This window comes from Gallinula chloropus (genome assembly GCF_964237585.1).
Source record: "Gallinula chloropus genome assembly, chromosome: 14".
Taxonomy (NCBI): domain Eukaryota; kingdom Metazoa; phylum Chordata; class Aves; order Gruiformes; family Rallidae; genus Gallinula; species Gallinula chloropus.
In genome coordinates this window covers 15,238,972-15,383,150 of record NC_140099.1, presented here as the reverse complement: position 1 = coordinate 15,383,150, position 144,179 = coordinate 15,238,972, and the positions used below count along the sequence as shown (strand labels likewise).

Sequence of the window (144,179 nt, the reverse complement as noted above, 5' to 3'; positions counted from 1 at the left end):
AAGCAATTAATAACAAGTGAAAACAGAACATATGACTTACGTTTTTTACATCGTTTTCATGGTGAAAAATATATTCAAACAATGCCTGTAAGAAGAATATTGAAAACACTGTCACAGTTGAAGATTAAAATGGATATTATTATTTTACAGGAATACAAAACTTAGATTTATGTTAGGCAGAACTTAATTATTTGTGAAAGGAATCACATTCACACATCACAATTGCTGACATTTAAATTTAATTAAGTCTTGAATTGACAAAAACTATACACGAGCTAAATTGTCATTACAGGGAAGCATTGTTACTGTTCATTTGTAGTAAGAGATTAGTGGAATTGCCTCTTATCTTTGGCCCTTAAAGTCACTGAAAAAACAAAAAGGCAGCTGTAATTTTAAAGTGAATGTAGATTTGTAAGCCTCATACTGTTTTCATGACTTTTTAACTGTAAAATCAACAAATGATCAAACAAAGACTTTTTTGCAATATATAGTTAGGTGCTTACGAAGTGCAAAGTCTACTTAAATTAAGCATAGGTTTATTAAGGATGTAAACTGAGCAAATTTTGCCTCAGGGACAGAAATTTCTAAACCCTGCAGAAATCTGGGATCTGTAAAGGAAGAACTTCTTTTTTATTTGTAAATGATAAATGCTAACAATATTGTGCTTCTGCTCCTCAAACAAACCATCATAATAATAATAAAACCTAAATAAGTAACATGCATCAGCTGTGCTGTGGTTACTGCTCATAAGCCCACAACAATTGGACAGCAATATTACTGTATCTTTTATTTGCTCATACTGCCTTGTGTCTGTTCTGCACTATAGCATAGAAGTGTATTTAACAGGTAATGGGGTAGCATTTTAAGTGAATAAAAGGATGTTGAAAGAAATTAGGTAACTAAATGGAGACCAGAAGCCTTTGTTCCCAGAAACGTAGCATGGGTGGTAGTAACACAAAGTTCAAGTGAGTTGAACCTTGACCTTTTTCTGTATCCAAATCCAAATTGTTTCAAAAAGACAGCACACTTCTACATTCTTATTATTAATTATAAAAAACTACAAGAAAATATTTCCCCATGAGGAAAGAAATAAAGGACGAGACTGCAATCTTCTAAGGGTTTCCAGGACTTCTGCCAGTTTTTCTTAGACAAAATTCTTAAAGTTTTACCATAAAGAAACTAGAGAATTAGGAATGAATTATCATGTCTGGTAAGGGAAGTAAACCACAACCTACTTTTCTACTTTTGGTCAGAAAAGACTCTGAACAGATGATAAAAAGACATTAAAAATTATAAATAAAACCACATTCATAGGGAGATTAGAATAGGTGGATAATAAAAGAATACAAAATAAAGAAGCAGCAGAACACTTTCTCCTCTAGTTTATTAACAGGGAAGTACTCAGTAAAAGTGAGTAAATCTGAAGTGAAAAAAGACATTTTCTTGCATGGCTGGCATGAAGAACTTACTGCTGCTGACCTTCAAAAAGATTTAAATGACTGAACATTCACCTGGATAAAAATATCTAGAGTTATCTTAATCACTCCAGTAAAAATCCACAAGATAAAAAAAAGATAAAACTTCCTGTTTCTGGCTTAAACCAATTGCTGACTGAGATTTATCAGAGGCTTTCTCTGCTGACAGGTGATACCTCCTATGTCTACTATGGGGTTTCCTGCAGTAGTCCTTAACATGTCTGATGCCAGTCAGAGACACATTATAGGACCTAATCAACAAATAAAAAGATAGATAATCTAACTTAAAAAATGATGCAATGAATATTCTATGCAAACACATAAGGAAGAAGTATAAAGGAGGACTACATACTAACATGAATACACAGGCTAATTATGTGAATTTAATACCTACAAGATTTATCATCTTTTTGCACCTGGGAGAAGTGACAGCTCAAAGAGTTTTAGAACTTAAATCCATGGTTCTTAACACAGAATATAGTCTGCAGTCTCACCTCCTACTTTGGCTTTAGCCTTAATGCTGTCTTGTTTAAAAAAAAAAATTTATAAATCCAAGTAGCTCCAAATTTAAACTTAGATCTTGCATTCTGTGTGAACTGTTAATGTCATAATGTATTAGCTTGATAATACTGACAAGTACACTCACTGCCTATGGATGTTTCTATGACTGTTGCTCTACATTTTTTGGCTTAAGCCTCTTTTCATATAAAACTGAAAGAAGACAGAGCTACCCCACTGTCCCAGAGAACGGTAATTACAAAAGAAAACTGTTAAAAATATTTATGTTTCTCATCCTGAGAATTCTTTGTGAGAATAAATATTTTATCTGAAAGCTAATTTTCCTACTTAAATAGTACATAGAGTAACCAAACACAATTAAAAGCTAGAAGTCTTCAAGCAGAACAACTAATTCTAGTTTCCCGTGTATGTGTTTCGTGTTTCTTGATCCTTCCTTCTCCCTATTTTACAGACTGTAATGGATTTAGAATTACAGACAAAAGTGGACATAATTGGACAAAAGGCCTTTTTTTTCAGAACTGATACAGAACTGACTCATAACTGCCCTCAGATTTGGTAATCTTGAATTATCTTGTGATACTAAAACTGACTATAATACCTATTCTTCTGCCTAGTTTGGTTAAGAGGCAAAGGGAGAGGTCTAAGGATCTGATGAAGAACACAATGCAATCACACAGAATTTATTTCTTTTGAAAACCATGTTAAAAACAATGCCCTACAACAGTTTAGATCAGGTTTTAAAAAGCAAAGGAATTTGCTAATTAAACAATTATTAAATTACTAGATAAAGTTTTGGACTGGAGGAACTAATACAGACACAGATTATTAGGTGCTGCTAATCTAAGCCTGTTCACCACTACATTGCTCAGAACAGACTGAATACACAGGGGTTCTTTCAACTCCAGGTTGCTAGTCAAATATAGCTCCTGAGACACTCACTGTCTGATAGTCATTTGATACCTTGTGCAAAACGAGTTGTTGGCCTCAGTTGTTTTTCATGAGCGAAGTATGTACAGAGAACATCTTCATCTATACAACTAACTGTTGTGTTGGAGAAAGATTCAGTTGAAAGGCCACAGAGTGGTAAATTTTTACACAACTTTAGGTCCCTTCCACTCAGAGCTGAAACCTAGAAGTTGGATGGATAACCTGGACAAACCTGTTCTACTGGCAGAGTGTCTCAGTTTCAACGCCTGTCCATCATAACACCCTAACTGAAAATTAACAACACTTTAAAAAAAGACCAAAAAAAGTTTTTATATAAAAATCATTAACTTGTGCCATAAAATCAAAGGGAAAAATGCAAACTATCTGAACATTTTTAGGCCACAATTGCCATCTATTTGTACAGAGAACTGTATTTCTGTGCACTAAGGAGGGTTGTGCTGCTTTTGTTCATCCTGGCTTTTTTGTTCCAGTTGCCCTTCTTCATTCCTATACACACAGGTCAAAATTATTTACCAATGGATAATTTTATTCTATACAAATGTTTTCCCTAGGTATACTCTCCACATAACCTCTTCAGACATATTTTCAAATTCATGTTTGGTAACTACTATCAAAAGACAAGTAACACACTATTTTTCTGAACTTTGTATCTACAACCCAGTTCATTGTACTTTGTATCCCCAATCCCATGTACAGTTACATTAGAATGATGACAGAAAATAAGAAAAAGATATCACAACATCAACCAAAATAGTTACATACCTTTGCCAGTTTGGGTTTTTGCGCATATTTTGCTAAATTCAGTCGAGATAGATTAATGAAAGGGCCATCTGGACTTGTCAGCATTGAAGCCTGAAGGGGAGAATGAAGTTTTTAAGTGGGAAGACTCCCCTACACTTTTCCTGAAAATGTTCAAAATGTTAGTAGTATACAAAAACGAAAAAAAAACACAACAAAAAAAAAACCCAAGTGAAAACAAAACCCAAACAAAGCATTTGCAGATGCATTTCTCTACACAGCAGTACAGACTCTTCTGACTGAATTTAATCTTTTCTGAAAGCCAAAAGTTTGTCCTACTCCCATACAGTCCCTGAAAGAGGCTACAAGGATTTCATTTCAGAAGCACTGTTTTCTTCCCTCTCTCCACTACTGCCATACTGTGCCTAAGAGCATAGCTTAGCCTAACTGCCAGATGGACTGAAGTAGTTGGGATTCATTTAAAAAAAAATCTTTCAGAAGGAAGATCAGTCCAAAGCAGCAATAATGAGAAAATACCACGTTTTGTCACTAACATGTTCATCTGTATTACATACTTGTGCCAACAGCAGGTTATTCATTTTGCCAATAGAACAGGAGGTAACTACTGCATTTTATTTTCCTTATGTTCTGAAAGTTTCATTAAAGTTTATCCCTATTAATTTGGGTGATTCTTACTGTAATACCAATGATGTGGCATATGGCAATTACAGTAGTGATGACACACAGTGGCAGGGTTATTTAGTTTTTAACAACATACAATGTAATTTATTGGCTATTGACACCCAAAATCAAATCCCTTTGACTTTGTAGGGGCTGGGGTAGACGCAGTGCCTGTCACTGTTTTCCCTCAGAGTGCTGCCTAATACAAACCAGCATCAGTAGTTTGTAGATACTGGCCAGGGCCTAGGACAGTGCAGTAAGTTGTGCCTCTTTGGAATAGCCACAGGCTTTTCCTTTCAAATATTCTATCAGTTTGTCAGGGTTGTGTGGTTGTTCAGGAGTGAAGTTCCAAACCATTTGGGGTGAGAAGTTCTCTAAATACCTGCCCATAACCTCCCACATGCCATACCACCCCTGTCTACTCAGCCTTGGGGAAAGTCTCTGGGCAGTATTCTTAAAGCAGTTTTTGTAACCTTAAACAAGACGTGGAACACATTCAGGAGACACAGCAACAACAGCATACTGGCTTGAACACCTCAAGGGTATTCAAAAGTCACAGTGGCTGCTGTAACCAGCCTGAAGGAAAAAGGAGAGGTGAAAAAGCAGGAGAAAGTATCCCCTCCTCCCCCCCATCCTTCCCATATATGGGGTGCAATTATTAATAAATTCTGAGAGATGTCATCTGAGGTACTGGCATGATAAAAATGCCACAAATACCACCTCATGACCAGTGATGTTACCGTATCACAAATCGATAATAACATAAAAGAACATGCCAAGAGGGTGATGACCAATTCAATTTGCTCACTTCCCAGACCCTGACGCCCAGGCCTTCCCCGAGCAGCAACTCCACCTTCTCAACCAGCCTCCCTCATATATGCTCTTGTATGAGGTGCATGACCTCATGATACTGAACAGCCCTTTGGTTAGTTTGGGTCAGCTGTCCTGGCTGTGTCCCCTCCCAGCTTCTTGTGAAAATTAAATATTCTCACCAAAAAACAAGAGACACTCTACTTCAAAAACAATTTAAACAAAACATAAAAAATGCTCACCTCCTCCAAATTTGAGTTTAGATAAAGAAAAGTCAACCTCAATGTCACTGTACCAGACACTATGAGCAAGAAAGCCATCATTCTGAAAGCAGCATCCAACAGCTTACCGTTCCGAGCCTGACACATCTCCCAGAAGCACTAGTAATGGGACGAGCTGTGAGAGCTGTTCGAGGTGTTTTTAAAGCCTGTTCCATAGTACTTGGCCGCCCGCTTTGTGTGCTGGGTCTCACAAATCCTGTAATAGGTCTTCCTGATTGAGTTACTGGCCTGGAGATGTTAAGCACATTATCCTTATGTTGAGTGGTATTTATCAATAGAGAAGTTAAACACATATATGAAGCATTTCATTTTCAGAAGTTAAATTTAGGATTTGCTCGTTTGTAACTAGTTACATTCTTAAAAGATAAACAATCACATACCTAACAGCTGGGCTGGGGCCTGCACCTTGGCTAGTTCCAGGGAGTTTCAAAGATGTCCCCGGTCCTATAAAGTAAGAGCATTTCTCACTTCACATTGAGGTACTATACCCTTATCCAAGGGACTTCAAAAAATGATTGTGTCTTACAATAAACTGGAAATTTCTTTGTTCAACCTGAAGGGCCATAGCACTAGACAGAGAAGACAACACCCAATTACTGCACTGCACTACTGATACATTGTCAGCCACAAGGAATGTGGTTTTCACACTTTTACCCTTTCCGTTCTCTCTCCCATCCCACTTGGGAGGGTGTGAGTGAGCAGCTGTGTGGGACTTAGCTGCTTAATGGGGTTAACAACAATTCTCAGAAACATCCTAAGAGCAACAGATAGTATTGAAGTAAGACAGGATATTGGAACAGTAAGATCATCCTAATTTTAAATAGTTTATTTTCTATATGGGAATAAATAGCACCCAGGCTGTAGTAAGTAAACCAAAATCTTCAGCCACAGGGTAGATGGAGAATGCTATTTCATGTGATGAGACCCAAGTAGGACCCACACCCACAAAATATGGCACAGTAAAGTTCAAACTCATCAATATCCAAAGGTCATCAATCAAAATACTGATTTGGCTTGAGCCTAGGTGAACAGATGAAAGGTCCTCATTCATATATTTCTGTTTTGACAGTAGATCATTAAGAATTACTAGATTTTCCATCACCTTGACTGACAATTGATTAGTCAGTTTTCTTATCTCCTAAGTGAATGTCTTAGAAATTGTTTTGAAAATTTGGTTAAAAGCAAGATATGACAACTACACATCTTGGTGTGTCCACTGCTTATTACCATGAACAGAAAGAAATTTGACACAGCCAGTTCTTTACAAATCACTGTTACTCACCTATTTACTTTCTAGACACTTACCAACTGCTTTTATCCCAAATGTTTCCAAGAACTGCAGTTTGACTGATAGGTAGTTTCCTTCATTCTTTTTTCCCCCAAGATAACCCCAAGTTTGCTCGTTTTCAGTCTTCTCTCTCTCCCGCCCTCAAGCTGTAATTACCTCCCACTCTATCGTTTCACCAAGTTTAGTAGACTTGCATAAATTGGTAGCTTCAAACTCAATTCAAATACCTTCCAGCTTTTTTGATCCATATGATACCAATCACCTCTGACTCCAGTATTACAGTAGCCACCTGACTCCAGTTATATTTAAAATTAAATAATACAAAAAGTATTAACCACGTGCTCCTTGGTAAAACCAACTCATTATGTAAGTGTTGTTAAAATAAGGACAAAACGTCAGGATACTTTTTCTTCTGGGTAGCTGCACTTGGGTTGTCTCTTGCTTTTTTTTTTTTCAATTATCAGAATAATATTTTAAAAGCAGCGCATTAAAATCCTTTTCCCAGACATGTTTTTTAATAACTACTATTGTTTTGGGCTTTTTGTGTACTGGAAGAATGCTTACAGGATTTAGTTCCCTTGAGCTCACCCCAGGCAACTCAATCCTTACTTTGAGAATCCCAACTAAACTAGCTATGAATAGGCATCAAAGAGGCCACAGCAGTGCACGTGGCCACGAAACAGGAACAGAATTTAAGACTGTAGTTGACAGCAAATGATTCCTTTAACTCTCCAGTTCATGAAAAAGCTGTGATTACCCATAATGCAAATTAGTGTGAGTTTCTGAAAAATATGTTGTCAAGGTATCACTTTTAAACAAGATTACAACCTTTTCCGAAATATTTGATGGTGTTAGGAGTCCATAGGTAACATATTAGGAATTTTCTGTAAAAAAAAAATATGCTGCAAATATAGGACATTTTTACTAATATACCAGACTGATGGAAAATTAGCACAGCAAAATTATAAAAATTTTTAAATGGTGGAAGACAGATTTCATTCTATATATGTGAAAAGGAACTACAGAAACCAAGTTGCTTCCAGATGACACCAGTTGTAACATGGGAAGCACGACTATACATTTTTAAGTTTGCAAGACACTGTTATAGTGGGGGAGGATATCCTGTAAGATTTACGACAGTGAAAGACCTGGAGTCAAGACCAACTATGGCAAACACACTTTACATCAGAACAAAAAGCCCACACTCAGTAAGCACCCATTTTTATTAAATCATGTGTAAAAGTGGAAGTGATCACAGAATATTTGAGTTGGAAGGGGACACTGGAGGTCATATTGTCCAATGAGGCTCAAGCCAGTTGTCCAGGACTCTGTCTAGATAGTTTCTGAGCATCAATGAGACTCCATAACCTCCCTGTCCAACCTATGCCAGTGCTCTGTCACCCTCATGGTAAAAAAATCCCACCAGTTTCCTGATGTTCAGACAGAGCCTCCTGTGTTTCAGTTTGTTTCATTACTGGGCAATGACTGGCTCTGTCCTCTTTGCACCCCCGAGTGATATCTGTGCTTACCTTTATATAAAAATGAGAAAAATGTAACATAAAACCAAATCAGATGCTTAAAGAAAGTTAAAATTAAAGAAAAAAAAAATCACTGGTAGCTTAATGACAGCTTTAACTATTTACCCTGGAAATATACCTTTGAAAAATCAAGAATTCATATCAGGCATAAAATGTACAAAAAGAAGCAAGAGCTGGAGCTGTAGTTGATAATTCCCACTACAGATTTGGCATACACTGATAAAAACCAGCATATTTAGTAATTTACTAAAGACAGCAGGAGGTGCTTTCTCTCTGGAATGTTCTTAAACTTTCTGAAAAACTATATACTAGCTCAGGCACATCTAGTGGATTTAGAGCATGAATAGCAAAGTCTTATCTCAGTGATTCAGGAGTGCAGGCAACACTATCACAATGATTATCTTTCCTTTGAAATCTGTGACACACTATCCAGAAAGTCACTTTTTTTTCAGTTCCAATATAGCATGAATTATTTTTCCAGAATGCCTCATTTCTCCATAATGTCCATCAAATTCTTTTTCTTAGAATATAGTCTCTACTAGAGAATGCCTAAAATCAAATTAAATTCTAAATTATTATGCTGTTTTGAGAAAGATATATGTAAATAGATTATCATATTATATAAACACAATTTGAGTACTGCTTGACTATTTATACATGACCAAGCATGTAATGACAATTTTAAAAAATGTAATCAGATAGATATGTAATTGCCTCTACTCTCCACATGAGAGAAGCTTTTCATGCTTCAAATACTGGTTTTGGCCTCCATCCAGTTCTTCCCTTGAATTCCTTCATGTGGTAGGTGATTGAGAGACATGTCTAATAAGATACATAAAAATTCCCATGTGGACTGTACTAAAGAAACAGAGAAAAATAGAAATAATGCCAGCAAGTAGTGGAAGATTAGTAATTGCTGCCCATTTAGAAGGGAACTGATGAAGCCAAAGAGAGCTGCCTACAAGGAACAATGACAGGCCTGAAGAACTACCCTGGGAAGGAAGAGAGCAACAAGTAGAGAAAACCCGTTCAGTAAATGTTTGTGGGAAATTATACAAAAAGGTGATGTCAGATTTGGCCAGACTGTTGCCTACAGTGCAGGCATATGAATGAGATTCATGGTACATCCAGGGCATGTATTTTCTCTAGTTTCTCCCAGTGCCTAAAGAAGACACCAAGGCACTGATGGAAAAGAGTGAGCATAGAGATGTACAGGAAAAGCTGACAAAACACTATTTGTCTGAACCCCATCTGACAGGCCTGCTGTATATCAAGATCTTGTGGTGTATTTCAACATTGCCATACAATCTTGAAACAACTGAAAACTCTCCTTGTAGCAATAGCTAAAAGGCTTAACAGATCACCTCAGTATGTACTATTTCATGCTAGAAGACAATCCTGACTGAAAGAGCTCTTGTTATTTCAGTGTATTTAGGTGGAAGTCATCCTTACGTGCAACTTGAGCAATGGCATTTTCATCTAGTATCATCTCTGCGATTCCTTCTTGGTCCATATCGATCTCATCCACGTACACCATTTCTGTCAGAGCTCGTGTTTTCAGGCTCCAGGCAGCCTGAGTAAGGATAAAGTAAAAAGTTAACTATCTTCAAGACATCAAGCAAATCATCTAATCAGCAATTTTTCCATTTTCTATTATTAGCCCCTTCAGTTTTAATAGGCTTGAATAAGTCACCGACTTAAACAGATGGGTATATTCACCAGTTGCCTGATGAAGGTGGAAAGGGGACCATGACTTCAGTCAACTTTTGTGAGTGGAACTGCTGTAGTCACTGCGTTTGGAAGACAGAATCTAATGCCTCATGAAAAGTTATGTCTGACTTAGGTGCCAGGCAAGTCTCTGAAATCTTGTCCTTTTAAAGACATCCCACACTACCAGTGCCATTCAAAACCCACTGCTGACACCTTATTTAAAGAGGGATGGGAGAGAAAGATAAGTAAACCACTGTAGTGCAAAGTAATGCCCTTTCCAGGCATCTGCAGAGAAAGAAGGAAAATGTTTTAACCTGCAGTTAATGATAAAATACATTGCTTTCCCAATGTCTTGGAGGATTGTATGAGCAGTGTGGAAAATCAAGCATAATTTTACCCTATGTGAAAAACTTTGTGTAGACTACAGAGACAGCAAATCAATGGAGTAAAGAAAAAACAGTGGCAGCCATGCAAAAGTACTAACAAAGTAAGTGCAGATCCAACCACTTTGATAATTTAATATGCCTGTAATGTACTCATAGACCTGGCATGATAAAGGGAGCCTCAAGACCAAGCCCTGATCTTCCTGCAGACAGTGAACAGATCTTCATAAATTTTCCAGAATAAAAATCACTGCCAAAATAATCAGGTTTGTTTCTTTTCTGACATGCAGTACCGCACTTTCATGGAAAAGCATGTTTAATACTTGCTAAGGATATATTTAAAAATTTCTACCTTAATAGAACTAAAGATCAAACACATGGAAACATTTATTCTTTAAATAAGAAGCTGAAGATCTGGACCTCAAGCTTATTTAATAATAGGAGTAATCATTCAATGAGATGCTTCTCACTGATCATGTTTCAAACCATTTCTTCCTCTATACTTCCCTCATAATCCTACACAACTTGATTACTCTATCAAAAAGAAAGCACATCTAAAAATGTTACAATACGTAACTCTCCTTTTTAAAAGTGCTTTCTTCCAAACAGGAGGAGGGATTTAGCCAGCCAGTTCAACCACAATTAGAAACCTTTGTTCACATATGAAGAAAAAGGAACAGGGCAGGATGATTTGAATCTAGGCCAGACAGACATAATCCAGATCTGCTTTATTATCTTTTAGTTTCTTCTTATGTAGCAGGGTGACAACCTTTAATTAGCATTGAGATTTGCAGTTAGGCGTTCAACACCCTTAACTGCTTTTCATTATTCTATAGAAGCATTTAGTTTGCTGAATTTTTTAACACCTTGACAGTAGTCTGCTGTTTTCAAAGACATATATGCCTGAAGTCAACATAACCATGTCTATACTGGGAGCATGCTGCAATTAATAGCTTCAGTACAGCTAAAACCAGACTAATTTCCTAGCAGAGATAAGAAAAGCTGTCCACAGCAGTGATTTTTGCCCGGGAATTGAAAGGAGCAACTTCTCCATACTAGTTGCTTGAACTGTGGCCGGATCTTAACATAGACGACAGTGTAGCATGGTGATTCTCTCAGGAGCAAAGAGGAGAGAACGTATATTTAAAAACAACATGTCTGACAGTACTGGACAAATATGTCATAAAAAATAGATTCCTTAGGCTGCTCTTCCAGTCTTAAGATCCTAGTCTGAGGCTTCACAGCCATCAAAAGAATCAAATAGTGCATATTCCTTAATTAAACATCAGTCTGTTGATTAGAGTACTGCCTACAGCAATGTTTGTTACAGGTCTTCTGATCAAAGCAGCAAGAGAGAAAAATGTCAAAATAATTTTGAACTATAGAAAGATGACCTTACTTTGGGAGACAAGAAGACAATTACCTAACTACAAGATCACAAAATCACAACAAGCAGTAAAAATAAATCCATACTTTTCTGAGCAATCACATGACAGTATTTACAACTCAACTTAGCACAAGTTTGTCCACTCAAACTGTTGCCTCAGATTCCATTTATATTATCTGCTCTCTTTGTGGGATTGATAGTTTTGTTTTGTGTTAAGCAGCTTGTCTGCTGTTTATGAAGACTTGTGTTTTCATGAAATGGGTACTTTAAACAGTAGGAACAAGCAAGGGACAGTTCATTTCAGGCAACCCACATTTTCACAACATAGTAAAAGTTTCAGCTTGCTTAGCTCATAAGAACTGAACTTTGCAATAACTAACAGTAATGAAAGAGGGAAGTAATAGTTAAGCACCACAAGTACAGAAATGTGATACATTTCTTTAGAGGTCTAAACTACAGCAAGAAAAGTGACCAGTATTTTTCCCTTGGTTCCTGAGAACCACTGGTTTGTGACCAAATATAGTATCTTCCTCTTGTTCCTAAGAAGTCCAAAAAGCAAAATAAAAGACGACAAACTTTAAACATATTTTCTGAATCTGGTAACACACATTTCTTAAGAGTTTTCATTCTCCAGTAACGCTTTTCATTACCATAAATTTTATTCTGTACACAATGAAAACCCCAGAACACACCAACTACCTTGTAAAGCATAATCTTTAAAGTCAAGAAGATATCTGTCAGTATTTCACTGAAACCACTTTGCATGCAAACAACTCGCGTGCTTTCCTTGGACTGTAATCACAGACTCATAAAATATGTTACTGAGCTGTATTTGAAGATGCAATTTCACATTGCATTTAATCTTTTCTGACTGTGGGTGGGAGCCAAAAGATGCCACCGCCAGCACATTGCAGTAATCTAGTGCTAATGTGGACAGAGTGAAAACTAAGCAATTACTCTCACTCTGCCATCATCATGCAGCTTCAAGACTACCAGACTCCACTACACAAGGTGGGTGATGAGAATGAGCTGTAGGAGCAGGAAGGGCATTGGTAACAGCCATCAATACACCCCATTAAATGAAACCCAAAAGTGATCCCTAAGAGCATAAACACTGGTCTGCCTGTGAAATACACACTGGCTTTTTTTCTAATATCATTAGATGAAGGTCATTCACTTCAAGATAGATTCAATGTAGCTTTCAGAAGGCACTAAGCTATTGAACCACTAAATATACCTACAGGATACATATGAGAGAAAGAAACCTCTATCAAATATACAAGCTGCCTTTTTAAAATAGCCCTTATCAAATGTACTTCTTTACAAGTGATGAAAACCAAATTGATGCCATTAAGGATTTAACAACAAAACAAGTATTATTCAGCATATCAGAAAGTCTTCCTAATGATTGTATCTAATAATTTGTGTATTTATGAAAAGAATTTTACCTGAAACACGGTGTATTCAGAATCAGGCTGCTCCTGAAAAAAGAAGAAATTGAAATTGAGGAATGGAAATGCCAAACAATCAAAAAAATTCATTATATTCTGAGACCACTTTGCACAAACATTTTCTCTCTGACATATATCCAATCTTCCATTTTATTAGATTATTTCAGTTTACATTATGAAGCTTATCAATGTTTTATACAAGAGCAGCAGATGTTCCGTAAGTACATTTTTGAGACACCTTTTGCTTCTACTGAATCATTAGCTGCTGATGGCAATCAGACCGATACCACTGAAGTACATAAAAGAAAATTTCTGCCCATCTAAAATTCTTTTTTTGTACTTTTATGTTGGAAATGATGTAGTGAATTCTGGACAGTAATGCTAGAAGTTCAATAAAGGTCAAACTACTGTCTTATTGCACCATCCCATAAACAAAAGGAAAACTACCAGATGAAGTTTACTACAACCCAAAAAGTGTGAGTTTGAATCTGCTTGAAAACTTGAGGTAAAAGTGGGTAAATACTAACAAACGTAGATCTATCGTCCTTTATTGTGTAATTATCATGTTTATATAATATTTAGACTATCCTTTAGGGCTTCTGCTGCTCAATTCCACAGACTGGGGAAGAATTTTTCCTTTCTAATGTACTAGCTTCAGGGAGAAAGACAAAGAAGGTGGAAGATAGATGGCACTTTCTCTGAATCACTATGAGTCTTTTGTAGAGTCAGATCACTTCTGCTCCTCAGAGGCACTTGAAAATTTCTTACGTATCTGACCTTGTTTAAATCTATCACAGCCATGCCAGCTATGTTAGACTGAATACAGAACCTTACAGTAATTCAGACTAGAGACTTCAGGAGGCCTTAGTCCAAAACCTTGCTGAAAGCAAGGTCAGCTATGAGGTCAGTTGACATTACTCAGAGCTCGTCTAGTTGGGTTGTGAAAACTGCCAAGATCGGAGACTACACAATGCCCCTGTGCAACCTGCTCCACTGCCTGTCTGTTCCCACAGAGAAACAATTTTCTTTCTATCAAGGCAAAGCCTCCTTCATTTCAATTTATGCTCAATGTATCTCACTCCAGGCATCACTGAGAGGGGCCTTAGGCCTCCTGGATAACCTCCTTCTAAGTACTACAACAATGCTGCCATTAGATCACACTAATCAATTTCCTCCCTGAGGTGAAGCGCTTCCCAGTGTGCTGTTATCTTCCCCTGCAGCCAGGGCACACTGGCTCATGTTTCCCCAAGAGGAAGGCAAGGTCTGGCTCACGCTTTTCCTCTGTAGTATGAGACACAGTCTACTTCTTTCAATGCGAGTGGCTTTACTCAGTAGACTCCAGGACAGCAGGGTCATGGAAGACTGGTGATGCTCTTGCATCTTCCTTCTGGAAATTCTGTGGTCTTTTAAGGATCGTATTAGAACCACAATGCATTCATCAGCGTTAGACTGCATGACACAGCTCATTAATTGAGTATTCTATGGAACTATGTATTCATTGAGGGATTAATCTCAGTTGTCTGTGACGTACTTGGGCTTGACTAAGGCAATGAAACTGGTATGATTAAATGAATTCCAAGTTCTTTTAATGTGCTGTTTTATAGTACCATCTTCTAAAAAATAAACTGTTCTACCTAAGTAATAAAGAAAAGGACATTGAGATATTTCTTGCATTTTATTCACCCTATTGTATCCAAGTGTTATAGCACATATGGCATACTAGAAAATGGTTTAAGAGTAGTAGGTGATCTTCCATACCATATGTGCTACAGTAACTAATGAGGACAAGGTTAAGAATACTACCATCAACACTAACTCTGAAGTGCCTTGATGTTACAGATGTCTGTAATACTTTAGGCATTGTTCATTAGTTTAAAAAATAACTTAAAAACTAATGTAGGGATATTCATACTATTAAAAAAAAATCATAAAAGACATCCTTCATCACTGAAAAACTTACTAAAAACACTGCACTTTCATAATGGTAGGTGACAATAGGCATTCTTCATACATCCTAAGATACTGTTTCAGTTTTTCACTAGAAGTAACTTCAGAGTTTCAATAACCCTCAAGCAGTGATAGAGCCCTCCCATTAAATGCAACTCCACAACAACAACAGATAACATTACAATATAATATACTTTCACATGTGTGCATCCAGGAATTGCTAGTCATGCAAGTAATCCACTGGAACTAGAATCTGAATAAAGATTTATTTAGGAGGATTAACAAATAGCATTGCCCTGTAAGCTTGTATCTCAAAACAAAAGGTCAAATTTATTCTTCATTTACACATATAAAGCTCCTTTGAAATTAATAAGATTGTAAAAGCAATGAAGGAAGGATTTAACCCAGATCTCTAAATCCACTGAGGGCATTTTAAAATTAAAGTTAATGGGTAAAGTCAGTTTATCTGAAGACCAAAAATATTTAGCAAAATTAAGTATTCTGATGCTTATATCCTAGAAGAGAGAATGAAACAAGTTTATACACATTACATTGTAACAAAGCTTCATTCTACAATTAATGTTAGGTGAGCATCATTTAATAAATTCAGGATTTTAGAATTAGTATAGGCTGAAAATTATTAAGAGTAGAAACACAGAAAAACATATACTTAGGAAACAGTAATTTCCTGTATGTACTACTAATTTTTATGCATTAATTAAATAATCACAATCTCCTAAATTGATAACTGATTTCAGTTGATTCTTTTTCAAATCAAATTCCATGTACATAAACATACCCATGATAACTTTATGAAAACTTACAAAAAACAGAATGCAAGTAATAGTAGCTGAAAAGTTCCAACTTAGCAAATGAAAGGACAAATGAACAGAAGCAAATCCTCATAGTAGACGATTAATCAAGTTAAAGGCAGGACATCCACTGTATGTCTATTAATTACATTAGGCTTTTTTTTTTTAATTGTTAAACTACAGCAGGCCTCATACATTGGTCCTGGTTATTGCCTTGAATCTGACATATGGAACACAAAGAAGAGTAATCAGATTAGGTAATTAATCAGGATGATCAACAGAGACAGCCCTGGATTGTATTTCCTCTAGGTCATGCTATTACTATAAACACAGAAGACAACTGCTGTTTGCTTAAAATAGGAAATAATTAAACTGAACATCAGTGCTGTATGTGTTTGTACATTGAAATGCTAGTCATAGAAAATACAGCTTTTATCTATCCTGACATAAGATTGTCAGCACAGAAGTAATTACATCAATAAAATGCATATTCCCAAGCCTTAAATGAAGAAATACACAGAATATTTAACAGAAAAAAAATATTTCAGCCTTCCATAAAATCTCTCAGGAGCAGCCAATTATTCTTCTATCAATGTTCAGCACATTTTATTCATTAAGAACTCTTCAGGAAAACCTAATTAATTTTAAAATGTTTTAACTTAATTGATGTGGTCTTTAAGAATGCAAGTGTATAATGCCATAGCATTTGATACTGCTACGTAAGAAAATTCCTGATTCATTCTCAGTTGCCTAGAAGGTCAACACCTTAAAAACCTTCTAGGGCTTACCACATATGGTGTCAGAGTTCAAAGAGAACTCCACTAATTAAGATAGCTTCTAAATGTAATCAGGAAGGTTGCTTTTGAGACCTTCAAATCATCTTTTACCACGTTCTTAAAGGAGAACCTCTTAAACACTGTTACAATTCTGATGAAACCATATTCTGAATACTAAGCTGTATGTACAGGGAGTGCCAAATTAACAAGTACATCAAGACATACTAATCAAGAAAATTTCTTTTTAAATTTATAAGCATGACTGGCAAAAATTCCTGCTTCCAAGACTACTGTAGAAAGCTGATTTCGGCTGCCCATATTTTTGTGACGGTGTTCTGGGTACAACAGGGCAGGAGTGATGCTATCATTTAGCAGAGCAACTGGCAGGTTGGAAAAACGGACAGGCTTTCAGACAAGCAAAGTCATCTCAAGCATCAAAATACTTTCAGCTTACACACTGTTTCTCTTCCTTTACTGTATACCATTACATTACATGTCCTAGAAGGGACAAAGCTGGCTGCCTGAGCATGAAAAAGTTCTGACCTGTAACAGTTTAACAGCATCTTTTTAAAAGATATCATCACCTGTGGCTTGGTTTATATCATATCCTAACAGATGCTGTCCAAAGAAGTGAATGCCTGAACAGTGATCCAAGCTGCAGTTCTTGTAAGATCTTTCTTTCCCAGGTGGCAGAGGTTGGGAGGGACACATTTAGCTGAGTATGGGACAAGAGGATGAGGACAGATGGCACAGTGATCACAGCAGCTGAGTATTCCCTTGTGCTGCACAGCAGCTCACTGAATCCAAACTTTCAGTAAGTGTTGGTATTTCTCAGTTTGATTTCCTGATGCCCAAATTGGCATCACATGGTCCAGAAGTGCTTCCATTAAGGGTATGACCATTAAATGTTTTAGATATGTGTTATTTAAACATAATAAATCACACATATTGGGTTAGGTACCAAAATTTATGCATGCTTCACTTTAGGTATTTCTCCAAGTTATACTACCAACATAGCTGGAAGACAGCACCATTTCTTGGTAGGTGGCTGAAAAAGAAATAAAGTGCGATCAAAATATTTAGAAAGTACTGATTTCATTAATGTGCCACCTTCAAAACTAACACAGACTTCGGGAATCAACAGTAAGTCTGCCTGAGAATTGCCTTAGAAACTTAATTAACTTTCTTTAAGAAAAGTAATCTTACATCACTTTTCTAGTACTCACAACTACAACAACTTCACAGATATGCTACCATTAAAATAACCAGGTAAAAGTTATGCTTTTACTAGGTAGAAAGACTAGGCAAACCAGAATTAAGTAACATATGTCACCAATTTGAGTTCTAATTACCTCTGTGTTCAGCTCTGGAGTTTAGTCTCTTTAAAAGGTTTTATAAAAGTAACCATTCTACTAAATGCAGAGTACACATGCTGCAACACATCAACGTGGCTTGCTTTTTCAGTCTGTTGTACTAAGTACAAAGTAGTTCATATGGTTTCAACTACACATAAAGCACATTCTTGAGGCATGTTACTGTGCCTGAAGTCTATCAGGGTGAACGGGAGAGATTTGCATCTGAAAGCAGCAAGTGTTAGTAACTAGCTGCAACTCCAACAACATAGCTAGGGAAAAGACCTGCAAGCTTCACAAATCAGAAGCACAATAGCCAGTAAATATTAAGATTTTGTAACGATTATAATAAAAAGCAGAAAATCTAAAGCGTCATGAGCAGAGCTGGCTGAAGAACAGAGACACCCTTCCACGCTGCCATGAACCTTAAAGCTATATTTTAACAAGATAATTAGAAAATGTTTTATTTGAAAGAATTTCAAGTGTAAGATTTTGTATGTTGAGTTGGTCTGAGATTGGTCCAAGCTGCAAGCCTGGAAGTTATTCAACCAATATTCTGCTTTCTCCGTCTTGCTGTAGCAAAATAAAGAGGCAGCATAACCACGTTACATCTTCTGTCAGGAGCTGTGCTCTTTGTCTGGACTAACAGAAAAAGAATGATGGAAGCAAGCTGTGCAGCCATTACATTATACACCATGAACTACAGTGCAATCCATGATCCTGCTGAATTGCCAGTTAGTAACCACCTTTCCATTTATTATATTTTTTAACAAGTCTCTACAGTGTTACTCCACTTACATAAAGTACTTATATAGAGTAAAATCCATTTGCTGGTGTCTGCAAAATTGCAATGTGCTTTATTTGAACACTGGTCCATAAAATCTCTTTTCAGAAAAGACCAAAACATCATTCCATGTACTTTAAAATGTTAAAGACTGATATTTTTCAACCTAAATATTTTTAGAAGTCATCAATGCCTGGTTAAAAAGAACTCTAATAAGGATTCCTCAAGAAGATTATATAGGGCAGGAGCCAAACTTTCAAGTTTGCCTCTACATGAAGCAAATAAATTTCGCTTCCACCTAAACTTTCAGGCAGGTTTGAAATATGCTGCTGAAGAAGTGTACCTTTCTCACATAAAACTGTGAGCAGGAATACAGTTCTGAAATTAACATAATGAAGCTATAAAATCTAGTCCTTTGCAGGAAACCATGACCTGGAAGTCTTCTGAAAATACTATTGAAACTTCATCTTAAAATTCAGAGACTTCATGTAGGACCCTGTGATTTGAGGTAGTATAGACACCATTCATATCCCCATCATCTGCTGTTTCTCAAAAGCATAGTTATCTTAAATGTTTTCAACTTCATTCTTCCATAAAGAAAAGTGTGATAATTTCAAAGGACTAAAGTGATTAATTATTTGTCCCAACTTCATATAAGATTTGGAAAAGCTCATATTGCTTGTATGTAAGGTGCTGAATCTTCAAGAAGAATGTGTAGCTTTACCTAAGAAAATAATTTAATTTATATACTTAAGACTTTTGCAGCATGCACGATCAATGTCTGGAAGAAAGAAGGAAAACCAAATCCTCTCATTGCTGTTTTGTTAATTTTGTCCTAAACATGTTTCCCAACCTTGTATACCTCCTATGCCTTACCCCCCTTCTGTCAGTTGCAACTGACACGTACTCATGTCTTCAACAAGCTCCCCAATGCTACTGGAAACAGTCAGCAAAAGTTTGGAGTTGCCAGAGGTAACAAAATCCATTTTATACTTGAGCATCAGCACACAACAGAAATATAGCTGTCACTGTATTTCCATGTTGAGATCATAGATTGAAAAATATTTTACTAATTCAAAAAAAAGCTAAAGAAGCATTATGATCTTTGTGACTCTTTTTTACTGTTATTATCTGTACTGTCTCACGAGTTCCTATCACAAATAAGATGCTGTACTTCCATATGTAAAGATTACATGTACCAAGACCCAATAATGTAAATACACATATATAAAACAGGACTTGCACATAACTAATATTCAATCCCACATAGTGTTCAGGACCAATTTTCAGGGGTGTCTTCCTGGTAAAGATTTTTCTGCTGATGACTCCCTGCTGTATATAACATTAATAAAAATTCTTTTAACTGTGTTACCTAAACCAGTTTAAATAATTATTGTGCATCACATTCACACGACTGTGTGATTGTGCAGCTCTCCTTAAAGACTCCTTGTAATGAAAAAAACTGCCTTAATGTCTTAAAATATGGAGCTACAGGATACTTTCAGAGACTGAGCGATTTACTGTATTTATAATGAAAATAAAGTCCATTCAATTACTGTTTTCCAAATACAGCAATAAAAATGTTTAGATGAATACAAATATTAATCCAGAAGCAACATTCTCAAAGCCTTCCTTCTTACAGAAGGGTGAGAAAATATGTAAGAAATATAAGTATTGAACAACACGTGCTCAACATTTCCACGGACTCTGCAGCTGGAAAAGGAGCAGAGAGGGGTGTGAAACTGCCTTCTGTCCCATACAGCTCATACATAAGCTGAACTAAAATGGGTGCCTCAACCTTAGTAAGTTTAGTCTGTACAGCAACTTTTGCATCTGAAGATACGTATCAACATCAACAGAAACATCCTTAAGTGGGCCTTATTTTCAGTCATGATTTTTCTTCCCTGAACTCCACCAAATCTTCACCGAGTCACAATTCTTGTTGCGGGGAGTCCTGGGACCCCGCTACAGTCACGGTTACATTCCCAGCAGCACAAGGGACCTGCTGCACTACTCCCCTACCCTTGCTGGGTCAGGAGGGCTACTACCAGGGAGCGTCTGAGGAGGAGCCGGCACCTCGCACTCGCTGCCTCCAGTTTCAGGAGAGATTTGAGGAGCTTGGCGAGAAGACGCGGCCCAGCCCAGTCCTCCGCAGCTCGCTAACGGGAGGGGTCACACCGGGCCTCTCCGGCGGCTGCAACAGGTAGAGGAGCCCTGCGGTGCTCGCTTTACCGGGCGTCCGAGTAGCTGAGGAAGCGGAGACGCGGCCCGCTGCCGACAGACACCACCGTCTCCCGGCCCGGCCAGCCTGCACCCCCGGCCTCCTGCCCCGGTCCCCGCTACCTGTTCGCCGGGCGGCCTCTCCAACAGCTGCGAGCAGAGATCCGAGCACTCCCGGAACTTCCTCCGCCTGAAGTAGCTCCAGGCCTGGAACAGCGGCTCCATCTCCAGCCCCATGCCACCGACAGGGCCGCCGCAGCGGTTCCGACTAGACGCCCGGCGCGGGCCTGGGGCGAAGGGCCGAGCTGCTTGAAAAACAACAGGCCCCGCCAGGCCGAGGCGGGGCCTGCGCGCTGCGCCGTGAGGCGGGCGGAGAAGTGGGCGGCAGCTGTGGGCGGCTTTCCTGGGATGCTGTGGCCACGCCAGCGAGCCTCAGCTGTGCGCAGGGATGTGTGGCCTCGCTCCTGGCCCGAGCCCCTTCCTGCCAGAGCCCCTCGTAGGCTGATACATTGATAATTAAAAGGAGACATTACACGTAGGCTGTGTAATATTAAGAACATTAGATTTCAATTAACCCCACAGGGTTTTTTTAATCTGTGTCCTATTATTTGCTGTCTCATTATCAAAAGCCATTTCAAACTGGAATATATATGTAAACAAGACCTTATTGCTCCCTATGACTATCTGAAAGCTGGTTGTAGCCAGGTGGGTGTTGGTCTCTCCTCCCAAGTAACAAGCAGTAGGGCAAGAGAAAATGGCCTCAAATTGCATCAGGGGAGGTTTAGACTTGGTATTAGGAACAATTTCTTCATTGAAAGGGTTGTCAAGCATTGAAGTAGGCTGCCCATGGAAGTCATTGAGTTGCCATCCCTGGACATACTTAGAAGAGGTGTAGATGTGGAGCTGAGGGACATGGGTTAGTGGTGGACTTGGCTGTGCGAGGTTAAGGGTTGAAATCAATGTCTCAAAGGTCCTTTCCAACATAAACGATTCCATGATTCTAAGAAGAATGTATTCCTTGAATCCTTATTTGGGTAAAATGTTCTTTAGAGCCATGGGAGTCCTGGTAGAGAGAAGTACAGATTGCCTTGGACAGCATTGTTTGCAGTCTTGCAGAATCCATTTAGTTCCTTTATCCTAGAGAAATTATGACTGAGATATTTAGAGATGAAAAAGCTGGAATACAGCTACTCTTACTCTGTATTGTAAGGTGCTGATTGCAACCATTAGCTCAAGTGAAAAGAAGAAAAATTCTATAGGGGTTCTTAGAAAAATAAGTCAGTTTGTGATGTGAAAATCTCTGATGGATGAACACTAACATGATAGCTAAATTCATGTCATTGGCATTTTAACAGATCATTCCAGTTTTACTGCTTCTGTCTCACCTAAACTATTAGTTTGTCCAAGATCCATGAAATGGATAGCCAGGCTAGTAAGATCATTGTCAGGTGGAAAGATGGAGAAACAGAAATGCCAGTCCCAGGACTATGGCTTATTCTCATACAGCAGTAAGTGACTTCAACTGAAGTAGCAGCTATAAACAGCTGGTTTTTGGTTGCCCATGGAGAGTGCACAGGTGTATTGGGTTTACATAGCAAAAGTAGGGGGTGGGTGCACAACGGGGGTGGTTTCTGGAAGTTGTTGGAAGTCTGATAGAGCCAATGCCATCTGACTCCAAGATGGACCTGCTGCTGACCAAGGCTGAGCCCATCAGTGACAGTGGTCACACGTCTGGGATAGTAGATAAGAAGGAAAAGGGGGAAGCTGCTGCAGAATTGCAGCCAGAGAGAGGACTAAGAATATGTGAAAGATCCCTGCAGAAACCAATGTCCATGAAGAAAGGAGGGTGAGGAGATGCTTTAGGCACCAGAGCAGAGATTCCCCTGCAGTCCATGGTGAAGACCAGGGTGAGGTAGGGTGTCCCCCTGCAGCTCAAAAAGGTTGATGGTGCAGATACCTACTTGCAGCCTGTGGAGGACCCCATGCTGGTGCAGACACTTGAAGAAGACTTTTGCCCTGTGTGAAGCCTGCACTAGAGTAGGTTCCTGTCAGGACTTGTGGTCCTGTGGAGAGAGGAGCCCACATTGGAGCAGGTTTGCTGGGGGTGCTTGTGCCCCTGTGGGGGGCCCATGCTGGAGCAGTCTGCTCCTGAAGGTCTGCACTCTGTGGAATGGACCCATGCTAAAGCAGTTGGCAAAGATCTGCAGCCTGTGGGAAGAACTCACATTGCAGAAGTCTGTGAAGGATTGTCTCCCATGGGAAGTACCCCACACTAAAGCAGGGAAAGAGTGTGAGGTGTCCTTCCCCTGAGGAGGAAGGTGTGGCAGACTGCAAGCCGCATTCTGTGTCCCCATGTGCTGCTGAATTGGGGGAGACAGAGAAATTTGGAGTGAAGTTGAGCACAAGAAGAAGGGAGGGGTGGGGGGGAAAGTGTTTTTAAGAATCAGTTTTTATTTTTCATTATCCTACTCTGGTAATTAACTGATTTCCCTGATTTGAGCAGTTTTGCCTGTGATGGTAATTGAATTGAATGAGCTCTCCCTGTCCTTATCTTGACCTGTGAGCCTTTCATTATATTTTCTCTCCCCTGTCCAGTTGAGGAGAGTGATAGAGTGACTTTGGTGGGCACCTGAGTTAACCCACCACCACAGGGCAACAGTGATCTAAGTGAAGTTTTTTCTGCACCCACGGCATCCACAGTTAAGAATGGTGGAAAGCAAAGAGTACAGTAGTTTCTTTCCCTTCTTTGTTCTTAAGTCATGGTGGGAGTCTGTATGTCCTGCATTCCCACACAACACATAGGAGACTTGCATTGTATACCTCAGGCTGGTAGGACAAGTGAACAGTATTTCTTGTTGCTCTGTCAGACCATCTGCTGTGATACTGCTATGCAGTTGTACTACTGTGGCTGAGTAACTATTGAGCTGTATGTCATTATCCCATTTTGTTTACAATTATTTTAAATGGCAAATCCTTCAGCATGTGTTTTATGGTAGGGCTTAGCATGATAAGCAGGATGTGCTGTTCAGAGACATTGTGAACACTGGTCAAAAACTAGTTTAATAAAAACACTAAGCCGAAGTTCCTCCACCTCTGTGTACATTTATGAGATAATCTCTCTTTAAACACTTGTGTTACTGTGTTAAGTTATTCAGCATACCTGGACTACTTTTTTATAGAATGTAATGTGAATGGCACTTTTGGTTTATAGAGATGCATTTTGAGGGCAGTACATTAGTTCCAAAATTGTTAGATTAAAATGCTAAACTAGTGTTAGTTGGTTTTCTAGAGAGAAATAATACATGAAAGTTTTATACTTGCTGTTTTTTTAAAGTCAGTTCTCTTTTGTGAACAGCCCACCATCAGTTAAATGCACCATTTACCTGCATAGGAAAACAGGAGACCAACAGCTCCTAAGTTTTATTGATTCTGACACTACCATCTTAAAGACCTCATAATTACAGTCCTACATATTTTGGGTTTTGTGTGTTTTTTCTCTTTGTGAATACCTACTTTAAGACTTAATATCTTAATGACTGCTTCCAGACTACAAAGTAAATTAAATGTGTAAGGATGCTGAAAATGTTTGATTATAACAGTTTGTTTAATGATTTCCAGTTTGAAATAGTGAATCAAAATGAAACATAATGAAGCAGTAGTTGTGGGCAGACACAATGGATTAAGGTTTCCAAGTACTCTGTCAACCTGCATTCAGGTAAGCAGGTAGTGGATTAGTCCTAGATATCAATTACTCTGTGCTCACCTGAGGGTGTTTGGCCTGACAAGGAAATGGTGTTTTCTGTTTCCTAGAGAAAAGAATGTATCTTCAAGATGAAGTAATATACATATTACTGGTCTTCAGCTATAGTTCTATAGCACCAAGGCTGTATCTGTAAGAAAAGTCATGGTCTTCCAAGGTTAGCTTGTTAGATACTGCATATGGCTTCTCAGCAAAAAAAAGGGGAAGATGATCCTGGAGCAATTTTTATTTGTTACACTGTTGGGAAAGATATCTGTTGCACGTAGTGATCAAGCTTAAGCAGTGCTGTCCTCTGGTATCAATTAGATCAACATGGATCTCTAGCTTTTTTACAATAAGGAGATTTTTACAGCATTGAGAACGACTGGTTGTTAGTACAACTTTTGCTTTACCTCTGAAATTGTCTTTATCTCAACCCATGAGATAAACTTTTATCACTTTTGTTTTACCAATTCTCTGCCTTATCCCTCTGAGGTAGTGAGCAAGCAGCTGTATGGTGCTTAGCTGCCATTTGATACCAAACCATGATGCATTCAAACTATGAGATACATGAATTAGCTTCTTAGTGCATATGGAAAAGGAGAATAGGGACAGGACCCACTGATTTCTAAAACCCCTTTAATTTAAAAAACATAGATGCTATAGCATGACTTTGCCTTTCTTTGTAATTCTATGCAGCAAGCAATCATACTTATTTCTTGAAATAATGCTAGTTCTCAGGTCTCATCTCTCACCGTAAACTCACATTTGTATGATAAAACCTAAAATAGTTGCTAAAATTCTGTTGGTATCTTAAAATTTCTTATGCAACTCTGTGGAGAAATGTCCTCTATCCCTCAGCAGCAGGGTACTGCTTCTGTGAGTTACTCATCCCTCTCAAGATGTAAGAATACAGAAGAAAGACGTAATTTGCTGCTCAACAGAATTAACAAGGGCTTGAAAATGAACATTGATGCTACCGCATGTCTCTAAGTGAGGCAATCTGCAGGTAGACATCTGGCTTGCCTTTGAACATGAGTTCTCATCATGAAAGGTGACATGCAAAAAGGGTTCTGATAATTCAGATACATCTGATCTTGGGAGAATTGAGAGCAACAGAGTGTAGAGTGAGTTTTGGTTTTCATGCTTTGAAGGAACCTGAACAGGACTGCAGATCAAGCTGTGCTCAAGGGCCTGATTTTTGTGAAGAGAGAGAGTTGTGGCAGAACAGCACAAAGAGGAAGTTGTGTCTTCACGTGCCATTTTCAGCAAGGACCTTGCCATCTGAAATTGAGTCCACGTGATACTTGCTGGTAGAACCCATTTCTTACTGACTGTAGAAAATTAGGAGAGCTCATGCAAATGAAATTACATTAAGAGCAGCGAGGCTTAGATTCAGCATTGGGGAAACTAATTTGTAGTAACAGCTGCAGGTTTGGTTCTGTGAGCAGTCAAGACAACACTATACATCAATAGCAACTACTCCTATCATAGATAAGAATACTGTTGCTTCTTGCTGATTGTACATTATACCCTAACCATGGTTACCATGGAAAGGGATCATCCAGTGGTTGGTAATCAAACTTAGGTGGCAATACTTTTCAGGTCCCAAGCCATTAACCTTCATGTGACTTTAGGTCTGCCCTGTTCTATTTATGCATGGACTGAATACAGTCTTTATGATCAGATCCACACCTTTTTCAGTGTACAGGATGAACAGGATGTTATTCAAGTGAGATTGTTATCTTTTTATATTCAGTGATTCATATGAGGCACTATTTCTTGTTTGATGCAAGTGCTCTGTATACTATACTTGATACAGATTGGTATTCATCACACTAGCAAGAATCAACGTGGCTATAAAAAATCAGTGGCTGAAGAAAAGGGCTGTTCTGTTATTTCCATTTAAACACAGGTTTCAAAAATTGCAAAGGATCTATTGATGACTGTATGCTTGGCTTAAAAAAAAATGGGCTTGTCTCTTTCTTTTCAAGTTTAGACCAGCTAGAGTACCATGTTTATTTGCAGTGGATCCTAAATATTGAAGCAGGAACCCTGGTAATAACACTAAGTTAACAGTCATACCTGAAAAACTTGATGTCAACAGGTTTGCTCGTATATATATTTATATATGGTGGGTTGACCTTGACTGGAGGCCAGCTCCCCTCCTCATCAGGACAGGGAGGGAAGAAACTATGATGGGGAAAAACCTTGTGGGTCAAGATAAAGGCAGTTTAAAGCAAAAAAACAAAGGTTTAGTCTCTATCACCCATCAGCAGGTGATGCCCAGCCACTTCCCAGGATACAGGGCGATGGTACACATAGTGGCTGCTTTGGAAGACAAATGTAAATAACGAATGCCCCCCTTTTCTCCTTCTTTCCCTTTTTATTGCTGAGCAGACACCATGAGGTATGGGATATCCCTTTGGTCAGCCGGGGTCAGCTGCCCTGGCTGTGTCCCCTCCTGAGATCTTGCCCACCACCAGCCGATCAGTGAGGGGGGATGTTGGAGAGGCGGCCTTGGTGCTGTGTCCGCGCTGCTCCGCAGCAGCCAAATCCCTGGTGTGTTACCAGCACCTGGCTGGGTACCGACACACAGCGCAGACTGTGAGGGCAGCTGTGGGGAAAAGAACTCCAGCTCAGCCAGACCCAACACACACACACACACACACGTATATATATCTTTGTATTTATACACATGAAAGCAGTGGAGAGAGAATACAGATCTGGTACTCAGTGTACTGAATTAATTACAAAGCCACTCTAGCATCATCATTTGTAAGATAGCCATTAGTTCCCACAAAAAATAATGTGGGTGTCCTACAAATCTATGTTCTTCCTTTTAGAGGTGTTAATATACTTTGTTATTAATTTAGAGTTTTTAGAGCAAAACTGTAGGAAAAAGATCTGTTTTCTTACTGTGAGGAGTGGGTATTTTATGGAGACTTGTGCACATTAACTTACAATTAAAAGTTGTATCATATAGCAGTCTCTTCCCTGTATTTTCTTTCAGAATTGGAATAGCTTAAAATGAAGTATTTGCTGTCCTTAAAGTAGGCTTATTTCAGTCAGTGTAGACTGACTTAACTGCAGCATGATTGTAGGGAACCAGCCTACAGAACTATCTAAACCAGAGAATTATCTAAGTTGGAAGGGATATTTGGAGGCTAATTCAATCTCCTGCTCAAAACAGGGTCAACTTCGAAGTTGGATGAGGTTGCTTGGGGCCTTGACCAACTGAAATTAGACAATCTTCAAGGATGGGGAACTCACAGGCTCTTTGGGACAATTATTCCAGTCCTTTACCAATCCGTTCCAGTGCTTAGTCAAACCTGATAGCATGGAGTCTTACAATGAAATGAATTAATTCAAGGTTTGCATTCAACTGCTGGATTATTTTTTAAGTTTCTCAGCATTATGAGTTATACTGTTACTTTTTAAAATGTTTAGGTATTTTGTTTCTTTCAGTTTTTCTGAACCTTTACATTATGACTGGTATATTGTGACATATTTGTAAAACCTGCATTGTTGTATGTTGGTTCAATGTAGTGACTTACAGCTAAGCTCCTTCATGATCCCTTTTGACAGCTGAGCTTTTCGGGAGCAAAGTCAATACAGTGCATTATATTTTGAAAACCTTGTCAACTACTGTGTAAAAAGATGTCATCCTGACCTGACAATTCTTAGTCTAATAATTAACATCAGGCAGCTGACATTAATTTGTGTTGTGTGTCCCTCCCCCGCCCCCAAACATTAACAACATGCTTTGGGGTTGATCATCCTACACTATTCTGAAATTTAAAACAGGTAAAGAAATTGCCACTGCACGCAAACAAGGTGTTGCTTCACTTTTTTTTAATCATCTCATAAGATGGAGCCACAGATAGCTGTCACGTAAATAGAATTTAAAAAATAGTGTTCTATATCCAGTTTAGTCAACAGTTGAAATCAATTGATTTTGAGAGTTCAGAATCAGATTCTCATCATAAATCTAGTGATAGAAAATGCATTGTGTTTTAAACAGCTTGTCTTTATGCACCTCATTTAAGCTCGCTTAGGTTGTTACCAAGTGTTGGTGCATGATAAAAGTTCTGTAGATGAATGTTGTAGTGAATGACTCTAGTACATGTATAATCCTGGATAAAATGCAAGCTGAAGAAAGCTGTTTAGATCCAAGTGTGCGTGTGGTGACTAGAACTGTGTTGTGTAAACACAATGTCATTGCTGATAAAAACTGAGCACTCCATTCAGTGGCTTCAAAATGCATCCTGGTGTCAGATTGTTGGCAGTCTGAAACACAGTAGTTTTTCATTGTTTATAGACTGAATTTTTTTTTTTTTTGTGGACCGTTTCCATGTGCTAATGCAGATTTTAGGGCCAATTTTTAAAGTTTGTGATAGACATTTAAGAAAGAATACAAATATTAGTGCCTAACTTCTAAGACTAATATTAAACATAATTTTACTACAACAACTTCAAATCTGGAACTAAGTGTAGAAGCTATTTTGCATTTATTTGAAAAAAAGAAGTGTTATGGTGAAAAATGCTTAGACTGAGAGTTTTGCTATTGAAAATGTGGTAGAAACTGTTCTCAGTTTCAAAAAGATCTGAAATTTGAATTGCAGGAGAGACCCTAAAACAAGATGTTTTGGTGAAAATGTAATGGCTAACGAAGCCAGTATATGATTTTCACTAACTGAGTTCCTTCTGCAGTTTCATCTGGTGGTGTTTACTGATGTACTTTCATCACTTCCTTCCTGAAACAGATCTATTTCTGCTTTAGGATGTCCAGGAGGAGTTGTCACTTTCTATACTAATGATGGATGAATTTAATTTCAATAATGTGTGTACCTTGTCCATCCCTTTTACCAGTCCTGTGTTAGGAAACCATTACGTGAGGACATTTCTAAATCAAATTTTGTGAACAAATGTATTGCAGCCCTACTTGCTGTCTGCAATGTGAAAATTATATGCCTATTCTTCCAGTCCACCAAATGAATGTTTACCAAAGGAAAACAATTCCTATGATTATCGAGATGTAATTTATCTTGCAGAAGTAGGAAAAATTGCTGCAATATTTGATTTCATATACATATAATTGTTTTATTCAGCCTTTGTATCTAGTTTATCAGTCAGAATATATATAGATTTTTAGTTACCAAATTTATAATAGAAGTTGCTTTAAAATGGTTACAATATTAGATGATGCTTCATCATAGGACATAATTGCAGAGAAATTGTGTTTTTTCTCTTCAGAGCATGTCAGCTACAATATTTTAAAATTGTCAGAACTTTTGGCAGTACAGTATAATGTACTTGTGGCTTGTTGCTAATCATTTTCCAGCACCTTGTTAAAAAGGTATCTCCTTCTGTGACCACACCCTGGACATGCTTTCATGCTTTATTTCTCGGACTCTTCTGTGTTGAGATGTGAAGAAATCAGTAACTAGTCTTCCGTGCCATTTTCTTAACTGTAATGGGTTCCTTTGCTTCTTGATGATGCAGTAGACCTACTGGTTATTTTCAAAGCTTTCTACTTTTAATACCACTTAAACATTTTTTTTCTTTCTAGTGTCAATTTAATAATATATCTTAGCCCTTTTCTTTTCCTTAATAACTTGCATCTTATGTGTGGCTGATATGGTATAAAATATCTTGTTCAATTTTCTCTTTTCTGAAGAAGAATTAACTGAAATTGCATTTGAGTTTGTGATTCTGTCTTTTTTCCTCGGCATCTTATTTTTTTTCCAGTAAGAAACAGGATTTTGTGATCCTTAGTGTTTGCCTCAATGCTATTAAATGGTAGCAGGTAATTCTCATGACTTTCTGTCTTAAATAGGTTTCCTAGTTTTGCAAAATATTATTTTCAGACATTATGTTCTCACAATAGACTGGGATCTTTTTATCCTTAAGGATGTTGAAATTAATGTTGTCACTGTTGCTCATCTGTTTCATATTATATAATTACTACTTGAACCAGCTACTCTGTATTACTTAGGACTTAAGAGAGAATAATCCCTCATCTTGTGTGCTCTGGAATTAGCTGCTCCAAGAGCATTTGTTTAAGAAATCACTTCTTTAAGCCTTGTTCCATTTAGAAGAACATGAGATACATTGTAAATATATTTACAATATGCTATGAAGTACGTCTTGTGAGACATTAAAATGCCACTTATTTGATTTTATTTAGAGAAGCGATGTACTTGTGTCACCATACACTAACAAAACATGATTTGCAGCCATGTATCTGACATCATAGGAAAGATATAAACCCCATCACAGGCAACTAACACGTTTCACTTGTAAAATAGCTTAATAGAAACACATGAAATGTCTCATTTGGCTAAAAGCCCGTTTATTTCCCACCACAACTGCAGATCTAATAAAACATACCTTTCCTCTCCCTGCGAATGCCGCCTGGCATCACGGTTCCTGCCTACCGGGATCAGCACCCTGGATAGCACCCGCCGCACCGCGCCTCTTCGCCCTGCTCGGCCTCGCGCGGGGTGCCGGGACGGCGGCGGGGTCACAGGCTCCGAGAGGAGATCGGAACGGACGCTCCGTTTGTGTATCTAGCAAGAAAAAGAATGGAGAGGGATTGGTATCAGAGTCCCAGGGTGCGTGTGTAACCTATACAAGGATGTAACAGACGGAGGGGATGCCGTGGGACTCCTGAAGCAATGACTGCCTGGTACCAGTGATGCTGGGTGGAGACATCGGAGCTGGCAGAGGCCAAAGGGATTTTGCACGCCAGGGCTGAGTGGGAAGATGGAGTAAGGGCAAAGGAAAAGGTTGTTATACTGCACCGCTTCCTATTCCTGGCAAAAACCTCACTTGCACCCCTCATGCATAGGCATAAGGATAGCAAACTGTGACAACAAGTAGTGGTCGTCTTGGAATTTTTTCCCAGGCCTTTCCTCTCATCTTGGAGATGGCAGTCACTCCTGAATAACCGAACGGAGATGCTGGCTGATTCTGTGGTGTGGCACACAGCTGCGCTCATTCTCCTTCCATGGCACATAGGTAGCTTTTCTGACTACAGTTTTGGGGTTCTCCTGTTCATTACAGGAGACGTGATCTGCAGCTTGAAGTTAGTAACTGGTGTCACTATGTACTAACGTTTCTGCTTCCTGGTGGCTGCATTCTTTTGTCAGTTTTAGTGGGTAACTGTTTCTAGAATACGTGGCTGAAAACAGCCTATTCACTTTCACTAACCAATTACTCTCTTCTTCTGAGTTGCAAACAAGATGACAAAACTAAAATTTTAGCTCCACTGAAGTTAATACCACACATTAGTATTGATCTCAAGAGGTCTAGAATTTCACTTTAAGTAACAACCCTCCAAAAATACATATTTATACACTAGAAGAAAGCAGAGATACTAGAATTTTGTATTTTCATATGAGTTTAATACATAATAAATGTGCAGTAAAATCAATATATTCTTCATTTTTACCAGAAAAATACTCCCACTTTCAAATGAGCTTTTACAACAGCATAAGTCAAATGTGTATCAAATGCTTATGTCTGCCAACAATCAATCCAATTAACATTTACATCTTGAAACAAGTTATTTCAGTCATCATGCACATTCGGTATTTTTTGAACCTACTTTCTCCTAAGTTTCAGCAGCTTATGAAGGGAACAGTCTTATTTCTAGTCTCAATATACTTGTAACGTTGTGGAACTGCACTTTGAGTAAACGTATATCGACATTCAAATATTCTGTGAAATTCAAAGGAAAGCAATGCAGAAATGCATTTTTTTCCTCAGAAAAAGTCAGTGCTCACTTCTTTTCTGTATTATTTCCAGAGTGAGTCTAAGCATCACTGTTATAGACTTTCCTGTAACCACCTTTCACATGAAAATAACTGGGATACAGCATCAGATTACATTTTGTACTTCTAAGATAAACTAGTTGGAAATTTCCAGTCTCTTTCCCTGGCGAGTCTCCCATCTTGGGGTCTCCTGAGAAACTGCAGCTATGAAAGTTCCAAGGTGCTCTGGCTGTTTAGGAAGCAAATGGAAGGGAAGAAGACTTCTTATGATTTTTGTGGAAGCAGCATTTGCTTTATCTGTTGGGGAATACCTATAACTTCTTGTGCTGCTTTTTTTTCTTTCTTTCAAATAATTTAAATTTTTCATGAAAGGGGAAGTTTTCTTGGCTGCATATTTGAGTCATTAATCTCTCTGCAGAACTCTGTTACGTTCCCTGGGTTGTTTTCAGATGTGGAAGTGAAAGCTGCATCTGATCCTGGTGTCATGAAAATACTTATTGTCAGAGCTTGGGAAAAATACTGTCTCTTAGGGTTCTAGACTGAAAGCATGTTAATATAAACCTAATTGGCTAAAATGCTTAAATTCATGTTTTTACAAATAACTTCTTTTCCTAAAACATTGAAAGGAGTAATATAATATTAAATTTACTCAAAAAAGATTTAAATGGAAAAACTCCCACTAACTAAAATGTAAATGGAGTAACAGGGAAAAATGTCTCCAGTATGAAGTAACTTGTTAGAAGTAGATGTTTGGTGAAGAAATGTCAATATGATTAACGGAATAGCAGAAGAGAAAATAGAAGTTGAAAAAAAGAAGATTTAAAAATAAATCCTGTCAGAATACACTTAGAAAGCCAAATCTACGCTGAAACTAATAGGAAAATGACTTGGTTTATTTTCAATTGTTAAACCAGGCTAGTTATCCAGGAGCTTTTGGAACAAGTCAAGTTTATACTGCAAAACTGTTTGCATGATCAGGTAATGCACATTTATTTAGCCTGTTAGGTACTCTACAGTGTGACAAACCTGTGAAGGCGCATGTTCTGTTTACCCAAATCTTAAATGTGGTGGGGGTAGGAGGAGATTTTCCTGCACCACATCCTTATGCAGCACAGAACAGTTCCTTCCCTGTCTATGAGGCAGAAACTGGTGCCTTTCCCACATGAAATGTTCTGAAATTTAAGGATAAAAAGTTGCATCATGGGGAAATTAAGGCAGGGATGGGGAAGTGACTTTTGTGTGCTGAGGCAGGCAGTGGGGTTAAAGAGTACAGGTTCACTAAAAATTACATCTGACACTTTCTTCTTGGATGAAATGGAGCTGGCCTGTTGCTGGGCCCTCACTGAGAGTGGGGGTGCGGAGTGGTTTCCACACGGGGTTGAGGACGGACTCATCCAACCCCGGCGGCTGCCCAGAGTCCGACGAAGGAACCCGAAGGGGCAATAAAAAACTAAACTCGGGGGAGGCCGTTTTTAAGCCTCGCTTAAAAAAAGAAACAAAAAAAAAAGCTTCCCCCAAGGCCCCGAAGGCGCGGTGGTGAGCGCTGCTATCGCCTGCCTTCCCCCCGCGCCGCCATCTCCTCACCACGGCGCCTCGGCCCGCGCTTTCCACCGCTCAGCACCTGCCGCCGCGCGCCCGTCCCGCCGCCAGCCGCACAGGCCCGCCTCGCCGCCTGACGGCGCTGCCCTCGGCGCAGGCGCAGGCCGGGGCGCTGGGGGGGGGGGGGGGGCGGGGGCCGGAGCGGCGCCGCGCCGCGCCCTCGCTCCGCGTCCCGGGCGGTGTCTCAGTGCAGCCATGTCTGGCGGCGCGAGGCGGCGAGGTGGGCTCGGTCGGCGGCGCCCTCTGTGAGGCGGCGGCGGACGAGCGGCGACGGACGGCATTCATGTCGGCGGCCAGGGATTAGCGCGGCGGACACCGAGCCGAGCGGAGGGGGCGACGGGTCGGTCGCCCCCTTCCCGCGGGGTTTCCGGCGGGAGGGAGCCGTACCCGGCTGGCGGGGGCGTGGGGGACATGGCTGACCGGAGCGCGCCGAGCTGCCACCTGCGGCTGGAGTGGGTCTACGGCTACCGGGGTCACCAGTGCCGCAACAACCTCTACTACACGGCGGCCAAGGAGATCGTCTACTTCGTGGCGGGGGTCGGCGTAGTCTACAGCCCCCGGGAGCACCGGCAGAAATTCTACCTGGGGCACCAGGACGACATCATCAGGTACCGCCGCCGCCGGGCTCCATCCCGCCACGGGCCCCGACCCTCTCCCGAGCGCCCCGACCCCCAGCCCAGCTCGTCCCCCGCCCGCTCCGAGCGCCCCTCTGGAGCGGGGCGCGAGTATTCCCCGGCCGCCGCCTGCCCCAGGTGCCGCCCCGGGCTGCGCCGGCAATCCGCGTCCAGTCAGCGCTGTGGGGATCTGGGCAGAGGATCGAAACAAATCAAGGACAGTCAGCGCTTCCTCACCCCCACACTCCCCCCGGGCTTCGTCGCGGGTAGAAACAGCCTGTCGGGTTTAACGGGCCGTGCCGTAGACACCCCCCCCCCCGTCCCTTCCGTCACCGGTGCGTCGTGCCGAAACTTGGAGGGGCGCTTGTGCGCCGGGGCGCCCGGCGTGGCCCGGCAGCCTGGGGGTAGCTGCTTGGTCTCCGGCTGCCCCTGAATGTCAGAGGGCCGGCGGGAGTAGAGGGAGGAATCTCGTGTACGCGGTGAAGTCCGCGGGCTGCGGAGGAGGTTAATCTGCAGCAGGTAGACCTTTGGCTCACGTTTAGAAGGCGGCGATTATGCTGGGAATTAGTGGCCTGTCTGTAACTCATGCAACTTCTCGGGTAATCTTAAAAGGTCAGCCCTTTTTTTTGGCGAAATTGAGTCTTCTCTGGTAGCTCAGCAGCTCACTTGGCAGGGAATGCTACCAGGGGCTGAAGTTCATGAAACAAATAATTACAAGCTGATGTTGCAGAAGAAATGTGCAGGTATCATTTCTTCAATGTATTTTCACTCTAAGGATGCTTTTGTAAGCATGGTGCTGTTATGGATCCATGAGAGAATTTGAGGAGTATGAAGGGCAGATGTGAGAGCCTGAGTCATCAATCCTTTCCCTTCCAGTAGGTGTCATTGCGGATGGATTTTAAATTCTGATTTCCTTTGCTCTTCCTGTTGGGGTAAGAGCTAGCAGTACATGATTTTGTAGGTAATTTACAACACAGAACTTGTTTGTATGATGCTTAGTGCATACCTTCTGGTTGCGTTACTCATACGAGTAACAGGTATTGCCTGTGGAAAGATGCAGTGTCTCTCATGTAAGCTTTTGGACACACTGGAATACTTGGTCATAATGGCCACTTTTTTTTTTTCTTTGTTTAAATCTTCTTGAAGAAATTTAAGTAGTTTTGAAGTATGGCTCTGCATGTCGCTTAGAAGGGTGTCACATCTATAGTTCTCCTTGGTGCTAAAAATGTTAAGAAAAAGGTAGGCAGACAATGTACATTATAGGCTGTTGTACTAGGGTTGTTGAATCAGAAGTTTGAATCACTGGTATTTGCATCATTTAGTGTTTTAACATTCTCATTTTAATCCAGGAAAAAATGTTTCTTAAGAACTGTTAGCTGTCCCTGATATCAGGTGGTTTGGGAAATCGAAATCTGCAACTTCCCATTGTGCTAAGGACCCGGTGGCTTATTACTTGTTCTAATCTGAGGTCCAAGGTTGCCATAGCATGCTATTACACATTTAATACCATGTATTCATGGGTGCTACTGAATGACACCATTTGTTTCAGGGGGGATTTCTTACAGTGTAATAATTACATGCATTCAGCTACAACTGAGGAAGTTGTTTATGTTTTCCTGTGGTAACAGTTTTTTGCTCACACTGTCTCAGTTTTGGTACATTGTGCAACATTTGGCCAAAATGTGACAGAACTCATTATTCAGAATAGCACTAAACAAACAAAAAATCTGTCAAAAGTCAGCAGACCAGCGAAAAAGATAGATGATGACTCTATCTGATTTGTATGGGCACATACTTTGATTTGTGTGGTACCATGACCCGGCATACTGGAGCACGTAGCTTTTGCACTTAAGAAGCATGCAAAATTCTATACAGAAATGTTGGTATGCTTAAAGAAAAATTCTTGATTTAAAACCAGCATGGCTATTTCTAATACTAAGATTAGACTTGCAGTGATCAGTGTCTCGCTGCTTTTTGGAAAAGCAATATGGTACCATTTAAATGTCATCATACTGTACTTTTCCTGACTATACTTGGGTACTTAGATGTAGTTTCAGTATTTAAGGTAGCTACAGTGGAAGGTCAACTATTAAAAAATGGATTTTTCAAATACAAAAAACAGGTCCAAAAATGGGATTATATAATACAGTAATCAGTGTTACTGAATGTTCTCTCTGAAGATAGCAGACTCAACTGTTGTATTGCCAAAAAAAATATATTCCTATATTTTGTGTTTTAATGGGCTCAGCAAGTACTGTCCGAACGCTGAGGCATTTGTGATGTTTGAGTGAAAGCAATGAGAGGATTGAGTGTCATTCTACAAGCGTGGGATCTCATTTGTGAAAGCAGGTCTGGTGTCTGAAAATCTCACGTATTTAAAGAATAAAATTCCATGAGCACAGCTCCATAGCTACAAAGCCTAAGCTGTATATATTGCATGCTACATGGTGATATTATTAGTACTCTTCATTATGAGAACTTCTATATCATTAGCATGTTTTGGATGGCATTCTAATTTTAAGCATCAGTCAGGAAGAGAGGAATTGCAGTTCTTGAGTCAGAGACTGGTTATTTATCTTCCACAGAAAGCAGTATTAGATTAATGGACAGCCAGGAGATACTTTCCTTTGGAAAATTTCTTTCTAGCGCCAGCAGTTAGTTTGTCTTTGGCTGTGAAGTTATTAAACAAAAACCTATAAACCTGCAGTAAGAAAAAAATATATATATAATTAGATGTTTTAAAATAATTTATTTCTGGTAGGAATGTCTAATCTCAATTTTAATCACAGTGTCTGCCACCACAGCCTCCCCCCCCCACCCCTCGCCCCAGCCTCAGTTATCACTGAAAATGTGAGAGCTCTCTTTCATTGTTCTGTCCTTCAGTTCCATCAAAGTCTTTTGGAATAGAAGAGGGTAATTAGGATCACTTGGGGCCTCTTATTAGGCTGAGGGTTTTTTTTAATTGAACAATCTCAGTCATTCAGCTCTAACCTGTCTCTAAAAGGACTTCTATTGCTTTTGGGTTCTATCTTTTGGTTTTTATCTCTTCTAAGAATTACTTTCCAGAAATCAACCCTCTATTCTGGAGGATGGAGAGTATCATGGCTTTGATCTTACTCCCATTTCTTATGTGTCTGCACATTTTTATTATTGAGGTCCTGAGAATATGTGAACACTCGTGGAACATGTCACTTATATGCAGAAGGGCTTTGGAAATTGCATCTTTTGGGAGTGCTGATAACTGAGGTCTTTTTACTGCACTTTTAGGCATAAATAAGAAGGAAAATCTTGTACATGAAATCTCAGGCAACTTACTTTGATAGTGCTGTCCATTGCCAGCAGCACAACTTGGGACATCTGCTGTGTTTGCAGAAGATCCCCTGTCCAGCCTGGGCTGTATAGATGTAGGAGATATGAATTTTGAATTATTCCCACAAAGTTACTGAGGGAATCACCAAACTCGCTTGTGAGGTGTACATTTGCTTTTTCCTCCTCTATTGTAAAGCAAACCATGTCTTGGTGGATTTGGGTTCAGATCTTTTCTTGTTATGTCTTTATAATTTTAGTGGTTTAGAGGAGTCTAGGTTAATTAATATAGGCTGTTCTTCCCTTGTCTGAAAGACTTCAGAGGGTTCATATTTAATCCTCATCTGTATGAAGATTTCAGAAGATGTCCCCTTATAGTATTAACTTGACATACTGGAAACTGATGCTCATCTTGAGGCTGGGCTAGCTGAGGCATGTTTATGTACGTGTACTCTGATGGGCAGTGTGGAAATTGGAAATGCTGATACTCGCCTTTTTTGCCAGGAGACAACCATTTAAAGTTTTTGATGTTACCAGGACTATTCTCCATGCTGACATGCTCTAAGACTTTTAGAATAATTTTAACTTTTGATGCATTCTTTATATATATATGTATTTCCCTCCTCAGTGCTAGCTCTGTCAGTGCTGGTTTGGGTTTTTTTGAGCGTCAGAGTACTGGAATTTTTCTGAGAATTAACTTGTCTTCTGGTATTGATGATACTGCTGAAAAGTAAGAGCAAAAGCTAAGATCAAACTGATTTGAGATCGTTAGTAGATGTAGCTAAAATGCTTATTTTGCTTTGTGTTTGCATCTGTTCTTCAGTTCAAACTTTCTTACTTGTAAGTCTGTCTTTATGCACCATGTTCTCTATGCTGGCATGTAACAACCAAACAACAGTGCAGGTCAACGAAAGAAGAGGAACTACATTTCTTAGTCAAAGGAAGACAAATTAGGAAAAGTTGTTATCCCTCTCCTAGCTTTTTAATATCCATCATGTGAGTTAGCTGACAAATAATAGTGCTATTGTATAATCTTCCTAGAACTTAATTGAGTAGTCACAATTTACTGGTGATAAAGATGTCTGTGATACAGTTATGTTTTGTTGCTAAAGGTAGTAGCTGGCACATCTTATGGTTTAAAAAAATGGTTGAATTTCTGTTAATAATGCCATCTCTAGCTCTGCTGTAGAGCAGCCATAGGCTGTGTCTAATAAGTTCATTTCTCTGCTTGTCTAGAAATCTGTGTATATTTCCTCCTTGGGCTGAGTTGAGGGAAAGAAATAGTGCATTGTCTGCCCTGGGACTCATACAGAGTTCTGTTTTTAGGGCAGACAAAACTTAAAACCTCAGAAAACATTAAAATTCTTTACCATTGGGAATTCTGGTTCCAGAAACTAACAGGTCCCCTCCTAGGAAGGAATTGGTGCTACCTTCAGTTTGGTTAAAAACATCTGGTTCTTACCTCCTTTGTGCCCCTCTTTATCCAAAACTTTAGAGAGGTGTATTGCACAGTTACAGAAACCAGATGTATATACAAGACAGGTAGACAGAATGACAAAGCATTTCTCTGTATTCTGACAGAGATAGGCTCTGGCTTCAGCAGAATAGTTTACTTGTCTAAATAGTGTCTGGTAAGACAGGGGTTTTTTATTTGTTGTTGTGAACTCTGTAGGAATCATCTTGAACTTTGTTTCCCAAGGAGCAAAAAGCAGCCCTCAAAATTCTCTCCACTCTGAACCATGGTCTTTCTGGACACTGTATTTAAACTAACATCCTTTTATATTTAAGAATTTGTCTCAGTGTACAAGGTACTGTCCTGCCTAAGGTTCTGTGATCTTGCTCCTATATTTCAAGGCAAAATAAACCATTTCTTATTAACTTAAATGTTTGTGAGGTTCTAGTGAAACTCAAAATCACTAAAATAATGATTGCTCTCTGGTGTTAGTACTGTCCACTCTGATATTAGTACTGTTAGAAGATTTTTCTACCTGTTGTTGCACCCTCAACATTCATCTAACCACCAGCATCTAAGAAACCACTGGACTCTTTCACCTGCTTTCTAAGACTGTTATGAGGTAATGCTGTCCAGGAGGCAGGACCAGGCTCCCTCTGTGTATGGCTATCAGCTGTGGTTTGCAAACAGGAATTCTAGGAGTGCAGTGATTAGTCACATCCTAGTTTTAAATGACAAGTCTAGTCTTTTCCTCATTCTTTCTTTTTGTTAAATACGCATTGTTATGACTTTGGATGACTAGCAGGACTTTTTCTGTAAAGATGCTGTGCATTTCCACCACCCCATTGTATCATACTGCCTCTCTTTGTTCCCTCTTCATTAGATCCGTGTCACGAGAAAACCTTATGAAAGAAGAAAATACATTTTCTCAGAAAAAGAACCAAACAGGAGCTTTCAGACGAACGTAGAGGGAAATTTCCATCTTTTCTATTCCTCCAGTAGACTCAAGGCTCCAGTTCTCAAAAGCCTCAAGAAATAATTCAAGTAATAGAAAGCTAGGATATCTGCTGTCAGGTTTATTGTCTTGTTCTTGTCTAGAATAAGTGGTATATGTCTCCAACCTAACTCCAGATGACAGTCAAGCACAAAAGTTAAGTAATAGGTATTATGTACAGCTACAAAATTTTATCAGATGGAATTCTGTCAATTGGTTTGGCAGCAGATCTATGAATTCTCACCAAGACTTTCATAATTAGTAGTGTATTTTGGACTCTGAGGAATGTAACTGAATATATGCCACAGTTGCCCCATCAGATGTGTAATCTCTTCTGTCTTTTGCATTACTAATGTGATAGAGGAAAAACAAGCTTCACAATGTTCTGCTGAGGAATTCTTTGTGTGTCCTTGAATTCTATGCAGTCCAGATCTTTCTTTATAGAAGAGAACTCTATTGTTTGTTTATATGCAGAAATGTAATCACTCAAATTATTTCAACAATCATAGCCTTTGAAGAAGGCTAGTCATTCCCCTTTGGATCCTCTAATAACTTTAGTGGAGGAAAACAGGAGTTAAATCCATTTTACAGTTATGCCTCAGGTATGAAGTGGGTCACACGTAGAAATATCTTAAAATGTTCCTTGTCTAATACTTAGGAAACCTACAAGGTGCATACGTTCTTGATTATTGGGGGTAGACCTGGGAAACCACTTCTTAGCTCCCAAAGAAAGTCTTTGATAGGAAACCTTCCTGTTAACTCAGTCCTGGTGGGTCCATGCCCGGACTACTATGCTTACCTTTGGGTTCCCTGGTAAGGAGAGGTACAGTGCTCCTAGAGGGAGCCCAACAAAAGGCTAGAAAGATAGTTCAAGGAACTGGACCATTGCTTCTAAGGAAATGCTGAGAGAACAGGGACCATTTAGCCTAGAGGATGGAAGGCTCAGAGGGAATCTTATCAATATAGGTAAATACCTGGAGAGAAAGTGCAAAGATGGAGCCAGGCTCATTTCAGTGCTGCCCAGTGACAGGGCAAGTGGCTTTATGACTTTTCAACTGAAATCCAAAACTGGAGCCCCAGGCTGAAGATTGGGAGCTTCTGGAATGGGAAGTTCTGTTCCAGAGCTTCACGATTTTGACTACAAGCATCCATTCATGATCTTCACACATGCAAATTTAAGTAAAAAGAGTCTCATGAAAGGCTACAAAGAAATTATTTTTGAACTTAGACATTGGGAGCAGACTGTGGTTTTTTGATATGCAATGGAATCTTTGCTATGAAACCTAATAGTTTTAATAATTTGTATTCTGCAATGGCCAACAGGCTTTGGAGCATGTGCCGGTGCGTCCCTGCTGAAATGGGACGACTGGGGTTCATTCTCCATTTGCATTTGATGAGGAAACTGTGTTCTTGCTTCACAGGGTGAAATCAGTGTCATGCTGAAATTATGTAATGTGTACCATTCTGAGAGGTTTATTACAACCCAAATCACTTGAATAGATTAATTCACCAAGCTAATGTGCTTTTGTGAATAAAGCATTTTCCTTTACTGAGTAAAATATTTGTAGTGGAATGATTTTTCCCCACCCCCTCATCCCTCAAGTTTAGATTTGCAACTTAAAAGTCTTCTCTTTAGCTTATTCTTAGGCTTACATGGTGCCATGTTTGTTTTGTTTATACTAAAGATAAATCCATCTACTCTCACTTTATCATCTCCAGATGTTCTTTAAGGGCATAATCAGTTTATTTCCCTCCATTAAAGAATTCCTGACTTAATGGGACCTAAATTATGTTATAATTAAAGTAATTAGTCCTCCTATCAGCCTCTAGCTTGGGTATCTTTTGACTGTCTATCAGTCATAATGGCATTTCTTACAGCAGAAGTAATTGCTAGGACAGGGAGTGAGATAATTACTGACCGCTTCATTTTATGCCATAGTTCACAAGGACAAAGTTCCAGTTAAGCTCTGGCATCAGCATGTGATCTCAAATTGTCAAATGTGTAAAAGTCTGGTGGGAAGCCTTGTGTTCATATTTTCAATAGATCAGAGGGAGAGAGGAGTGAGAATAATCTGTTTTTTCCTTGAGGAAAGCCAAGTTTTATGAGTAGGTGACTTTATTGTTGAATCTTCATTACAAGAGGTTTGTTGTTAACCGAGAGCTTTGTGTGTTGTCTTTTTAAAAATTCTTTTGTTTGGATTTTGTTTGCTAAAATGAAAATATTTTAGGATTACAGAATAAAATATTTCCTTGATTCAGTTTTGAAATGGGACTAGAGTGTGCCTGTTGTTTAAATATGCCTGCATACCACTGAAAACTTTTATTTTTCTATAATTAAAACTACATGAATAGATATACCAAAAATATCCAACCAGAAGTGAACATCTGAAACATACTAGAAGTTGATTAAAGTAGATGGACACAGCAAGGAGCTACAGGCTTACGAGCTTGCCTTCATGCATCATGCTTTCCATAGCCAGCAGTCACATCACCTTCTGATCTGATTCTGTCAGCGCTTACAGGCAGGGTCAGATCAGGTCAATACTTAAATAAGAAAACATCTTGGTGCTGTAGAAAATGCTTTTCTTGATTTGGTAGTTGGTTCTTTTTCTGAGAAATAATGCGACAACGTGAGGCTCTAGGATGTCAGTGAATAACAGGAAATTTAACCAAAGGCTTGATAGTGTTTCATCATTAAAAAAATTAAAGGATTTTCTGCAGCAATTTTGAGGTCTGTCCTGATCTTTTAGCTTTTCAAAATTACAGTCAAATCAATTATTTTTCTGCTTACTTATGTTTTCAGTATTGTAATTTCCTAGTCTTTCTCTTGATGTAGGTAGGAAAGTGGATTATGTTCCTGGCAGGTTTTTTTTTTAACAGCGTTTGGAAGTTAACTTACTATTGTGTTTACAATGTTACTATGATAGTGATAGACAGTAGCTTATCATGTTCAAATAAACTAATTCTTTTGAAGGTTTAGTCTGAATGAGAAGATTGGGGCTTCTTAATGCAAAATGTAAAGTTACAGTTAAGACGTAAATTAAACTTTAGGTTTAAAAGTGAATTATTTAAGAGTTAATTCACCCCCCTTGTCCCTCTCAATGTTTTAGATTGAAAAACACAGTATGCTAGTTCTGTCTGACATAACAACTAAGAGTTTCAATTTTACTGTAATTATTGACACAAGCACCATAGGCTTTAAAAAAATACACTGCTTGAAACAAAACCTGAAATAATTATAAAACCTCTCCCAGAATAAAAATTATTTATCATTTTATTGTCATCTACAATTTTGGGCTTTTGAAGTTTAAGCTAACATTGACATAAAGCTAAGAAGCTGAAGAATTTACTTTTGCATTTTATAATCTCAAGGGTTTTTTTACTTCAAAATGTAGTTTACCCAGTTTTTTAAAATATTGTTACTTCCCTTAGAGAGTTAAGTTTGTCATTTAAGACAGTACTTTGTCTAGCATCGAGGACTTTTATGAGTAATAAATTATAAGTGTCAGAGCTGCCTAATCTATATTGGTAAGGATCGGTAATACATAATTTAAACTTTAGATTTCTTAAAATACATGAATTACAATGTTGCTAATAGTATTATCAAGAAAAGTGGTTTGTTCACAATGTATTTATTTGACTTGGAATAGTCTCATGCTTTTGGTACTTTCACAGGGTAGGCAAAGTTGCTGAGCACTTTAAATAACTTGAAGAATAAAGTTATATTCCTTGAACTTATGTGGCAGAGTGTGACAGTTCCTCTGGCCATCTTAATAATTCAGCTCAGTGTTTAACATAGATGGTATTGAACTCTCTTCAAAGTATGTATAGTCAAGATTTTCTGCACTGTGAGATTCTGGTATGAGTGCCATTTGGTACGGTATGAACTTCTCTTGGTGCATCAGTGAAGCGCCTTGCAGCATATTATAGTTATATATTAGTTGCTTCCATTAGGGCACAGGTAGCACTGATTTACTCCAGTGGCTACAAAAGACTTTAATTTCTACAAGAAATAACCAATATCATAGCTTGTGTTGCTGTTGTAGTTATTACAATAGTAATAGCTTTTCAAAATGTGGTGCTTGATTTGCACAAGAAAGGTCCTAATGAGCCAAGATTGCCTTACCTCTTGGTTGCAAGAAATATGATTGAATGTTTAAGCCAAGCGTACGGTAAGTGTCAGTCATATATTGCAAAAGATAGAAACTGCAGAGAATTCCAGTGTGGGCACCATATGGTAACCAACCCCAGAAGCGTTTTAGTGTTGACCGACTTTACTTTCGTATGAAGTTTTTGTCTTTCTGCTTCAATTTTGGTCATGAAAGCGGTAAAAGTGATGTCAGCATTACTAAGAAAGAGGACAAACTTTGATATTCATTAGTAGTTGATACCTGAGTCAAGTAAAATCAATCTTGGAGACATTTTCATCAGCCTATGAATATGAAGGCCCTGTCCTGACATATTGATTGTTTTGAGAATAAGTGAGATATTCCACTTCTATGCTGCGTTTAAATCAAGAGGTCTTGATCAAGCTGCTGGAGGATACCTGTATTAGTGCATCTCCAGGGAATTAGTATAACTCTTTAGAATAACTTTCCTCTGCTTAGTTGAAAAAGACTTTCCTTAACTGTGAATACTCATTAATATTGAGAGGCTTCCTCATAGACTCTTCTTTTGAACAGGGTCTGTAAGATGGTGCCTGATGCTTATCGTTCCATGGAAGCCCAGGATATTCTGATATTACTTCAGTAGATAAAGCAGCCAGTCCTTCCAGATATTTTTCTGTTTTCTAATGTCATGTCGCTGCTTGACCTTCCAAGCATTTTCAGTGGAGTTTTCTTTATAGTGCCTATTGCTTTGGCCTGCAGACAGGGTGAAACAAGACTGACATCTGTATGCCCAGATTGCTCTGATTCTTTTGCTTTAAAAACGTGTTACTTTCTTTTATTTTAGCAATTAAAAAAACCCAAACCAACAAACAACCACCTTATGTTAAGTCGCAGTGTTAACAGTGATGTCTGACTTTTTATTGCTTAAATATTCATGGAATCATCTTTGTCAGATATTTGTAGGACCTCACTGTTTTGAAGGTATCTTGGTATTATTTGTCTGTGGAATAGCATTGCTTTCCATCAGAGTGATGTTCCTGTGCTGAAAAGCAGTGGATTCATACAGTGGGAGTATTAACTCCTCTTGAGCTGTGAACCATAATGCCCCTTTTTCTGAGCTGAGGTAAGTCAGCTTATTTTACTTTAGACCATCTAAATGTGAACAGAATTACTAGGTTTTAAGATAGGTATGTGCAATTAAAGGAATCTTAAACATATGCTTTAGAATCATAGAAGCTGTTGGGTTGGAAGGGACCTTTAAAGGCCATCTAGTCCAACCCCCGTGTGGTAAGCAGGGACATCTTTACTAGATTAGGTTGCTCAGATCCCCACCAAGCCTGAGTTAGATTATTTCCAAGAGATTTCTTTGCGTTCAATTTGGCTCACAAACTGCTGGCATGGATATCTAGTCTCAGAACCAGGACCCTATCTTCGGAAAATCCTCACCTGGGCCTAGTCCAGTAGATAGTGGGTAGGATTTGTGGCTGGCACAGGACATCTGAGCAGAACTTAGCATTCTGTTCATGTTTGAACTTTCCTCTTCGCAAGGATTGCTATGACTTGGAGTGGGTGTTTCTTGGGGATTTAAATTACATAGTTATGTGTCCATAACTGTGGTGAAAATAACGTCATTTTGGACGATCAGCTTTATAGGTACCACAAGTGGTACTTCCATTGGTGGTTTAGCCAGGTCTGTGACAGATATATTTAATATATTATAATAATTGCACAATTAATTTATAATTTTATTTAATAATAAATAAAATATCTCCAAACTGAAAAATCATTTTTCTAAAGTGCTCACAGCTACAGTAAAATCATAACATTTGCACCTCTAGGTCATACTTTTTGCTCCTTGGTATGAAATGTATTTTTTCTTTACCAGCATTGGAGAATGAAATCTGTAGATGTGACATAGTTTCGTAACAATGTTCTAAAAAACTAGATGGAAGAGAATCGTTACTGCTGTACTTCCTTCTATTTAGGTGGTGCATTTCTTATGACTGAATTTAGTTGGATGTAATGTTAAAAATAAGAGTAACCCTTCAATTTTCTGAATTATAGGGTGACTCAGTTTAATAATAAGGCTCTTGAAAATGTCAGACTATGATACAGATGCATGCAAACACTATACATACACACAATTGGGAAAATAATCCAAAACATACTTACAGGTTACAGTCACTTAAAAACATTTATGCATTTTAATAAATAAAGTGAGTAGTGGTGAGATGTCTCCATTTTGTCTAGACAGCATGTATGCAGAATGAGTGGATTAACTCTGTGTTTTGGTTAGCTGACAACTGTATAAATCATTTCCTGACTTCTAGAACTGTGTTAATCCTTGTTCCCTGTTTATAGTCCCTCTACAAGAGCAAGCAAGGTGAATTATGCTTTATTTTAGATCAAGACAAGGCATCTGACAGCATTTGGAAATTGCCTGAAGATTGTGTTGAGTGTGATATTTTAAGCTAAATAGGCTTCCAGAGTACTTAGGGAAATAACAGGAAAATTTGAAGAACACTTAAATTTTTGGTTTGGTGTATTTTAGATTGAGGTTGCACTTTAGATGATATTTGTGTTTTTAGTTACAGATTCCTGTTCTACTTACTGCTTTATTAATTGCTTTTTCTTCTACCATAGAAAGTAATAACATAAAAATAAATGGAACATTATTAAGTAATAAATGAATTTGTAAATAATTGTGGTTACAGCATATGCTTATAATAATGAGTGTACAATACATTACCTCATTGGGAATAGTCAACTGGATTGGTATTCTTGTGAGGTAAATATAACTTCAGGGCAGAAGAATTTTATTTTCTTGAAAGTGTTGCTCATGAATGCTGTTTATCCATCTTCCCTTTTTAAGAGGTTATTAGTGAATAAATCCTCAAGCCCACAGGTGAAACATCTTTAGTTTTCTGCCAAATGCACATTGACCCTGGAGTGCCTTTAGTATTCTTGCATTTTCTCATGCTTCTTTCCTATTTTGTTTATGCTTCTTGTACTGTGTGGTGGTGGTGTTTGTTTCAGTGGACAGTCTTCCATGTAAATACTTCTGTTCTCTGGCCTTCAACACATTTTTACAGTTCTTCTGAATGATGGTTCAGATGTTGTCCTAACTTTAAAGTGGTATCTTGGCTCATTTCACCTTTCTGGGCATGAAGTTAGATGCTGAGATGGTAAATTTGAGATGTGTTACGTATGTCCTTGACTATCCTTTTCTGAAGGGGAACACCTCTAACGCCCGCAGAACACTGGGAGGCCTGGTGTTCTCAAGAGCTTGGGAAGAAACCTAGCGTATCTGCAGTCTCCAGGGTAGGAAGGATTGTCTTTGTGCTCTCTTCTACTCTAAACCTTCTTTGGTAATGAAATACAGTCCATTGAAGCATTGAATATTGTGCTTATCTCGGCTTATTTCACTGGCAGCTCTGTCACTGCCTTCTTCCCACTATTCCTTATTTTAAGCCAACTGCTAATTTTATCAGGGTGACCTTTCAGAAGAACCTTTGAGAAGTTGTCACTAATTATTGTGATTCTGCTCTTGAATATTCAGATAAGTTCTCACATATTCTGATGAGGATTTTTGAAATATACCCCGTAAGAGAGAAGAATGAATTGCTGTTTAATCTACTTGTTCAGAAATATGAAAGAAAATTGTACAGTCTGTGATTTCGCCCTCCCCCCTTGATGTAACACTAGAAGATCTAGTATAAATTTCAAAAATACTAGAAAGAAGATTAATCTAGTAGTTAGAAACTTTTGTAAATCTCTCAAGAAGGCAACCAGGAATGACTGTATGAAAGGTTGTTTGAAGGGTTTTATCACGATAGTGAAAGATTTAGAAATAAGAAAATTCTGTGTATCAAGCAAGTTTATCTATTTAACTTCTGAGTTTAGAAACATGAAAAATAACTTTTCTAGAGATAATTTTTTAAAATTTTCCTGGTTAAAATATTTGGGTAAATGCTTCTGTGACCTTAAATAATTTATTCCATATATTTCTCTTTCAGCAAACAGTGCACTTGGTTCTTGTGCACTGAAAAATGAGAGTGATTGTAACTGATAAGAATGTTTGTCATTCAGATTCCCTTTCCAGCTGGTATTTCATTGCAAACTTTTTTTGAAATTAAATTGGTTCTGATTTTGTAGCCATACTTGTCTCAGTGTCCACATAATTAAGTGGTTACAGCAGGATAATCTTTACTTAAGCTAATAATTAGTTTCTTAGCTTGTAAATTGGTTGGAATGGGAAATCAATTTCCACTTTAATTTTAGGCTGGCACAGTTTTTTCATCTGTGATTGTGTTGTAGGTATGTATACTTTTTGCCACTGGTATTCAGGAGGGAAGAACTGGTTTCTAATTTTGTGATTGACAGATCCTAACCAATTAACAATGCCAGCTGATTTGCGAGGGGAGTGTCTTTGGAGTCATCAAATATAGTGACCCAAAGGACTGAATGGCTGGGCTGCCTCCCCCTTTTAGTTATTGACAGCTGATTGTAGTACCTCTTCCTTCTGCAGATCTTGCTCTTCACTATTACCTTTCTCCTTTTTTTTTTGGTTGCTGGTTCCTGTGGGGGCTTAGTAGTATATTTCTATTAATGGTTTAAAGAATGAGTCCTGAGTCCTTGAAGGACACTGGATTTTTTTTTTTCCTTTTTTTTAGGTGGGATTCCATTCCTTCATTACCTTCAGACTTTTATTGTGTCACGTTTTTGTACCACCAGTTACTGTAATCAGGATTGCTTCTTTTATATGAAGAGCTAGTAGAAGATAATATGACATTGTCTTAGCACATTTATCTCCAAATCAGTTTGGAGTACACAATATTTCTAACTTTTCTGTGAAAAGAGTTTCTGGCTAGGAAAATGCAAGTAATTTTGGTGCTATCTTTTTGAAGGCATGTTAGAAAAGAAACTCTCCCTAGACAGTAAAGACCTGGTGATGAGTGTCAAGAGCATGTAGAATTTGGAAAAAGAACTGCCTCCCTCTCTCTACTAAATCAAAAGGAGTTCTCCTGTTGGCACTGGCAAAATCATTCATATCTGAAAAGAAGGGGGTTATCTTTTATTTTTGAACTTTTATTGAGAGATGGTAACTCTTGTACTAGAAATCTTAAGCCAGTCCCTTCCCCAGCAGTGCAGGATGTGACTGTGCAAGGCAAAAATAGGCATCTGGGTAAAGTGGCAAATAGTTCCTAGAATCTTTTTCGTTGGTTTTCATATTTTATCAGTTGGGAACGTTGCATCAGTGTTACTGTAGTCACCCTCTAACCCTCTGTAATTTCATCTTTTCTTTGTGGGGTTTTTGGTTTGGCTTTTTTTGAAGCCCTGCCCCACCCCCTGCCCCCCTTCCCACCCCCCACGCTGAGTCTTGGCGCAAACAGGAGCCCAAAGTGATTTTTAGGATTCTCTAGGCTGCTAACACATTCAGATCCAGGAGGGAGGAATAGGGTATGATAATAAGATAAACTGCAGCTGGGAATAATCAGTGTACAGTTTTAGTTCCTTCTCCCTGTTTCCAGTACAGACTCTCTTACTTGGAAGTTGGATGCTTGTACAATTTTAGGAATCTTCAGAAGGCTATATTTAGCGTGGTAGGTGCTATGACAATCATTATATGGAAGACCTAGTTGTGATGCTCCATGGTGAGTACTGCTTTGTTTTGTCCATGGAAAGTAAGTGTGCTCTGACTCGATCTATTTAAACTTTGATGAGCCATGTTTGCTGATTACAGCTCTTTCTGCTTTATCAACTTAAATAGTATGACAGAAATTGCTTTTAGTTTCTCCTGTCATTGTTTCTGGGGGAATATGGAGAAATGGGAGCAAATAAGAAAACAGCCACAACTGTATGAAAAATGTTTCTAAGCATGCAGTTAAAATATTTTTTTGTATTTACTCAAAGAAACCATTTCACACTGGAAATTAACTCTTAATTAATAGATACCTGAGGTGCTATCATTTTACTGCAGTATTCTTTTGTGCGTTTTTACTGGTGCCCTAGTTTTATGAAGCTCAGGAGTAGTCACATGAATATATTCTTGGATTTTCCTCCAATATTGTTGCTAAGGAAACATCATCTTTAATACTGTATCCTTGTCTGCAGCTTGTCTGTATTAATCAATGCCTGTTAATGCTCAGCACAAACGAAGTAAAGATGGAAAAATCTTAATTTCTTTTTATAAAGTAGTTTATTGCAGACTATTCTTCAAGATCCCCCGCCACTACAAACCTCACACAAATTTGAGGCTTGCATCCATCTTTCTGGTCTCATGCCAAACAGATAAAGTATAGGCACTTTTAATGCCTTTTTTTCTTCTCATAGGCTGCCATTAATATTTAATATAATTAATCTAATGTAGGTATTGTACAGTGTATGGATCTGGTCAAAATGGTGGGAATGTTTACATGCTGCTCTAAAACGGAGAAAGAACCCTTTCTGTATGAAGTATAAGTGAGGAGCTTGAATGCACTAAATTGAGAAACATACCCCTTTCCAGTATACCATTAACTGTAATACTGTATTTCATCCTGATTTGATTATCTATCTAGGAAAAGACGTCAGAGATACCAGTGGAAATCTCAGTTCTCTACAAGTCCAGCTATTTGGTTTTGTTGCAATAGTGACAGCATAATTTTCAAATTTTCTACCTCTGAACTCTTCTGAAAAGTATCAAATTTTATAGCCAATTTCAAAATTAATTTGACTTAGCAGCTTGTTAGTCTAATTTCTGCTTTGTTTTATGGTCACTGTTGCATTTTGGACATTTTCCTTCACAGCTGCTTCTTCAGAGACACTCTGGTAGATCTAGCATCTGTTCTTGAAAAGCCCTGATCAGAGAGGCCAGAGGCAAGCAAGAAGGCCTGAAGAACTTGTCTCATTAGGAATATTTGTTTCCTTTTTTGGATAAGCAGCAATATGTCATTCATCAGCTTAGTCATCGTTCAAGTAAGAGGAAAGAAATAAAGCACAAGTTTACAGTCTAGCTGTGTGGGCTGGATGCAAGCACAGTTTCAGCAGTCTAACCTGGTTAGATTCCTCCTCCTTCTTCCTAGGAAAAAAGGTGCAAAAAAGTCTGTGTGAGGGGGTCAGTGTGCTTAAGTCTCCACAGCCCACCAGCAGCTTCAGAAGCTGTCTTAGGAGGTGAGCCACACTTAACTTTTCTGCCTTTCCTCATGGACTGTTGGAATGGTATTTGAAGTAGTTGCTTACTAACCAAATAGTTGTATGCTATGAACAACTCTGTCGAGGTGTCTTGGAGATCACCCAGGATATCCAGAAACAACTGGTGCTGCTCACTGATCCTGTTAACTGCATCATGCTCATGAGTCAAGGCAGGCCCCGCATAGCAAATGTTTATGGTTGTCTATTTCTAGGCCCATTCTAGTTCATAGAATCATAGGATGATAGAATCACAGGGGATGGAAGGGACCTCGAGAGATCATGGGGTACAACCCCCTGCCAAAGCAGCTCCCTAGGACAGGTCGCACAGGTCGGCATCCAGACGAGGCTGGAGTCTCTCCAGAGAAGGAGACTCCACACCCCCTGGGCAGCCTGTCCCAGGGCTCCCTCACCCTCACTGGGGAAAAGTTCTTCCAGATGTTGCTGCAGAACTTCCTGTGCTCCAACTTGCAGCCATTGCCCCTTGTCCTGTCCCCACAGACCACTGAAAAGGGGCTGGCCATTTCCCCCTGCATCCCATACTTCAGATATTTGTAAACATTGATCAGATCCTCCCTTAGTCTTCTTTTCTCCAGGCTGAACAGCCCCAGCTTATTCAGCCTCTCCTCACAGGGGAGATGCTCCAGGCCCTTAAGCATCTTTGTAGCCTCCTCTGGACTCTCTCCAGGAGATCCCTGTCTTTTTTATCCCAGGAAGCCCAGAACTGGACACAACACTCCAGGTGGGGCCTGACCAGGGCAGAGCAGAGGGGGAGGATCACCTCCTTCGACCTACTGGCCACACTCCTCCTGATACCCCCAGGATCCCGTTGACTCTCTCAGCCCCCAGGGCACACTGCTGGCTCATGGCCAACCTGTCATCAACCAGGACCCCCAGGTCCTTCTCCACAGAGCTCTTCTCTAGCAGGTCATCCCCCAGCCTGTACTGATACAAGCGGTTGTTCCTTCCCAGGTGCCAGACTCTCCACTTGCTTTTGTTGAATCTCATCTGGTTTCTCCCTGCCCAGCTCTCCAGCCTGTCCAGGTCTCACATTGTTTTCTTTCTGCACTCAGGAGCTATTTACAGTACACTGCTCAGGACTGTTTTAATAGTGAAAGTTCCTGAATATGTGAGTTGTACCAATACCTTTACTCTAGAGGTTAGATCAAGATACTATATTTTTGTATTAATTGCTGTGACTACTGTAAGGCTTGCTTAATCACTCATATTCCAATGTAAGAACTGAAAATGCTTAAAACTGGAGTCTAATCCTTGAGTTTTGATCAGGACTCAAAGTTGCATACATGGAATTCGGTATGGTGCCCCGTGGCTATAATAACAACCAAGACTTGAATATTAAAGAAAAGCATCTCATCATTCATGGTTGACATGAAAATCATACAAGCAAGCGTGTCAGATCCTTTTCTTAGTGTTGGTAATAGAAATAGCAGTCCCTTGACACTTCCCGTGCTTCCTTTTTCCATCTGCCCTGATAGGCAGTAAGATAAAATACTTAGAAGTACTTTAACCTGTCCTTCACTCCTTGGTCTGGAAGAAACGGAGAGGGAAGGGTGTTTTCAGGTAAGGATTCTTCAGCTACTGCCAATACTGTTCAGTTTCCCTGAAATTCCTGCATATTGGCATTTAAAAGAAAAGCTTGCTGTTTTATAGCAACTGTGGTATATTTATTTTCTTCCATTTTCAATGACTGTCTAGAAAGGTGGTTTGCAATTTCCTATAGAGACTGAAGTGGTAGGGGAAGGATGTTGGTAATTCTACAGTGTTCTCTGTTGTGATTAAAATACAGGCTTTGGATCTTAATTTGTGCTGCATTATCTCATATCAAGGTAGAATTTGAGCTCAGTTGTTTAAGCCAGTATTTTATATCATAATATAGAAAGAAGTGTTACTGTGATACTGCTATTAGTTATTATTTGCCACTTACTATTTAGAAAGAGATGAAATGTTCTCTGTATTAACCTAATACGCTTTGAGTGGAATTAGGTGGCACACCTGGTCTAGGACAATGTTTTCCTGGCCCTTGGTAGGGCCTTTCCCACTGTCACTGCCATCTCTGATGTATTGCGTTTGTTGCTTGTAGTCTGTGGTTAAAAACATGCCAAGCTGATACTTGGTTGCTGAAAGTGTTCTGTCAGGTGTGGTGTGGGGGTGCTTTTGCCTGTGTGTGTGTCCGGGGTGGTGCCTGAGCTGTTTTCAGTTGCAGTTGTGGGGTGGTTTTCGCTTCTCTGAAACTGCACGATGCACCAGCAGCAGAGCGAAGTACAGGACTGAAGTGATTATAAGTCAGTCATAAGACTGCTGTGTGTTTGCTTTTACTGTTTGTTTCAATCTATGTCCTTTTTGTTTTGTTTTCTTGCTTATTCTTTTCGCTTCCTTTCTCCTCTTGAATTTCTGTATTGTCCATGTGGTCTTATCTCTCCCTCTCTGTGGTATCATTGTAAAAATCAGATAACTTTGAATGCAACATTTTCTCCCCTTCCAGATGCTTTTCTTATTTCTCCATGCGCACACCATCTGCCTTTGTCTGCTCTGGGAGATGTGCAGGTGTTGGTCAGGATTAGGTGGCAGAACTAAAGTGAAATGCAAGAAATTTTGCCTGCCAGCTCCTTTCTCTGTTGTTTTTTACTTATGAAGTTTCTCTGTCAAATGAAGAAGGAAGGGAAGAACCAGAGAAGTAACTCTTGGATTGAAGAGAAATGAAGTGGGGAAATGTTGGTTGCTTGATCCCAGTGTTGAGGATAATGCAGAGATAAAGAGAAATTGCCACAGAAAAGTTGGAAGGTCCAGAGGCTTTTTACCTTTTGTAGAAACTTTGAAGTTAAAGGCTCCTCTAGAAGTTGTGCATGAAGTTGTCAAGTGATATGAACCCACTGAAATGCTATGTTAAAATAGAAAGAAGAAAAAGTGTGTTGCAAAGCGTTGTATGACTTCATGAAATACTGGGCAACTTCTAATGTCGTTTTCTCTTGCTTTTTTTGTATATAGAAAACTGGCTTGTCTTTTCAGTTAGATAGAATGCATGTCTCCATTGGTAATAGATGTGTAGATAACTAAACACTAGCATTTGTTGTCCATTCATTGTATTTTTAAATGTTAAGGAGGAGAAGGGGAAAATAGGTAGGTTTGGTTTTTTTTTTTTTTAGTGCATGAAAATCTGACCCTGACCTAATTTAATAAAATCTGTGTTTTGGAATGGAGAAGTAATGACAGTTAGTTTAATTGGAGAAAATTTGAAGGTTCAAATTCAAGAAGGGTGGTGGCTTGTACTGTACTGGGGAATTTTACAGCTATTGTGGAATCTATGATACAAAATGACATTGATATCTACTCTTGGTAGGGAAATTTTTTAAGGGAAAAAATTAATGAAACCTACTAGGCAAATGTAAAAGTTTCATGCAAAAATATTTTGTATCTGTTTCTTTGGCAGCCTTGCTTTGCATCCTGAGCGTGTGTTGGTGGCAACAGGTCAAGTTGGAAAAGAACCATATATCTGCGTGTGGGACTCTTACACTGTGCAAACTGTCTCTGTTCTGAAAGATGTTCACACACATGGTATAGCTTGCTTGGCTTTTGATTTAGATGGTCAGGTATGTAATTAATATTCCTTTTCAAAAAATAAGATTCCTGACAGATTAAAAAAAATATATTTTTTTAAAGGAAGTATATTGTGTTTTATCTGCTTAGTCTCTAGTTGGCATTAGGACTGACAAATATTCACATTTTCCAAGAACAGTATAACTTCAAAAGAGTTTTGACTGAAGATGAGGTGGCAGGGAGGTTCTTATGGCCTGTAAGTACTGGGTTACATCAAATGGTTGGAGAGGACCTCCATATTCAGGGGTGTGTCTTGTGCACAAAGTGATGTGTTACTTGGACTCCTCACTCCCCTTTTCAGTCATGCATTTTACATGCATTGGTGGCTCTCTCCATTTTGATTGCCTGTTCAGACTCATGTATCCTGGATCTAAGAGTCAAGGAAAATATTTTACTAGATTCAAAACATTCTCTTGAGTAGTAAATTGGTTCTCAGAGCTGTTACTTAAAAGGGAGATCATTTTTACCAGACACTTGATCCTATGAGTAAAGAGGCTTTCTGGATTGATCTATTCAGAATGGAAAATACGCATTAGGTAGCAGCGGAAGAGCTGTTAGCCATGAATGTCCTTTCTTTGGTTGTGCCCTCTGGGTTTATACAATACTACTTTCCCTCCCACTTAGCCTTACAAGGTGATACTCAGATTTAGCTATGTTCTCAGTTCCTTTTGCTTGCTAAAAAGTTCTTTATATGTTACTTAGTAAATACTTCAGTGAGGATGTACTGTTGAGACCCATTGCTCTGCTTATTAAACAATACCAAATGGAGCTCTGTTGAAGACAAATAGAAGAAAGCCAAGCTGTAGCCTGTTTCTGTTAAAACATGCTGTAATTGTAGTGAGAGTTTGAGTTTGTTGGAATTAATTACAGAGTTTATCATGTAGCTTTCTCATTATTTAGAGAATCAACATCTAGAGTCAGCTTCTTTCTAGTACATCTTGTCTACTTGACAGCAATATGCTTTCTGTTATCTCTGTAAATTTGTGTTGCTTCCTAACTTGATTAACTTTAGTAATTTAAAGTAAAAAATATATCTAATTAGGACTGAAGTCCCCTAACTGTTTTTTAGAATGCAGTCATGCATCCTTTGTGTATATTGGATAGATTTGAGTGTGTCTCTGTATGTAATTTGTTCTAGGAATACCCAGTACTATTTCGTATGTTTAAATTCATAAATGGCCAGAATTTAGGCTTTTCTCAGCATTTCCATATGATCACTCTTTTTTCATGGCATTTGTTAGAATTTTGTGGTCACCAAAGAAATCTGGGTACAGATTTTTAAAGATCTCCATCTCCAGAATTGTCTCCATATGGAAATAGAGTAAACCACAATTCCAGCTCAAAAGACCTTCAAAATATGTTTATTTACATCTTGCCTATCCACTTAAATCCAAATTTGTGAGAGTCCCTAATGAGTTTCTTTTAGAGGCTTTAGTGTTTGATATTAAGCGTACTTATTTGATATATTTAGCATATTTATATGGAATTTGGTTTAGTAGGCTGAGATATATATATATATACTGACATCACGACACAAGCAGTTGCAATATAGATATGAATCACAAGAAAAATGTGGTTCCTATATAATCACTCTAACAGCGCTGGGCATCTTCACTCACTGGGAGGCAGTATTTGGCTTGAAGTGGGGTCAAGCCCATTGCCCTCTTCAAAGTTTGTTTTATTAGTTGTTCAGTTTTTATACTTCATGTTGGGTTGTGCCTCATACACACTCTCCTTCCCACACCCAACTGGTCTGGCTGGCTCAGGAAGACATTATTTATTCTTTATTAATTACCCTTTGTGAATTGTTTTGGGGAACCTTATAATTCACTGGTGTAGCTGCATTATCTAAAATCAAGGTTACCCTCCAGTCTCCCTGGTGTTGAGAGAAGTTCAGCTTACTCTGTGGTACATTCTTCTCTGAGCCCTGCTCCATGGTGGTGGCATGCCAGTTGGTAACAAGATTTTCTAATTCTTAGGAGAACTAAGAACATAATTTAGTCTCCCTTTTTCAGAAGTCACTGTATTAGCTTATGTCTAGAAAGGCATCACCCAATTTTGTTGTGATGGGTATGCAGTAATTGTAAAACTGGTCTTCATTTACACCTCTCATTCTGCAGTAGGACTGGAATTTAACTGCTTGGAGTGTAGCTGGAATTGAAACTGATGTTTCTTCTGATAATGCTTTCAAAGATGGAATAGATAGGTTGGATATTACAGTATCTGAAAAATTGTTAGCACTAATAAATAGGGAACACACGTAACAATTGCATTTAACTTATTACTTTTTTTCTTATAATCTCGGAGCTTTTCAGACAGTAAAGGAATTATGTTATTTGGAATAGTTTGAGAAAAAAAATACTTACCTTTTGAGTTTGTTTGCTTGTACAAACTCACTTTGATAATCTACATAGAAATTGTAAAAAAAGAATTGTCTTTAATGTGCATCAGTATTAATTGAACAGTGAAAAAAACTTTGTCTTAAAGATTTGCAAAGCTTAATTTATTCAAATTAAGATGTCACAATCCGTGTGTAAACGGAAAAAAAGACTTTAAAAAGAGTCACTCAATTTTTATCCAATCTTTAATACTGTTAATCTTTGAGAATTTCTGTAGGAAAAGTAACATTTTGACTGGTTAACAGATATAAAAGAAGTGTACTGTTGGCTAATACGGTCGATAATTTCTGTCAAGAAATCTGTGCAAAACATCTTCACAGTTGGAGACAAGACAGGCTGCACAGTATAGAAAGATCTCAAACTTTTATTTTTCTATATTTTTTTTAGAACAATCTCTTTGTCCTTCCTGGATCTACAGTATAAATGACTTCAGACTCTTTCTGGGTGTTAAACACTGTGTTAGATTTGTACATTGAGGGTCTTGTTGGATTATGGTTTGAGAAAAGATTCAGAAAGGTAGAGTTACTAGTATGTGTTTTGAAGAATCAAGCAAAAGACCCAGTTCTTGTAGCTGTTTTTGATCTTTTGTTGTTGTATTCATTCTTGTAGAAGAAAATATTTTTGACTTATGTTTCATAAATTTGTAAAATAGGTACTTAAGTTCTCTAAGTTATGAGTAATTAAAGGTAAATGTGTGTAATTTCATTAACTTTGGTGAAATTATTCCTTTTTGGAAACATCTGACTTCTGCTTGCCACGTGCTATATAGTATTACATATAATATGTATATTAAATGTTATAAATCAGAAATATGGTTTTATTCAAGAGGAACTTCTTTACGATCACAATGTCCTAACTGAAGAGATGGATCTGTGGAAGTTTTGGCATAAGATTTGGTATCTTTAGTTTTCTTCTCTATTGAAGTGTGGCTATTGCTTTTAACTCAAATATGTTATGAGATTTGTTATAATTCAAAATGATTAATTTAGGTTTCATAAATACATTAAGTTATGTTTATTGATTTGTGACATTTTTAGCGTTTGGTCTCTGTTGGATTGGATTCAAAAAACACAGTTTGTGTATGGGACTGGAGAAAAGGAAAATTGTTATCAATGGCTCCTGGTCATACAGACAGAGTAAGTATAATTCAAGAATTTGAGCGTCAGTACAATTTTAGTTTGGTAAACCCTGTCTCTGTACACATACTAGACCTGTGTCTGAACAAAAAACATTACATGTTTTAGGAATTCAATTTGCATGAAGCTTGGATGTGTAAATGTTTAAGATCTGTACATTTATTTCCAAAAGAAAATGTGTAATTCTCTGCTTATTTGTGTATGTTTTGTTGAGACTGTAAACATGCAAGGGATGTGCAAAATTAATGTACTTCCTAGGCCCTAATTTGGGGAATCCTAGACTCTAATATGGGAAATAAAATGCAAAGTCTCTTAAATTTTTGTAGTCTGTTAATGAACTTTTCTGTTGTTTTATCATGTGTTGTAACTATTTAGGAAAAAACCTCAGACATAACTAATATGAGCTATACAGTGCAATTCCAGTATTGAATGAGGGGATAAAAAAATCATTCCATCAGTTCCATTTAAAGGACTGCAGACTGTGTATTAATTTGCTACAAATTTTTGCTACATTTTAATTGTCTCATACCAGAAAGGCCACCTCTGCTGAAATCCTTGGGGTTTTTTTATGCAGATATTTGATATTTCTTGGGATCTGTACCAGCCAAACAAGCTCGTCAGCTGTGGTGTAAAACACATCAAGGTAATGAAATCAATGTTATTTCATACAGTATGTAAGATGCAGTGTATATGTGTGTGTGTGTGTGTGTATGTATGAAAGATCCTCTGTAGGAGTAATACTAGTCCTTGGGAACTGTAAGCATGGATCACACCTGACTACAACAGACATTTTAAAAGATATGTGTATCTGTAGAAAGCAGCCTGTCTCTGCTCAAAAGAGTTTATGCCCTGACAGAAGGAATGTAGAAAGAATTGGGCAGTCACCTGTAGCATCATATGTAATAACCATAGCGTAATTTAAAATTTAGGTTGTCTAAAACAACAATTTCTGTTTGAAATCCCAAGTAGCGTGAAAGAGGATGTGCAGGTTTAAGGTGAGTCCAGGTATTCAAGTTTCTGATTGTTCAACAGTTAATGTATTGTAACTCTGCAGAGGTGGAACAAGTTGAAAAAACATTTCTTACAGTTTGAGAAAGTGTAGAGATACAGTAGTAAGAGAAAGGGAAATACCTAATGTTTCCTCTAATTCTTTTCTTTTTCCTGCTGTTATTTCTACATTTATAATTTGTACCTGTTAGAGGATTCATAATTTGGACAGTTCATACCTTTTTCAAGCAGAGCATTTCTATGCAACACTCTGCTTTGTTTGATCCACGTACCAACTGCCATGCAGAAGCAGCTTCTTTTTCAGGATTAGCTCTGTGAGCAGGATTGTCAGTGCATGGTGGTCATCAAATATGTTTCCTAAAGTTTCCTATGTTTCCACTGCCTTCTCCTGTGCTCCGTCTCCTGTGTTACCACATAACAGCAGTAGATGGCACCTTGAAAGTTCTGTATTGCTCTTCTGTGTACATTCCGGTGGTGAGAAAATGTGTTGTGTTTTATACAGTGAATTAATTACATATTAATGGTTTATGGGAAAAGTGTTCAGTGTGTTGGCTACACTGATCATGTTTTTGATTTAGCATCGTGTTTAGCATATCATTTACAGATTTCCATGAGCTTGATTAATAACTTTTTTTTCCTACTTCAATATCTAAAAGGACTGTTATGCCAAAAGCGAGCTAATATTTGCCAACAGTGATTTAGTATATTTCAGGTGGATTTATGATGTCAAAACATATCTATTTAGATAAGCAGAAGTTTATTTGAGCACTTTTAAGGCTCTGTGAAGCCTTCTAAAATAACAATAACATTTCAAAAATATCGTTGTTTCCTTTGAGAAAATATTAACTGAAAATCTGAATCCTGTAGATTTTTAAGCCTTGGGATCAGGCAACAGATTTTTGATGATGTGCATTTTTCTTAAACCATCCCTTCTTGTTCTGTTAAATAACAATAATTGCTTTTGTGTTTGTAATTAATATTTTTTCCTCACATTAAATTTTGTGGAACCTGTAATACTACTTAAGTCATGTAGATAATTCCAAGTGAACTAATACTGAGAAATTACTTTTCTTAGTTATGTTATCTACCTCCATACTGGAGCTAGGTGTTTGATTTATGCAGTGATTATGCAGTTATTTCTCAAGTTTTGACCCATGTATTTTGGCTAAAGAAATACTAAGTAAGATACAGAGATTTGTATAATCCGGATATGGTTGTTTCATAATTACAATATTACTGGTACAAAAATCTGTTTGTGGTAACTGCTTACATTATCCTGTATTAATAGAAGTATCTACTGAGAATTTTGAGTAGATGACTGATAGCAGGGAGACTTGCTGTGAAATACAGTTTCGTAAACAGGTATACAGGGAGTATACTGAGACAATGTAAGAATAACCTGTCAGCAGTGAGGAGATAAAGGGTTTCACATTTTGTACTGGATTTCTCCAGCAGCTTGTTGACTTTTAGGTACATAGGAAAGTTTGATGAGAAAAGGCAAGTGCTGCTTGTCTGTACAGATCTCAGGACCTCTGTAGCTGGAGAATTGGTTGGCAGGAGACTTAGAATGTCTTGACTTTAGGAGTCATTACTACATGTTGGATCACCTATGAGGAAATTCACTCCCATACTAACGGTTTACTAGAAAGTTCTCAAAAATGCCTGCTTTAGATGGCTGCTTTGCATGATCAGTGGTTCTGATGAGAAGTGGCAAGTCTGTAACAAAAGCAGCTGCTATCAAACAGAGCAAATGGCATCCCTATCAGAAATTTTCAGGCTTAGATTGCATCTTTAAATGCCTACAGTAACATAAAGTACAAATGAAGCATTTTCAAAGTGGAAGTCTTGCATCAAAGAAAGATCATCAGATAGTTCTGTTAGGAATCACTTTTTAAAAACAACTGGCAATGCAACTGACTCACAAACTATAATTTGAAAGAATTTCAGTTTGATTTAATACTGATACCCTGAAGCTCCTTCCCAAATAGTTTGCTATGCTGATTTTATTGAAAGATAAAGTTGGTTAATAATATAAAAAGTAGTTAATGAGCTGGAGAACTAAAGGAGGGAAAGGAGTATGAATGATGATGTCTTTTGAAGGTAAAGTACTTCTCTTTCAGCTGTACATATTAAATTAGAGGATATTCGCAAAATATCCATCTTTTAAAATCACTTTATGTTGCAGTTCTGGAGCTTGTGTGGCAATTCATTGACACCAAAACGTGGTGTTTTTGGCAAAACTGGTGATCTCCAAACTATATTGTGCCTAGCCTGTGCAAGGGATGAAGTGACATATTCTGGTGCACTGAATGGAGATATATATGTATGGAAAGGAATCAACCTTGTACGGACAATACAGGGAGCACATGCTGTAAGTATATCCCTAAACTAATATAAAATGTTAAATAGATTTCTGGAAAGCTGGAAAGGGCAGTGCAAGATCACCTGGTCTGTGTTCCAAGGAGTCTCAATTCTAGAGACTCAGTATGTCTAACTTGAATATGTTTTTCTCTTCTTATTTTATTGTTGCTTAAGATCGATGTTGTGGTAGAAAGTGAATGCTGAAGTGAGAAATATTTATGTAGTGTTTCCCATTATCATTGATTTGGGACCTAGTACTTGGTAGAGCCAGGTATGTCACAGAAAATATGTTTAAGTTTACCCTTAAATGGACATGTATTACTCCATTCAGTTACCTATGTGTGGGTGTACGTGGTGGCATTTTATATACTGGAGTTGCATATAAATCTGCCTCCCCCAAAGAATATTGGTCTGCTTTATCTGACTTCCTGATAGATGTCTGATCAATCCAAAGGCATCTCAGAAGACCTGGACTTCTGTATTTAGGCAGTTGGTGTTGAAACAAAGCAGCAGATTGCCAGAGAGTCTGTGGAGTCTCCATCCGCATCTGTCCGTTTGGAGATACAACATGACTGCATGCAGTCTTGAGCAACCTGCTTTTCCCTGATTCCACTTTGAGCAGGGGTTTGGAATAGAAGGTCTACAGAATTGTACATTATTCCATCGATGGTGTCCCCCCTTGCTGATGGTCTAGTAGCTCTCTGGAGTCCATTGATTGTGAGAACTGCAATGCAAGCCCAAACGCATGGCTCTTTTGTAGACATACATGTTTAGTCATTTTAGCTTGAATCAATCACTCCTCCTTGTCTTGTGTGGCTGGATTTTACTATGCTTATTCAGCTCTTTAAAACAGCTTTGAAAAGTGAGGACGTACCAGTGAAATTTTAATAATAACTTTACCACTTTCAACATTTTTTCTTTTTTTTTAACTTTTAATCAAAAATTTTAATTTGACTATGAAGTGGTTATATTTTGGCTATGTAAGTTATTCTTATATTTTCCATATTCTTTCAAAGCCTATGGTTTTATGATTAAAGTAAGCAGCAAATATACACTTAGTGGTTTGCAATCTAATTTGTGCCTGCCAAACTATAAGTCCTCATTTCCTCTTGCGGTACTAAGTCATATGCCATAATATAATGCAAGATTCAACTTCTAACTTGTCCAAGTATTAATTTAAAAACAAAGCAAATCAATTTCTCATTGTTTTAACCAATGAGACATGAAACTGCTATGGTAACTTTAGGAAGCTATATTATTTGCTTCTTGAAGGTTGATTTTATATTGTATTTTATATTGTATTTTATAACTAATATTTGAAGCTCCCTTACTAACAACCTGAAACTGTGAAAATGCAAGCATATGAGTTCCTATATTACAGCTTCAAGTATTAAGTAAAATTGAGTAGCAGTTTATTATTCTTTTTTATAAGAAGGGATTTGTTTTAATTGACAGTATTGGGCTGGATGGGATGGTGTATGTAACTGAAGTATTAAAATCACTCCTTATGATTTGATCAGGTAGAATAGAGGGGGCAAAAAGTGGTGAATGATATGTATGTGGGAGGTTACAGTCAGTCTGTAGTAAGGAAACTCTTCGCTTACTGAACATTTAGGGAAGTGCATTCAGGATAGTTGCAGCCTGCTGAATTTAAAAGCAATTGGGCTGCTTATTCAGACAGCTGTGTGAAGACTGTGTCTGCTTATGAACAGCAATGAGGTTATTGAGAAGTAACCATGGGAAATATATCCTAGACTATATTTTATATTTGAGATGTCTTTATATTCATATAAGTGTATGTAAATATATACACACACATGCAGAACCTCTTGTATGCATCTATAGAAATACTAAATGTATTCAAGAAGACCCAAATTATAAATCAGAAGGTATGAGGGGATAGTTTAGCCTTCAGATATTCCCTAATTCTTACTCTATACCTGCAGATTTGGTTTTACTGTTCATATTCAGTGTTCAGTAGTGTTCTGATATGTGTTTTCCTGAGGTGATGTGGACACTGACTTTTTGATGTTGATCTTAGTGAAATGAAGTTTTTATAATGCTTATATTGCATATGCAAACCTGGATTCCCAGAGGAAAGAAAGTACTTGGTCTCCTATCCAAAACTGATTAGGAAAATACATTCTATCCTGTTCGGTTTTACAGGAGACACCTGTCCTGTATATTCACATATTTGTTGCTTGGAGTATTTGGAATTGCAGCAGTGAATTCCTCAGAATAATGCAGTGCTTTTCAGCTGTTTCAGTGTGAAATGAACCAACTGTTAAGTGTAGGATGATGAGAGCTTGTTGCTCCTGTACCTGATGTGCTGTGTCAGTCAGTTCTTTGTTGACCCCTAGATCAAATTTGAAGTGCTTTGCTCCTTATCTTCAGCAGCGTCAGTGGATGAAGCTCAGATGACCTTGGAGTAGGTCTCATCTAGCCTTCTATTTTTGGCTCTGTCCTTTTGGCTCGGTGGAACTGTACTTTGCAGTACTGAAAATTAAGCAGGGGCACTAGTCCATGGCTTTGGAATTCATTTTTACAGGAGATTAGAGTCACTACAAATCTCACCAATTTCGGGGTGGGGGGACTGGGGAAATCAAACCCATGATAAAATCTCTTCTGGAAGCTTACTTTACAACAAAATGAAACCTTGTTTTTCAATAAAACCTTAAAGGATAATATTGTCAGACTATTGTTAGCACAAAATATAGCCGCTTGGAATGATTGCCTCTCCAGCCAAATTAAACCAGTACCATCAAATCTTACAGTTATTTCGACTCAGTTTATAAGTCATGTCCTTCTTGTCTGGTTTTTCAGAAGAAAATGCAAGTGATAACATCTGTGATGTGCACATGTTATTAAAAGCACAGTGTGTGCATTGTAGGGAATTGGTGTAAGTTTCCATTCAGTGTGCTCAGGTTGGAATTCCCATGCCTGCATGCCTGTTGATCATCCTGCATCATTACCTCCTCAAAAGGCTTGAAATAAACTGAAAATTTATTCAAAGAAAACATCCCATTATTTGTGTAAAGTACTCAGTTTATGCTGCAAGAAAGGAATACAGAGTGTCTGAGATTGCAGGAAAGAAGTTTCTAAAGCACGTTAGTGATGTGGGGTTGTAGTCCATCCAGCTGGCAGTGGTCTGCATCAGTACAGAAAATGTGTTCTTTTCAAAGATTGTCTGTCTTTGTTAGAGTTACCCTAGCTGAAAAGATGGTTTTTATTTTAAGAGTTACTTGATGTAAAAATAAACCATGCTGTCCCAATATCAGTGGCCAAGGAAACAGCAACTTTAAGACTAGCAAGCAAAATAAAAATTAACAGCTGAACCAGATTATCTGTTTTCTGTCACAGCAATTCTAAGAACTGTAGACTGAAGAAAGATTTTCTGACAGAATCCTACCTTCAGTTTGAGTAGAAACAAAAATGTGAAAGCAATTAGGTTGGGATGAGTGAAGAATTAGTTGAAGGAGGATTGGAGAGTTTACTTTAATGTAGGAGTAAAAGGTAGGGAAACATGGAAATGAGCAAGGGTTAAGACTAAAGGCATAGAATTCATCTGCAGGGAACATGATGGCAATGGGAAACTCAAATTCTAGTTTTGCTGATCTCTCCTAAATAATAATGCTAATAATTACAGTTTTTAAAGGGAGAAAGAATGCAGAGCAACATAAAAGCATATGTAAGTTCATTGACACTGCTAGTAGTTTAGGAGGTTCTTTGTAGGCAACGCATCTGATTCTGGAAAGCTCATGTATACCTTCACTGGGGAAAAAAATAATCTCTTACTGGGTGTCTCATTTTTGTACCAGTGCAAAAAAAGACTATAGATTCTTATATTTATCTTATCATTTTACATGTTCTAAATTCAAGGTAGTTTATATCTGTTAATACAGATTATCTGTTAATACAAGATTTTACTCAGGTATTAATATAAAATAGTATACTTATTTAAAAACTGTACTTTTTAAAGATTCTTGTGTGCTATGCCTTTGCCTTGCATAGTAAATGTACATAAGATGCTTTCTCAGCTGCTGAATAATTTATTTTGAGATAGTCTTTCAGAGGTACACATTAAAGTTGTGTGGATTGATGTCAGAAACTGAGGTTAAATAACACGCTCGAGGTTAAATAACAGGCACTCTGTTCAGACTATTGCACGCCTATGTCAGTTGGCTGAATACTAATTAAATATAGATGGAAACAATATAATGAACTTAAATAAGTGGTTTTAAGCTGGTATCATGTACCAACACATTAAGTCATGCAGTATTTTTCTCCTACTGCTTAGACTAGTCATGGATTTGAAAGGTATCTGCCCACTTGTTTCAGCCAATGAGATGTATAGACCACTATTTTGAATTGTTTTTTTTCAGTAATATGCACATTTTTTACCTGTTTTAGCGGTGCTTTGTTAGATTAAATTTCACAGTAGTGGCTCTCCAATGTAAACTTACTGATACCAACCTGAAATGTTTGCAATCTGTTTCCTTGCAATGCAGTATATATTGGGAGAGACAATATCATAGAAAAAGTGCCTAATGTGTGTTGCTTTACGTGTTGGCATCTTATGTTCTGAATTGTGTCTAGGAGTAGAAAGGAGGCACTGGATTTTCTATTGAACTGGTATAATGGCCCTGTTTTCCATATTGCTCAGTAGTAGTCAGTTGGCTTCTGAAATTTCCATATGATCGTTCAAGCTTGGTCCTAATTATAGCCAGCTGCAATCATGTGTTTTAGGAATTGCATGGTCAGAGTTAGAATGGCAGTTTTTATATAAATTACTGCATTTAGGTAAATTAACACTTGATTTCTGTAGTTTGGAGGCAAGATAGAGTCCAGCCACAATAGAAAATCTGAGTCTACCTCATTATTGGAAGCTTCTTAGATACAAGCAGTGACAAAATCACAGAATTGTGGAATGGATTTGGTTGGAAGAGACCTCGAAGATCATGTAGTTCCAACCCCCTGTCATGGGCAGGGACACCCTCCACTAGCCCAGGTTGCCCAAAGCCCCATCCAACCTGTCCTCTCTGGGGAAACCTGTCAGTGCCTCACCACCCTCGTAGTAAAGAATTTCTTCCTAACATCTAATGTGAACCTACCCTCTTTCAGCTTGAAGCCATTACCCGTTGTCCTATCACCAAACTTCCTGATGAACAGACCCTTTCTCACTTTTCTGTAGGACCCCTTTAAGTATTGGTAGGCCATAATTAGGTCTCCTGGGAAACTTCTCCAGCCTTGAACTAAAGGGTGGTTGTAGTGAGGTGAGTGTTGGTCTCTTCTCCCTCATAGCTAGTGACAGGTTAAGGAGAAATGGTCTGAAATTGCCTCAGGGAAAGTTTAGGTTGGATATTAGGAAAAATTTCTTTACTGAAAGGGTTGTCAGAGACTGGAACAGGCTGCCCAGGGAGGTGGCTGAGTCACCATCCATGGAGGTGTTTAAAAGAAGAGTAGATGTTGTGCTTGGTGACATGGTCTAGTGTTGGACCTAATACGGCTGTATAGATGGTTGGACCTGATGATCTTGAAGGTCTTTTCCAGCTGAAACCATTCTATGATTCTAAATATTCATGCAGTAAACACCCTCTTGGTTAAGTTCTTCTTGTACTATTTCAGCTTTCAACTATGATTTCTGGTAAATTTGGGCATTTCTTTTCTTTGTTTGCTCTCATTCAGCTATTTTTTTCTTCTTTAAATTTTTTTTTCCTTCTGAATTTCAGGAAACACAGATTTGACACCAGCTGGAAAAATAGGAAATAATCTGTATTCTGATAAAACTGCTGATCAATTTGAGATGTTATTTTCAGAACTTTCCCATTCATTAGGAATTTTAGTGAAAAATTTATAACAGTAGTGTGCAGTGTCTGTATGTCAAACTCGGTAACTTCTAAGATCAGGAGCACAGTCAATCTGTGCACTTTATTCAGTTGGATCAAAAAAATCCAGTGCAATCATTTGCCTCTCATTACAGCTAGAACACTATTGACCAACAAGAATCAAATTATGTTAATGACAGTGTCAGTCTGAAGGATTAAGAGAAGCATGAAGACTGCAGAGTTGATTTGCATTAACAAAATTGACAGTTTCTAAAAGGAAAGATGTGGAAGTTTTATGACTGGCAAACCTACCTGAATAAAGAATCTGTCTTTTCCCTGTTAAGCGAGAGCCTTAGAATTAAATGAAGAGTAGCTTAACTTGGCTTCTTCCATTAGCTACTTACAGTCCCCATTAATAAGGGACCTTTTTTCTGGTTTTCATATAATTCTTCTATTCCAGTGGCACATAGACTAAAATGAGAACGTCTTATTGCATTTCAAGAGATTGAGCAAGCACAACATCTGCCAAATCTCCTTGACAACCAGTATGTCCTTTTCAAGATAAGGATATTCTGTGAAATGGAAAACAGATTAATCCTGGATCCACTTGATCTTTCTTCAGAACATTCAGCCAGCTTCCCACATCGCCAAATGTCTGATTCTTTTTTTAATACTGACTAATTAAATCATGGATTTTGGAAGGAGTAAATTAGAGAAAAGAAAATAATTCTGTTATCAAGGTTGCATTCCAAAAAGAGCTTTAAAAGATTTGAATATGCCAGAACTTGGGCAAATTCCAGTATATGGCACAAAATCAGCCAAAATTCCTGTTGCATTTTATTTCCTCTATGATACTAAAAGGTTAATGCAGTAAAACAGACAGACAGACACACAGAAACAAATACAGTCTGGGCTGCGTTTTCAAAAATCTCCAGGCTCCTAAAGAAACAGAAAGAGGATTTTCAGGATGGTAGAGATAATGGGAGTTAGCCATCTAATCTGCTTACGACTTAAATTCCACTGCATTTCTGTTTAGGCACGTACTACTCCTGAAAAAGTGGTTTGTCCTTAAAGTCTGGATCCTGCGGATGGGCATGACAGGTCAAAAAATTTGAGTTCTGTCATCCTGGTCTTTCAGTTTTGATTTGTTATGTGACAGTCTAGTAATAATATGCTTTTTTGGTTAAAGCTAGAGAAGCAAACACAGTCCGTATTTCATAGAAACTTAGAATGTGTTAGGTGGGAAGGCACCTTTCAAGGCCATCTAGTCCAACCCCTCCTGCAGTAAGCAGGGATATCTTTACTAGATCGGGGTGGTCAGAGCCCCATCAAGGCTGACCTTGAATAAACTCATTGTGATCATTATGCTATTTTTCTTAGTTATAATTTAAGAAGATAATCAGTTTTGTAGGTGAGGCTAGTCATGAGTACCGGGGAATTCTCAGAAGCCACAACACTGGATGCCGATTTGTTCTGTAAGTGTACAGCTTTATTTTCACCCAAAAGCAAAAGGAATTTGCAAAGGAGAGATAGGCTTTAGAGGTTAATGTGCTTTATTACTGTAAAATCCAGACCCCTAACCAAATAAACTTCTGGAACTTTACATTTACTTCTTTACAAAATTGAAGACAAATGCCAGTTATTGGCTGTTGCAGCTTCTTTTGGACAGGATTGAGAGAGACAGATTTTCCCTTCAATTGTTCTAAATGTTCTCCTGTTTTCTTTCGTCATAGCTGGGTAGTAAATATTTTCAATAAGTATAGGAATTTTTTTTAAATGTTGTGTAGGCTTATTAGTCCAAGTTGCCTTTTCAGTAGCTTTGTGTACTGAATGCGTGAGCTACTTCTGAAAAGGAGACTAATGAGTTGTCTAGACACTAGAGGAAAAAGCGTGTATGCTATGTAGATAGACTACTATGTTTATATCCTATATAGTGGGTATGTGGATGCAGTATCTTTATTTTAATAATAGACATATCATCCTTTCCTCTTCAAGAAAACATGTATTAAGTGAGTTAAGAAAATGTGTTAGGTTTTGTTTCTGGATGTCCACCTTTAAAATGAGAGGATATATTACATGTTTTTAAATGGTGTAAAGTAATCACTGTTTTTCTTACATTTTGCTTCTAAACTTAAATCATTCTTCCTTGGCTTAAAATGAAAGAAAGAAAAAAGACAGGTTTTTTTTTTTTTTGCCTGGTTCAATAGAAGCTGAGTAATACCAACCAATGCCCTGATAGAGATCAGTGAAAATCTTCCTGTTAACATTCTTGAGAGTTGGACCAGACCCTAAGGCAAGAGGGTAAATGCTTCTGCACTAAACTCTAGGGATAAGAAGCAGCATCACTACGATCATGATGATGATGATGAAAACAGTATTGCAACAATTCTTTTATCCTGCTGTTGTACACTGAATGTCAGTTCTGCTTGTTTTGAGTTTGTTGCCATTTAGGACTTGCATCATATTTAAAACTTGTGTTAGTTGCATGTATTTGTTGTTTTCAACAGCATAACAGGTAGGAAGATTGAAAGACAGCCAATAATGACATGGATAAGAGTTCCACTTTCCATATTGGTATCTCTAATCAATGTACATTGTTAAAAATAACTTTCTTTTCTCTTTAGGCAGGAATTTTCAGCATGAATGCATGTGAAGAGGGGTTTGCCACTGGTGGCAGGGATGGCTGTGTTCGCTTGTGGGACTTAAATTTTAAACCAATTACTGTGATTGATCTCAGGGAAACAGACCAGGGATATAAAGGTAAAAAGAAATCTGTCACTTTTGATATACCAATAAGGTAGGAAATATACTGGTGTTTCTAACAAGAAGACTTGAAAAAAAACAAAGTGTTGTTTCATGTATGTTACTGCGAACTATTTACTAGAAAATAAATTTCATCATGCCCACTAGTATGAAGGTCACCCAGTCCTTCAAAGTTGCTGTAAAATATATTATGAGGTTGTAGACATGAAGGTGTGGGTTTGGGTTTTTTTGTTTTAAACCAATAAAACACACATCTTTTCTATAGTACAGCAACAAGGAACGGTAGTGCTTTAAGAGAACTTAGAAGAGATCTTGTGAGATCTACAAAATGGAACAGCAGAGAACAGAAATTGCATTTGTTGGTTATCCAAATTGTCATAAGAAACTACTTGGAAGTTTTGTAGCACTAGAACTCTGCTTACATATACCACTGACTTCAGTTACAGTTTACTTCATGCTAAGATTTATCATCTAGCAGTCTATAACATATTTTGTCAATGTTGTAGATATTATTGCTGCAGTGATTCGGGAAAAGAATGCAAACACATGTGAAGTGCTAATGTCACAGTATTGCTTTTGGTGGTATTTGGTTTTCAAATCTGATTGTGTCTTCACAACTTCATCTGCCAGGTCCTTCAGGACTCGCAGATGCATCTTATCAGGTCTCATGAACTTGTGCACCTTCACGTTCCATAGATGGTCTTGAACCAAATTTTCTTCTACAGTTGATTGTTTTTCATTCTTCTTCATCTTTAATAAATCTGAATCTTTCCTTCAGTCTTTTTTTCTTACTGTAGCCTTTTGAGGATTGCCTTTATGACCTGTCCTCTAGTCATCATCTTAATTGTACTTTCTGCTGCTTCTGTACTTCACCTCTTGGTAATTTTATCTGTGAACACGACTTGAATTCTGTATCCCTGTGAATGGCTCAGAGAGCAATTAGTTGACTCTGGATTTCAATCTCCTATTGGTCAAATTGTTTTTCAAAATATGTCATTCCACTATAAACAGTTCCAAATTAGTAAGACAGATGTCTTAATCATCTTTTATCAAAGATTCTGGTTGTTTATTTTTTAATCACTGTACAAAATATAATATGTCAATTACAAGGTTGAATGGTAAGGTGGTTATATTCACCAGTGCAGCACAATAGAAGCAGATCTGTAAAGCAAAACAGTTGGTGTGGAGGGATAGAGTAGCACAGAATAGATGCATTTTGAGGGGTGTTTGAGTAGCATTAGTTCTAGTCTGGTTCAGTGAACTGAACATCGTATTACAGTTGGAGTGCACTGTGTGCACTTCTGGAGCACATCATTCAGTTCTGTTCCATAAGGTGGGAATCTAATTTGTGCATTTGAACACAAAGTAGGCGTGATCAGGAGATTTGTTTTGAAAGCTGGCTTGGTCAGAATTAAAACATCAGTGCAGGACCTGCCAGCCCACCCATTCACTGTTCCCTTGTCTTGCAGATTTTTCTAATGTAAACTTAATAACAGACTATTTTTCCCTCTACATGTTCAATACTTTTCAGAAGCACATAGAATTTTGTCTCTTTCAAAGATCATTCTCAAGCTCCTCTGCATGAAAGTCAGTATTTAGGAAAAGTGAATTAAGTTTCAGGTTATCAGCAACTGAAATTGGCAAAAATGAGTTGCATTACCAGAGTGTTATAAGTACTGTGTTTTTTGGAAGGTTCCATATTCCTAAAATTGGGCAGCTAAGACTGGGTTCTCACTGTACAACTGTCCTAACTTCCATTTTATTATTCCCAACCTTATCTACAGACAAGTGTAGCCTGTGAGTGCTCACCTCCACCATAAAGCTGGAACTAACTCAGTTGTTAGAAGTGCATGTTACCATTCCATCATAAACCCTTTCCATCTCTTTCTATATATTCTTTCAGTTGGATTTTTTTTGAAGTGGAAAAAATAATTGCAGATACTGTTAAGATGTTAGAAAGATTTGCTTTGGGGGAGTGTCTCAGAAACAAGCTGGGAAGAATTCAGAATCAGAATTGGGTTCTTCGTCTGTCTTAGTAGAATGTAATGTCTACGTTATATGTGATGCTTCTGTCACTTGTATAATTTAGGTGTGTGTAGCTAGGTCTGAGGTTCATGGTTTGATTGGGAATTGTAATTCGTATTCCTTGCTGCCTTTTTTGAAATTTGAAGGTGTTAGATGTGTAATTTCAGATGCAAATTTCAGTGTTACATCCTTCTGTGACAGACATCATACAAGAATAGGCCATGTGACCTTTATTAAAATAAGGCTTACGTTTTATTTTAGAATTTTTTGTAATACTGAGCTTGAAAACTTAATGCTTCAAGGGCAGTATGTGTTATATGGAATAGATAAAATGGGTAAATTGAGGAATAAGAGAAGGTATATGAATACTTAACATTTTTTACTCTTTATGTTTTGTCATGTGCTATGTTACTATTGTTTCATGCATTCAGGAGATGTATGTCTCAGGCACAATCTCTTCCACAGGTCTGTCTGTAAGAAGTGTTTGCTGGAGAGGAGACCATATACTCGTCGGGACACAAGATAGTGAAATCTTTGAAATTGTGGTGCATGAGCGTAATAAGCCTTTCCTGATAATGCAGGGACACTGTGAAGGAGAGCTATGGGCTTTGGCTGTCCATCCTACTAAACCTCTAGCAATGACTGGAAGTGATGATCGATCAGTCAGGTTAAATCTCGTTTGTTTGTTTAACTGCATACAGTTTTATACAAATGGCTCATTTTGTAAATAACCCAATGGAAATGTACACATTTAAAAGGTATTAAAATGTGCCGTTGACGTACTTGTGAAGAGTGAAGTGCTCCCCAGGAATATAGTGGAAACATTTTATTTGAGAAAAATTAAATATACAAAATTCGAACAAATTTAATTTAGGCTAACAGACTATCCGTGAAGTGTTTTCAGGAGTTGTTAGGCATTTGCAGGTCACAATAGAAAAAACAGGTTTTACTCCTATCGTTTTCACCATTTCACACGCTGCAAATTAACTTTTAGCTTGAGAGTTTCACCTAATGCATACATAATAATGAGAGCCTGTATTCTGAGAAAACCTAGTAAATTACTTCCTACCACAAATTCACCCTTTTTCATCAAACCTTTTCTTTTCTTAGAAATTAAGTGTTGGCTTTTTTGTTAAATATTTTAAGTATGACAAGCTTATACAAAAATGTACTTGAATTACAAATATTGAAATAATGCTCAAGAATTCAAGATATATCTTATAAATGATAGATGCTGTAAGGTGGCTTGTAGTACAAGTTACATGTCATAATATTATTGGGATATTTGTAAGGAGTTAAGAATAATGACTTGTTAAGAGGAAAGGATCTGTTTACTGAGGAAAATCTGTAATTGGTCTTTAGCGTTCTTCTTGGCTAACATGATTAACAAAACAGTGGAATTTCCTCAGGGCATTCTAAAAGTTTATATTCTTATAGGTTGTCATTATTTTTATATTCAGAAAGTAAAAATTAATTTTAGTCTGTATTTCCTAGTGCTGCTGCTCTAAATATAAGAATATTCTTTGCTCTATGCAGAATTCACACTTTTGTCTAAGATTTTCCTTGTGGAAAATGATTTTAAACCACAACATTAATGTGTCGGGTGTTCTGCAGAAATTGCAGTGTTCATGGTATCTATGGGACAGCCACAAACCACTCTTTACAATTTTAATTCTTTTAGAATCTGGAGTTTAATAGACCATGCTCTGATTGCCCGGTGCAATATGGAGGAGCCCATTCGCTGTGCGGCGGTTAGTACTGATGGAATCCATCTCGCCCTTGGAATGAAGGATGGCTCTTTCACTGTGCTTCGAGTCAGGTATGCTACAAACATTAAAAATAGATGCTTAGGTATCCTATGTAATTGCTTTGATAAAGTGTATGTATGGTGACACTATAGTGACTGTACATGAGGAGACCACTTAGGCTGCTGCTCTAGATTACTGATCTTTAAGGTCTTGATATTTTTTAATGTTTTCTATGTGTGTTCATGTTGTTCTGCAGCAACACTTTTGAAAAAGTGTATTGGTCTATTTGCAAAGAATGGTAGTGTCCTAGGAAGTGCTTTTCTGTAGGTTTTAGCTTTATTAATTATTACTGAATTCTTAAGAAAAAAATGTTCATGACCTCCTCGGCCGTTCACATGTGCTGGAGTGCTGCTGTTAGCACAGCACCCACACAAACACAGTGTGTCCTGATGCTGTGATCCCACAGTTTGAAAGGGAGGATGAGTTGTCTCATGTCAGGGAATTTTTCTTCCCTGAGTGAATAAAGATCTGGTAATCTACCTGACTTTTTTTTTGTTTGTTTGTTTGTTTTATTTTACTTGGGGTTATTTGCTTTGCTTTTTGGTGGACTGAGCTTGAACAGTTCCTTTTGTTCACTGTCCCGCAGCCGAGTGCAGCACAACCTTGTGTCACTGTTCCCTCTTTGGTTGTTTTTTGGCTGTGGAGCCATGCCCAACTGTAAAAACAGCAGTGTTGTGTTTGCACTCATGGTAGTAAAGCTGATGTCATCATTTCACAATTCTGTCCATTTTTTAAAACTGGGAACTTGACAAAATGCTAAGGCTCTTCTATACTTATGACATTAAGGCTCTTCTATACTTATGACATGCTTTCTTTCATACTACAGAGATATGACTGAGGTTGTTCATATCAAAGACAGGAAAGAAGCTATTCATGAACTGAAATACTCACCAGATGGGAATTTCCTAGCTGTTGGTTCCAATGACAGCTCTGTGGATATATATGGTGTTGTTCAGCGATACAAGAAAGTTGGGGAATGTATTGGATCTTTAAGTTTCATCACCCATATGGATTGGTCTTCAGACAGTAAATACTTACAGACCAATGATGGAAATGGGAAGAGACTTTTTTACAGGATGCCAAGTAAGATTTTAAGTTGTCTTTATATTATTTCTTACTTATTACAGAAAAAAAATGTATAGTCGTTTTCTAAAAACAGCCAAATACAGGTGCTGTTTCAAAACACTGGGTTATAGAGAAATTTTTTATAAGTTTGTAAAGACTCTTACTGTATTGGAGTAAGTACAGAATTTTCTGGCAAAGTTACTTGAATATTTTTGTCCTATATGCTTACTCTTCTTTATAATGCATCTTTTCATGGTAGAGATGATGGCTTATAATTTATCTCTCAAAACTAAATCTTTGCTTTTCTTTATTTTAGAAAAAGAAAAATAATGCATGGAAATTCAATTTTGCAATAGCTTAATAACTTTGTATTTACTGAGTTTGTGTATTAAATGGATTAAATTTGCTTATGCTGTATGTTGTTTTAACTTGTGGGAAAAAGCAGTTTGTTGCATCTTGAAAGAGTCATCTGGTTTTCTAGAACAGCCGTACTGAGGAACTGGACTTAAAAGAGGTTTTACAGGGAGAAATTTGTATTACATAGAAAGAATCAGAATGCAAATCAACTTGGAAGTGGAATGGGATTAGGTAATTGTAGAGAATATAGGAGTACCTGGCATAAGGATGCCAGAATGTTAGAAATTACTCAGTGGAAACAAAAAATATTAAAGCTGTGATACATAAATGATGCAATTGTGCAACCTTCAAAATCAATAAATATGTCAAAGTTAATTTAGCTGGGCAGTCTAATACTAATAATATAAATTCCATATGTGGCTTATTTTTTAATGGCAAGGGATTATTAAGAAAACTAATATTACATAAAGTTTTGAGATTGAAAATTTGTTATAGCACTATTACTGTAAATTTTCAGGACACCACAGTCTTGAAAACTTGGCTCAAGTGTCCTATACTCTTGAAAGCTTTCATCAAGATAATTCCCTCTGCAGAGGACATAGGTGTATAGTACGTGTATCTTAAAGCTTCACATTTCAGTAATCCTGGTCACACTACATCAAGGGCAGTGTTTGTCACAAGATTTGACTCCTATCTTCTGTGTGTATACACTTTTTACATAATACCATTCTATGTTTTTCCCACTCGTTGTATTTGTACAAAGCATTTGTTACCATCACCACTTACTATATTGTCCCTTTGTTTGTTATACAATATTTATGCCTTGCACTGTACATTACTCATAGTTCCATGGAGCTTTATGTGACTGTCTTTGTTGAAGCACCTAATTCATTACGTGTACAGGTGTGATTTTGTGCCCTGAATGAGACAGAAGATATGTAAGAAAAGACAGTAAGTGAGAATTTACCTGTAACAAATACACAGCAGATGCAATTTGAACCTCTGTAGGCAGCTTTCAGCCTGGAGTATTCATGCTGTATTAGCATGTAGGCTTGTGAAAAATTATTTATGAAAAAAGTTTTGCGAAGTCAGTGAAGTTACAGAAGTCTAAATATTTTAAAATAACGATCAGAATCCTATCACACTTGAATTTCCACTTTAAATGAGTAAGCAACTTACAGTTGCCTAATACAAGATCTGTAGGACTTAGTCGTGGATATAACCAGTCTTAGAAGTCATCATTCGCGTGGATTAGCGATTGAGAGAGATTACAAAGGTAAACCTTGTCAACGGGTGCAGTCACTTCATCAGAGCTGAAGACTCTTCAGACGGCATTTGAGTTCCTTTACAGTTTTTGGAGGGGTATATAGTAGTAAAACATTCCTCAAGTGTGTGGTTTTGGTGGGGTTTTTTTGTTTGTTTTTTTAATTCTTCCTGATTTATTTGCCGTTTTGCTTTCTCTCTTTTGTGTGGCTGTTCTTCACTCTGTTTATTCCAGTACACTTGCGTTCTCCCTTGCCCTATCCCTCTGAAAATTTACCTCCTTAGAGTACCAGAGTCTGACCCCCTACATCCTATGCCCCCCTCTCCCACTAGTCAGAATCCTCTATAAGAGAACAGGAAAGAACCCAGCCTGGTTGCCTTTAATTTTATTACCCCTGAAGCCTGAGAGGTGAATTGTTGGCAGTGTTCTCCTCATGTTCTGTAGTTGTGCCTTTAGTCTGACTCAAATTTTGTGTTTGCTTGCATTGTTCATGTGCTGCTCTTGCACTCTGCTTCTGGAAATTCCTGAAAACACACTCTTTATTAAATGGGCCTAAGGATGGACTGAGTACATAAGCTCATCCGTGAAACTTGGTGGAATTGGAACAATCTTACTCCAGCTAGATCTGATGGGAAATAATGTGACAAGGATCTAAGCATAAAATTTGTATTTTCAGTAATTTACAGTGGCCAGATCTAAATGAGTTTTTCAGTTTTTAGTCTAAGTAATCCATGTTTCTAGACTCATTTGACAACAACAATGGCTACATGTATTTTTTTTATAAACATTTAAAAATAACACAGCATCAGATTTTGGGAAATAATAAAAACTGTGAGGTATCAAACCCATAGTTGTGGGTAGTCTTGAATTAAGCCTTCTTGAGACGCTCTTCTACTGATACTGTTGGTTATAATAGAGAATATTAGATCAGGACAGTTTCAGAAGTCAGTTTTTAATTCTGTCTCACTTGGATTTGATTTCTGGAGAATATGAAAACATTTTACATAAGTGAATATTGAAAAATACCTCTTTTTATTTTCGTTTTTAGGTGGAAAAGAAGTAACAAACAAGGAGGAATTAAAAGTTGTTCAGTGGGCATCGTGGACCTGTGTTTCTGGCCTTGAAGTTAATGGAATCTGGCCCAAATATTCAGATATAAATGAAATAAATTCAGTGGATGCAAATTTTATTGGGCAAGTTATGGTTACAGCTGACGATTATGGAATAGTAAAACTCTTTCGGTACCCGTGTCTAAGAAAAGGTAATACCTTGAAGTTCAATTATGAACACATACTTCTGATTTTTTTGTTGTTCAAGAAAAATGTCTTGGAAAAGTGGGGTTTTGAAAATCATATAAATGGCCAATATTTATTCTTAGAAGTTTAGGGATATGTCTTCAAGCAATATGTGCTTAAAGAAATAATTTTTTTTAAAGTGACCGATATTCCCCTGTAGTTTTTTCAACTCTTTGTAAAAGGTGATGTTGTTAAAACATTTTATTTCAATCTTTCCTGTTTTATTTTTGAAGTGGTAAAGCTTTTATTGGTTTCTGAGGTAATACAAAAATATGTTTTTAAAAAGTCTTCTGTCCATATCAAGGAATCTTAATTTGTTGCTTTTTTATACCCTTTTCTTCACTAGAATTATAAAATGTATGTGCTGTTAAGAACTTTTGAGCCAATGATTGTTTTGTAGTTACGTAGTAGACAGTGAAAACAGTAACTTGATGTAATTATACTACTAGTGCTACTAAAACTACAACTACTACTAAAGGTGCGAGGATATGAATTGCTAGAAGGGTTTAGCACTCGGATTGCACAAGCAGTGGGAGCCAGTGCTTCAAGCACATATATGGGGGTGTTTTCACAGAGCTAAATATACATCATTTAACATTTAAATGACTGAATCTTTTCAGTGTCGAAATAATTATTGGCAAAATCTTGGCTTATAAAAACCAAACTACAGTCAATTTTTAAAAATCTTTATTTAGTACACCTCATACAGCACTATCATATGTCTTCTCTCTTTGTTTCTGACTTATTACAGCTATTATATCCTGGAATCCAAATTTAAAAATGTAAAGACAGATTAAAATTTGGGAATACTGCAAAAGGATGCTGCTATTAATAAAAATATCGGTAATAATTAGAATATCTTAATTAAAATCTTACTTTTCATAGGATTCCTTTTAGGTGTTTCTGGAACATTTATTCCACATATATTGAAAGAGAATGTTATTCCTGTTCTAGGAGCAAAGTTTAAAAAATATCTTGGTCATTCTGCTCACGTGACAAATGTCAGATGGTCACACGATCACCAGTGGGTTGTTTCCATTGGGGGAGCTGATCATTCTGTTTTTCAGTGGAAATTTGTCCCTGATAGGAAGTTGAAGGATTCTCTTCATATAGCACCTCAAGGTAAGTAACTTCTTTTTAAAAAAAAAAAAAAAAAAGTTTAGGAAGAGGGGAGGCTTAAAAGACAATTAAAATTCTGTGGTGCGATGTAGAAATAAATATTTGAATTTTTTTTTTAATTTTCTGCACAATCTGCACAAAATTATTCTTTAAACTTCACAGCTGCCTGAAGTACCTGATAGCATTGCCTAATACTTGCCTGGACCCTGTGTGCTCAGCCTAGCAAGACTGTAAAAACCCTCCAAAACCCCCATGTCTCTGTTAAAGAGAAAATGTAAAAGTTTGGATCATAGATAGGAATGGATGAATTCTATACGTATCATCCGTATCAGGGAACAACTGGTTGCTCAGATGGCATTGGGGAAAAAAAAAAAGAGTAGTATATTTAAATGGTAATTTAAGCATTTTGATTCATGTTTTTAAATTAATTTTTAAAGCCGAGTATAGGTATTTAATATTAGTTTCCATCAGTGACTAATACAGCAATTGTTCTTATGACTGAGTTTCCCAAAATCTAATAATTAACTGAATGCCTCGCTTGGAAATTCCTAAAGGAATGTAGAGAGTCCTTTGGGGAAATAAGAATACAGAGTTAAAATGAAGTAGGTTGTTTCACTCCTACTTCTAAGTATCAGATGAAGACATACCAGCTAATTGGTAAATGAAAGCTGATTCAGTGCTGACTTTGTCAGTGCCAAATGTGAAAAGAAGCAACAATTCTCTTCTCCTTGATGAAGCCTCCAAAAGTCTTTAACTGGTTTGATACTTCGTGGTATGAATTAATTTTCATCTACTTACTTCCCATGATCATCTACTTATTTCCCATGATACAAATCCCTGATTTGCTACGGCTTCCCAACATAAAAATTCTATAAAGTGTTGTTTGTATTCCTTGTTCCTGGATATACAGCCTTACTGCTAGCTATCTGACTGTAATAATATTGATAATTGTCCTGTTAATGGCTGTTCTAACTCTGTATTCTGCTACCTTTATTGGTAGCAATATCACTTTTCTCTAGATCACTGATAAAAATGTGAAGTAGTATATAGCTCCACAGATTGCTCTTTCTTCATACTTCTGGAATCACCACTTAGTGAGACATGTTTCTCTCTTTGCAGTTAGTTTTTGAAATCTTTTAAAATTTGTTTTCTAGCCTGATTTTGTGTCTGGTTTCTTAATCAAAAAATGTGAAACACTCAATGAAAAGTTGCAAAAAGATCAGCCAGGCCATTATTTGCAGTTTCTGTTGGAATGAAACTGTGCTGCAGCATTATTTGTCTTTCCCCAGATGTAAAACATAATTAAGTGACTACTCTCTTTCTCCACAGTCACCAAAAACTTTACCACTTCTTTCCCATATATGATTTTTTTTTTCCTTAATCTTCCTAAAGAATTGTCACTTAACTCAATGGCACACCTAACCCTAAGATTCTCCTTGGAGCTCTTTACTTGTCTTGTTAGTTTTCTGCAGGTCTTAGTTTCAGCTCTGTACTCATTACTTCATGCTCTTCTTTTGTCCTTTTCTGCTACCATTAAATTTGATGAATGAAAGCTAACTTGCTCCCAAAACAAACAAAAAAATATTCTCATACTTAGGAGTTGGGTTATTTGTACTCTATCAGCAGAATTGAGCCTGTCAGCCTGTAAGTTATTAGCAATTTATGTTGGATTTAATATAAGCATGATTATCAAATCAGAAACATTAAGCGGTTACTTGGAACACTTCCTGGTTTGTAATTTAGGTTGCTTCCTTTTCTGTTTCTGTTTTCTTGGTGGCAGAGAGTCTGGTTGATTCTAATAGTGATGAATCAGATTCAGATCAGTCTGATGTTCCAGAGCTGGACTCTGAAATTGAACAAGAGACACAGATCACCTATCGTCGACAGGTAACGATTTTGGTTTTAATGGCAGTTGGAATTTCCCTGGTTTAATTTGGGTTTTTTATGAAGACCTTTTGAAATCCGAAAACTGGGGAGACTGAGCAGGAACTGACCAAAACCTTTAAAATTGTTATGTGATTCAGTCAAAATAAGAAGATACAGTAGGGGAAAAAAAACATACCCAAACCTGTAGGTATTAGCAGCATGTTCTGTGGGAGTTTTGGGTAATTAAAAGACAAGTTGCACTATACAGTAACCAACTACAATTACTGAAGGTTTTTTTCAATTATATCAGTATAATGCTTTGTGGGTGGTAACTGTGTCTGAATTCTCAGAAACATGCTTTTCTTATTGATCTCTTAACTTAGTGTGCTCTTTCTTAAAGGTTTACAAAGAAGATCTACCTCAACTTAAAGAGCAATGCAAAGAAAAAAGAAAAAGTGCAGCTTCTAAGAGACGAGAGCGAGCTCCAGGGAACAGTATCAGATTGCATTTTGTTCATGGGTATGAAAACTAGGATTCTTTAAAATACACAAGCAGACTATATTTCGTAGATTGTTGTTTACAATTTAATAGTCTGATGAAAGATTTTTAGGTCAGTTACTTTGCAATTTACCTTTTTTTATTTATTTCTGTAAAAATAAAGTTACACTAAATTACTGGAAAGTTCTGATGCCAAGCTAGACTAATTCTGAACCTGCATTGCTCAGTGTATTTGCACTGGAACCTTAGCCATACTTATTGTTTGAATAGAGGTGACTAAATACAACATCTGGCAATCACCCATACTTTTCAGTATCTGTAAAGTAATAGTCCTCTTTGTATTACTTTGGAAGCAATGACAGAAACTTGGTGTAGTTGAAGATGACTGGGTTCTGTACTGAGTGGTGTTTCTATCAGTGTTTTATAAAAAATTTATATAAACTCTACCTAAACCATAACAATTTACATGGTCATCTGATAGTTTTAAGAATTAAATTCAATTTTTAATAGGTCCTGTAGGTATATTAAAATTCAGTTTCATTCTCTTTTTGGCCCTAATTTGAGTTAAAAATTACTTGCAGATGCATCCTTGAAATCTTAAGGTTTTGTCTTTAGGATTCGTATTCTCCTCCCATGACACTGTATAAGTGAAGACTTTTCATCAGGACAAAGATGTGTTTTAAAGCAAACCGGCAGTAGATGTTACTACATTAGAATAACAATCAGAAATAAATTCCCTTGATACAAAGAAAAACCAAAGCCTATTATTAAATTAAGGCATTATAAATCAGGTAATATTGTGTTCTCCTTTCAAAAGACACCTCTGCAGGAATGCACCTTCTTTTTAGAGATAAGTTACTGATACTGTCTATCTTTATAATGAAACTTAAGCAATTTTAGAAGGGCTCCACATGGGATGCTTTATAAATTAATTGGCTAAGAATAGTTCATCATTCAACTTGGCAGTTTTGTCTGTAGAAGACATGGAGTCTGTGGAATATCTTTGAAAATAATGACAACTGGGAAGCATGGTACAGAGTTGTTTTTTTATTTCTATTTTTGATGCTCCAGAATTCTCAGTTAAAGATTTTAAAATCTGTATAGAAAATGCATTAAGATGGGTAGCTGTATGTAGTCTTTAAAATTTGGTCTAAGAATCAAACCAAATGATCCTGAAGAAGTAGCAGCACAAGCAAGGGCCCTGGATCTTTGGGATTATTGTTATTTCCTTCACAACAGAAGTGAAGCTTGACCAGAATATCCAGGAATGACCAGAAGTAGAATGTCCAGTTGAGGTCTGTCTGATTACCCAGTGAGCATCAAGAAAACTAATGAAGAATCCATGCTGAACAAGAGATTTTTCTCAATGTCCAGGCTGTTAACTTTAAAGTGACCCACATCCAAGTGAGTAATAGGCATATTCTCTGATTCAGGAAGTCTGCTTTGCTTCATCTTTCTTTAGCTGCAATGGAAATGTCTTGGATGTTTCTTGAAAGTGTAAAAAGTGGTGCTTTTTTTGAACTAGGGGAATAGGAAGTTCTTTTTTCCTTTCTTTGTTTTTGAGCACGTTGGTTTTGTGTTTTGAATTTGTTAACTGCTTTGAAAGATGAACTTTAAAAATCTCTTCATATCCTGTAAGAAATCTTTTAAATCTCTGTTTACTTCCTGTTTTGGAAGGGGATAAAAACAATGCTGAGTGTGTGAACCAGCCACTGACCAATATGCATGAGAAAGCAACTTCTATTAACAGGTTAATCTTTACATGCATCTTTCTTTGAGATCTGATACAATCACTATCAGGAACATGTTATTTAAGTGCTGTACAAGTTTGGCCTCTTTTTGACTATTCCTGTATTTTCTTTTTGCCATGTCTTTTAAAGTGGTGGTGGTTCAGAAACATAAAAAGGATACATCTTTTGACATAGTCAGAGGAAACCCTTCCTCAGAGTCAGTTCTTACAATACTTTCTTTTTACTGTCAGGGAGTAAGGATTCAAAGATAAGGATTTGAGCATAATCTAGTTTAATTTTCAGGATACTCATTGAAGTGACCTTATCATAAGTTGAAATTTGGGTACAGTTTCAAGATGACCTGGGATTTCTCATGCTCTTAAATAAGAGTCTTATGATACCTTGCATGGATTCCATCCAGAGGGCTACAAATATCTCCAAACAGCATCTGAAGGGAGCAGGCTGTGAGTGAGTCCTTTTGGGAAAACACTATTGCCATGTGAAAATATTAAAGACCCCCACCAAAACAAAACAAATCTCTACCTTTCTGCTAAAAACTCTGACCTCAGTCATTTCTATTTTCTTATTTGGTTTTTCTAGAGATTTTTGGGGAAGGATTGCACTACATTTGGAATTCTTCCATACATGCTTGGAAGAGTAACATATAAATTTTAAAACACTCACAGCATCAGACAAACTATGGACATTGAGTCCTTTCCCAGAGAGGACACTACTTGTGAAGTTGCCCCTTAGTTTTCTGTAGATATGTAACTTGCAACTGCGGGTAGAATCCAGCTTCAGGTTAAAAGAAATACAATTGTGTGTCTAACAGTAGGTGGGTTTATGTGTGTGTCTGAACTTCTGTCACAGTCAGTGCAGATCCAGTTGGTAGTTAGTGAAGCATAAGGAGTGATTTTGCTCATGTAAAATTAAACACAGCCCTGCAGGTTCTATTTAATGTATTGAGTAGAACACTGTTGATTAAATTATACATCTTAATATATGTAGCACACCTGAACACCTACATGTACTAAACTCAAACTGAATCCAGTCCCTGCTCTTCATGACCTTGGTAATGGCAAAATTTCTTTCTTATATTACATAGTGTTGAGGTAGGTATCTTTTCTTCTGAAAGTCACTGCCATATGAATTGGAATCAGTCCTGGATTGATGGTTTTATTAGCTTTTTCTGAAGACTATTTGGAAATAACACCTACTGCAGAATGTGGTGTTATGTTTATGATGCCTCATGTATTATCCAGTAACAATGGCACAGAGATTACTTTCATTATTATTTAATTTCTAGTTGCTAATCAAGATGCCACGTAATTTATGTGTGTTTTGTTTTCTACGTATGAAGAAATTGTTTCTCTTTGTGCTTTTCTGAGATAAGGTAATAATCTCAGTTCTTAATTGGTTTAACAGAGATGTATTTTGGAACTGTGTAGCATGTTCTGATTGAATGACCTACAGTAAAACATCCTTCTTTTCATCTCAACTTTGACTGTCTAAGCCAATCACTTTATCTGTCTGGTGACAAGTCCCTGTATAGTCAGAGAGTTAATAAACTGGTATGTGGAAAAGACCAGAGAAACTGGGTTGCAAAATGTCTTCCATTGCACTGCTCGATATTTTGGCAAAATATGGTTTAATTATAAAAAAAATGGATTGTACACCCTTTTTTTTTTTTAATAATTGCAGAAAGTTAATTAAAATGTAAACTTCTGATGATAATAAGTTAGAGATATGCATAATAAGAACTATCTTCCTACATCCTAGGTAGATTTTGGATGCTCCGTGTAGTCGTGTGCTGTATAGCATTCATGTACTCAGTTTCACTAGGCTGAACTTAGGGTCCATAGGCAGTTGTCTAGAGCTGGGAAAATTCTGAACTTCTGGGTTGCATGTAAAAGGACCTGAGACTCTCTTGCTCTCTTAATGCTTATTTCTTATATAGGTGACTGCTAAGCTTGTAAGAAATTCCTCAATGTCCAGTATTTCTAAATGATTATTTCTTTCAACATACATATTTTTGTAGCTAGTTTTTAAAATGTTGTCATTTAGCAGCATTGGTTTTATTCTCTGTTTGCAAAGGGACTCCAGAGCACAGTGCAGAGTGAAGCACAGGAAAATGATGTCTGAGCAATGATATGTCTAGATAACTTCTTTGGCACTGTGCCTGCCTGTATAATCCCTGCCCCTCACTGGATGCTGTAATTTCATTAAATTGTTGATGTTGCATGCTGTGATAGGTTATTTTTGTTTTCTTTCTGCATAGTTACTGTAAGTAACACTGGTGGCTGGACACCAAAGAAAGGTGCAGCCAGGCAGGACAAGCAGGCAGCACATTGGGTCAGGTGAAAATCGGCTTCAAAACATTTGCCCTGGTTGCTGCTGGGGACCTTGTTAGTGAAGCATATGGATGTAGGGAGACTGAAGCATGACTTGAAGAGTCAATATCTGCATTGTGAGCCTAAATTGTTGATCACTTTGAGAAAAGCAAGAAGCATGTAGCTGAGCCTCAGACCTAATGGAAAGAAAGAGGTTTTTCTGGACACCTTGAGGGGACATTAACTCAGGAGACACTGGGAAGGTGCTGGCCTGGGGCCAAATCTGCAGTTAAGAACCTGGCTGTGAGTGCCAATCTAAAAGGTGGATTGGAGGGAGACTTGTAAAGCTTTGTCTATGCTGTCACAATTTTTTCTGGTTTAAGAAGTTCATTTTGCATGCTCATGATCTCGTGAGACCAGCTTTAGACTTCACAGTATCACAGACAATATAAAACTGGGAGGAGTGGCTGTGCTGCTATCGAGGTGGATCTGGACAGGCTAGAGAAGTGGACAGGGAGGAATCTCATGAGCTTCAAAAAGGGCCAAGCAACATTGTGCACCTGGGGAGGAATGTACCCGGGCCATCTGCTGGTCTGTTTAAGAACTTTGTGAGATAATTTTAGCAATTTTTCTCAAATCACATGTAATTTGACATAAGTACCATTGTGTGCGGTGCAGGTGAGCCAGCAGAAATACAGTGTGTTAAAACCTGGTATGTGCAGTGGGTGTTGTCCAGTAATGCATAGGGCTGGTATTTGTGAACATGGATCCATGCCTGGAGTTTTCAGAATAATATACATTAATTTGTAGTTGCTCAATTGCCTTAAAGATTCTTTACTTGACTAATGCATCTAGTTGCACCATATATGAGGGAAAGCTATATATAATTTTGTGAAAGATTGTTTTCTACTTGGACTGTGTAAATTGTGTCATTTAAACCTTGTTTATGTCTGCTGTGCAGTAGTTGTCTTAATGCTATCCAATTCGTTTTGTGTGTGGTATGTGCACAGATGCATCTTTGTTGTCTTAGATGATTGAAGAACCTGCACTGTTGCAAAAAGATCCTGCATTTGTTTTCTTCTTAATGTAATCAGTTCTGTGGATGCAGGATTTTAATTAAAGCAAAGAAATAAATCTGAGAAGTACAATGTAGACATTAGAGATTTTTGTTAGTTTGCAGTTGCTAATGGTGAAAGTTTAGTTATGTTCTTTGCCAAGAATGCCTTGCTGATCATTGTCAAGGCTTTCTTTTTCTTAACTAGTTTAATTACATATTGGGTACAAAAACAATTAGGATAGAACCTTATGATCCCTGGATGAAGATTATTCATGGCCAATTCAAATGCATTCAAGTGTCATTCACTTCCTCTAAATTTAACTGTATATCTAGAAATGTAAACAGGTTTTGCAGACATCTTTGTAAAATAATTAAAAAAATTATCTAGTAAAGATCTGTGAGAACAGAAGAAGGGACAGAAAGAGGTTAGCTGGGGAATTAATAGCATAGAAACAGGATGTGTTAGGAGTAAATGGACTACTCATTTAAAAATGTTATCTCTGTTGACTGCCAAGGCTAGCATTATTAAAAGCACTAATTTAAAATTTGCTTGTTTGTTTACTGTTTCTGAGCCTCTTAAATTCTGAAAGTAGGAGCCTAGCCTCTTTTAAAATGCCACCTTTTGGGTTTTATGGGGTACTGAATCTTTATCACACCTAGGAAGAAATGTGTGTACTGTGACAGACCTCACTTGGAAGTTGGCTTACTCAGGGCAGTTCCTGTATCAGTCAGAAAGGAGACAGGTTTTCCTTCAGAGAAGAAACTGATTGGAAACTTTCTTGTGGAAACATTTGCTGCCTGATTTTTGAGTAGTAAGAGTAGAAAAAGTCCAAACTACTAGTTTTGGCTGTTTTCCTTAATTACATGTTGCATGCCTGAATTCTCTATGTGGTCTGGAAAAATTACTAGGTATTACTTTCTCTTTTAAAGTGATGGTGGGAGTAACTGTTAAATAGCAGCCACTTTCAAACTAACGTTAGTAGTCCTTATGTCTGAGTAGTAAATGCAATTAATAAACGGGTGTTCCTTTGGGAAAGTATGTTAATAGTCTTAAAACACCAAGTCAGGAATTGGTAAGTAATCTGAGTTTTCACATGTACAAAATGCATCTTGCGTGATTTCATCTGAATGTTTCAGTCTATGTGGTGATGCTTTTGATGAACGAACTTTTTTCTTTAATTAGTTACAGAGGTTACGACTGTCGGAGCAATTTATTCTACACGCAGACGGGTGAAATTGTGTACCATGTTGCAGCGGTGGGAGTGGTGTACAATCGACAGCAGAACACACAGCGCTTTTATCTAGGTCATGATGATGACATTCTTTGCCTTGCTATTCATCCCTTAAAGGACTATGTGGCAACAGGCCAGGTAGGATGTGTGTTCATTTGCAGTAAGAGTCTGAAGTTGTTACGACTGAATATGGAAAAGCCTGTTTTGGAGGAAGGAAGTCCAGTCCACATTTATTCAGGTGAAGGACTGTATTTTTGTGGCAGGTGGAATCATGTTAAACTGCAACATAAGTGGTTTTTCTAGTTCTTTATACTAATACCAATAAGGTTCTTTTATATTCAAGAATAGATTCATATTTTTATGTGGCATTATATTGCTTCATGGTGATAACAAGTGGAGGAAATGTGCAATTAATTAATTTTTTTTTTTTTTTTTAGTGCCTTAGTTGTGAAGTTAGCTCTGGTGTTACTGCATCATGTATTGATACATAACGTGGTCAGCAGTTGTTATTACAGCCTAGCACTTCAATTCCGTATATTGTTGGTTTATTTATCACCTGTAGCCAAACTTCTTACTGTTTGTTCATGCAGCACAGGTGTGTATATATATTGCTGAACTGTATATAATAGGTCATTCTATCTTTTGCCAGACAGTAATTTTAGGTAATTTTTTTCACTGGTGTTTTTTGAAAAACATATCTTCTCATAAATGTTTATACACCAGAACTTGAAGGTTTGACTTGATATTTCAGGTACTGCTTTTATGTAATAAATTGGAGAAAATGTGAGGAGAGATTTTTTTAATATAAATTTTTGCTTATAGTGCCCTTAAATTGTTTAAAAATATTTGAGATAAACATAAATTTGTAGATCAGTTTGGAGATTAAAGCCTTAAGTGTGAGAAATGATGTGATTTAATTTTGGAGTAGTAAAGACTTGAAAAAAGAAAGTGCCTGGATGTACTTTTTTTCTAAATACCTCATGCTGTCAACAGAAAGATACATTCCTTTATATAGTGGTTTATATGTACACATTGTATACTGCTATTATATTACATTACATGCAGAAATTGGATTATGTGGTAATCACATTCCCCATGCAACACTGGTTTTCTGATAGTTGACATTATGAAAAGCTTTGATAATAATAACAATAACAATAATAATAAGTTTGTTGGCAAATGGTTTTCCAACCTTTCTTTGGGTATTGAGGTACAAAACCTTTGGAATAGCAATGCCTGTACATAGTTGAAAAGAATAAGTGATTTTCTGTTTCTTCCCAAGTTCTAGTTTCCTGCATTAGTGCTATTCTAGTGGAGATTACTCCGCAGGTATCAGTGCATCAGAATCTGACTCATAGTAGAAATGACACCAGAAAGCCACAGAAGTCACCTTGATTTCTCGTACAGAGTTCCTTGCACAGTAGCAATAAAAATAACCTTTTATTTTTAGACAGGGAATGATTGATAGAGAATTGATGGAATAAATATGCCACAGTGCAATCAATGCAGGGCGCTTTTTTTTCCTCCCCCCCCTTTTTTTTTTGCACCCTCCATTCTACAGAGAACTCTAGTTAATTGTGATTAACAGGCCTGTATTCTTTGGAGGGAAGAAAGAGGCAGCTGGTGTTTGGACAGGATGAGAAGGAGTAGTATTCTGCTGGTCAGACAGAAGTATGATTTTATCATTGCAAACTTCTTCAATTACTTCTTAAACCATTTGTGAATGCCATACTATTAAACAACTGTATGAAGTAACTAAGAAATGAAAAAAAAATGGTTATAAATATGTATACTTCCAGGTTGGCCGAGATTCCTCAATACACATTTGGGATACAGAAACAATAAAACCCCTCTCAGTATTAAAGGGCTATCACCAGTACGGTGTTTGTGCTGTTGATTTTTCAGGTAATAAGTATTTATTTATTTATTTATTTATTTATTTACAGTTCTCCTGTATGACAATACAAGCTAATCGGCTCTAGTGAACATTTGGGCATTCCTTTACACTGAAGATTTTGTATTAAAAATATTCTCCAGTGATCAGTGTTGAATGAGAGAAGCTGTGACAGTGATTGCTCGTTACGAAAAGCTCCTGTGGAGCCTGGCACGCCGGGAAGTGCAGGAACAGGTTCTGTGCTGGTCTAGTTGTGGAGTTGTTCTGGGTGGAAAGCCAGCCTCTCTTTTCTCCTTATACCAGCATACAGAACAATCAGTTAAATCTTTTGATACTTTTGCACCCCAGATGTTAAACTTCTGTCCCAATACTGAATTTCCTCTTCTCCACTGGCTTTTCATTCTTTAATGGTTCGGATTTACTAGACAAGATCTCTAACGTCACAGTGAAGATGTGCATTCGCAAAGATGTGGGGTCTCTGATGAGTCTTACCTATATTTGGTTCTCCTTTTTTCAAGGCATGAATCTCATTTCCTAAATTCTGGCATGGATGCATAGCAATTTCAAAGATGGATACATGTCAGAAAATCATTGATCATGAGTGAGCACAAATAACTTTTCTTGGAGGTGAATGTGGGATATGTATCAGAACTTTTACTAAGTTCAAGGGTATTTCATAGAAAAGCTTTACAGTATTGCTTCAATGCTTTCCTGTTTAGAAATGAAGAGGGATTTTAAGAAGGAACAGAAAATTCTCTCAGTAGAGCCTGTAATGAAGGCTTTTGTGCAGTTACATCAGCAACTAGCTGAAACAAGGATTTGATACATATAGAGAGGGTAACTTACAAATCCTAAACTCCATCCAACTGCCACCCAAGTTTAAAATAAAGTATCAACAGGTGTGCCTCTAAGCACACATCATATGATTATTTATCTGTTTGTACATTCTTCTTATAGTACTTTTGAAGTTCTAATAGTCTTTAATATTGTTTCTTAGATAACATGTTGCAATAATATCTGCTTTCTTAATCATAAATTTCTTTTTCTAGCGGATGGGAAACGATTGGCTTCTGTTGGAATAGATGACAATCACACTATTGTACTCTGGGATTGGAAGAAAGGAGAAAAGCTTTCAGCAGTAAGGTAGGAATTTTTGTTCTAAATTTGTACCTAAATTTACTCGCAAATGACAGTAAGCAAATAATAGTTCTGTAATAAATTCGTTTCTATCACTGAAGTGATACAGGTGATACTGTTGATCTCAGCCTTAGAACTTTCTTTGGAAGAAAAAATCTGAAGCTCTGATGGAGTTAACAAGAATTATTACAGTGATAGCTCAACTGGCAAAGAAAGACGACAGACTAAAATCATAGCATCATAAAATGTGTTGGGTTGGAAGGGACCCTTAAAGGCCATCTAGTCCAACCTCCTTGCAGTAAGCAGGGACATCTTCAATATATCAGGTTGCTCAGGGCCCCATCAAGCCTAACCTTGAATATCTCTAGGGATGGGGCCTCCACTACCTCTCTGGGCAACCTGTCCACAAGGTTTATTTATGTTTATTTGATGTGTTCTAAAATAGTTTCTTTAAAACTCATTCCATGTTGGCCCTCCCAAAGACAGTTTTGTATGCTTTGGTTTTCAGATCTTCTTCATCCTAGGTCACATCTCTTCTTGGGATAGTGGTTTGCAGTTTGTTCAGTTCTCTTCAAGGTTTTCCTTTTCCTTTTTGAGTCCTGGACAGCCTGATCTAACTTTGAAGTTAGCTCTGCTTTGAACAGGAAGTTGGACTAAATAACCTTCAAAGGTTAAATATTTTACAAGTTTCTTTGACTCTGCAGAGATTTTTCATATACATTTATTAACAGAATTTTAATCTACAAGATAAAATCTTATTTCTAATGCTCAGTAATGGTTTTGAAACCATTGACTTTGTTTCTAAGGATCTGTTGTTTTAAATAGAGCAATAATGGGAGTGGGTTTTTACCCCACTCTGTCTGGATTCAGTATGTGTACTCTAAATATTGGTCTAGGTAGGTTTGAGAGGGTTTTATTATTATTATTTAGAGATACAATTTAAAAAGTATAAATTTTATCCTTTTAAGTACATTATTGGTCTTCAGTGACGTTTGCTCTCACTTTCTCTTTAAGCATGCTTTGAGTTTCTTATCCACTGAGAAATTAAAATCCTGAATAGATAATACAGATAAATAAGAGTACTTCCTTCCAAATTATTTGTCAGAAGCCCAGTTCATTATTCTGGCTTCTCTGAAGACATTGGTTTGGGCTTAATTATTCTTTTTAGCTTTTTTTTTTTTTTTAACTAACTCCCCTTTTAATAACTTCACTTTGTTAACCCATCAATCTCCATTTTATTTAACCAGTTTAGACTGGAGGGTTTTTCTACCTTCCTACTCAGAGGAAGATACAGGGAGCACAGTTTAGGGATTAAGAGGTTCTTCTGCAATTTAAAGAAAAAAAACCCCACTAGTAAGCACTTCTTCCCTAGAAAACATAATTGAAAGTTGTTTTTTAAACTATAGGAGTGAAGTAAGTTTTACAGAAACATAGTAAGAAATCCTTAAACACAGAAAAGGTTTTAAGATTTTTAGAAAAGGCTACAATTTCCATTTAAAATTGATATCACAGGATATATTTTATTCTAACAAAAATAGAAAAATCAATTACAATGTGGATAAGAATAGTGATTTAGTTTCAAAACTTCTTTAAAGTTTATTTATTTAAATTTAAATTTAATTTACTTTTAAATAAAATTTCCACCTTTTAAGTTTCATTATGCTCTGTCTGATGTCTACATTCCAGATACCTAAACTTAATGCAAATATATATTCTTTTGCAACGAAGATACCACCTAGTGGATTTCTGAAGTAACATCTTTACTTACCTGCTGTGGAAACTGAAGGGTGATGAGAATAGAACAGGACTCTGTGTTAATTCCTTCGCTTTCTTCCTCCTCATAAGACATTACTGTTAATGATTGAGAAGTAATTTGTAGCAATACAGAGAAAGCATACATTTGGAGAAAAAAAAACCCAACCAAAAAACAACAAACCAAAACATAATTAAATATATGAATAGTTATATTTTTATTTAAAATATTCCACTTTGTATTTCAGGGGAAGCAAAGATAAGATTTTTGTTGTTAAGATTAATCCTTATATGCCTGATAAATTGATTACAGTGGGAATTAAACACATGAAATTCTGGCGCAGAGCAGGTAAGTAAACTTCAGAATTACTGCACTTTCTGTTACTGAAAGTATAAATATTGCATCTCTTACAGTATGTTTCATGCATTAAAGGCAACTGTTTTCTCCATATATCTAAGTTAGCTTTGCCTCAGTAAAATAACCTTAATTGGCATTATGACAATGGTGGGATTTCTTTTTAAGATCAGTTTGCTGTAGGGGTAGAGCTATACACAAGTAGGAAGGACCCTGGATTCCCTACTGTCTGTTTTTGTATTTAATAATAATAATAATATAGGATATCTGCAAATGTTACAGAGCTGCTCTGAAATCGTTGAACAGTTTTGGAAGAAGGACGTCTACAACATCTGAGTTAAAGAGGCACAAAGAAAAATACATTTAAGGCTATAAAAATCTACATAGAAAAATTGAAAGTACATGAAGAGGATACATGTGCTGGTTGAGACCTGTTTGTTTAGATACCTCTTGACAATTCAAAACCAATCTAAAACAGCTTGCTTTAACTGTTTGAAAAAATTTCCAGAGTAAAAAATCCGTTCCCTGATAGTAGTGTGAACTTCATTGTTAAAGCTCTAAAAGTGTATATAAAGACATATGTGCTACAGAGGACTAGCCTATCTGCTAAGCATGTTCTAGTTATTCATGCAGAATTTATGTGCATCAACTCACATGAGTCCCTGATAAAGATTAATTGTGGAGAGAAAATATATGAAGAAGAAAAGGACACTAGTTTTCTCTGTTCTGGCTCCAGCAGAAATGAATCAACATTGCCTGAGAGCAAGCTGATGAACTATACATAATTTATTAATTCTAACAATTGTGCTTGCTATCTATAGAAAATCAAAGTGTGGCAGAATATTTACTAAATTAATTACTATAAAGTCTTTAGAAAGAAATCTTAAATATGATAAAAACCTGAAGATGCTGATTTTTAATAAAGAAATAAGGTGCCTCTTTTCTATCTGACGCTGCTCAGTCAGCAGGAATCAAATTTCTCTAACGCTGCAGCCCATCTGTGCGAAACTCCAGTGGCATGTTGGCAGGGCAGTCACCGTGAGGCAGGCTTAGCAGCCTTCGTGTGAGGAGTAAAGTGTCAGTGCACCTTAAAAAATGCCAAGGCTCTGAAATCTGCACTAGAGCAGGTGCACTTGATGGGGGAAGTGACACCAATGTTTATGCTTTGGACTAAATTTTCATCAGTGCCGTGTGATGGCAAGGAGATTCAGAGACCTTGCCTCCGCTGAGTATGAGAACAGTGTGAAGTGTCAGATGCTGAGGGGTTTCTGTGTTATACCACATGAGAGTTCTTTGACTTCCTAGACAGAAGTTACTATGTGTCATACCTGTCAAAATATTTTAGATACGGTATTTAAAATAGCTTTAAAATTTATATGGCTGGGATATTTCTGTTATGCAGAGGTCAGTATAGCAAGCCTATAAAAAATCTGCTGAAATAAAATCAGAAATCCCTTCACCTATCTTCAAAAGGCTGGGATGTCAAGATCTAAAACTTTTTTCTTTCAAGTTAATTTCATTTGAAATTTCTGTGAAATGTGTGGTAAATGTTTTTGTTTGTTTATTTGTTTAGATATGAGTTTACAGATATACTTTGTGTTTGTATTTCTGTGTGGGCATGTGTACATAATCAATCCCAGATTCAAGTAGTGAGTTAAAAGTTGGGTTTCTTTTTCTTGAAAGATGCTAAATAGTACTAAATTATTATTATTTTGTAAGAACTCTTCTTGGGCACAAGTTTTTTTGGGAGCATGGGTGAAACAGAAGAAAAGTATTCGTGGCTCTGAGTAAGGTTGTATAGTTCTTGGAAAATGATTCTGAGCGAACATCTGGTGACTTGTTTCTGGTTTGAACAGGTGGAGGACTAATCGGGAGGAAGGGCTGCATAGGCACGTTGGGAAGAACTGATACCATGATGTGTGCAGTATATGGCTGGACTGAAGAGATGGCATTTTCTGGAACTTCCACGGGGGATGTGTGTATTTGGAGAGACGTGTTTCTCCTAAAAACTGTGAAAGCACACGATGGTCCTGTGTTCAGCATGCACGCGTTGGAAAAAGTAAATACAACTGCTCGTTGGTTTTTGATGCCTGGACAAAAAAAGTCTATGAAGTTAGGCCTTTTCCAAACTCAAGAATCCATGCCAGTATTAAGTATACATGTTGCTTCATTAAATAGCTGTAAATAAATTTTGAAGACAGACTAGCACAAATATGCATATATTTGAAAAATTTAAGCACTAATAAAATTTTTTGAGTGGTACTAAGTTTGGCTTGGAGTAATGAGGTGAAGTGCCAAAGGGGTGCTGAGACTAAATATCAAGAAAAACATTTCAGTATGTCAGTTAAATTATTTTTCTAGTATGGTAGAAGCTTATTAGTTACAACTTTTAAATCCATCCTGTGTACACAGACTGTACAGACTTCTGCTGCCTTCATCAGGATGAGCATTCAATCATTTTGTTGCTCTGGATCCTTTAATTTCTAATGTTTGTAGTTTTGTGCACTAAAGTGTTGTATGTAATCCATTTTCAGTACTGACAGTAATCACTGAAAAATTAAGGAGATATAATAGTTGATCAGAACTTGTGACTTTTTTTTTTTTTTTCTCAGGGATTTGTTACTGGAGGAAAGGATGGAGTAGTAGCTCTCTGGGATGATACATTTGAACGTTGTCTCAAAACCTATGCCATCAAAAGGGCTGCTTTGGCCCCTGGATCTAAAGGTAACACAGTCTTTATCCTGCTTTTTATTCTATTTAACATACTTGGTTTTAGAGAATTCTTTCTTGTGAAATTGCTTTCCCCAATAGGAGAATATCCACATTTGGCAGTGAATATTGAAAAATTTTTTTCAGGCCTTACTGATTCTAAATATAAATTTTTTTTTGTTGAGAAGAGAAGGGCATGTTGCAGTGTCTGTTTGCACGTTTGGTGGGTGTGTATCATAATAATTACCATATGATTTGCCTGAACTTACTGATTTAACCTGGAGTTTTTTACCACTTGAGTGTTTTTTTAATTTTATTTTTATTTTTTTAAAGTGGTAACCAAAAAGCCTATTCTATTTCTAATCATGAAGCATCTTGTCTGATCTTTTTTTGGAGGAGGAGGAATGGAATTCAGAATTGGGGTTAGTTTTATAAGGCATTTGTATGTTTTGTGACTTAATTTTCTCTGAATGTGTATGTCTACTGAAATTTATTTAAGAACATTTTCATTCCTATTATTCCTATTTCTATCATTTATTCTTTATCATAGAGGCGATTTAAGATTTATCCAAGTGGACATTCTGGACAGCATTTTCTCCCCACAGTTAAATTATGTTTGCTGTGTTCTAATCTATATTGTTTGATTTTCAAAAATCATGAATGGAAACACCCATTAATGAAACGTTCTACTACAGAGTATCTTATCCTCATATAAATAGCTACATTTGAAGGCACCATAAATGGTAGTGTCAGTTGGGTAATTGCTGAAGACCCACAAATTAATCCAAACATGTATGTTCCTCCATGCAGGACTATGTTTTTACTCATTTACTACTGAGTATACTGAGAGAGAATGTTATGTGCATATGTGTGAAAAATCCTCTTTAAGGTTCAGTTGAAAATCTTCTGTCTTCTAACATTTTAACATTCCAGGTCTCCTCTTAGAAGATAATCCTTCTATACGTGCCATATCTTTAGGACATGGTCATATTTTAGTGGGCACAAAGAATGGTGAAATACTGGAAGTGGATAAAAGTGGACCAATAACTCTGCTGGTTCAGGTATATCTTAAATATCAGTCATACATTCCATACCACAGATACTATTTATTTTTTCAAGTAAAGACTGTTGTGAAATAACAAGCATTTTAAATTGCCAGTGAAGTTAGCAAGTGTCGCGGTCTGAGTCCAGCCAGTAACTAAGCACTACACAGCTGCTTGCTCACCTCTCACCCAACAGGGCCGTGGGGAGAAGAATGGAAAAAAACAACCTTGTGGGTTGAGATAAAGACAGTCTAACAGGATAAAAAAGGAAGCAAGTAGCAATAATAATAATGATAAAACCCACAAGTGATACACAATTGCAAATGCATACCACATGCAGGAGGGAAAAAATAACCGCCCCCAATGCCCAGTCTGTTTCCAAGAAGTGATCCCACCTCCTAGCTAGCTTCCTTAGTTATATGTAGAGCATGATGTTCTATGGTGGGCAGTATCCCTCTGGCCAGTCTGGGCCAGCTGTCTTGCCTGTGCTCTCCCATCTTCTGCATCTGCTAGGGCACAACCTTTTGAGCAAAACAGATCACAGAATTTCGTGTACTGATTTTTTTCAACAAGCTCATCCTTTCAATCAGACTGTGGTAATATTTCTATTATAAAAAAAAATGTGTGTGAAACAGTGGATCCTCCACCAAATTCCAGGCTTTTTTCTGAGTACAAGTTACTCTTATCATTTTTAGAAGTCGCCTCCTTGAGGTTCATTTTTAGATTTTATTTATGATTAGGTAAAAACATTTCAGTTTTCTTCACCATACCAAACAGAGTACATTTCTTAAGCCTGGCTACAAAACATTTTTTTACGTGGTGTCATCATAGGATTTTCTTTCATACTTAATGAAAAAATCTGTGGTTCTCTAATTCAAAGTTCTGAGTGGCCAGTGCAATAAAGAACTAGTTGGTTGTTTGCTTTTAAAGCATAGATCAAAGGTAAATTAAAAAAAAATCTAAATTAATAGAATAGTTTGGGTCAGAAGTGACCTCAAAATACCATCTAGTCCAACCCCATTGCAATAAGCAAGGACATCTTCAACTAGATCAGGTTGCTTCCCATACAACCTGACCTTGAATGTTTCCGGAGGTGGGGTGTCTACCACCTCTCAGGGCTATCTCTGCCAGTGCCTCACCACCCTCATCATAAAACAATGTCTTCCTTATATCTAGTCTGAATCTGTGCTCTAACCCCTCATTCTTGGAAACAGTCCCTCTCCAGTGTTCTTCTTTAGGAACCTGGGAACCTTTAGGAAGTGGAATGCTGCTATAAGGTCTCTCTGGAGCTTACTGTACTCTAGGCTCAACAACCCCGACTCTCTCAGTCTGTCCTCATGTGAGAGGTGTTCCATCTCTCTGGATCATCTTCATGGCCCTTCTCTGGACTGGCTCTGTCAGGTCCATGTCGGTCTCGTACTGGGGAGTCCAGAGCCAGACACAGTGCTCCAGGTGGGGTCTCACAAGAGCAGACCAGAGAGGGAGGATCACCTCTCTTGACCTGTGTGTCTTCATTCTTTTGGTGCAGCCCAGGATGCAGTTGACTTTCTGGGTTGCAAGCACACATTGCTGGGTCATATTGAGCTTCTCATCCACCAACATCCCGAAGGCCTTTTCTTCAGTCCTTCTTTCAATCCCTTCATCCCCTAACCTGTACTGATCTTGGGAGTTGTCGTGACCTATGTGCAGGACCTTGCTCTTGGTCTCGTCAACCCTCATTAAGTTCACATGAACCCATTTCTCAAGCTTGTCCAGCTCCCTTGGGAAAACATCCTGTCCCTCAGATGTGTCAGCCACACCATTCAATTTGGTGTCACTGGCAAACTTGCTGAGGGTACGCTCCATACCACTGTCCTCTGTGTCATTGATAGAGATGTGTGTGAAGATTCTTTGTGAGGGAGAAGTTTTCTCTAGTACTATAGTTTGTACTTTTACTGTAATTAGCAGGGTAGGATGTCTGTTTCTATTCAGATATTTGTATTTCTTTATTACCCTCTAAATATATGTGTGTTCTCTCTGTTTTTACTCCCTTAAATGTATTACTTGATACTTCCCTTGAAAATACAAAGTAATCTGATTCATTGTGTTTTTTCAGGGTCACATGGAGGGGGAAGTTTGGGGTCTAGCCACTCATCCTCATTTACCTATTTGTGCCACTGTAAGTGATGACAAAACCTTAAGAATATGGGATTTATCTCCTAGCCATTGTATGTTAGCTGTTCGCAAATTGAAGAAGGGTAAGATGCTTAGTATGAAAAATATTTAACTGAATTCAGTTGACATTTACTAGCATTATAAAACTTTCTAAAGCAAGACTGGATAAATTCCTTTCTTTCCTGAAATTATTTTATTGATGCTATGTTCACGAGTTATGTAGCCCTTAAACTAATGAATCTATAAGAAAGATTTCTATTTAATACTGTTCTTAAGATTATTTGAAATTGTAACACATTTAACTCAGTGAATTTACATTAAAATCTGAGCCAATTACATAAATTGCTTATAGTACAGCAAGGTTTTTTAATCAGTGGAGGACTTCAAATCCAGAAATTTTGGGAAGAAATCTTAGATGTAATGTTGGATTTCTCTTCTTTTTGAATGTTAGAAGAATCTGGAGTGTCAAGGAAAGAGAGCAAACATAAAATTCTTAGTTGTTGTATACTGTGTAATTAAATTCTATTTTGGCAGATGACAAGTAATGTAAGTGACATTAAATAAGGAGACTTTTTTAGGATTAGACTAACTGTAACAAACTTACATATCTAATGATCTATATGCTTTGCTGGACAAAGGAATACAATGGACCTTAGCTGTTCAGTAAAGCATTTTGATCCCAGACTTATTAGGAAGCTTAGTTGATGATGATTTGGATTGATAAAGTAAATGTAAGAGTCATGATCTGGCACAGGGACTAAACAAAGATTCAAGTCGTCAAAGTCTGCTGAAGTCTGAAAGTTGATATTGCTTAATATTTTTAAGAGTACTTTTGGCAAAAAAAAAAAGACTGCAATGACTTAATTTGCTGCTGAGACACATTTTGAGATGAGGATCTTAAAAAGCACCTGTGTACTGTACAGGAAGAACTGGGTGCTTCTGCAGACTGTAGTAATGGCAGTGAGATAATATTTGGTAATAAAAAAAATGACACAACTCAAAAGACTGTAAGAAAAATGTCTGTGTAGCTGAGAAGCAGAAAGCTCAGTATCATCTAGCTGATCAGAGGTTGACAGTGACATGTGATAGTATTTCCTCAGGAAATACTCACGTATTCCCATAATTTAAATGAGACTAATAAGAATATTTTTGGTGTGCACTTCTCATCTGTGTTGAGATGAGCAAAATTAAATGGAAAATGGAGCATGGGAAAAGAGGAGCTACATGGCAATGGGAAGCTTTGTGCTGGGGTCAGCTCAGCAGAGGATTTCTGTCTGCAAGTTAATCAGAGGAACAAATGGCAGGGAAAAATATTTACACTAATGGAGAATTCTGGCATGGAACCAGATCTATGTAAGATGAATTTAGATTGGAAGTGAACCTGTTTTTCAAATGAAACTTGACATGTTTATTAAAAGGATTATGACATAGTGACTGTGATAGTGAATGACTGGATTCTGTGAGTCTAGAATGCCTTTTCAGCTGGCACCAAATACTAGGAAGGAGAGCAACTTAAAAATATATAGACAATAGTGATTATTCTTTATTACTATTGTATAATATATGCAAATTAATAAGCAAATAAATGTAATCTAAGATTCTGGGGTTGTGTATTTGCTGATTTGCCAGTAGCTTCTGTCTACTATCACAGATGTTGAGCTTGGAAATTATTTTGGTAGCATCTAACAAATGTCATTAAACTATATATTATAAGAATAGCTTTCTTTTACTTCTAGAAAAATAAATCTAAAAGATGGATTATGCACTGTAAATACAGCTGAATGTGATTTCTGTATTCCTCATAGGAGGTAGATGTTGCTGCTTTTCTCCTGATGGAAAAGCATTAGCTGTTGGTCTCAATGATGGAAGCTTTTTGATAGTTAATGCAGATACCCTGGAAGATCTAGTGTCTTTCCAGCACAGGAAAGATGTTATTTCAGAGATCAGATTTTCTCCTGGTAAGTGATTTAAAATGAAGATTTATTTTTTCCAATAAGTTTGTTCAAGCAAGGTTTATAAGCTTTAAAAGATAAAAGAAGTAGAGATTTGTAGTACTCTTATATGTAACAAATAAGCTAGCAAGACTAGTACGTTTTGAAAAATACTGGGTACACTGTCCAATGTTTCTCATTTAAGGACGAGATTATTGGAATAGGTTTTCTCATAGTAACCTCCTGAATGCAGCAGTCAGTGTTAAGTCATGAACATCCACCTTCCCTGAGTCCCTAAGGCTCCATGTTTTGAGCTGTGTGAGTTTGGCTGTTCACTGAGGTTACTGTTAGCTTGAAACTGATGTGTCAGAAAGTTCTGGTATCTTCTTTTTTTCTGTTCCACTTCCCCCTCCCGCCCTGTGTCCTCTTGTCCTGTCTCCCCTTCCACCCCCAGCCCCCTGCCAGTGCTTAGCAGTCCCAGTGAAACTAGTTGTTTCTGTTTGGGGTTTTTTTCATCAGACAGTACAGTTCTTTTTTAGGAACTCAGATTTATGGCCTAAACTAATAATACTATTTCAGTGAAAGCATTCTTCTATAGGACAAATTCGATGCAGATCACTGATACCAGTTCTCACGCAATATTCCTTTCTGGTTACCAAAGCCTTACCACCACCTGAGTGTGATAGATGTTTAAAATGTCATCAAATAATTTTTATTGTTTGAAAGGGTAATGATTTTGTATTTCATACTAATTTTGAGTATTTTATATTAACATTAGTCTGTCAGGGAGTATAGAAATCAGCAATCTCATTTCAAAGAAGTCTGAGTTGCATATAAGTAAATTCCAGAATGTGCTTGTGTTGAATATACAGAGCACTACAATTTTTGAAAATATCTTGTGTTTCTACTGCTGTGTTTTAGGGGCTGGAAAGTACTTAGCTGTGGCATCCTGTGACAACTTTGTAGATATTTACAATGTGATGAGCAGTAAACGAGTAGGGATCTGCAAGGGTGCCTCCAGCTACATCACACACATGGACTGGGACGTAAGAGGTAAGTAGCATTCACTTCAAAAAAGTGATGATTGATTACTTTATAGACACAATACAGTGCACCTACAGTATGAATTTATGGTATCATTGACAGACTTGTTTCTTCAGTTTATGAATATGCACAGAGCATCTGAATAATTAGAAAGCAGTGATTTTTGCTACTATTTATATATTTTCAAGTTGTGTAATGTGAAATAAAGTCTCTATAGATTGGTTTGGGGCATTTTTACATCTCCTGTGTTTATTGTATGACTTCTACTTCTTGAATGCTGTACTGTATAATTCAGTCACATCTGTAGCACAGGAATATGTATCCTTGTCAAAAATTGTGGAAAGATTGGATTTCCTGTCTCATGAAGTGATTAATTTAAATATGAACTTTCATGCGAAAACAAGTGCAGTCTGTTAGTTTCTGCTCTTATTCCTCCACATATTCACTTCTGAAACAGTAAATTTGAACTTGAAAGAGGGTTTTTTTTAATGTATATGTTACAAGGTACCTTCCTCTGAGACTTTTGAAAACGGGAAGAGGACAGAAACATTAATGAGAATTTTCCTTGGAAAAGAATTAGTATTTTGGGCAAGCAGAAATTGGCTGCTTGGAAGCAGCCATTGGCTACATAGATATGTGCTTCTCAATCCCAAGAGCACATGGATACTGGGTCAGCTGTCACAAACAAACTCTGAATTAGACTCAACACATGTCTACCATCTGATGGAACAACCATGAGCAGGAGAGAAAATGATGCATTATTAGAGTTTTTGAAGGGGTCAGAGGCCTCAGATCTTAAGAAGCCTGTACTTCCAGATCCACTGTTTGTTTATTCAACTTTTTCCAGTGGAAGCAAATAAATTGTGTCGTGCTATTAGGAACAAAGATTTCAAAATAACCTTTTTTTGTTGCTGTAAAACAGAATCTTCTATTTAACATTAACGTACAAGATGTTTTATAGGGAAGCTCTTGCAAGTCAACACTGGTGCTAAAGAGCAGTTGTTTTTTGAAGCTCCTCGTGGGAAAAAACAGACAATTCCTAGTTTGGAGGTAAGGAAATAGACTGCCTGAGCTTGTTTGCGAATTAGAGTTATGATACAGCCATCTATACCACATAAGAGGGAATGATACATGAAACAACTGTAGTTTTAAGGATATTTGGCTGACAGAAGCACATGTGAAAATCTCTCAGAACTTCTGTTGTGCCTCTTTTGGTACTTAACACTGTTGAAAACAATTGCGTATTAGCTCTGACCTTGCTGTGGAAGACCTCTTTATATAACAATACAATATACATAGGCAAGTATAGTATATTGTATAATATTGATTTGTTTTCTCTGACACAGAGCATTGTCATAGGGCAGAAAGTGAAAATAGATAATTTTCAGATTGTGTTTTCTATGAGATTAAAAGGTGATGTTGAAAAATATGTTTTCTCTAGCCTGGAAGGGCAAGTGAAGTCAAATTTTTTAAAAAATACTGGTAGAGTTTTTGGAACTGGGACTTAATAGAGCTAAAATTAAGGGTCTCAAATTTCTTAATAATCAGAAAGTTGCTAATATGTTATCTTTTAGATGTGACTTATCTTTCAGTGCAAGGACTTTTTTCTTGAAATTAGATATGGAAGAAGACTACTTGGCAAAAAGCGTGCTCTGTCTAAAACAGGTTGTTTTTGCAGGTAGAAAAGATTGGCTGGGCATCATGGACAAGTGTTTTGGGCTCTTGCTGTGAAGGAATCTGGCCAATAATTGGTGAAGTCACCGATGTAACTGCTTCATGCCTCACTAGTGATAGTAAAGTATTAGCCACAGGAGATGATTTTGGATTTGTGAAACTGTTTCGATACCCTGCTAAAGTAAGTAATTGTCAGCTGTTAATGGAGAAGATTGATTAATAAAACTCTCTTTTCAGAACTGTAATAATCCATCATTAAGAACAAATAGTGCTTTTGTTTTCATCTGCATGGTTGAAGAATGCATTTGATATTAGACTGCAGTTTACAATGCATTAAATTTTCAGTAAGTAAGAATGAGTGTTCCAGGTCAGACTAAACAGCCATCTCATTTAGTGTCCTACTATTGACAGTGGTGAATGCATAGGAAAAGCTGTAAGAATGAGAATGGGACAGTCACTGTCTAATAAGATCTTAGGCATTAATATCCTCAGCGTGCTTTTTATGAGTGTGGTTTCCAGCCCCTTAAGCTCTTGATTTGGAAGACTGAACATTTCTTCCTCACCTGCATTCCACTAATGATCTTACAGACCTTTATTCTGTCCTATCTCACTCATTTCTCTGTAATAAGAAAAGATTTAGTATTATTTAATCAAGCATCATAGAAAAGCCATTCCAGCAGCATGTCATATTTTTACTGCTCTTCTAGAGCCTTTGTAGTTTTCCTGTCTATTTATCTGTATGTCTTCAGTTTTGAGTATTTTGCCATGCTAGGGATGGTAACAATGCACAAGTATTGACTCAAAATATCCTATGTGCATTTTATTTTTAATTTCTTAGAATTTTTTCTCTCTTAGGAAAAGTGATCCAGTGTTTATTGCTGGAATGTGTTACTAAATAAATTCTTGCATGGTTGGTATGGAAATACATTTAACATTTCATGAAGTTATAGAAGAGTAATTTGTCAAATCCTGTAATATACACAAACACTGAAGTAGAGATTGTAAAGAAGTTGCAAACATCTTGTGCATTGGCAACTCATTTCAGTTCTGTCTAGCAGACTGATTAAATTTGATTTGTGCCTCTTCTTCCTTCTTAGGGAAAGTTTGGAAAATTTAAGAGGTATGTTGCTCATAGTACCCACGTAACTAATGTCCGTTGGACCTGTGATGACAGTTTGTTGGTCACTGTTGGAGGAGCAGACACGTCTTTAATGCTGTGGACTTACGAGATGGAAGGACATCGGGATAGCAGGCAGTGCGACAGTGAAGAGTCCGATCTAGACTCTGAAGAAGATGGAGGTCAGCAATAATTTATAAAACTATCTGGATTATGCTATCTCAAGAACACTGCATTAATGGAAAACTTCTAGTGATAGGACAAGGGGTAATGACTGTAAGATGAAGGAGAGTAGATTTAGGTTGGATACTAGGAAGAAATTTTCTAATGTGAGGGTGGTGAGGCACTGGAAGAGGTTTCCCAGAGAAGCTGTGGCTGCCCCATCCCTAAGACTGTTCAAGGCCAGGTTGGATGAAGCTTTGGGCAACCTGGACTAGTAGAGGGTGTCCTTAGCCATGGCAGAGAAAGGATTGGAACTGGATGATCTTTAAGGGCCCTTCCAACACAAACTATTCTAGGACAATACCGAAGTAATCTAGTTTTATATATGATTGTTTTAAATAATGAAGACTCTTCAAAAATGCTAAGTAAAATTTATTTTCAGGGAAAGGACTGATAAACTATTGCCAAGAAAACAGTAATGAAGTTTTTGACTATATAGAAAACTATATTCATCACAGCTTATATTTGGGCACGAATTCTAATGGAATTGTGTTGAAATCTATATAATGTGAGGTCATAATTATCTTGATCTTACAGTATCTGTTCCCATAACACAGAAGTAAAATAGACTGTTCTTCATATATAGAACATTCTATTGCAAGTTCATAAGATCAAGTTATAATGTGTTAATGACATTTTGTAGAATTACCTTCTGTTGGTTTTGCCATACTTAATGTTTTCCTTTTCCTGTTGTAATTCCAAGGGTTCATGAGCCTCCAAACTTGTTCTCTCTTCTCCCAAGTACAATTTTTCCTCCTTACCTATTCCTTGTTCTTCTGGCATTTTTAAACTATTGCTATGACTCTGTGTAATAAATTAACTTCAGTTTTCACTAAAATATCAAAGAGACACTTTAAATATTAGACGCATGTTAAACATTCATTGGAGAAGAATGTTTGTGCACAATTATTGAAGACTATATCTGCAAAGTTATTTAATTACCTATAGGTGAACTTGGTCAACTTTAATTGCAAGCTTCACAGGGTTTTTTTCAGTTTCTGCCTTCTGTTAGCACATCTTTGCCCAATAACCTTCCCCAGGCTCTGGTGTTTTATACAGAGCCCTCTTAACCTATATGTTCAAAAATACTCTAAAAGAAAAAGAGGTTATGTTAAGGTTTACAAGAAAAGACATTGATGTATTTTTCCACAGAAGTTTCTCTTTATCAGGTTCTATTAATTTCATTTAAGAACTATGCCTGAAGTTGGCATCAGTAGCCTCAATCATTGGGAGGGGGGAGGTGGAAATGGAAGGTAAGTAACTTCCGTGTCACTCTTTAGTTGTGGGGGTTATTTTGTTTTGACATGTTTGCTATAATAAATATCATTTTCATGTTCCTTACTGTCCCTCAGCATTGTATAGGAGCTCTGTGCAGACCTATATATTCCATGGTAATGGATGGATCCTGAAATTGAGAATAACCTGTCACTAAATCTTCCAGAATTGAACCTCATGTCTCATGTAGGGGGTCCTTTCCTAGTGATCCTGAGTTAAGGCCAACCAAGCTTTGAATGTCCCTTGAATCTTTGTTAACCATTTTTTCTGCAAAGATATTACAGAGAAAATTTTTTTCAGGGAATATCTTTTCTTAACAATGTTCACGATTCCCCGTGACTTTGTTGTGCATTTATATTACTAATAATAAGTGGTGTAATTGTTCTTGTCAAGGAAATTGTTGAAACCTGCAGAAATTACGGTGTTGGTTTATTTTCTGATAACTTATTTCATTTTGATACTACTCACTCTGATTTTATTAGGTTATGACAGTGATGTGACAAGGGAAAATGAAATTAATTACACCATAAAAGCCTTATCAACAAACATTAGACCAATGTTTGGAATTAAGCCTCATCTGCAACAAAAGGAGCCAACCTTAGATGAAAGGTAATTGCTAAATTGCAATCACAGTAATAGTAAAGTATAATTATATTGGTGGGTCTATGTATATATATACACACACAACATAAAAAATGTATGTATACAAAGAGTTAAAATATTTCTCTGGAAGAAAAAAAAAACCCAAGAAGAGTTTTGCCTAAGGACTGCTAGGCTGCGTTTCCTTCTCAGCACAAAAGACTGCAAATGATGTATGTGTGTGTTTGGGGTGTTCCTTGGGGTAACTTGCTGCCATTTGATACCATGTTCTTCTTGAAACCTTAATACCAGGTAGTACCTAGGGAAGGCATTATAGGAGTGAACCTGTACAGATGCTTTGTTGATAAGACAGCTGTCATTTTGTTTGGCTGTTTTTTTGCCAACAAACTACTATAATTCAATTGTAAATTGTGCCCTGAATTGTTTCTGTCTTGAGATAACTTCTGCCTTTCTCTGACAAATTATGGACACAATGGGTCTGCAGTTTCCATCAATGAGTCTTAGAAAATGAATTTGCTGCAGTGTTACTTGTATTGCTTGGTTCATGGTTGTATGCGCTTGAAGAGAAGGGGTGGGGAGCAGAGCAGAGTAAGACTGGCAGGTAAACTAGATGTGAAATAAAGAAAATAATGTACAACTGCTGGAGCATGATCTGTTGTAGAACCTGCAGCCGAGCACAGGACCTTGAAAGCTGTTGTTTGTTTTCAGCAAAACAGTTGTGGACAGTCTGTGTGCGGGAAAAGGGATTCTTAACACAACACAGTGGCAACTGAGGAACACTAGTATTAAGAAGGGGGAAGTGAGAAAGAGACAACACAGCATAATGAGGTGTAAGGATAGGCAGAAATAGCTGATTGGAAAGGTCCTGTGGGGGTGGGAGGGTTGTGTTCCTGTGCGCCTGCCCCTCTCTGCAGTGCGGCTGACAGCACTCTGATGCCCTTGTTGAGAAATGTAACCTGGTGTTAGTAAGAGTTTTGGTGTCAACTTTTGTTTCTGTGTTGCTGAAGGAGAGAATGGATGCCTGTGTATAAAGCTGTGGTTCCCTTTCTTGCATTTAAAATGAGGAATGTTTTTTCTGTTTACTAATTAGATGTATTTGATGTGGAAATCAAGTAATGTGTGTGGTATCAACATTTTGGATTGATATTTACGCTTGTTAATGAAAGCTGTGATTTTATTTTTTTATTTTTAATTGTAAGCCTCTTGTATTTCTTTCAGTAATTATTTCTGGAAGCTGAGAGAGTTGCACTTTTCAGTTTCAATTAAAATATTAATGAAAATTAATTCTGTAGTAAGGTAAATAGGCTCTGATTCAGAATGCGTGAAAGTTCATGGAATAATTTGATTGCTTGCATTGTTTAAATGTTTGGGACCTAAAACCTCAGAGAAAATTTTTTGTGAAGGATAAAGCCACAGTGTGGTTACTGTATGCATTTTAAAATCTTTTCTGCTGAAGTTGATATTGTGTAAGATAAGGGCTTTAGTCTCCTTTCACAGATACTAAATTTTATTTTCTTTTTATTTCCCTTTCCTTGTGCTTCCTCTGAAGGCAGGGGGTAGTGAGGTAAGTTCACTTACACAAAGTCCAGGATAAAATACATTTTAATAACTTCAGCTGCTTGGGAAAGTAATTGTACTTTGAAATTGTAGTGAAGACTAAATTTTTACTATTAAATAGTAGCTTATTAATGGGTAGAAAAGGGATAAAAGACAAAGAATAATCTCAGTTCTCAATCTGAGTAGACGTGAGTGGGTGCAAGATAGAGAATTTGGGAGGAGGGAATCAAATCTCATCCTCTTTTCCTCGATACTTTGGAGTGGCTAAGGAACAGCTTGACTGAGGCAAGCTCTCTGACTCTAGCTACTTCACTTCTTGTGGACTTCTATAAGACTGTATCACAGTATCAGTGTAGGGGTGTAACATGGAATAAAAAGTGTAGGGAGCACACTGCAGAGATGCCTTGAGTTGCTATACGAGCAGTATCACCATCTCTGCACCACCGTGTTGGAGCAAATAAAGCATCAGGGATGACAAGAGTGCTACTGGCTTGGCTGCAGCATTTTACACATATACTACTGAGCTTTTAGGTCCACATAGGGTTCATATGACATGCAGAATTGGTAGCTTGGGTGCCTGCATTAGGTAATGAAGTTTTGCATGTATTCTATTTAGAATATATACATACTCAAAAACACGCTTTTAGATTTGAGCACAACTCTTTAGGCTGTAGGCCACTGTTCACACCTGTAGTCTGAGCTTTCAGGATACTTACAACACCTACACTGGTTAAGAAAGGAGAACCCCTGGACCCTGTTTCCACAATTAAATCACATCCCTGTGGGGACAGATGATAGAATTGTGTTAATCTCCGTGTATCCTTCTGTGGACAACTTGTCATAATAAAGCCACTGTCTTCATCTGAATTTAAGATGATACCACAAGTAACCTTTGTCAAATAAATTCTGTTTGTAGGCCTTTAAAAAAAAAAAAAAGCCTATCTATAATGTCAGTGCTTCTGTAGAAGTGGTACAGAGCAAGTATAATTTATACAGACCTGATTTCTGTGTTTGTTCATTTACAGAGTATTTGGGTATACTGCTCAGAGTGTGGGTAGTACATCTGTGGCATTCCATGTTATGCATAGGCGTGTTATATAGACTGCCAAGCATTAGAAGAGACGTTTCTTGTAGTATCACTTTATTGGAATCCCTGTATTCTCTGGATAACAGGTAGTACATACCAGTGTAGTATGTGCTTCTGGGTATGTCTCTTAGGGAATTTTGACTTTGATTCACTAAAATTATTTTGATCTCATCCAACTACTTACAACACAAGGTGATATAAGAAATCAGAGGTTTAGACCATGTAGTATATTAAAAATTCACACTTCACCAGGTGGGTCAAAACAGCATCACTCCTTTTTGCTAGAGCTCTGCAGAAGGGCGTGAGAACACTTAGAGTCCAAAAGGGAGAATAAGTGAAAGAGGCTGCAAAACACTGCAGTCTGGTGGGTAGGTAACTTCTCTGGGGTGTGAGGAACAAGGGACTCTGCTTTTGGTGTAGCATAGTAATTTTCTTCCAGTGAACCTTAATTCAAAATGTAAAAGTGATCCTCAGAACATGAATCTGAACAAAGTGTAATTTTTACTCTCCAACAGAGGTAGTGTCCTGTTCTCAGTTTTCTGGTTTTGCTCACAATTTACCTTTTCTACCTGCAATAGCAGAAGTTAAAAAAAAACCCCAAAACCTATTGTTTTCCCCTTCACAGTAGCACAGGAACAGTGGTCATTTCTGTGTCCTAATCATTTGTCTGACTAACACGTTACCTTGAGATGTGAGTTGCATCAATTTAGCACTGCTTTGTTGGGTTTTTTTTTTCCCTTCAGGACAAACATGATTTTCCCCACTTTTTCCTGGGATGTTTTTGGTAACAATCTTATCACAGCAATTAAGTATTTTAAAGAAAATGAGACACACATGTTTGTTTTTTTTTAAATAAAAGATGCTAGCGGTGTAAATGTGCATATGCTGAATAGAAATATACTGAAGCCTTAAATTTCAGGCACATTTCTGGAAAAACTCACAAATGCCAGAACTCAGATTTCATTTGGGTTCAGTCAGTTTAAAGTCTGCTTGCAACGTAGTTTAAGGGCATCTGTACTAATGATATATCATTCTCTAGTAGTAAAATTATCAAAATATATCACTGACATTGGAATACTTATTTTAACTTCTATTGAAAACACAAAGTAACATTGGCTGTGAGGTAGTACTTATGTCTACAGTTTGAATTATAATTTCTGAATACTAATAAAATTAAAATATAATATTTTATGTGAAAAGATGTCTACTATGTGTCTAAGGTGATTGTGTAATAGCTTTATGGATATTCAGCAGTTCAAAATAAATTGGAAAACTTTCCTTCTTAGAATGTTTTTGTGATAGGTAAATTGCTTAGAAGAAAAATCTGTCATGGATGGTTAATTTTCTGGTTCAGCTACTCCCTCAACTGCAAACCACTGGAGGTTGGGAGAAGAATCTGGAGGATACCACTCCATTCTTACTCTCTTATTATGCTCCCTGTAGAGTTCACTGTTTGTCACTGTCAAAAGGATAATGCTGTGATTAACAAACCTTAGATAAGAATAGTGGTACTAGGAGATCTCAAAACTAAACTAGGAATTCTGGTTTAATTTTTCACAATACATTTACCATACTTAAAGGCCTGCAAGCGGCTAAAACCTCTGAAAGAGTCTTTCATAGTCATCACTATCCTGTTCTCTTAATGCATACCGTTACTCAGTCCATGTGCTACATCTCTTAGATAAGATCTCAGTCTTTTATATCTTAAGAAAATTCTTTAGATGCTCTGCTTGAGGAATTTTTTCTCTGTGTGGAAGGACATATACCAAAATACATAACCTATTTTAGATGCCTGTGTATTCATAATGGGAAGGGAACTAACAAACTGTTTACAAACTGTTTACAAACTAGGCCTTTACTGATCCAGAAGTGAAGAACTACCTGATGCAGGCAGGCAGTAAACCTAAATTGTACTTCCAAGGAGCTGAGGGTGAGAGAGGGAGGAAGCTACTACAATGGCACTTCTTTTATCTGAACCTCACTGTTATCACCTTGTAACTGCTGCTGAAAGAGATATTCAGAGATGTTTGTATAAAATCTTTATCTGTTTTGGATAAATGAACAGACTGCTATTTGGCTTGCCAATCTACTGACTTGTGGTATGAACATAAATGGCACAAATCCCAAAGTCCTTTTTTTGTAAAAAGTGAGATTTATCATCTCCTTGAGTGATTTGGGAGAGGGGAGAAGACAGGAATCAAAATGAAAAATTATAGCAAGGGACTTTATGTTAGCAGCTTTCCCTTCTCTCTGTGCTCCCTGTTTGCAGAATAAATTTGTTTACAGGAAATTTAAAATTTTAAGTTTACTTTTTTTCCCCTGAAACAATTGTAGAGCAAAGCAGGGCTTTCTGAAGCCTTTCTATGAATCAATTCCTGCACATGGTAATGTACCTTAGTGCAGGAGATGAACCTTGAGATTGAAACCCCTGGAATTTCTGGAGATTTCCTCCTTCACAAGCAGTAGTTTTGTTATCATTAGTGACTTTCTGTGTCTCTGAGCACTAGTTATACACTAGAACAGCTTTATGGAAAGGAATGGGCCTGTGTAGACCAACTTTATCAACAGACCCTAAGAAGTTATGTGAACAATATGCATTTATCAAAGACCTCTAAAAAAGGGATAAGTGAAACATTTGGAATTGCAGATTAAAGAATATGAACCACCAAATGAGAGCTGAAATGTACCTCTGGCTATATGAACATTTGGTTCAGTGGACTCAGGAAAATTAAGAGAAAACTGCTCCATTCTTGGAGAAGCTCTCATTTCTCCTGCATGATGCTTAAACACCTGATATACCTCAAAGGTTTTTGGGTCTGCTGCTTGCTTTCTCTGTTTACAGTAGGAATCATTCCTCAGATCTTTATTCTCATGCTGACACGTGCTCATAATTCATCTTTAAGTGAATGGGGCTTTTCTGTACAGCTAATAGATTTACATATTTTCATAACATATGAATAATCCCCTTGTAAAAAGAAGTAACAACCAGAGAGTAAAACCCAGTTATTTCTGTGAATAATTCACTGACACCTAGCTTTCAGCCAAACTTGTATAAGTAATGCTTTTCTCTTTCCCACCTGCTGCTGAAAAGAGGTTCCAGGTAATGCTTTTATTTTGCTATCTAGTCCATATTTTACTGTCATCTCCATTCTTTCTTGAAAAGCCATCTGTCATGTTGGGTGCCATACTATGCACCAATCACTCTTCAGAATATTGCTGTATTACAAGTTTAAAATCTGTATCTACTCATTGTAGTTCTGTACCATAAAATAAGTACAATATTTATTTATCTACCAACATAGAATTGATGACAGGCACCATTAAACATGCCTATTTTTCATAAATAGTCTTTTTTCAATAATGTTTATTAAATATAATATAGAGATTAGCATACTCCAGTCCCTACTGGACAGTTGTCCACCTCAGAAGTGCATTGTTTAACATTCGAGGGGACTGTCTCACCTGTCAGGGTGTATATGTCACCAAATTCTCTAAGTGTTAGTTTACCTGTGTCTGTAGTAGTGTGTACAAATGGCACTTACTACTCTCAGGACAAGTGAAAATAATTATGACAAACTGTGGTCAAGAAGCAGTATTTAAAAATGACCAGGTCGCATAATCATCTAATGGAAATCAGACCTCTTAAGTTTCACAAGTGACTTTGCAAATCCTACCAGGAGTAAATGGAAATAACTCCTCCGTGCTTTTAAAATGTAATTCTCTACTTCATGCTTGCCAACACTTTTTGGGGAGGGCAGTGAAGGTCACTTCATGCTGAAGGCTAGTGCAAAATCAAACTCTCTGCAAGTCCCATGCAGTATGAGGTGCAGCTATGCTGACCCTCACAGAAAGGGGCTTTTTCTTTTGTATCAGCATTTGCCCAGTGAAATGATGCCCAAAATAATATTTGGATTTTTAAAACAGAAATAAATGTTGTAATTGATGATGTCATAAGTTACCATGGAACTTGAATAACTGATGGCAGTTTCTATTAACCACAGAAGATTGTGCCTTGTTCTGTTAATAACTTCAGAAACTGCGTAAAAATAGGGAATGAAATATAACATCATACAAGACAATGTGAGTAGCAGTATCAATAATCTTGAAACTGTCTAAAACCATGAAAGAGGGCTATCTTTGTTTCACAAACTACTTCAGAATGCTTGTATTCCATTTTTATGGGCTAGTAACAAGAAATATTTAAGTAGTCTATTTTCATGTTAAAAACAAAGTACAAATGTTAAAGTATTTATTTCCCCTGTGATAGATGGCTGGAACTCTCCTTCCACATATTCAAACTGACCCCATCCATACGTGCATTCACCCTAGAATGTTATTCATGCTCTCCTTCCCATGCTTTGCACACAGCTTTTGAGCATGCAGCCGGTTATACCTGCAGGTATATGGCCACAGTTTGTTTTCTACACCATTAGTCATTTCCTGCACATTGAATAGCAAATGGAAAATATCCACAGCTTTTGCATCTGTAGAGAAAAAAAAAAAGATTTGGAAAAGGTTATTCCTGTGTCTTTCAAGACATTGCTGCTTATACATGCATCAGATGTCATCTTGCAACTTCATTGAGGAAAAAAACATGTATGTGCTTGTAATTTGTGTTCCAGTTCCACTGCTCTGAATCAATATGGACTCTTTCATAGATGGGTACTTGATCAGATGTATAGGTGACCTGTAAGATAACATAGCTGAGTATAGATTGTCAGGTTTTATTGACTGATAGGCAGTCACTTTATGCTTTTGTAAGGTAATGTACAAACGTAAATGTGCTCTAATGAATGGCTAAAGATGGATATCAACTTGTATTTATATCTGCACGCCTTTAAGTAGAAATGGTGCTTTCAAGCAGTTGTATAATGTGAGATTGTTTTACCTCTTCTCCCATTCTATCACAAAGCATTAGCAGACAGCAAGTGTTATAAAAATGCTATGTTCTAGAGCCAAGCAGCAGAGAAATCTTCCCTTCCAGTCAGTTCGGTTCCACTAACACAAACCTGTGCCAGCACTATGTCCTTTCAGTTTTTACTGCTTTCTTGAAACTTCAAATATGCTCTCCTGCTCTTTTTAGTTTTTCTGCTTTTTTTTCCCCCTCTATCTTTCCAGGACATACTTGAAATAGAGGGGCTTGGGGGGGGGAAGAAATGAAGCTTGAGCGCTGTGTGTTGAATGTGAGGGTAACGAGTGGCTGAAGGGCTCTTTGTGCTGTGTTCTATCGGTTTCTAGAGAAACTGTAATAACATTGCTGCTGGATTGTCCATGATTAAAAATAGAAAATATTTGCAAGGATTCTCCATCTCTGCAGATACCCAAAACCCATCTGGACAGGGACCTGTGCAGCCTACTCTCTTAAGTGATCCTGCTCTGGCAGGGGGGTGAACTATATGATCTCCAGAGGTGCCTTCCAAGCCCTGTGATACTGGGATTCTGGAGTGAGTAGGAGGTGGATTGGACAGTTTTGCTCCATCTTCCTCTACCCCCATCTGTAAAGCAGGACTGACCCCTAGTGATGGAGCCTGTGGCCCTTGCATGCTGCCTGCCTGCTCAGCACTGGCATTGATGCTCACCTCTCCAGAGCTGCCTGGATGACCTATGGTCAGCAGGTTTCCTGGGGCTGTTAAGGTTGGGTTTCGTGGTTTGCTTTTGTTTGGGTTTTTTTTCGGGTTTAGTTTTTCAGGGAAAAAAACCTTGTTGAATCTACTTTGCATTTTCTTTACCTCAAATATGTAATTACAGTTATTTTCTTTGCTGGTTTAGATGTATCTTTTTTATTTCCTTGAATCTTCTCTGCCCTATGCAGTCCTTCCTCAGTCTCCATATTTATCTTTACAACAGCAAACAGCACTAGCTGCTGACAGCTGATAAATATACACTATTCCTCCTAAATAGTAGAATTTTTGTGAATGCCTTTTTTCTTCTTAGAAGCTCTAAATCAAGATAGTCATGAAAATATTTTTATGGATAGCTTGTTATGAATTCTCCTAGGAGAATTGGATTCAGTTCTCTACAGTACGTACTTTGTGCTTCAGATCAAGTGGGGTCTTTTGATGGTGATGCATGGTAGTCTCCTGTCTTTGATCTGAAATCTTCATATGCTCTTGTGCTACTTTTCATAGATTTTATTTTTGTTTTTTAAAGTGTCATTAGTTACTGCTGCTCAAAACAATAGAGAAATTTATTCAAGGTCAGTAGATCTAGAATCTGACATTCCTGTTGCACATGCTGGCTGCAGTGTGATCTGAAGGAAGCTAAATTTAAATGTTTCCTTGCTCTCTGAAAAGCATCAGAAATTATTCTCATCTCTCAGCTAGTAAGACTCTCAGGAACTGTAAGAGGAGTGTATCTTTGTCTACTTTCTTCAAGAAGGTTTGGAATTTTTTGTGCTGGTGTATGTGTAGGCTGGCAGTTGTATCTTAGGCGTTGATGCTTCACAGCTGAGTAAGGTGGCTGTGTGATTTTTTTTTTTTTTTTAGAAATATGTCATTGACAGCTGGATTTCTTTTCCTCCAGAAGCCTTTTTGAGTTCTACAACATGCCAGTACAAGCAGCATGTACAACAAACAGCATGCCAGTCTCACACTTCTACAATGCTCCCTACTGTAGTTGCTGTTTGATTTTTATAGCTGCTGCATGGGATGAGAGAAGAGGTAACATGACAGTGGAAAAGTAGTGGACATTGATACTATTTATATTATGTTCCCCTTCCCCTCTCCACACGCACCCCTTCCCCCCTCAGCCCCGTGCCCCCCACCCCCACCTTCCCTCCCAGTGCTTGGGGAAACTACTAGTTCTCACCAGCAGAATCACTGGTATACAATCTTCCAGTTACAGCAGTTCAGCATTGCTCCTGACTTCCCCAGTTAAAAAGAGAAAGGTACATGTTGTTGAATTAGGAAAGGATTTTAAAGTCAACATAGGCAAGTGGTTTTTAAGGAATCCATTTGGTGTAAGTGCTTTTTAAGGAACTTCTTGCATTTGGAAGCGTGCTCTTAGTTCCCTAATAAATAATTGGCAAATATCAAAGGAATTAAGGAATTTTTATTATAGCTCAAAGTAATAAACTGTAGGTAGGACAAAAATGTTAGCAGTTTTTGATATCATTAACCTGTTATACAAATCATGTATTAAATACCTTTCAGTAACTGTAATTCTCAGCCATAAAATAACAACAGGATATGTGTAATCATGGGTGTGCAATTCATTTAACTTGTTAACCCTCTTCATTCTTCAAAGACTTTTGATTGCACAGGGAGATAACTGGTTATATTTTGCCATTTAACTTCAGAGATTGTAAGCATTATAAATTGCTCAGGTTTAAGCTGTACTTATATTCATATGCAACACCCCTCCCCCCCCCCCCACCCCGATGCTCCAAAACCCAAAGAAGGTTTTATTTGTTAATATTTTTGGGAGGTCATGACCATTTCAAAAAAGGTATTGGAAGATATGATGGGAAAAAAAGTTGTTTGTTACAAAAGAAGTAGGAATCTTAATGTAAATTTACCTCAGATGTTTGATGGAGCTGTCTGATTCCTCCACGACTGCAAATCTTAATTGGACCCGGTCTGTATTAGTTTCTTTCTTTCTTTTCATTTATGTGAATGAATAAGGGCAGGTTTTTATTCTCTGTATCACTGAAGTGCTTCCAGAGAGCCCATTCCCCACACAGAATCCGTGCCATTCATTTTTTGTGTGTGCTTTTCAGTAGTTTCACTCGATTTGAGTGGCACACAGTGATAAGGAAGCTCTTGTGGCACTGGGGGATACCTCTTACCTCTTGACTGGTGTATTTGTAACTGACATTGTTCATCACCTCTCAGGCTGGGGAAGAAATATGGTCAAATACTTCTTTCCTCCACAAAACTTTAGATGACTTCTCTCCATCTGTATGTGAAATGATAGAGATTGTGAGCTATTGGGAGTGTTTGCTGTTAATAATTTTTAAAGTTCTAAATAAAAGTGTAGTTTCTTATTTTTTTTTAACTTAAAAAGTGAGAGTTTTAATCATACTTAGTGATAGTATTGCTGTAATATGACAGATGAGAGGGTGCTAGGAGTAGTGGTGATAGGCTGAGAGAGAAGAACCTGGAAAATAGCTGGGGAAGCTAGGAATTTTGCATCAAGTATAAGATTTGGAAAGAGCTGGTTGACAGAGAGTAGTGACTCAGGAGTGGTCATGAGGGTGGATATTGGGATTGCTGACAGAAATCAGTCTTATTCCTTTCTTCCTGCACTGGCTAACATACATGTATAGATGATGGGGGAAGCCCAGTCTGTGTTTAGTTTTCCTTCTGTTTTGAATGTTAAGAGAATACTTTTTCACCATCAGAGACTTAAGGGACAAGATGCTACGGCTGTGAGCTAGATCTAGGCTACAACTGAAAAAGACATTCAGACGCCTTGCTTCTCTGTCTTGAGGTGTATGTGAATTTCTTATAACTGGAAATCTCAGAGAGGTTAAAAAAAAGAGATCTGTAATTGAGGACCTCTAATAATGAAGTCTGGGGTGCATTCCTACCAGACATATTTCAAGGTGGATTGAGTGTATTTAAATGCTGCTATCTATTAATGTTTGTTTCTGAACGAAGGAACCTTAAGTGTCAAACTTAAAGGCTTGTTTTCATGGACACACATGCTGTATATAGAATCAATAACCAATGCTTCTGAAATTACTGGAAATAATCACGTGTATTGATAAACTACTGTTCATATATTTCTTTGTATATGAACAGTTGAGTATAATCTGCAACGTCTTTCAGATATTCATCAAACATCTGGTTGAGAATTCTTATTTAAATCTGGGCTATTCAGAACAGTGGAACATAAGTTATGGCTGATATTCATGCATTTGCATGGTGAGGCTTTACTTCCAACTAAGCACTGATCAATAACTTGTTTCTGTTGTAAAGTGGATGGGCAGGTGTACCTGGCCAATTTTTTCTTTACAAACTATTACAAGAGTGAGAAATGTGAGGGCCTACTGAAGGCATGTGGGAACAGGAATGACTATGTCAAGTGTTTAGATTGATCAGGTAAGCATTTAAAGTTTATCCAATAAAAAAAAATTGCTGCAGGGAAGATGAAAGAACCTTAAGATTACAGCATGAAAAACTAAGAATGTTCTATCATTGGCCATTCACTGTAAACCAAGGCTTTGCATGGACCTCATGGATTGTTGATGAACTGTCAGGAAACCTAGCATGTTGGTGTTCTCCCTTTGGCAGAGGAGTTTCCTTTAAAGTTGAATAGAAATATCAGTTAAGTGGGATAGTCCTCTAGGATTTCCATATGCAGTAGCAGGTTGGAAGGTACTGTGTTAGTATGGAATGGGTGACGGACAGCCTTCTCTTATTCACAGTTCTTTATTTCAGACCACCAGTTAGTAGGGCATTGCCACAGCCGGAGAAACTTCAGACAAATAATGTTGGGAAAAAAAAGAGACCTATAGAGGTAAGAAAAACATTCCTCTCCTGTTAGGATTTTTTTTTTCCTTCCAGAAATTGACACGTTTATGAACACACTAAATGATTTTTTGGTTTTAAATGTATCAAAGATGGAAATATTGAATAGTGAGTAGTATAAAAAGTGGGAGAGAATTTTTTTGTTATTGAAAACAGCACACAACTTAATCTTTAATAACAAAAAAGCCTTTCAAATGCAGTGTGTAGAAAGCAGTATGTCTTGTTTCAATAACTGGGTTGTTAATGGGTGTATTATCTCTAAGAAAACGAAACATCTTTTAACTACAATTAAAAAATTAAAACTTTGCTGAAAATTCATTATTGTTAGCAGTTTTAAAGATAATTTTTAAAAATCTAGTAATGATTCCTTTAGTTCAAGCACCTGTTTGGGTTGGGTTTTCTCATTATATAGCCATGCATATAAATGTACTTACTTTTGATTAATCTGAAGCGAAAATTTCATCTAACCTTGGCAAAATGCAGTTCTTCAGATCAAGGGAAGTATTTTCTATGATGTGAAACAAAACGTTTGGTGTGACATAACGGCCATTTCCCATCAGAGTTGTATGATTTTTAGACCATAATTCAGCTTTTCTAATTGTCAGATGGAATTAAATTGTAGACCAGTGTTTATAATTCTTTCTTCCTTACTGTCCTCTGCATCAAAAGAGCTGTGTTCTTCTTGGCTCACTGTAATTTATTAATTTATATGCAAGTGTATGTGTGTATCTGTGTATATATATTTGTGTGCATGTACCCACACATCAATATCCTCCAACATCCAGCAAGCAGAGCTGATAGGATGACACAGCTGTTTACAGCAAGAATGAGCAGCAGCAGCAGCGCAAGTTGATGGAGAAGGCAGGATCTCATTTTCTGTTGGTTTGAGACATCATTAACTCCTTTTCCTTTACTGCATAAGGATATATTTGAAAAATAAAATCCTCGAAAAGTTTGTAATAGCTATAAGGTTTTAAGTGTCTAATAAATCCAAGTATCTTTTTTTTTTTTTAGGACCTAATTTTGGAGCTGGTATTTGGGTACCGGGGCAAGGATTGCAGAAACAATGTGCACTATTTGAATGATGGTGCTGATGTAATATATCATACTGCGTCTGTTGGGATCTTGTATAATGTGGCAACAGGTAGGAGAAAACCTTCTTGAGGAAAAAGTGTTTCTTCACACATGGAGTTACAGTTTGTGCTTTACATTTTATAAAAAAGTGAGAAAATTATTAGTTGTTGCTTAAAATTTCATCTGTAGAGATGGTTCATGATAGTTGCACAGGCAAACTAGGTATGTTGAAGTGTTTCTAGTGACTGAATTTTGAAGGAAGTAAGGATTTTACTATTTTGGTATTAGCTTCCTGAAATTTGCTGGTTAAAATAATCACAGAACTGAACCAGCTTATCAATGGGTTCATTGTCGTTGGTTAATGTTGATTCTGAGACTATGTTAATTATTTATACTTGGTTTACTTTTCACTGCTCCGTATCACATACTTTTATTCCCAGAGCTTTTAAAGAGCAACACCATGCCATTTGTTTATGTCATATTTAAGCAATTTGATGTTGCTTAAAATCTTTAGGAAATGCTTCAGTTATGGAGTGTGATGTGTTAAATAAGAGATAAAAAATTAGAATAAGTTTCAGTTCCCTGATTTTAAGCTCCAAACTGCAACAACATCATTATCATCATCATACCGCTTTCTAACAAATTGTATAAAATGTTGAAACAGTAGCAATGTCTATGTGTGTGTGAATGTTTTAATGAAAGTTGTGTTTGTTTGTTTGGGATTTTTTTAGGTGCTCAGTCTTTTTACCAGGAACACAATGATGATATCTTGTGCCTCACTGTAAATCAGCACCCCAAGTTTACCAACATAGTGGCAACTGGCCAAGTAGGTATGTTTGTATTTTTGTAAAAAGAAATTAACATAAGAGCATGCAATTAGGGCCTTGTGAGTTCATGATAAATCACACAAATATTTGATTATGCTATCTCCGTTTGTATGAGTGTTACTCAGTTACCTGTCCTCTCTATATGTTTCTTTGAGTGCAATTTAATAAAGCAGAAAAAAACAAAACCCAAAAACATTGAGGCATGAAAGAGGATTAAGCTTATCTTTTGTTTGGAGTGTTACCAAAATAATTTTTTTAGAAATCTTAAGCCCCATGAAATTAGTCTGGCTTTATTTAACTCTCAGCTTCTGTTAGGCCTTCCAAAGAAGCTTCATTGGGCTGTCCTTCATTTCTATATGGCCTAAACACAGAATAGGTGTCACTATACGTAGGTTTTATCTCCTCGGGCAGATTAGTAACATCTACTTGGTGTTTTGATAGTACAGAGTTGTAATATTCTAGGTAGAACCAAAACCCTAGTGGTGTTTCCCTGCAGGTGAATTTAGATTGAGAGGGAAAATATCTACGTTACATGTAAGATTAACATTGATCTGCGAACTAACCAGGTTTTAAAAAAAACCCAAACCAAACCCAAACGCCGTTGTACGTCTGCACAGCTGAACTAATACTGCTGTTTCTAAATTCTGCAGAATATTGTCATTTTGAAGTCCCACAACCCAGTTGCTGCTTTTGTACTTTCAGTTGTTTCTCAGCAGATTCAAACCCACATTGTTTTCCCTAGTGTATACAATAAAACCCCTATTATATCTTAGCCAGAATAGATTCCCCCACATCTGTTTGTTTTAGATGTTCCATCTAAATATGTTCAGTTTGTCCAAGTTTATTGCTTCCAACTTTACTGCTTCCCTCTGTCTTTTGGATTTTTAGGTGCATGTCTCATTAAAATATACTTACTGGTAGTAGTAACTGTCTAGCTAGAAAAGCTTTATTTCTTGTTGAGTCTCTTGCCTCACATCAACTTAAATCATTAATGAAAATTATGTAAATGGAAAAAGTCAACAGCAGATTTTTGCCTGTGGTTTGATTGCAAAAAAACACTTGCAGGAATTACAGACCTTTTATTGTCTTCAGGAATTTGCTTCTTCAGTTTATTTTGTAATCAGACCCAGTTTGCCTTTACATATGATAGACTATATGGGAAGAATGTAGGCATAGGGGAAGCTTTCTTTGCATGGATTTTCTTCATTGTTCATCTTACACAAGAAGAAACACAGGACACAATGCTTTTTTTTATGTCATAATAATTTCTACATCAACTAGCAGTTGAACAGTTTTAACTGTTTTGTCATGTGGATTAAGGCATACAAATAAGGAGCAGATGACACTTAAAAATCAAACTGCAAAACATATTTTTAAGGAGAGAATTAAATCTGAAAAATAGCTGGAAGCAAAATACCTTCAAACAATGCTTATTTTTAGATTCTGAACAGTTGTTAAGGAGGAAATACTTGATAAAAAACATACTCAACTACTGCTACTTTTCCTACTGATATGTCTGGCACAAACATAGCTTCACCATCATGATTTCTATCTTCAGAAGAGTCACAGAAACATTATTACAAGTATTTTTAAAATGCCATGCTGCTATGCAGAGTCTTGGTAATACTTCCCAGCACCTGAACATTCATAATCCTGATTTCTTAATGCTCCTATAGAAGATCTTTAGATGTATTTGCCACCTCTCAAGATCAGACTCAAACATTACTTACTAGCAGAATAGCAATCAGCATTTTTTTCCCACTTAATTTGTTTAAAATACCAGTAGTATGTAGAATATGTTTTTATTTACTTTGTCAGAGAAAGAACTAACATACACCAGCACTAAATTTTGGTGTTGTAACTCAAAATAGAAATCAATATATATTTATTCTATGGATTTTTATTTCTGATGTGACCGCCTTTTATTAGTAATTGTTCATCTTTAACACTGAAAGCAGTATTGGTGCTGCTGCAATGCAAAGAGATAACAAGGTGTGTGTTAAGAAATGACACTAAATGTGGCATATATTTTCTTTACCACTTATCTTATTTCTGGTCTAATTATTTTTCTGCTGCTTTTCCATTACAGGAGACTCAGCAGATATGTCAGGTAAGGGAAATAAAATTTTAACATCTTCAGGTGTAGTTAGCTGTCCTAGTAGCTGTCTACAGCTTTATAGAGCAATAAGTGACGTGAATTCATTTTTAGTTTATTAAACCCTGTATCAGTCATACTGCTGTCAGCACTGGATATAAACCACAACAACTCAGAAAACTGTAAATGTAGAAACAATTAAAATGTTAGAACACACTTAAAAACTACTATTTTTGTTGTCATATATTCCCTTCTTGCTGCCCAGTAATTAGTGAGTTCTAAGACATACTGCTACTGTAGCATTCCTATGTACACCTCCAGGTTTTATGGACATGTTGGGGCTGACAATTAATATTTGGTTTAGACAATTGAGAATAATTTTAAATATGTATTTCTAAAGTAAATGGCATTGAGGAGGCCTAGGTGACTGAGTGAAAAAACAACTCACCCTTCACATTTATGTATGATTGTTGTGCAGTTATTACCACTGATCCAAAATGCTTGTTATGATGTCAGTTTATTTTTTTCCTGTATCATTTTGGGTCTTTGACAGTTTGACAGTTTTGACTGAGCTTTTTTTTATTAATCAATTGTTTCTTCAATTGTTACCTTAAAAATTAATCACCATCATGTATGAGTGAGTTCATTGTTGAGCAGCCATAATTGTCTTGTGACACATCTTCAGAGATGCATAAATGTATGTTTGTATGTAAGTAGAAAGTATAACAATCTTCATGTGCACCTAAAGCTTGTTCTGTGAAGAACAAATGTACAGTGGCATTTTTAATGTGTGTTGACTTCTTTTAAATATGCCAAATTGTGCTTGCTCTAAGGATGGGAGGAAGAATATAGGTACCTTTTCCTGCACTTTTAAACTGTATAAAAGAAGCAGTGATGATATGGTTGTTTATATGAAAGAACATCTCTAGTCCTGCATATAATGCCTGGAGACTTTCCCTCTCTCACTTGCCTTCCTACTGCAACTTCAGTTTGAGCTTGTGTATATTACTAAATTCTGTTGTCACTGCCTGAAACCAGCACTCTTACTTTTTTTTCTTCTTTATGGAACCATTAGTCTGGAATCCAAGCTGCTGCTTGCCTTCATCAGAAAGTAACTGTTTCACTTAAAATTTATCAGTGGCTATTTGGCACCTTTCGTACTGACAACTTATGCTTTTCTAGATCCAGTTTTCTGTTGTCTACAGTGATGCAGGTGTTCTTGAAGCAGTAATGTTTTCAGTAGGCTGGAATGACAAATTAAGTTTCCTGATGACTTAGTATAGATTTGCTTCATCATACTGAAGATGCCTTTTTATCCTACCAGTCCATTTATCTAACTTCTCCCAGAAGGACTTGACACCTTAGAAAAATCTCTCCTGTGAGAGCAGAGGAGCTGGAGTACTCCACAACAGGACGCAGTGTCAGGACAGAGACGTTCAGAACACCATCAAGGAGGAGGACTTAAGAGTCCACTTTCTCTACCCTGAAAATCTCAATCTGAAACTTCTTTGCCAGTTCTTACTCATGAAATCAAGGTGAAAGTTTCTGTCTGCCACACAAAAGAAAAATTTTGGCCAAGGTTATAGGGGAGATGCACAGGGCAAAGGCAATACAGAGATTTACTAGGGGGAATGCTGAAGAGGAAGAAACAGTCCAGAGCCATAATAAAGCTACCCCTTTCCTCAACTTTACATAAGGACAGCAAGGAGTTTGCTAAAAATGTTGAGACTAACAGTCTTATTTGTTGCTAAGCCCTGCCCTTTCTGTTTCAATGCCATCCCTATACAATACTGTAGTATCTTTCAAAATGAGTTGATAACAGCATGCTGCTGCCATGAGAGGGAATTCCAGTGGGAGGCAGAAAAAAATAGTAAAGATTGCTCTAAAGACTGTTCTAGAGCAGCTGTGAAATTGTGAAACTTGGTTTCGTGTGGCTAAAGTTTTACCTTGGTCCCTGTGCCTACTGTTTCTCATTCAATCATAGCTGATTAGAAACACAAAGTATGGAGCTGAAATAGAATTTAGTTTATGTGAATCTGGGTCTACAGCAATAACCAGTAACCTCCAGACTGTGCAGTCAGGTTTGCTACACATCAGATGTGAAGAAGTTTGAGGGAAAATCTCACTGACTTGGAAGTGCCCTAGATGCTATTCAGAGATTGCAAACTATAGATGGATGGCAAGATCCTTGGAGAAGGAAAAAAAAAAACCCAACCTATTTATAATAGAAACGATCACATACAGTAGTAGCATGGAAAGATGGTTCTTACTGAAAAGAGCTGGCAGTCTAAACAACGCAAACTAAATTAAATACCCTGGATGTTTTACATCAGTAAGCAAGCTGATTATTCAGCTGACATTCTCCTAAGAGAGCATGCATTTCAGACAGATGGCCACTTTGTAGAAAAGGAGATTTTGGCCTTGCACTGTAAACTAATTTCTCTGTAGCTGTCAGTTGTCCAAAAGCCCCGTGTAGAAATTACATTCTGGACAAGCTATTCTATTCATGAAGGTGTTTGAGTTTGTGTGCTGAGCTAAGTTTTACTAGGAGAACAACAGGAGAAGACAGCTTGCTTTCAGAGTTTCTGCTGTGTCTCAGAAGTCTAGTAACAGGTTAAGCAAAGTTTTCAGGTCCAGTAGTGTAATGAGGCCATCTTCTTAGTCCTACCTAATGATCCTGTTTGCCGTAAATTGGTTTCCAAAGGGAGGCCAAAATCTCCTCTCTCTTTATCTCTCTCTTTTTCTTTTTTGTTTGTTTTGTTTTGTTTATTTTGTTTGACCAGAACACTTTCATTTGTCTTATTAAAAAATGCTAACTGCTTCAACGAGCAAATTGTTAGACATTTTCAAAATATAGACTTATTACTTGTTTTTATATTTGTGTAGCTACAGCTCCTTCTATTCATGTGTGGGATGCAATGAACAAGCAGACGCTGTCAGTACTGCGGTGCTACCACTCAAAGGGGGTTTGCTCAGTCAGTTTCAGTGCCACTGGCAAACTGCTGCTCTCCGTAGGGCTGGATCCCGAGCATACCATTACCATTTGGAAGTGGCAGGAAGGTAGGAAAGTGATTGTTTTTGTAGGTTGTGTTTATATTGTTAGAGGTATGGTGGTCTGAGTCGAGAGTAACTGGAGCATAAAACTATCAGCAGATCAAAAATTATTGCAATAAATACTGTGCACTATGCACTGTACAAGAAAAGGTAAAATAAATGTACTACCTGTTTTAGTAACTGCTCAGTATATCTCCTTTGGAACTGTTGTGTAAAGATCAAGATAGTTCACTGATTTCCAGTTAGAAAAAGAAAATTGTGGTGGTGGTGGTGTTATTATTATTGTTACTGTTTCAGTGTTTGCTTACTTTGCTGCTTGGTAAAATCTCTTTATAAAATCTTTCTTGCTCCCAAAAGAAAGCTTTTATTCTTCTCTGTTCTTACCGTTCTCTAAGGTCTGATGACTGACTGGGTGGTTGTACTCCTAAAATTATTCCCCCAAAGTTGTGAATTGCAGAAATGTGTTGCCAGTACAGCTCCTTTATGCAGCTATGTAACTGGTGTCCTTAGCTGTACCAGATATTTTCAGTTATCTTTGATCTGAGTTCAGGATTTAGGATAAAGCAATTTGGTCAGCTCCTTCCCTAGTCTTAGGGGTTTATTTCCTCTGTCTTTGGAGATTCCTGTTGAGCAGCCTGTGTCTCGCAGAATTTTAAAGATCAGGTATCAAGCTCATAAAACACTGTCCCTCACAGCATGTTCTGCTGGATCCTGTGGAGATGGGTGCAATGTCAGTCCTGTGTTTAAACAGTCTCGGGTAGTACAAAGGATGTGTGGGAAAAGCCCATGCAGCAGTTCACTGCTGTTCCAGTCAGAACGTCCCTGTGCTCCTTCTTAAGAGCTGATGCAGATCTAACGTGGCAGTTGGAGGAGTCTTCATATGGGTCACATTTGAACACCTCTGTAGAGGCTGGAAAAGCATTTGCTTTGATGCTGAGACTCCATGTAAGAAAGTCAGTTTCTGCATTTTCTGCAGCAAGAAGAAAGTTTTCTGACTTTAGAAAAAGTTTGTAGAGAAGTCATTTGTTAGTCTCTTGTAATTTGTCCAGAGTGGGATTTTCACAGGACTTGTAGGAGGTGAAAACTTAATCGGGTCTGAGCTCCTACTCTTTTATAGTCCTGAGAAAATACGAAATTCTAAGTAGATGGGACCTTCAGCAGGTGCTACACTTTGCTACAGGGTCTTACTAAATTCTATTTTTTTTAATTTGCATCTAAATTTAGTATTAATTTAGGAGCAGTTTGTGCTTTGCTTCCTTATTTGTGTCATCTTGGATGACTCATCATTCTCCAGAGTTTTTATATTTTCTTTTAACCATAAATGCCTATGTTTTTTTCCTCAGTAAATTCCAAATGTCCATTCTCCTTCTGCCAGGTGCCAAAATTGCCAGCCGAGCTGGTCATAACCAGCGTATATTTGTAGCAGAATTCAGGCCAGATTCAGATACTCAGTTTGTTTCCGTGGGAGTAAAACACGTGAGGTTCTGGACACTGGCTGGAAGAGCTCTTCTCAGTAAAAAAGGGCTGCTGAGCTCCATAGAAGATGCCCGGATGCAGACGATGCTCTCTGTAGCTTTTGGAGCGGTATGTACCTTAACACACACCCTTTTCAAATGCACACAGCCCAATTTTTTTTACTCTTCTACCTTTAATCAGTTCAATGAGATTTTTCTAACCTGCTAATGAGTGTGTCTGTTGTTTCATTGTACTCGGTTGAGCGTTACTAATTTTCTAACAGTTTCTAATAGTTAGAAGGAATACCAGCTTTCTTTAGAACAAAGAAGAAAAAAGAGCAGGGATTTAAATGTTTTCAGAAGAAACAAGCACATATGCTTTGGACTAATAGAACTCTACCTGGTATTTAATCTGGATAAACCGAAACTCACCCTGGAACCAAATAGTAGAAATGAGACTAATTTTATGCCCACCTTGGGGTGATTGACTTACAGTCTGTATGCATTGCTACTCATGAGTGATCTGAGAGCAGCATTGTCCTGGGGCATTTATGAACATCTATGGCTGTTGAACAGTAGGGTTTTGTTTTGCTTTGGTTTTGGGTTTTTTTGACAGATGAAGGCCTTGTTGCTGTGTCCCACAGCTTTGCCTTTGCAGCAGCTGCTCTGCATGAACCACACTTATCTCTCCAGCTAGGCAGATAGCCACAGATTTCTTTTGTCAAGCAGAGCTTCTCTTACATAGTGTGTGTTACTGCCCTCCTTGCTGATCTGCATGTGGGGTCCATAGTGAATTGACTCTTGATTTTGATTTTTAAAACTGTAATTGGCCTGTGGTTTCATTGTTCATGAGACTCTTTTTCCAGAGTGGTGTCTCTCTCTCCTGGGTACCTCTGATTTAAAAATTGCCTGTTCCTGTGAAATGTCAAAACCATTCTTAGTTTTCTGCTTTTTTGCCCCAGTTTGCACACCTGATAGGCTGAAAGCATAGATAACCCTATGGCTGAGGCTTATGACATCCCAAGTCTTGCAGTGCAGAGCCTGTTAACTACAAGAAAGCGTGTTTCAGACTTGAAGAGAGAATGTAGCAGCTCATTGTTTTGTCCTTACAGGTTCTTGCTACCCATCCTACAGTTTACTTTTATTTGCTGCAGTTCAAGAGCAATCTAGTGCAAATGATGATGTTCTTCATTTCTGAATGTTTTTCTTCCTGACTTGCTCAGAATGAGATGATAAGTGTACTTTTCCCTTTTTCAGAATAACTTGACGTTTACAGGTACTATCAGTGGAGATGTTTGTGTGTGGAAAGATCATGTGTTGATACGAATTGTGGCCAAAGCTCACAATGGACCTGTTTTCACAATGTATACCACACTAAGAGATGGCTTGATTGTTACAGGAGGCAAAGAAAGACCGTGAGTCATCTTTTTTCTGCATGCACATGTGTTCTTTAAAAACGGTCTGGATTCGTTTTGTCCAGCACTAGGCAGTTGGGACATCAAAGCTGGAAGAATAGTCACTTTTGGATCCCTGAATAGGTGGTAGAAAAATAAGTAGTCACCCCTTCTGAAGTGCAGGCAAGCCCCCACAGGTTTTGCTTGGCTGTAGGGAATGTTTAGTCTCTTGCTGTGGGATCGTGTGATCACAGACTTTCCTTTGATTATAAGAGAAAGCCAAGAGTCACTAGGATCCTGACGTGTGTTCCCAGGCTCTAGGGGGTATGAATCAGAACCTGAATGCTCCACAAGTAGTTCTTAATTTTAACTTCTAGATAACAGTCATCTCCCTAAAGCACACATGTAAGCTTCTTCAGGCATTTTATAATGACTGCACGTTATTTTGGTTGAGTAAAGTGTAAAATAAAGTATGGAATACGTTGTGAGTTATACTGTATCACTTGTACTGCACCAGTCAGGTAGTGTTTCTCCAAGTACAAACACAGAATTGTCAAAGACATGGCATGGTTCTCCCTCCTTAAGCTGAAAATGTGTTGTTGATGTCACAGCAGTAAAATGCATCTCTCTCCCATCTCCCTCAACTCTGTTTTGGTAATCTCTGCCTGTCTTAATAGCAAATGGCAGTTCGTTCACACACACAACTGTTTCTTTGGCTGGACAAATTCCCCAAGAGCTACTAATTCAGACTAAGCTGAACAGCAACCATCTTTCAACTTGTTCTGTAAAGTAGTACAATGAGGACTTTGAATCACTATTTCTTGCTTAGTTAGGAGGCTTAGCATGTTACCTTCCCCTGTTCAGTAAAAACAAGTGGAATCTTTAATGATTTAAAACATACTAAAATGCTCTGTTTACATTACATTGCATTAGGTAATACAGCTCTTCCATACATTTATTGCCTGTTTTTTTGTGCTAGTCATTATATTCATGGCTGTTTCTGATTTCTTTCTAGTTCAAAGGAAGGAGGAGCAGTTAAGCTGTGGGATCAAGAGCTGAAACGATGTCGTGCCTTCAGACTAGAGACAGGGCAGATGACAGACTGTGTTCGCTCTGTTTGTAGAGGCAAGGTAAAGAAACCATCATGTCCTTAAAGTGAAGCTTGTAAATTATGGATTGATCTGTAGCATCATATATATAAATTCCTTCCTCTTACTCTTATAATTAGTATTTGAAATGAAATGTTGAGCTAGATGGTGCCTACAATTAATTTTACAGCAGAAAAAAATAATCTAGTTTGAGTGGTCTTAGTCTTGTTTACATTTTCTGTATATATTTTTATTTAAGACAAAAGATCTCTCTATTCCTCTCTTTTCACACTTCAAATATCTGACTCAGAAGCCCTAACTTTACTAGCATTGTGATTTACATACAGCTTTGTACTTCAGTAAATCAGGGGGGCTTAAAAATAGATTATCTTTGTTTATTTGATGACTTGATTTCAGCAAACCTTCTTAAAAGAACTGTAACTTTGGATTATATCTTTAGTATTGTTCATTGTGAGTAGTTACTGCACTACATCAGAGATAACTGTCTCACTGCTATTCAAGGGGAAGATTCTTGTTGGGACAAGAAATGCTGAAATAATCGAAGTTGGAGAGAAAAATGCTGCATGTAACATTCTAATTAATGGTCATATGGATGGACCAATCTGGGGCCTAGCAACGCATCCTTCCAGAGATTTTTTCCTTTCTGCTGCAGAAGATGGCACAGTAAGGCTCTGGGACATTGCTGAAAAGGTAGGTGTTGGAGTGTAGTTGTTTGGGAGGGGAGAAAAGTAAAAGTCCTAGGCTTGTAGTGGTATTGAGGACTTGAAACTTGTTTTTTAATGTATTCGGAGAATAATCCAGCTGATAGTGGCAACTGTTAGCATAAGGTACTTTAGAAATATGAATTATTTTTGAAATCTGAACAAACAGAAACATTTACTCTTCTGGGGTTTTATTTCTTCACAGAAGATGCTGAACAAAGTCAGCTTAGGACACGCAGCTCGTACTGTCTGTTACAGCCCAGAGGGTGATATGGTAGCTATTGGCATGAAAAATGGAGAATTTATTATCTTGCTTGTGACCTCTCTAAAAATTTGGGGGAAAAAAAGGGACAGAAGATCAGCGATTCAAGATATCAGGTCAGAAAACATAATGGCTTTGCATATTGTAGTATCCTAGAAATCTGTATTTTGATTTTTCAAAATCCAATTTTATGTTCTAGGGAGCATTGCAATTGTATTTCAGAGAGCTGGCATCAAGGAGTGAATTGTGGTGTTTATGTAATGACTCTGATACCAGGAATAAAAAGGAAGGAAGGAGGTGCATGAAGATCAGAGATAGCAATCAAAGAGTAGGGACCCCATAGGGGGAGTGTCAGGTGATGCTGCCAAGAATTAGTTAAAATGGGAAAGTAAATAGGCAGCAGGAAGAGACCATCCTATTCAGGGGATGAATGGAGTGTAAAAAAGAAAAGGGTGAGGTGATGTACAGGAGGTAAAATAAGATCTGAAGTTCTAGATGAAACTGGATTGTGAGACACAGTGGAAATGCCTGTCTGTCAGTTTGCTCTCTGTTGGTTTTTGTTGGAAAGGAGTTAGCAGAAGTAAAATTTGGCTTCTGTTTCCAAAGTGGAGGACAAGACTTCCTTCTGTGAAAAATTGTGTTCAACTAGAGGAAGCTTCTGGAAAGCTTGAGTCAGATGAGTGGGAGAAATACGAGCAGCCCAGCAATGAGGGACCTTGCTGCAGGAAGGCAGGAGAGCCCTCACAGGAAGGAGTTAGGAGGTTGCTGGAATCAGAAAGCTGTCCCAAGGTGTGTCTCAGATATAGCAGAAATAAAGAAACTACCTGGTAACTTGAAAGGTGCTGTGAGGATTTTGTTCAGCTCAGGAAGCTACCGAGTTTCAAGACTAGAGAAGAAAACTGGAGGAAAGAAACCACTGTGCAAAGATAAACTGGGCAGATGAAAGGTTTGATTTCACATCTTTTTGTTCAGTACATTCAATCTAGAAGGCCTGGCTTTTCTTCATATACAGCATTGGATTTTTCTAGTTGTAGCCTTCTAAGTATAGCATGAGAGAGTCAGTCATCAGGGGTATGTCACAGTATTGTTGTTGAGATGGCATTGAGATCAGATCATGAACAGTTATTCCAAAGATGGTCCCAGTTGATCTGCATGTGATGGCTGTATCAAAATCATTGCCACCTCCTACTGCATTTTATGTTCCCTGAAGATTTTATTTCAAAAGTTATTTTGCTTAGCAGATAAAATACTCTCCCTCTGTAGTTCTGGATAGCAGATACTTGAAATGCAAATTGACCTGTGCTTTTCAAATACTGATTGGAAGCTGTTGTAAGAGCCAACCTTGTTCATAAACCCCTCTTATCTGTTCAGGTTCAGCCCAGACTCTCGTTACTTAGCGGTCGGTTCCAGTGAGAATGCTGTGGATTTTTATGATCTGACTTTGGGTCCCACACTAAATCGAGTCAGCTATTGCAAAGATATCCCCAGTTTTGTGATCCAGATGGACTTCTCTGCAGATAGCTGTTATCTCCAGGTATCAGCCATTAAAATTGTTCAAGATACTGAATAGAAAGCATACTCATGACAGATACTGTGTTCACCTTTGACAGCTGCTGAATTTTGTAATGAAACATGGGAGTAGTGGGATACTGTCACTGGTCTGTTACTTTGTTGTAGTGGTAAGTGGATCATGAAGAGAGTTGTCCTGGATATTAAATACAAGAAATAGGCATAGAAAGGAGAAATTGGTTTCAAAATCACTGTAATGTGCCTCCCTGCCTTTTTAACTCTGTGATCTTCAAAGAGGAAGGAGTACAGTCTCCCATTCTGTAAGTTCCAGGGACCTGTCAAGTCTTTATATCCCTGGCCAGAATGGTAGCACTGCACGTTGTTACTGTGCTAGCCTTCTTTGAGCAGCACCAGAGTCATGGTGTTACAACTCCCACCCCCAGGGCTCAAGAAATTTCTTAAAAATTAAAATGAAGTTGGCATGCTTTGCTTTCTACATTTTGCTCACATATGAGGGGCAGGAGAAGCTTCTCTCACTGTCAAATCAACGTCTGCAGTCTGAGAGGGGTACCTTCGTGTCAGCTTTAAAGATGGGTGTTTATTTTGCCTTTATTTAATATGCACACATACATACCAAGACACACAATGTAGAGAATTAGTATGTGCAGGATGTCAGATGTTTCAGTTACTTTTTTAATAATTAGATTTCTCATGCTTTCTTGCTATTGCTTTATGCTTATGCAGATTTTCGAGAATTTTCAACTCACTGGGGAAGTTTTATTAAAAGCTAAGTTACTTAAAGAGCAAGAAAATGCTTTTCAAAGCCCTGTAGAACTGCATATTCATCTTTTCAGACAAGTTTGTGTATTATAAATTCTTTGTGGTCATCTCAAAGGTCTCTACTGGGTCTTACAAAAGGCAAGTCTATGAAGTGCCTTCAGGAAAACAGCTTGTGGACCAGGCTTTGATTGACAGAATTACATGGGCCACTTGGACAAGGTAAATGATTCACAGCTTTATACCTGTTAAAACACTTGTAACTCCCAGGAGATGCATCTGCTGTTTGGAAGTATTTTTCATCCCTTTGTTCAGTCAGGTAGTTTCTTTTAACACCTCCATCTGCTCTGGCAGCAGCTCAGGTGAGTACAGGGCAGCAAGAGACAGCACACAGCAGAGTTCTTCAGCACAACCTGAGCTGTTTGACTGCTGAGGACACCCGATACAAGCCAATCTCTCTTGTGTAAGTGTGTGTGCCTTTCTGTTTGCTGGGTATCTCCAGCTGCCTTTGGTCTGCCTCTGGCAGCTGCAAGGTTTGGTGGCACCGTGTGAATTACCAGGAAGGCTTCAAAATAACCATGTGGGGGTAAGAGTTCAGGGAAAGCTAAAACTCACCAAAACGTGGAGAGGTGATACAAGACCGGTTTAGTTACAGTATTACACTAATAGTATCTGTATATTAAAGTTGCCATTAACATTTGCATATTAAAAGGCATTCAGAATACTCTTAAATATCTTAAAATTATCATATTTCGTTCAAAATAGACTTAGAAATTACATGAAGAATTATACCAAGTTTTATTGCACACTGAAATAATTTATTTTATGTTCCATGCAAATCTGATTTCCTGTGCCTTACTTCAGGCTCCTTGCCCTCCTCTCAATTGTTGTTAGCACCCTTGGACACAAATTGAGAATAAGTACTTGAACATTTTCCTCATATGAACCACTTTGAACAACAGTCTGACTTTTTGCTATAAAACATGTTTAAAACTAGGAGGGTTCTGGAAAAACTCATTTTCCTAGCTTTATGGTCTCTGTTTGAGTAATCCATTTTTGTCACCTCTCTGATATGAAAACAAGCATGCACATTGCAAGCAGGGCTGAATAAAATGCAGCTATTCACAAGGCTTGTGCTTTTCTGTTTCAGTGTTCTTGGGGACGAAGTAATTGGAATCTGGTCCAGACATGCTGAAAAAGCTGATGTAAACTGTGCCTGTGTCTCTCACTCGGGAATCAATCTTGTAACAGGCGACGACTTTGGCATGGTCAAACTGTTTGACTTTCCATGTCCTGAAAAATTTGTAAGAAATCGTTTTTTGCATTGTTACAACCACCACTACTGTTAATATTCTTGTATTGTTTCTCTAGGAGATGTGTGATGGAAATATTTCCTTCTCCAAATTTGTGGCTTTTTTTTAAACTATCTACGTAACTTAAGCTCTGTACTCTCATTAACATCTTCCCCCCAAAGTTTTCCTACTGTTTGGTGCAGTAGCTTGTGTTATAAGCTCTTGTAGGTGTTAATCACAGAACAGTTTGGGTTGGAAGGGACCTTAAATAACATCTAGTTCCAACCCCCTTGCCATGAGGGGGTTGTCCCCAGAACATTGCCTGCCAGTCAGCATTAGCATCATGCCTTCATACTGAAAATCTCAAAGCCCTGAAGTTTTTTTTCATCCACAGCACAAAGCTTCATTTGACAGATGAGGAAGACAGCTGGTGATTTTAGTCCCATCTGTGTATTTCCATGGGTGGAGAGTTCACAGATTTGTCACTATCACTTGGACTATCAATTTTCAGGGTTTGAGGCTGCATGGTGTAAACTGCCCACACACTTACAGTGAAAATATTTCTTTCAGTGTCAGGAATACCACACAGAAATCAGAGGTTAGTTGTGGGATGAGAAAGTATTTCATACAATTGTGTCAGCTTGAGTAGTGTTGCAAATTTGCAGATGCCATCTCATTTGGTAACGACCTCATCTGCATTGCAGCTCAGTAGTAGTTCTCCCTCAGAAAGTCTTTCATGTCTGAAAACCTGTATAACATTCTGAATTATAGAAACACGTGGTACGGTGAAAAGGTAGATAAACACACACATGCCTTGTTTGACTTAGGAGGAGACAAAGTATTTAGACTCTCACTTTACCATTATTGTTGTTGGTTTTGTTGTTTTGGTTTTTTTCAGGCAAAACACAAACGATTTTTAGGTCACTCTGCCCACTTAACCAATATTCGATTCACAAGTGGAGACAGATACGTGGTCAGTGCTGGAGGGGACGACTGCAGGTACGTATCCCTTCCGTGGCTGTCAGAGACTGCACAGCACTGGGCTCTCGCAGTCCGTGCCACAAAGCACAAGCTCAGAGTCTTCATCTTTTTATCTGTGTGTTTGTATATGAAGAAATGGGTATTTGCCCAGGTTTTAATGTGAACAGTTAGGATTTAATAAGTCACATTTTGTTTACATCTGTATTCAGACCACCGTGCTGCCAGCGGCAGTTTTTCTTCTGCCTGAACTGGCCGTTTCTTGTAACAGTGGTGTAGTCTCTCATGTCTCATGTTGCATATCTTTTTGAAACCACAGCCTGTTTGTTTGGAAATGCGTGCATATGCCTCATTGAGAGAGACGTGGAGACGTGCACAGAGGATGCTGCATGAAGTACCAGGCATGAAATACCCAGGATTGCAATGTGACATTCTGCTGTGCCCTGCATGTGTAAGAAATGGTGCTGATCCAAGACCCAGAGCAATCTGGCTCTGAAAGACAAGTGTCTGGAGTCTGTCAGAAGGATGGACTGCAACAAAGCCGCTGAGGCCGTTACATTTGCTGGTTAATCCGGGTTTGTATCTCACTCACTGCCAGATGTTGCAATGAAATAGGTGGATAAAAAGCAGCAGCGAATCGTGAATCAATGTACAGCTTCACAGTAAGATCCTGGGGTTTTAATCAAGAGATGTTATTTCTGACCTAGTGCTGTACATTGATCTATTCTCAGCATGAATGTTTCTCCTTTAAGTTTTGAGGTCTGAACATTGTTTGAAAAAAAAAAGAAAAAAGAGTATACCATATTTTATTACTGAAAGAAACCATATATTAACTCTTAAATAGATAGTATTTTAATAAATGTTTAATTATTATAATGGAAATTATATTTCTATGACTAGTCAAAAGGAAACATCATCTGGTGAAGCAGAAAATAAGGGAGCTGATTCCTTAGGACTTATGTATTTCTGTATTTAGAGGCCTGGGTCACAGTCATGTCTGGTGAAAGCCTTTGGATATGCATGATCTTCATGGCTAATTTAGTGTTTTTGTTGCACTTAAACATTAAATTAGTTCCGTGAGCAAAAATAGATTTGCTCACTTTGCGAGTGCCTTGCCCACAACCTAAAAGTCTAACTCCAATTTTTGCCTTGTGAATAAAAGTATTCTCAGTGGAAGAGAGATTATTGCTGTGTTACTTGACTGGGCTGTTAGCCTCTATGCTGGAAGTGTGGAGTAGGGCGAGGATTTTATAGTCCTCCTGATGGATAGAGCTTGGGATGTCACCAGTTGCAAAAATAGAATTTCATAGCAATATGAATTGATTTTATTTTCTCAGCATCATGGGGGGGTATTCAGAGAGAGTATAAACTTTCAAATGTTTTATTTTGTACATTTGAACTTTTTAACAGAGCTAGGACTAGCTGGGAGAGCTCTCTGCTCAGATTTCTCTCCTGATTGTAAAAAATGTCCAACCATCTGCTTCTTCAAATAGACCTGCTGCCACCTCAGCATAAGTGCATTTCTTCTGTCCTGTCACATAGTGGGGACTCTGAGCTGAAAAAGCCTTTCAGTCGCACCGAAAGCCTGAACAGAGCTCTGTGCTGGGTACCAGCGAGGAGGATTTCAGCAGCTGTTTGGCTGCGTCATGTCACAGAGGTACATCACAGACTGACCCTGCTTTGTAATCAGCGCAGTTAATTGTCATGCAAAGTGGAAGTCACTAATTATCAGCACTACTCGTAATGACGTTCTGCTTGAACATAAAGCTCTTTCTCCTGAGCCGGCGCTGCTCGAACAGTGGCGTTGCTTTAGGTCAGTCAGCAGGCTTTGGTAGTATTCACCTCTTCCAGCCTCTTATGCCAGGTGAATGTGGGAAAGAGAGAAACCTCATCTCTTCTTGTTCAGCATCTGGTGAGTGTGGTGGTCACGGAGGGGCAATGGGAGGGGTTGCACATAGCGGAGATGGGGGGGAAAAGTTAATGAGCCAGACTTTGTGCTCTGTTACACCCAAAAAGGCTTGTTAGGTGCTACACAGAGCTAGTTACCCAACGGTCTCAGATAATATGTTGTATATATCAAACTATTAACAAATATTTATTGTAAAGAAATTGATGAACTAAGCAGTTATCAGGTTTCTCAGCATGGTCATTCTTGGCAGAGTCTTGCCAATCATGCAGCAGCTGCTCTACAGGAGCAAAACTCTACGGATTCAGTTATGAGTGCCCAGGGAGATCTTGCCAGGAACATTTCTGACTTCAGAGGAATTCTGTGTGAGAACTGAGATTAGATCTGATCAGTCCCATAACCTTGTTGCCTGCCTGCCTGTTTTATATGAACATTCATGTCTGGCACTTAAATCTTAGCTGTGCCAGGGAAGCCAGTTGCGGTATGCTGTCTGTAGTTGTGATTCTGTCTCTTACTCAACACATCTGTGCAGGACTTCTTGGCTTGGAGTAAGATTCGTCCTGTCTCTATTTTAAAGTTGCCTTTCATGGGTTCAAGTTGGCTGGCTGTTAAGAGCTCCCTCATAGTCTGTCCTTGTCAGATAGCCAGGTCTAGGTCCAAATTTTTCTGCCTCTGAGTTTTCCCCTCCAAATCCTAGGCTCAGTGTCACCCAGCCTCATGATCTTCTTTAGGGCTTCACCCAATGAAGGAGGTATGTGGACAGTCAAGAGGTTTGTTCCTTGCATCCCCCATCATTGGTCATGTTATCTTCTCCCTCCTTCTACCTGCTTTGTTAATGCTGTGCCTCTCCACTGATACTTGTCCATTGGTGCTCTTGCCCCAAGGAATCTCAAACACCCCGTCAGCAGCAAAGTGCCACTGAGAAGCTGACAGGTGAACAGCAGCAGGGCTGCGCTGGGCGGTGATGGGCTGGTAGCTGCAGTGTGAAAGTCTGAGCTTCCAGACCTCCCTGCTGCTGCTTCTTCCCTCTTGCAAACCCTGCTGCTGTAGCAAAGGGCTGGATTGGGAGCTGGAAGCTGAGGAGCTCTTCAGAAACAAAACTACTGGCCTCGTTCCTCCTGCCGCAGCGAGGACGGGAAGCTGGTGTTTTCCCTGGTACACCACTCAGCGGGTCAGCCAGCTGAGAAGGGTCAGGAGCGTTGGGGAGCAAGTGGGTGAAGCTCTGCTGTCTTTCTGAGGACAGTTTGGAGCCTGTTGCCTAGGAGAAGCTGCAACTGCTGAAGGAACAGCTGGCTGCAAGCATGGCAGAAGATGGCAGCTTTGTGATGGTGCTTGTTACTGTGCCTCATTTGCTGTTTACATTAAATGCCACTGTAGTAACTTGCTAGTTGTTGCCACCCACGCTTGAAGCACGTGTGTATGGGAACTGGCCGCCTGCATCACAAGCTTGTGACTGGGTGCTCAGCAGACAGGGCAGAGGATGGAGAGGGTCAGGGAGGCATGTGAAGGGACTTTGTTTGGAAGTGCCAGAGAGAAGAAATGTGGTTGGGGGATTCTGAAGCTGGGGAAAACCTCTTCTGTGATTACACAGCACCAAGGCAGGGGAGGCAAAAGCTCTCTGGGGGATTTGCTCACTCAGAGTGGGTGATTTTTGTTGTCTAGCTTAATTGTCTTTCTAACTCTCTGGCTGGCAGCAAACATCCCTGGGATCTTTAGTCAGTAATATTTTTTTGAGATAAAAGACAAACTTGATAAGTGGCTCAATAATAGCAAAATGAGAATTCACGTAAAATGAATGTGCCCTGGGAAGCTATTGAAGGGTGCTTAGAGAAAAGAGGAGAGAAGGAAAACCCAGCTCTGAGGAGCAAACAAAAACTAGAAGTAAACACATTTAGAACTGAAAGCTGCCAGAGAGCAGAAACTGAGGAACACAGCTGACATTAAGTCAGGGAGAACAAATTAGACTTGAAATCCTGGATCTGCAGACCATATTGAAGGAAAGGACTGAGTACCAAGAGCAGACTCTGAAGGCAGGCAGGAGTGGCTTTGCTCACGTGCCCCCTGAACCCCACTATTCCACTTGCACGTTTGCAGGCCCTGAGCACCTGCCCCGCTCCCCGCTCGCACCCAGCGGTGCTCCAGTCTCCGCTTGCACATGGGTTTCACTGGGGACCGACAGGCTGCAGTCCCTCTTTGGACTTGCTGTGCCAGGTGCAGTGGTGTGAGGAGAGGAGGATCGAGGTCTCAGACACAACTCTTTCATGGGCAGGTGACAGGTTTCGTTGTTGCATTGCCGGTGTCACAGCTGTGGCAAGCCTTACCCTTTAAAGATTCTCTTTTTTTAACTTCTGTTACCATAAGCTACAGACAAAAATGTCGTCAGTGTTCTGGACAAACGAATCCTCCTCTAGACTCCACAGAAAGGGAGGTAAGATGGGAAGTCACAAAATCAATTGCAGCGTCAGTGACTTTAACCTCACCAGCTGTGCTGCATTTGCGTATTCCCCTGTTCCCATGGTTGTGCTTCCTTGCAGTCTGCCCTGTTCTCCTCAAGTTTATAGCGCCCCTTGATTCTGGCTTATGTTGCCAAAGCCCACCATGCGTTCTTGATACCAGTCGCTGTGGTGCGGTTAGACCCAGCCTGGTTCTTAGCGTGTCTCCAGCTTCTGCTCCTCAGTTAACTTTGACTTCAGACTTAAACTCTCTGTATCTTGTTTCAGCAAAAAAAGGGGATAATTTCAGGTATGTAACATGGACAAGAGCCACAATAGGTTTCCTTGCTAAAATCATTCATGACTAACTCAAGTTGAGGAGTTTTCTCCAGTCTGTGTGATGCTGGAACAGGTAACCACTCACCATCCCCTGCTCGAGTTCCCAGTAGCATACGAGTCACAAGCTCGATTTGGGGTTTGTTGTTAGCTGTTAGCCCGGCCCCCTGAGCAATTCACGTTTTCTTTGGGGGGAAAGAAAGGAAGAAAAGGATTAGAAAGGCGTGGAACGTGGGTTCCCTTTCTCCCCTGGTATAAAACAAAACAAGTGAAGTGTAAGGTCTGAACACGGTGACAATAGGCAGTTCTCATTGTTTCCACTTCTTTTTGAAATTATGGAATGTGGGATGGAGGAAGCAGGAACAGCAAACCAGGAAATACAGACATGGAGAAAAGGAGACGGGAAGGACAAGGAGAAGAGAGGAAGGAACGCTCATAAGCAGGTGAAGGCAGGGCCAAAGATCCAACCAGGAGGTGGTGGCTGGGGAGTTGTGCCGCCTTCTGGCTTCAGAGGGGAAGGGCTGGGGGCGCTGGGGCCTGGAGAGCCGCAGGGTGAAGCGAGATGGTCCGTGGGTAACTTTGTTTGCTCTCTTTTTGGGGATGCGCAGCAGCTCCTGTTCATCACTCTCTGCACTCCTGTACTGCCGGGACAGCTGGGCAGTGCTGAGCGTGGCAGCGAACGTAGCGGTTGCGCTGTCACAGCGCGCGCGTGGCGGGAGCAGAGTAAAGGCAAAAACGCTGCGTAACCCCAGAGCTCGGGCAAAAGAGCACAAGGACCTGTCATAGAGTGCTGCTCGGCTTTCCCGCGTAACCCAAACGTGGGTTGTTTCACAGGCCTCTTCTGAGGTATCTGCACTTTAGTTTGCTGTGCAACTGGGCTTAAACATGTTCTTTAAACAAAGGACGTTAAACCAAAGAAACACGATAGTCCACAGAACTCGTCGTGACTGAGCGGCACCCGTTACTGCCCCTCTCCCTTCCTTCCTCTTGAAACATGGTTCAGCAGTTGCTGGGCCCGTTCCCAGGCCCCTGTGCCAGGGGAGGCGAGAGGCGAAGCCAGGGCTGTGTGCGCCCTGCTTCACGCCGAGGGCAGCGGGGACGGGTGTCTGCAGAGGGCAGTTCCAGTCAGACAGGGGCCGGTGTTCCTTCAGCGGCGCCTTGCCTTAGGCCTTCAGGTGCAGGGAGTCAGGGAAGGCAGAGGTAAGGCAGGCCTGTGGGTACACACCCATACAAATGGGGTTTATCCCATAATAAACCACTACAAAATAAGGGAATAATTGAATGACTTAAGGTAAACCTGAGGTAAAAAAACCCAACCCAAACAAATCCACAGTGGGAGGGGCGGCTTCGTCAGCCCTCGGCCTGAGGATGAGCCTTTCTTGGGGAAAGGAAAGTTTTTCATGTTTTATCCCCCAATTACTCATTAGCTTCTGCTGTTCATTTTTTTTTCTTTCACCCCTCTTCCCCCAGGAGCCCATAACCCGACTCCCCCTCCTGCCCCCCAGATAACATATTTCTTCAATGCTGGGGGCTGGGAGAGCTCAGCCAGCAGTAACCTCAGCTTGCTCTTCCCAGGCATCTTCTCTTCATGTTTAGTTCCAAATTCTTGAGAGTGTGGAGGAGCAGGGGGAATCTTCCTACACCCAGCAGGTAAAAAATAGGGTCTGTATTCTTCCCGAGGAGCGAAGCAGGTAAATACCTTTATCCAGCACCTCACTTAAACCCCGAATTGGTGACGTTCAGCTCTGGGGCTGCAAGTGGTGCTTCTGGCCTCCGTGGGCTTTTTCCAGCCACCACTCAGAGCTGGGACACGCGCTATGCTGTGGTCTCTGGGAATTCAGTAAATCTCCTTTCTGCAGGAACTCCAAGCATGAGCACAGGCACAAACTGCATGAAAAAATTAATTTAAAAAGGTTTTTCTGTACTTGTGTGAAATGTTGGTGCTGGTGGGTAGTGCTGCTCGCGTTTGTGCTCTATTCCTCCTTCACTCGCTGTGACTTACCATTGTGTGGTGTTTTTATATGCAAGAGTTTTTGGGTTTTTATTTAAAACGAAGCAGTAGCTGGTAACTATAAGCTTTGTTTATGCTTTTTAGTTCAGTTACAGGTATATAGCACGTTATATAAAGTAAGGGAAGAGCTGCATTACTAATTTTTGAAGAGAGCTAAAGCATTTTTAATGCGAAATTTCACGTAAGAATAGACTGAAGGCCGCGGTGATCGCCCCAAATAACCCACTGATCCCAGTAAATGCAATAGACCTGTTCCCTTTAACACCACGCTCACTTTTAGCTTCGTGGCCTGGTTTGTTCACTGTATTTTTCTGTTTGTTCCGGCAGAGGGAAGCAGCAGCTCCCCTTAGGCTCACCCTTGGCCAGCAGGTTATAAAACACGGGAGTTGCTGAAATTCAGCAGAGGAGGTAGCGTTAGGTCTCTGCTGCCCTTACAGGTTCTTGCCTCCTGTCCCCCGCTGGAGAGGGAAATGGCCTCACGGTGGCAGCGGTTCCCGCACAGGGCAGCTGTCGAAGGCACTGGGAAGCTCGATAGAAAAGTGATGTAATTTGGAGTCTCTTGTCTGGAAACCCATTTCTGCGCCGCTCCATGCAGCGCAAGAGCCCATCCTCTCCGCTCCCCATCGGGTCACCTTAGGTGATACATTTTACTGCAGTTAAGCTTAAAACCCAGTTGTCTCTTCAGCTTTGTTGTGCTTCACTATGGAGTGTGTCAGATAATTCCTCTGGCTTTAGCAAAAAAAAAAAAAAAAGAAAAAATGGAAAAAAAACCCTGGTATTTTAAACTAGTCCAAAGGTAGGGTCCTGTGTTACTGTGGTGAGGATCATGGGCTTACGTGTACTCCGTTTTGGTTTCCACCATGAACATCTAATCCCTGTGACAATGTTGTATGTTTTGTTTATTTAAAATATATATCTATACATATATATATAAACAAACCACTAAATGTCAGATTTTTGAATTAAGATTTTTTAAAATTTGAATATGAACTTTGAGTACTTTATTTCAGAAAAAAAATATGAAAAAAGTCCTTTCCTGGAGTGTTAAGTTTCAGAATTCAAGACTATATTTGTCAACTCTGAGGTTAAAGATGTAGCTAACATTGTTTTCTGATATCACATGTAAATATTTGTAAAAAGAAATTCTTTTTTGTATATTTTTGTGAAAATGTAGCTCCCCGAAAGATGCAAAAGATTTAATAAAAAAAAGTGCATTGATGTTGCTGCTCCCACTCCTCATCCTTACAGTGGACCTGTGCTCAGCCCCCACCTGTGACCCCCTCACCGGCACCTTGGTACTGATACACGCAGCAATCAGGCGTGTGGGGA

General features: G+C 38.1%; 2 protein-coding genes across 3 annotated transcripts in view; one reads left to right on the top strand and one right to left on the bottom strand.

Annotated features, from left to right (window-relative positions):
• The window catches only part of TTC8 (tetratricopeptide repeat domain 8), a 25,432-nt gene extending 19,845 nt beyond the window's left edge, over window positions 1–5,587 (bottom strand). Inside the window, exons 1-3 of the mRNA XM_084270558.1 lie at window positions 5,521–5,587; window positions 3,705–3,794; window positions 41–85 (exon numbers count right to left, since the gene is read on the bottom strand). Of these exons, the coding sequence (XP_084126684.1) occupies window positions 41–85; window positions 3,705–3,788 (129 nt within the window). The 5' untranslated portion in view covers window positions 3,789–3,794; window positions 5,521–5,587. The remainder of the gene's footprint in view (window positions 1–40; window positions 86–3,704; window positions 3,795–5,520) is intronic.
• Window positions 5,588–34,627: 29,040 nt separating this feature from the next.
• EML5 (EMAP like 5) lies at window positions 34,628–136,732 on the top strand (the record flags this gene model as incomplete). Of its 2 annotated transcripts, none has more annotated exons than XM_084270402.1 (42): window positions 34,628–34,824; window positions 55,311–55,470; window positions 58,914–59,012; window positions 59,587–59,655; window positions 62,206–62,391; window positions 70,831–70,966; window positions 73,460–73,661; window positions 74,676–74,813; window positions 75,629–75,885; window positions 78,537–78,749; window positions 79,738–79,905; window positions 81,683–81,789; window positions 82,169–82,287; window positions 88,567–88,753; window positions 90,415–90,520; window positions 91,559–91,652; window positions 93,647–93,747; window positions 95,610–95,812; window positions 96,366–96,477; window positions 97,396–97,523; window positions 99,601–99,742; window positions 101,465–101,617; window positions 102,512–102,643; window positions 103,596–103,684; window positions 104,313–104,489; window positions 105,406–105,607; window positions 107,405–107,531; window positions 119,550–119,628; window positions 120,654–120,783; window positions 121,445–121,543; window positions 123,630–123,650; window positions 126,522–126,695; window positions 128,065–128,273; window positions 129,401–129,558; window positions 130,553–130,667; window positions 131,148–131,336; window positions 131,553–131,725; window positions 132,981–133,143; window positions 134,014–134,117; window positions 135,046–135,199; window positions 136,086–136,186; window positions 136,485–136,732. In XM_084270402.1, the coding sequence occupies 42 exons, from the start codon at window positions 34,628–34,630 to the stop codon at window positions 136,519–136,521; spliced, it is 5,910 nt and encodes a 1,969-aa protein (XP_084126528.1). In that variant the 3' UTR covers window positions 136,522–136,732. The 2 variants fall into 2 exon arrangements, with proteins under 2 accessions (XP_084126528.1, XP_084126527.1); XM_084270401.1 differs by having other exon boundaries at window positions 119,499–119,628.
• Between the last annotated feature and the right edge of the window lie 7,447 nt (window positions 136,733–144,179).